This window comes from Paroedura picta, chromosome 10 (assembly GCF_049243985.1).
Source record: "Paroedura picta isolate Pp20150507F chromosome 10, Ppicta_v3.0, whole genome shotgun sequence".
Lineage (NCBI taxonomy): Eukaryota > Metazoa > Chordata > Lepidosauria > Squamata > Gekkonidae > Paroedura > Paroedura picta.
In genome coordinates, this window is record NC_135378.1 from 85,808,981 (window position 1) to 85,931,606 (window position 122,626).

Genomic DNA, 122,626 nt, shown 5'->3' on the forward strand with positions numbered 1-122,626 from the left:
CAGTGAACAGTGGGGTATAAAGACCAACTCTTTTTCTTCTTCATCACCAACGAAAGATATAAAAATGGAAAGCTGCCCCAAGGACAGAGGCGCATTTCTTAAAGGAGTTGCCCTGGCCACCGCTCTGACCCTTCAGGGAGGTCAGCATATAAATAAATAAACAAATAAGCAAACAAACAAATAAAATCTCTGTCCCCTAGCGTCTAGCCCTGTTCCTCCTGGGTTATTGCAAATTCATTCCCTTCTCCTTTCTCAGGAGTAGAAGATGCTGCACCGTCTACCTTTAGACACAAGACAAACACGGTCCCAAACAGTGAAATTTAAAAAGCAGAACAGAGAGCTCAAAGTTCCTGCCAATCCAAACAATCAGGCGGGTATCCGGAAACATGTCACCACTTAAGAAGTGTGCTCATGGCTCGGGAGCACCTGAACGGACCGGGCCCCTTCTCAGGATCCTCCCAAACCTCCCAACCTGTTTTGAGATGGCCGTAGACTTTCTTTCAATCTTCCAGGGGTAGTCAAACTGCGGCCCTCCAGATGTCCATGGACTACAGTTCCCATGAGCCCCTGCCAGCGAATGCTGGCAGGGGGCTCCTGGGAATTGTAGTCCATGGACATCTGGAGGGCCGCAGTTTGACTACCCCTGAGCACAACCATTTTAGATACACTTGGCGGGTTCATTCATTCGCTTCATTTATATATAGCTCTCCAGACCGGCTGAGCCCCCAAGGTGGATTACAGAATATTTTTATCCATCCTATAGCGTGACCCTTGCTCTGAACATCTGAGCATGGCGTGGAAGAGGGAGGGGGCTAAACAGCCTTTCAAATGAAGCTGAGGGGCTGTAGGTTCGGGACGGGCAAAAGGAAATACTACATTACGTTGAGAGCGATTCCGGTGTGAAATTCATTGCCGGGGGATGTTGAGATGGCCACAGGAATAAAAGCTTTTAATGAGGGATATGATAGCCTCTTGTGGCACAGAGTGGTAAGGCAGCCGTCTGAAAGCTTTGCCCATAAGGCTGGGAGTTCAATCCCAGCAGCCAGCTCAAGGTTGACTCAGCCTTCCATCCTTCCGAGGTCGGTAAAATGAGTACCCAGCTTGCTGGGGGGTAAACGGTCATGACTGGGGAAGGCACTGGCAAACCACCCCGTATTGAGTCTGCCATGAAAACGCTAGAGGGCGTCACCCCAAGGGTCAGACATGACTCGGTGCTTGCACAGGGGATACCTTTACCTTTACCTTTATGATAGATAAATGGAGGATAAATCTATCAAAAGCTACAAGTCGTGGTGACTCCTAAATGGAACCTCCATGTTCAGAGGCAATCAGCCTCTGAATTCCAGAGGCAGGAGGCAGCATCAGAAGGCCTTGGCTTCTCAGCCCTTTGGTTGGCTGTATAGAGGAACAGGTTGGCCACAGGAGGCTGGAGTAGATGGACCAGCAGGAATCAGGGGAAGGCCTCAGCCTTTCTGCCCTGTTCATGGCCCTCCAGAGAAACTGGTTGGCCCCTGGGTGAGACAGGAGGCTGGACTAGATGGACCACGGACCTGTCCCAAAAGAGGTCATGTTATGTTCTGATGAAGGTCTCAGCCTCTCTGCCCTGTTGTTGGCCTTCCAGAGGAGGAACTGGTTGGAGGATCCGTGTGAGACGGGATGCTGGGCTAGAGGGACTATTGTTCTGATCCAGTGGGGCTCCTCTGAGGTTCTGAAAACAAGCAAAGCCATCCAGGGGTCTGCAACGTGGCCCTTGCACCCTCAAAACTGAACAGAAGAACGGATCGCCATCTGGTGGGCATAGAAAACATTTTATCCGCCCATCAAGATTTGGAAACAGGACAGGAAAGGAGCAACATGGAATTCTTCTGGACAAGTTCCTCGCCCCTAAGATCTGGGGCACGAGCCCAACTCCCAAGCGAGGGTTTGCTGGTGCTAACTCCGTGGGAAGTTCTGAGAGATCTGGGGACGGTGCCTGGAAAGAGACACGGGTGGGTTCGGAAGCCAGAGAGTCCGGCCTCCCACGCAGCTGCTTTGCTTGCCTCCTGGAGGACAGGCCTGGCCTAAAAACCAAACGGGGACAGCCCTGCTTGGGAGACCCTCAAGGAAGCCCAGAGCTGCTAGGGAGAGGCAGACCGTGGCCCATCCCCTCTGACCGTCTCTTGCCTGGGGAGCCTTGGGGTTGTCCCGGGAGAGATGTGCCTCGAGGGCCCTTGTCCCGGGCTCTAGAAGCCCGTCGGAATTCCAGGAGCTTCCCAGGGCCCCAACCCCAGCGCAGACGCTTCGGCCTTTCCCGCGCTTCAGACAGCTCCCGGCAGCTGGCTGGGGCAGGGCGGGGTGGGGTGGAATCGTTTTCCAGGAAGCGTCTCAGCCAGTGCCCCCTTTCCCTTTCCAAGTGGGTCGGCCAAAAAACACATGGTGCTCTGGCTCTCGCTCTGCCGCAGGCCGCCTGACCTCTCGGGCGGGGTCAGAGCGATTCCTCTCCTGCGGTGCAGGCGATACGGTGGGGCTGGAGATGAAGGGAAGGGAAGGGGACCGTGGCAAGCCTTGCTTCCCCCTGCCCTCCACCCTTTTCCGGAGTGAGTCAGGACTGCCCGACGCTCGCCTTTCCAGCTCTCCGGTTGCACGCTGAAGGCCAGCAGGACCACCTCCCTGGCCCGGGCCACCCTCCTCCAGGTGGGGCTTTAAGGTGACCAGATTGCCCCACTTTTGGAGGGACATCTGGGGGTATCTGGCAAATTGTACTTGTGTTGAAATTAAAATATATATATTACAATACTATTTTTGCATTCTATGCATTCTATGAAACTTTTTGTTGCTCCATATAGACCAGATTTTTAATCAAGACCCCGTTAACCAATGGTGTCCCGCTTTACCAATGTTAAAATCTGATCACCTTAGCTTAGGTCACCCAGAATTCCAACGGATCCCCAGGTCAGGTTGGCCAGTCACCTCCTCAAAAGCCAGATCCAGGCTGGGAAACTCCCAAGCGGTGCAAAAGTGAAGCCTGGGCAGGATTGGGGCTTCAATGGGGTACAATGCCACAGAGTTCTCCCTCCAGGGAAACTTGAGCTCTGTAGTCTAGAGAGGGGCTGGAACCCCAGGACATCCCCAGGTCCCACCTGGAGGCTGGCAACCTTGTCTCTGGGCTACAGGACTCCTGCCCCAAGCTTCATCCCCAAATCCCCAGGAATTTCCCGACCCAGGGTGGAACCCCGGTGTGGCTCTTATTGCAGGGCACCCTTAGCCAGCAGGGAGCCTCTGTAAGCTCTCATTCTATGAGCCCCTGTAAGGATGTTTGGTAAGATCACAAAACACTGAGGCACCACAACCCTGCGGGGCTCCCTTCCCGCCACAAACTCTGCTCCCCCCAAGAAATCTCCAGGCATTTCCCAAACACAACTTGGTGACCCTTAAATCGGATCAAGGTATGCCTCGGAGCTCAGTCAGACCCCCTGCAAGAAAGATGCCCATGGGGGCACGGAAGCAAACCGTCCTCTCCCTTGGTTGTTCCCAGCATCCCCAGTCAAAAGCTAGACTGCTTCCAGACACGGAGGCTCCATTTTGGTACAGTGGCCATTAGTCGCCGATAGGCAAGGCTGGGTCGAGGACCAAGGGAGGATCACAGCAGGCAATGTCGTTGACCAATGCACAGCTAGATCCTGAATGCAGGATCAAATTGTGGCCCTCCAGATGTCCATGGACTACAATTCCCATGTATCCATGGACTACAATTCCCATGGATCAAATTGTGGTCCTCCAGATGTCCATGGACCACAATTCCCATGTATTCATGGACTACAATTCCCATGGATCAAATTGTGGCCCTCCAGATATCCATGGACTACAATTCCCATGTATCCATGGACTACAATTCCCATGGATCAAATTGTGGCCCTCCAGATATCCATGGACTACAATTCCCATGTATCCATGGACTACAATTCCCATGGATCAAATTTTGGCCCTCCAGATGTCCATGAACTACAATTCCCATGTATCCATGGACTACAATTCCCATGGATCAAATTGTGGCCCTCCAGATATCCATGGACTACAATTCCCATGTATTCATGGACTACAATTCCCATGGATCAAATTGTGGCCCTCCAGATATCCATGGACTACAATTCCCATGTATCCATGGACTACAATTCCCATGGATCAAATTGTGGCCCTCCAGATGTCCATGGACTACAATTCCCATGGATCAAATTGTGGCCCTCCAGATATCCATGGACTACAATTCCCATGTATCCATGGACTACAATTCCCATGGATCAAATTGTGGCCCTCCAGATGTCCATGGACTACAATTCCCATGGATCAAATTGTGGCCCTCCAGATGTCCATGGACTACAATTCCCATGAGCCCCTGCCAGCATTCGCTGGCAGGGGCTCATGGGAATTGTAGCCCATGGACATCTGGAGGGCCACAATTTGCCCAGCCCTGATCTAGTCATTTTAAACCAAAACTGACCAATATATGAGTTGGGGGGGGGGGTCGGGGGGGGCAGTTCTCAGTTCAGTTCTGTGAACCTCCTTGCAAAATCCCTTTTTAATGGTGTTCAGTGTTTATGGTCATATTTATTTGAATTTACAATCCGCCCTCTCCGGCAAAGGCCGACTTGGTTGTCAACGGATGCGGGCTACAATCCCCAGCGAGCGTCACACGGGAGGCCGAGACGGAATGTTCCCTCTGGCCACATTTGCACAAAGAGAAGCTTCAGCTCAGCAGCCGTGGATTCGGTTACAGCCCCACGTGGCAGCCCTACAGGGCGGACCGGCCCATTACACACAAAGAGAAAACCCAACCGCGAGGCTTTCGTTTCTTACGGACGGATCTGTGCCCCCAATAAGGACAGGCGCGTGGCTTTGTAAAAATTCCAAAAATAAGAGGACTGCAAGCCCATCTACGGCAGCCGAATCCTTTTCCACCTGCAGAGGTCAGCGTGAAGAAACAGGAGGTGACGGGACCAAATTCCGGTCAAGAGTTCGAGTCACGTTGTGCAGGATCGGGAAGGAGAGCACAACCACCGGCCTCGTGGCTCCAGACGGGAAGCGTCCCCCTGGGGGCTGCCAACGCCTGGCACTTACCGTAAGCGGAGACCCAGCTCCTGCACACGGACCCCCGGGGAGCGCATGAAGCCTCAGGGGCATCGAGCGATGATTGCGTTCCGGAATCCCATAAAGGGGAAGCGTCTTGTCTTTTAACGGGCTGGGGGGAAAATGCAGTTTGAAACACACAGAGGGCATGAAATTAACTGGACACACGCGGATATTCAGACCCTATTTGGCTTGGTGCCTGGCTGTGCCCTCTGTCTCCACCGTAGTGGCCTGGATGGAAACCAAGGCCCAAAGATGCTTCAAGTGGGCCAGGTCCCCCCCCCTCCCCCCCAGTTCTCGCTCTCCTCTGAAGGTACAACCTGACTCTGAAATGTGTCCCTGCCGTTTAGTCATGCTGGGACTGTGGCAATCTCTTTCCTTGGCTTTTACTTCAGCAGGTTCAAAAAGGTGAACCTGGCAAACCAGGAGAGCTCCCCAATCAGGGTTGCCAACCTCCAGGTGGGGTCTGGAAACCTCCTGGAGACACAACCGATGTCCACAAAATGGAGTTTGGTGCCCTTGGAGAAAACGTTCGCTTGGAAAGAGTATCGTATGACCCCAAAGCCACAGTGCATACTAGGAATGCAAGTTACAACATAAGGGAGGCCGTGTTGGATCAGGCCAAGGGCCCATCCAGCCCAACACTCTGTGTCCAAACCAGGGGCCCTCAGGAGGTCAGATCTCCAGAAGCTCTCCCACTGTTGTCGTCCCCCCAAGCACCAAGACAGCTTTTTCTGCAGAACTGCAAGGCTAGGGCGTTCAAAAATTTACATTATAGGATCACATCGACTGTTGGAATAGCCTTATTAATTTTCTGGTCGATACATATGATCTGTGTCTAATGTTATGGGGTATTTATTATAAAAGAAAGTAGCCATGAGTTACAGTGACTGTGTGCTTCGGGTTTCATATGTTCCTGCTGCGGATACATTTCGTTGTTCTACCCCAAGCTTTCTCAACTAGGGTTTCGTGAAGCTGTGGCCGCCACAACTGAAGAAAGATGTGAAGAAACTGGGGCAGGGCCAGAGGAGGGTTATTAAGATGGTGAGTGATGTGAGGAACGGTTGAGGGAGCCTGGTCTGTTTAGTCTGGCGAGAAGACAACAAAGAGGTGATATGATAACCATCTTCAAATATTTGGGCTGTCCTAGAGAAGATGGAGCAGAGTGGTTTTCTGTTGCCCCAAGAGGGTCAGGCCAGAACCAATGGATTGAAATGAATTCAAAAGAAGTTTTGGCTAAACATCCAGAAGAAGTTCCTGACAGTCAGAGCGGTTCCTCAGTGGAACAGGCTTCCTCGGGAGGTGGTGGGTTCTCCATCTTTGGAAAGTTTTAAACAGAGGCTGGAGAGCCATCTGACGGAGAAGCTGATGTTATGAACTTAGGCAGGTGGTGAGTGGGTGGGCAGGAAGGCATGTGCCAGGGTTGGTCTCTTGTGGCCTTTCCTTGCATACCAGGGGATTGCTGACCAGCACTGGAATGGTAGATGCATTTCCTCCAGGCCAGGCTGGATTCTAGAGATTTTTGGTGGAGGGATCACTTGGGCATGAAATTGGGGTCACTGTGGGTGGGGCAGGTAGCTGTGAGTTCCTGCACTGTGCAGGGGGTTGGACTAGATGACCCTTCCAACTCTATGATTCTATGAGCCCTGGGGTTTCCTGACAGTCCTGAAAATGTCTTCCAAACAGATGGGAATTGATTCATTTTTTATATTTTTTAAAAAATGTGTTAAACAAATGATACGGATCGGGAAGTCAAAAATGCTACAACAGGAGATTCAAAAGCTGTGAAACTCCTTTTCCAGTGGTTGTTAACTATGAATGTATGCCGATATATACATATTTTTTCCAGTTGGGAGTGTTGAGGGAAGGGCTTGGAGCTACCCAGAGGGAGCGTTTCATATCTGGCCAAAGCCAAGCCCTGTCCTGGAATGAGAGGTCAGCGAGGCCCTGTGATTCTGTCCTGCTGCAGAATGTGCAAACCACGCATGTTCCAGAGGGCTTTTTTAAATAAAGGGGCTGGAAAATTAAACAGAAGAGCTTAGGCTGCTTTCAGAATGATCGCCTGGACTCTGTCGAGCCTCTGTATCAGGGGTGGGCAAACTGTGGCCCTCCAGATGTCCACGGACTACAATTCCCATGAGCCCCTGCCAGCAGGGGCTCATGGGAATTGTAGTCCGTGGACATCTGGAGGGCCGCAGTTTGCCCACCCCTGTTCTATATCAAGATATTTATTATCCATCCATCCAATACATACAATCCTTGGATCATATTTTCTGCTACCCCTGTGAACAACTAGTAGGAGCTGCCAGCCTCCAGGTTGCGTCTGGAGATCTCCTGGGATTATAGCCGGGCAACACGGATCCTCTCAAATTGGGTGCTTTGGAAAGGCTCCACCCACCCCCACCCCCGAGACCTTGAGGGACTTCCCAGCCAGAGACGACAACCCAACCATCATGGCTCTATCATGCCCTTGACAGGTTTGTTTGCACCGTTTTCCGGTCATCCTAGCCGTATGGCGTTGCTTACTGGATCTCTTATGGTGTTTGAGCCAATCGTTTTCTGTATTTTGGAGAGAAAAAACAACAACCTTGAATCCTAACCAGAAAGGGGCACCATAAGAGAAGTTAGTAAGTAAACAGAGTTGACCTTCTCTTACCAACTCCAAGGGAATCTCTCCTGCTCGCTCGAGAATGCTGGTTCTCCACCAACATTCCAGCTGAATGACGAAAAGGCACCGAGCACCTCTGTGTCTTCTGCTCTCTATGCAAAAAGAACTGCACCAGACTGCACAGAACCACAGAATTGGAAGGGGCCACACAGGCCATCTAGTCCAACCCCCTGCTCAACGCAGGATTAGCCCTAAGCATCCTAAAGCATCCAAGAAAAGTGTGTATCCAACCTTTGCTTGAAGACTTCCAGTGAGGGGGAGCTCACCACCTCCTTAGGCAGCCTATTCCACTGCTGAACTACTCTGACTGTGACAATTTTTTTCCTGATATCTAGCCTATATCATTGTACTTGAAGTTTAAACCCATTACTGCGTGTCCTCTCCTCTGCAGCCAATGGAAACAGCATCCTGCCCTCCTCCAAGTGACAACCTTTCAAATACTTAAAGAGGGCTCTCATGTCCCCTCTCACCCTCCTTTTCTCCAGGCTGAACATTCACAAGTCCCTCAACCTATCTTCATAGGGCTTGGTCCCTTGCCCCAGATCATCCTCGTCGCTCTCCTCTGTACCCTTCTTGAAGTGAGGCCTCCAGAACTGCACACAGTACTCCAGGTGTGGTCTGACCAGTGCCGTATACAATGGGACTATGACATGATTTTGATGTGATGCCCTTGTTGATACAGCCCAAAATGGCATTTGCCTTTTTTACCGCTGCATCACACTGTGTGCTTTTTTAATTCACAATCCACAAGTACCCCAAAGTCTCGTTCACACACAGTGTTACCTAGAAGCATATCCACACCCTCCCCTGCTTGCTCAAAGCTCTGTTCCTCCAATGCTGATTGCCCAGGATCTAGGCCAAAATATGAGTCCAGGGGCACCCTTAAGACCAAAGTTTAATTCTGGGCATAAACTTTCGAGTGCATGCACACTTCTTCAAAAGAGCTGGGGCTTTATACTTCTCCTTTTCCCACCCAAAGGAGCCCTAAAGCGGCTTACAAACACTGCATCCCCACAGCAGACACCCTGTGAGGGAGGTAAGGCTGAGAGCTCAGAGAACTGTTCTGTAAGAACAGCCTTAAGAGAACTGTGACCAGTCCCAGGTGTGACTAGCTGCACGTGGAGGAGTGAAGAAAATCTGGTCCTCCAGATTAGAAAAGCTGTTTTTTAATACTTTTTGCTTACAAACACCTTTCCCTTCCTCTCCCCACAACAGATGCCCTATGAAGGAGGTGGGGCTGAGGGGAACTCTAAGAGAACTGATATGCAACAGCCCTAAAAGAGCTGTGACTAGCTCAAGGTCCCCCATAGAATCATAGAGTTGGAAGGGACCTCCTGGATCATCTAGTCCAACCCCCTGCACTATGCAGGACACTCACAACCGTCTCGCTCATCCAAGCTGGCTGCTTGTAGAGGAGTGGGGAATCAAACCTGTTTCTCCAGATTAGAGTCCACCACTCTTAACCGTGACCCCACGCTGGAATGCACGCAGAAGCTTACACCTTGAATAAAGCTTTGTTGGTGCCCGTGGTCTTTGTTCTGCCGCTTCAGACCAACACAGCAACCCACCTGAATCTATCCAGCTTCCAGTTTAGCACTGCGGTGTCTTAAGGACTAGAAACCTGACCCCAACACCCATTTTTACAAAAAAGAACCCAGGTAACCTGAAGCTGCCGATGTCTCCAGGGATTACACCTTGTAGTGGACCAGACGCACAAAATGTTGTTGTTTTACAACCGGGTGGGGGCTGCGGGGAGGAGACGCACAGTTCCCCGAATCATTAAGGCACTGATGAAATTAATAATTTCTTGCTTTCTCGATCTCCGTCACCAAAAGAGGATATCCTGTAACGATGATGAGAACTTCTGACTCACCCAGGTTCTGGAAATGCATCAGCAACATCTCTGGGTTTCACATCCATCCTCATCTCTCTCCTCCCGCTGCCCCGGCCGCACGCCTGCACCCCGGCCTGAAGCTTACCGGCAGGAAAAATGACTCGTGCAGTTTGCAGAGTCACCCCGAGGCATGAGAGGTGCTTCTGCAGGCCGAGTCACTGAGAGCGCTTGAGGCCTTAATGGCCGCCCAGGTCTTTGAGGCGGAGGGAAGACGCAGGGGCCTACGGATAGAGAAGAGCGCCATCGCTTGTGCAAGAAGGGCCCTGCGACGCAGGGGCCTGCAATGCCTGCATTTGCCACCTGTGCGGAACCTGAGACTGTCTTGAACCTCGGAAGCAAAATCCAGGGAGGTGCAGGGAGCAGGCTAAAAACACCAGCAGGGTTTAAATACGCAAAGAGGCAGAGCACTGGTAGTTTAAAACAGGGGTAGTCAACCTGTGGTCCTCCAGACGTTCATGGACTACAATTCCCATGAGCCCCTGCCAGCATTTGCTGGCAGGGGCTCAAGGGAATTGTAGTCCATGAACCTCTGGAGGACCACAGGTTGACTACCCCTGGTTTAAAGAATAGCTTCACTGAGAAGAAAAACAACCGTGCAAGGAGAGGAGAAAGAGAGTCCTCACAGTCTAACTCAACCCTTCCAAAAGCAGCTTACAAACACCTGTGAAGAATCGCAGCATCCAATGGCAAAATGCACCAAGAGGCCATCTAGTCCAACCCCCATTCCCGTCAAGGCCCCACACCCACAGTGAGGGTTGCAAAGGCGGGCACAGCTCAGGATGCTACTAGCTGAAGACTTGGTGACTAGCAGTTCCTACTCAGCGACAAACCTCAAGGGGCAGCATGAGGCAAGCACCCCAATTCATCCCCTCAAGGGCTAATGGGTATACTGAGTGGCTGGTTCCGTCTTGTGGGGCTCTGCAGCCTGCAGGCCTCTTGTCTGCTTCCAGGCCAAGGTGTGGAAGGGGCTAATCTTGTGACACCTCCTTGTGAGCTACACAATGGGAGTTCTAGCCAGGGCACACTCTGATTGGTTCATCACCGTCACCTGAACCAGATGGCCCAAAACTATCCCTGGCCTAGGAATTTGGAGTCAAGGTACTTTAGATTTGGATCTGCCTGTCTGCAAATGGACAATACCGTGCAGACGACAGGATGCTTCAGCGAAGGCCTAGAATTGCTTGGATGTGCCGTCTAATTCGTTCCGTCATTGCGTTAGACAGATAAGCTAGCATTTCTTGGCTTCTGAACCTGCTTGCCCTTAGAGACCTGTGTTGCCTGTCCTTAAATTGATGTTCTTTCAGTGGTTCTAATAAGCTTTACATATCATTTTGAAAGTCTGTTCCATCTGCACACTTGCCCTGGGAACCCACCGGCTTCAGGACAGAACTCCTTGACAGGAAGTGTCTACACAGCAGGGGTGCTACACAGCAGGCGTGAGCTCTGCTGCTACCCGAAATGGATCCCTCAAGGGGGATTATGGGGGATTTGAATAAATTAGCAACAGGGTGGGTATTTGCAGGATCTTCCCCCCCACACACACACACTGTTTATGGGTTCTTTTCCCAGGTAGAAACCATTTTAAATAAAGATGGCAACTTACCTGGAACTCAAGATTTATTTGGGGCAAATACTGAGGTACATTTAAGGAATTAGATCTGATAGACAGAGTGCCTGAAGAACTATGGACGGAGGTTCGCGACATTGTACAAGAGGTAGCAACTAAAACCATCCCAAAGAAAAAGAAATGCAAGAAATCAAAATGGCTGTCTGAGGAAGCTTTACAAATAGCTAAGGAGAGAAGGGAAGTGAAAGGCAAGGGAGAAAGAGAAAGATACACCCAATTGAATGCAGAATTCCAGAGAAAAGCTAGAAGAGATAAGAATGCCTTCTTAAATGAACAGTGCAAACAAATAGAAGAAAACAATAGAATGGGGAGGACCAGAGATCTTTTCAAGAAAATTGGAGATATGAAGAGAACGTTTCATGCAAAGATGGGTATGATAAGGGACCAAAATGGTAGGGACCTCACAGAAGCAGAAGAGATTAAGCAAAGGTGGCAAAATTATACAGAAGAACTATACAAGAGCGAGCTTAACATCCCTGATGACCACAGTGGGGTAGTTACTGACCTGGAGCCAGACATCCTGGAATGTAAAGTCAAATGGGCCTTAGGAAGTCTGAGCAACAATAAAGCTAGTGGTGGTGACAGCATTCCAGTTGCACTATTCAAAATCTTAAAGGACGATGCAGTAAAAGTGCTACACTCAATATGCCAGCAAATTTGGAAAACTCAGCAATGGCCACAGGATTGGAAAAGGTCAGTTTACATTCCAATCCCAAAGAAGGGCAATGCCAAAGAATGTTCAAACTACCGCACCATTGCACTCATTTCTCATGCTAGCAAAGTTATGCTCAAAATCCTACAAACTAGGCTCCAGCAATATGTGGACCGAGAACTTCCAGAAGTACAGGCAGGATTTCGAAGAGGTAGAGGAACTAGAGATCAAATTGCCAACATACGCTGGATCATGGAAAAAGCTAGGGAGTTCCAGAAGAACATCTACTTCTGCTTCATTGACTATGCTAAAGCCTTTGGTTGTGTGGAGCACAACAAATTGTGGCAAGTTCTTAAAGAGATGGGAATACCAGAGCATCTTATTTGTCTCTTGAGAAATTTATATGCAGGTCAAGAAGCAACAGTGAGAACTGAACATGGAATCATGGATTGGTTCAAAATTGAGAAAGGAGTTCGGCAAGGCTGTATACTGTCGCCTTGCCTATTTAACTTGTATGCGGAGCACATCATGAGAAAGGCGGGATTAGAGGAGTCACAAATTGGGATCAAGATTGCAGGGAGAAATATCAACAACCTCAGATATGAGATGATACCACTCTAATGGCAGAAAGTGAAGAGGAGCTAAAGAGCCTGTTGATGCGGGTGAAGGAGGAGAGTGCAAAAGTTGGCTTGAAACTCAACATCAAGAAAACAAAGATCATGGCAGCCGGCCCTCTCAATTCCTGGCAAATAGATGGGGAAGAAATGGAGATAGTGACAGATTTTATTTTCCTGGGCTCCAAGATCACTGCAGATGGGGACTGCAGCAAAGAAATTAAAAGACGCTTGCTCCTAGGGAGGAAAGCTATGGCAAATCTAGACAGCATCCTAAAAAGCAGAGACATCACCCTACCAACAAAAGTGCGTTTAGTCAAAGCTATGGTATTCCCAGTTGCAATGTATGGCTGCGAAAGTTGGACCATAAGGAAGGCCGAGCGTCAAAGAATTGAGGCTTTTGAACTCTGGTGCTGGAGAAGACTCTTGCGAGTCCCTTGGACTGCAAGGCGAACAAACCGGTCAGTCCTAGAGGAGATCAGCCCTGACTGCTCTTTAGAAGGCCAGATCCTAAAGATGAAACTCAAATACTTTGGCCACCTCATGAGAAGGAAGGACTCCCTGGAGAAGAGCCTAATGCTGGGAGCGATCGAGGGCAAAAGAAGAAGGGGACGACAGAGAATGAGGTGGATGGATGAAGTCACTGAAGCAGTAGGTGCAAACTTAAAAGGACTCCAGGGAATGGTAGAGGACAGGAGGGCCTGGAGGATCATTGTCCATGGGGTCGCGATGGGTCGGACACGACTTCGCACATAACAACAACAAAATTGAGGTACATTCAAAACACGCATACAAGCAAACCATGCAAATTCCTTAGATGTAAAAGGGAGGGGAATGGGGGAGTTCAGAGTAGGGTTGGGCAACATTTCCCTGTTCCAGAGAACCTGCAGAGGACGAGGCTCCTTAGGCAGCCCATTCCACTGCTGAGGAAATCTGTGGATTGTTTAGTCTGCATTAAAAACGTTTGCACTTATCGGTATGAACTATCGTTCATCGACTTGTCTTATGTGAAGATTGGGTTCAGAGAGGCCTACAGACAAGGCCTCTAGGACATTCTGCAGCCGTCTTTTGCCATCTGTTCAGAAGGTGCTCCTCCTCCAAACCTCAGTGGCCGGTGTTCCAGCTGGCTCAGAAGCACGTTGGACCAAGGGTGGGTCAGGTACAGCTCAACTTGCACAGGCATTGAGCCGATCTCAGGAGCCCCCAAACATGGGACAACCGACAGGCGTCAAATGAAACTTCCCGACTCAGAGGACGACCACACACAAAACTCCCCTCCTTCCGGCGCCTGCATCACGGACACTCCCACACCGTTCTCCTGTCTTGATTCCAGCAAGCGGCATTCTGGGGCAGCACAGGAAACTCCCCTCACCCGGACATTTAGGAGAACCTCCTGGAGAGCCAGCATGGTGCTGTGGTTAAGAGCGGTGGTCTCAAAACTGGAGAGTCGGGTGTGATTCCCCACTCCTGCTCTACATGCAGCCAATGGGGTGACCTTGAGGCACAGTTCTCTCAGAGCTCTCTCCATTTCACCTACATCACAGGGCAACTGTTGTGGAGAGAGATGGGGAAAGTGTTTGTATGTTGCTTTAAGACTGCTTCGGAGAGTGAACACTGACTCTTCTGCTCCTGGACAGCGCAGGCTAGCCTGATCCCTGATCCCTGGGGCTTTTCAATTTAGAGAAAATAAAGGGGAGTTCTGAAAGAGGATTATAAAATTATGCCCGGGATGGAGAGAGCTTTGATTCCCTCTTCCGTAATACAGGACCTCTGGGGGGATATAATGAAGATGGAAATAAGGCAGACAAAAGTAGAAAAAGAGAGGTTTTTTCATACCCTGCTTTATACTACTGGGGACAACCAAAAATAAGAGGAGGTGGTTTTCACATCCCACCTTGTTACTACCAGAAGGAGTCACAAAGTGGCTTACGATCGCCTACCCTTTTTCGTCCCACAACAGACAACCTCAACAGGTAGTTGGGGCTGAGAGAGCTCTGAGAGAACTGTGACTAGTCCAAGGTCAACCAGCTGGCTGTGTTTCGAGGACAAGTGGGGAATCAAACCTGGTTCTCCAGACTAGAAGCCACTGCTCTTATCCACTATTTAAATAACTGCTTCACGCGACATTGAAATGGCGAGATTCACCGCCAGTGGACGTGGCCATAGCAAACAGACAGGGCTAAGGAAGGCAGCTGCACTGAAGCCGCAAGCACGGCCTCTGTGCCCGGCTGGTTAGCCCTCTGGGGCAACTGATGGCCCATCATATGAAAGGCACTTCAGCTGACAGAACTGCACAACAGAAGAAGAGTTGGTTCTTAGATGCCGCTTTTCTCTACCTGAAGGAGTCTCAAAGTGGCTTCCAATCGCCTTCCTTTTCCTCTCCCCACAACAGAAACTCTGTGAGGGAGGGGAGGCTGAGAGAGCCCTGAGATTACTGAAGAAGAAGAGTTGGTTCTAGTATGCCGCTTTTCTCTACCTGAAGGAGTCTCAAAGTGGCTTAAAATCACCTTCCCTTTCCTCTCCCCACAACAGACACCCTGTGAGGGAGGGGAGGCTGAGAGAGCCCTGAGATTACTGAAGAAGAGTTGGTTCTTAGATGCCGCTTTTCTCTTTTTGAAGGAGTCCCAAATCGGTGGGGTTGAGGGAGCCCTGAGATTACTGCTCCATCAGAACAGCTCTATCAGTGCCGTGGCGAACCCAAGGTCACCCAGCTGGCTGCATGTGGGGGAGCGGGAATCAAACCCAGCTCCGCACTCCTAACCACGACACCAGGCTGCCTGATGTGGTGACCTCCACAAAGCCTTCTGTTGCGCCACATGCTCTAAAGGGCATGACACTACAGTGCTGACACTGCAAGCAAGCATCCGAATATCCGCCCATCATCGGCTGGCGCTCATCCTTTTTTAAACAAGACCCTACAATCTTATCGACATTACGAGGAATTAGGGGCTTCCATTCGGGGAATGACTGTACAAAGACAGGCAAACACACAACCACCACCTCGTGACTCTTAAGATTTCCGGCCAGAAACCTCTTGGCAGTTTGAAGGGCTGGTGGCTTGCCTTGCTTTGACCTGGCAAGTTCAACCCACATCCTCTGCGGGCCAGGCAGGCCCTCGCGATGGGAAGGGGGGTGAGACAGAGAGCAGAGATGGAGTTTATCACCCCATCTCCTCACAGAGGGCTGCGATAAGAAGCCGTCCTCTTAGAGGTGGAGTTGGCTTCCGCTCTCCCTGCTAAAGTGGCATGGTGGCAGTTCTTCAAATCCTTTGCTGTCGTTACCAGATCTAAACAAGCCAGCCTCTTTGTTTCGTTCGTTCCTTGCTTTTCTCCCCAAGGCTAATCGCAAAGTGGCTTGCGTTGTGCTGCCCTCCTCGGTTTCTCTCCTCACAATAAACCTGCAAGGGAGATCAAGATGGGGAGCCGGGTTAGTCTGTCTGCAGCAGCAGAAAAGAACAGTGGTCCAGGAGCACCTCACAGACTGACAGACTTTGGGGCAGGGGAAGAGCTTTCCCTGCTGGGAAAGAGCCATATGGAAGGACAATATAAAAAAATCAAATGAATTAACAAATCAATCAATCAATCAATCAATCAATGAATTGGGAACCATACAAACATGACAGCTGAACACCTCCGCAGTCAACACCAAAAGGAAAAAAAGCACAGCATCACAGACTTGCAAGATATTTAATTGTTCATCAGCAGCAGAAACCAAAAACAACTTTTGCTAGAAAGATTACAAAAACTCCCCACATTCAAGTATCAAAAAATAAATACGGTTCTTTAAAAAAAATGCTACACACAAGCCACTGATTTAGAATTCATTTATATTTGATTCTTTTTTTTTAAAAAAAAAAGCTACCTTCTTCTTAGCCAGAGAGGCACACTATTGAAAATAATTTAGCAGAAACTTATTTTGTTGTTGTTGTTAAAAAAAACATCTTCATGGGATCATGGGTTTTCAGATACGAGGAAAACGGCCGCATCACGTTAACCAGAAGGGCACGCCGGAATGCAGAGTGATATTCATGAACCGGGTTGTGCGTAGTGGAAACCTGCCTTTAGGGTTATGTTTCCCGAGATCTCTGCTTATGCAGGAAGAAGGCTGAAATATTCCGCTGTGTGCCACAGACTTTATGGACGCAGAAGGCCGGGAGAGGGGGCGGGTCCGACATCATTCCCAGGGTACTTTTCTTCCCAAAATACGGTTGGTGATTTTCTGCGGGGAAAAGAAAGTGACAAGCTTGTTAAAGTTGTTCTGTGAGCACAGTCTTGCCATGACAACAGCCTGGCGTGGGGTCGGGGTTAAGAGCGGCGGCTTCTAATCTGGAGAGCCAGATTTGATTCCCCCCTTCTCCACATGCAGCCAGCTGGGTGACACTGGGTGGTTCACAGTCCTGATAGTCGAATTCTCAGAGAAGTTCTCTCAGAGTTCTCTCAGCCCCACCTACCCTACAAGGTGTCTGTTGTGGTGAGAGGAAGGGAAGGCAACTGAAAGCTGATTTTATGAACTTAGGCAGAAGATTGTGAATGGGAGGGCAGGAGGGGATGTGCCAGGGTTTGTCTCTTGTGGCCTTTCCTTGCACACCCAGGGAACTGCTGATCACCACTATGGGACGGAAGGTGAATTACCTCCAGGCCAGGCTGCTTTCTGGAGATTCTTGGTGTAGGGGGATCATTTGGGCATGGAATTGGGGTCCCTGTGGGAGGGCAGATAGTTGTGAGTTCCTGCACTGTGCAGGGGGTTGGACTAGATGACCCTGGAGGTTCCTTCCAACTCTGATTCTATGATTCTAATCCGCTTTGAGACTCCTTTGGGCAGTGAAAAGCAGTCTCTAAAAACCAGCTCTTCTTCTCCTTCCAGCTCTTCTTCTCCATCTCAAGCTCTTCCTTGGTGCACAGCCCTTTTTGTAAACCCTCCAAGCTGGGACTCCTCATTTTCCACTCAAAGCCGAGAGATGAGTGACTGTTGCATCTCTTCCGCCTTGCAACCCAGGGCACCCCTCCCTGCCATTATTTGGCCTCAGGGTGTTCTGGGGAAGTCCACTAACCAAGGACATGATTCCAGGAGAGGGAGGCAGCTTGGAAGGCTGCAGGAGAAGATGGGCAAAGAGCTTTGAGTTTCTAGCTCCGCATAGCGTTTACTTTCTCACGAGCAGCGCTCTCCGTCTCTGATGCCAACCGGCTTTCAGCACTCCCCCAATTTTCTAAGCATTTTGCATGGCAGAGTGGGGAGGGGTTACAGCTGAAGAACGGGTCAGCCTCTTTGGAGTCATGAACAAATTTGGCAGCCTAGTAATGCGAGTGCAGTGCAACAGACCCCATGCCACTACCTTTGCAAAAAAGAAAATGCTTAGCTGTTAAAATACTCCCCGTGTGCTGAGCAGGGGAGGGGATGCCTTTTGCGGTCCTTCTCAAGCAAAACAAGGGAGGGGCCGCGCTGGCAGGGCAGCCACAGAGAACGTGGAGCCGCCCACCACCATGGGCAGCATTTCCTGGCCTACATTTCTGAGCTGCTGCAGGGAAACAGAGCAGAGAGGGCGAGGAACGTGCCCTGCCAGATGCTCAGAAGATTCTTAGAGGGAGCTGGAAAACAGAGACTCCTGTCTTGCCTGTGGTTAGAGCCGGCTCGAGGGGAGCCAAGATGCTCCTCTCGTGGAAAGCTGTCATCGGATTCCACCGCTAGGAACAGGAGAGCAAGACCGTCTGAGGTCACTCCCCCAAGGGCAAAGATCCCCCAAGTCCATCAGTTGGGTGGGTCGAGATTTCGCCATGCCCAATTCTCCTGCCAGACGCCAGAAGCCATTTTATGATCATTGAAATTGCGTTATTGGATTGTTGTTGTTGTGTTTGTTTATGCTATGTATTAATTCATTCCATGTATCCCCCATGTTGTCTGTAAACCGCCCTGAGCCATATGGAAGGGCGATATAGAAATCAAATCAATCAATCAATCAATAATTTTCCAGCCTGCTTCTCTACCCAGCCATCCTCAAATAGGGAAGGCTGAGCCGGCCTCAGGACAGGCCCCGCTGGGTACATGCTGGTGCCAAACGGGAAGTTCATGGGAGTTTGCCGGGATGCAAACTAGAAAACAGGAACAGAAGGAAACGTGGCCCTCTTTGACACAGGGGCCAAAACCCAGGGGCCATCAGGATAATGACGGACGTTCCTACCCCAGAATCTTGTGAGTCTCCAGACTGTTTACTGAACACGAAACCAGCCGAGTCTTTGGTTAGCGGCTTCGGGTTCTTTTTTAGTGCAGTGCCACCTTGTGACCAAAGCAGCACCCTACTTCAACTGGGCTGCTTTTGCTACGCCTGTGTGGGTGCAATGAAAGCGGTCCCTCCCACCACCACCCCGCATGCATGTATCCCGCCCCGCCCCACCCCGTCATCATTCAGGCCTTCTCTTAGCACAGAGCTAAATGCTGGAAGGGACTGAGGCCTTCCTCTGGGATTCGATCAATGTCTCTAAATGTGGAGGCCCCTTCAGCCAACATTGGCAATAGCCACTGAGAGGCTTCTCCCCCCATGAATCTCTCTCACCTGCCTTTCTCCGTCCTGGCCCCCACCTGGTGGAACGAGCTCCCAGAGGAGATCAGGGCCCTGGCAGAACCCAAACAGCTCCGCAGGGCCTGCAAAAGGGAGCTTCTCCACCAGGCATTTGGTTGAGGTTGACCAGAACCACCACTTCCCACCAGCCCCCCAAGCCTCCCTCCTATGACCATCTCTGCACCCACCCCCCACTGGGAGGCCATTGGTAAGCATTGACTTATTGTTCTCCCCAATGTTGTACTGTTCATAATATTATTGTATTATTATAAACTGGGTTATGGGTTATTTGTATTGTTCCTGTTTGATGTAAACTGCCCTGAGCCTTCAGGGAGGGCGGTATATAAATATAATAATAAATAAATCCATAAAATAAAGCCATCTGTGCCAGTGGCCCTCACAATATCCCCTGGCATTGTAACCAGGTATACCTCCTTTCCCTTGTTCACCTGTCCATCACACCGCTGCATAAGCTGACCCCTCAACGGTCCTAAAACATGGAAGCAGCAGAGAAAATGCTTCCAAATCCCCCTGGCCAGGGGAGGAGGGGAGCCCAGCCATGCAGTTCTTATTTCAGGGCCTTCAATCACAACGCAAAACCCGCATTTATGGAGGCCGGCAGCATCCGTCTCACAAAAGTGACAGGCCGGGAGACGCTGAGATGTTAATGAAAGGGATTTACGGCCTCCCTCTGCGTTGCCTTGTTGTTTTATGGGCGCGGCTGAGATGCGGTGGAGTCGCTGCCCCCTGGCTGCACGCCTAGTTAAATCCCGGCCGTGGGGAAAACGGGCAGCAAGAAACAGGGTCCTTGAGGATGATTATTACAGCAAGCCTAGTTGTTCCCGGTTCCCCTTTAGGAGAACGGGTCGGCTGAAAAATAGGATAAATGCATGAAATAAAGCAAAGGGGGCACCCTCCAGCAACCAAGACAAAGGCAGCCTCTGAATCCCAGAGCTGGGAAGCAACAGCAAGCGAAGGCCTCAGCCACTCCGCCCTGCTCGTTGGCCCTGCAGAGGAACTGGCTGGCCCCTGGGTGAGAAGGGAGGCTGGACTAGATGGACCACTGGCCTGGCCTGATCCAGCAGGAGTCCTCTTGCATTCTTAAGGGAACACTGACTTTTGAAAGCTAATACACCAAAAATCCCGGTCTCTCCAGTGCTCCTGGACTCAAACATCAGCGCACCTAGCCACTGGCCTTCGCAGTCTCTGCCCCTCGGGGTGCCTCTCTAGCTAGGGCATCCTTCTGCTGTACTCCGGCTAGGTCCATCCGCATGTGCAGGTGCTTAAGTGTTCTGTGCTGGCGAGAGAAATGACTCATCTCCTGCCTGCATTTCCGCTGCGTACCTGTTTCAGGCCACACAATGACAGCTGCCTCCCTGCGGCCACAGACCCGGTGGATATGAGCCCTGGTGCGAACCCGGCCATGAAAAGGCATCCTGCAAGACGCTGTTTGGAGGGTTCTAGAAACTGGACGGCCCTCTCCTTCTCTGCAGCTGTTTCTTGGTCGTTTATCATTCTTTTATTATCTGGCCTCCCGGGAAGCCGGCTCAGGGTAGTGAACGAGAGTGGGTAATTGCGCGAAGGTTAAAACATTAATGGCAGGACAGTATAAATTGCAGCCCATTAGAAGGTCTCCTTAAGGCTCCGCTGCAGCATAAGGATTGGGGCAGCTGCCTACAGAAATCTCTCGTCTCCAGGGGAGGCTTGTTGCAGGAGGGGGTCCAGTTCAGTGGTCTTTCTGGTTATTGGTCCCAGCCAAACGCCTGGCGGAAGAGCTCCCTCTTGCAGGCCCCTTGAAGCTGAGCTCACTCTTGAAGGGCCCGCAGCTCTTCCGGGAGCTCGTTCCACCAGGTGGGGTCCAGGCCCTGGCCCTGATTGCAGCCAGGGATCGCCAGCCTGTCTGTACTGGCCGGGCACAACGCCCTTCGGGTGGTTTCCACCCCCTCCGCACACTCAACCGAGGGTGGAAGATGGCCCGTGGCAGCTAGAGGACAGGCCGTTCCAACTGAAAATTCTACTGGAGCCAGCTTGGTGCAGCAGTTCAGAGTGGCAGCCTCTTATCTGGAGAGCTGGGTTGGATTCCCCACTCCAGCTGGGAGACCTTGGCCCAGTCTCAGTTCTCTCAGAGCTCTCTCAGCCCCAGCTGCCTCAGAAGGTGCCTGCTGTGGGGAGAGGAAGGGAAGGCGATGGTCAGCTGGCTTTGAGAATCCTTCTGTAGCAGTGAGAAAGAGCCAGAGTCCACTTCCAAGGCCAACAAACTCTGTGGACTCCACCAAGGACACAATAGCCCTCAGCCTGCAAAACCCAAGCAAGGCTGTAATTGCGAAATCCTTTGGAGGCCCATTGCCCATCCAGTCTCACACTCTGTGTCATACCACACCCTTTATCTCTCTCTCTCTCACACACACACACCTTCTTTAAATCCATGAAGAAACACAGGATGAATTGCCCATAAATTTCCAAACGTTCGGAAGGAAACTCCCGTCGGCCTCAGCTGCAGGGGTGCCCTGAAAAAGGGGCCTGGAGGAAATTTGCCACCGACCTTCTTCTTCTTCCCAGAAGACGTGTTCCGGTTAGCTTTGGCACCGAGGCATCGTTCCCCATTTAGGCCACGGTTTTACAAGGTGCTTGAGGCTAAACCGGGCCGCCGTTCGAGCTCACGAGACGGAACGGCCAGAGATATTTCCTTGCCACCTCCCACCTGACCGGCAGCTGACCCGCCAGAGGGGCACCTACCGTTTTATAGAGCTGGGCCTTCAGCCGGTACGCTGAGTAGTCCGATTTCCTCTTTTCTTCTTCTCGCCTTTTCCGCACTTCGGGCAGCTGCTCGTAGATCCTAGCGGGAGAACAGAACGGGCGTGATTCTTGTGCGGGACCCACCTCCAGCACCCTCAGTTCTCTCAGGGCTCTCTCAGCCCCATCTTCCTCTCTGTGGTGCAGAGAGGAAGAGAAGGTGATTGCAAGGCACCCTGAGACTCATGGGGCCTGCTGGGTGACTGTGAGTTATTCCCAGTTCTTTCAGAGCTCTCTCAGCTCCTCTTTCCTCACAGGGCGTCTGTTATGGGGAGAGGAAGAGAAGGGGCTTGTAAACCCCCTCCTTTGAGACTTCTTTGGGTAATGAGTGAAAAGCGGCATACAAAGCCCCACTCCTCTTGTTCGTATGGGGGCAGAAAGTGCTGTCAAGCTGCAGCAGATGTAACAAGGATCCTGTAGGGTCTTCAAGAGAAAAGACTTTTGGGGAGGGGGTTGCCTCTGCATAGAAACCCTGGACTTCCTACGTCATCTACACTGCTCTTCCTCCCTATCTGGGGGGGGGGGGTGCCTTGATCTGTTCTTCTCATTTGGAAGCTGGCCAGAAGGGAAGTCAGCCAAACGTGCTTCACTGGTTGACCCAAAATGGGCCTTCAGGCAAAGCTTTGCTGTTCTGCCATGCTGATACTTTGGGTAGAAACGAAGGCAGACCCAAAGCTAAAGGACCTCCCCTCTGGGATAGACAGCTGAAGCCAGCCTTACCGTTTGGAGCGCTGAACCATTTCGTGCTTGGGAACGGACTGGGCTTTCTGGAGAGCTCGAGGGCCTGGGGAAAGACAGGAAGGGCTGAGTGGAGCACAATTCAACGTCTCTTGGGTGTTTATTTATGGAGCCAGGGTGGCACCGTGGACAGAGCAGGGGGGCCTCGCTTTTTAGACCTGTGGGCACCACTGGAATTCTGATGCAACCCGGTGGGTATGGCCACAGTGGCGGCAGCAAGAGGGGAGCCAGCCACTAAACGGCTTCCGTGGCTCAGCTTCAGTGACCCCGTGACGTTCCCGGGGCTCTGGGGGCAGCTACTGCCACCCATGAAACGTTTTGAAAACAGCCCCTCAAATTTCCAGTGGAAGCCTTGCTGGGCAAAATGCTTGCCAGGCCTTGCCCACTTCCTAAAATAATTATTGTGTATTTTTATAGTCTGCCTTTCCCAGCTGGCAAGTAACAACAGGAAATTATTACAATTAACATTGCATTGATAAATGGTTGATGACGTTTTAAATTAAATTATCAGAGCTCTCTCAGCCAACACGGTGCAGCAGTTAAGAGCAGCAGCCTCTAATCTGGACCATCGGGTTTGAACCCCCACTCCTCCTCCACCTGCAGCCAGCTGGGAGACCTTGGGTCAGTCCCAGTTCTCTCAGGCCAGGCAACCACCCCGGGTGTCAGCTGTGAGGAGAGGAAGGGAAGGCGACTTCTGAGTAGTAAAAAGCATAGTACAAACAAACAGCTCCTCTTCCTCTGCACTCAAATTCATTCAGGATGTTTGGAACACAGAAGCACACGGGAGAGAACTGCACGTGAAGCCAGAGTTCTGCTTCATGTTTCTCCCGTTGCTGAAGAGACAAGCTTCTCTCACAGGCCAGAAGCAGCTTGACTCTCCAGCACTGCTCTGTTCCTCCCCCCCCGCGCACCTCCCTGCTTGGGATCACAGTCCCTTCCTGCCACCAGGTACCTCTGCCGGACACCAGGCCGTCCCGATAAGCCCTCCGCTCTTCCGGGGGGTTGAACAGTTGCTCTCTCTCACTTTGCAGGACGCTCTGCAACTTCCTCTCTTCCACAATCAGCTTCAAGCGTTTCACGCGCTCCCCGGAACGGGAAATGAAGTCCGGACGGCGCAGGGCAAGCGCCTCCTAAGTCAAGACATTCGGAAAAAAGACGCAGGAGCAGCTTAAGGCGAGGAGGAGCTTGAGAAACACAACTTTGCAAAGGGAAAAAATTGTTGCGGTGATGTACACAAGGTTGCTTCAGCAAAGACAGATTTCTCTGTGGGTCTTGTTAAGCAACGCTCTGATGTTCAACGGCCAACAGGGGAGCTGTCAACTCCAGGAAGAAACACCAGTATGAATTTGTAAGGAAGGAAGGAAACAACCCTTAGAAACTTGCGCTTAAATATACAGGACAAATCAGATACAACACACGGGGGATGGGATGAAGAGTTAGAAGATGCAAGATCCGCAGTGCACATCATTGAGCAGAATATAAAAGGTATTCTGGAGGGGGTACCGGAGGGGATGTAGATTTTGTGTTGGTAGGATAAGAACTTCCTGATTGGCTCCACAAGAGTCTTCCTGCTTTTTGAGCACACTCGCTTCCTGCTTGCCTCCAGAACAGCAGTTGAACAACAGAACGACTGCCGGCAACAACTGGCAAGATAGTTCGGACTCCATTGAGGGCCCGACCCTCCCCAAACCTCACCCTCCTCACAATCCACCCCCTTCAGCCCCAGGAATTTCCCAGCCTGGCACTGGCTCCCCTCAGACCCCAAGGTCAGCCGTGGTGCCCTGGGCTGCCAATCTGAAAGAGCAGCTGGGAGCATTTCCACATCCTTGTAACCTCTTGGCCCCATTTCATGCCAGGATATCGGGAGTTCAGGCGTGAGGAAGGGCTGGAATTCTAGGCATTAATACCCATTCTGCTGATGTCTAATCCCTCATTCTATTTTCTGACCCAAGAGGGACGAGAACATGTACTTTGAGTGACTGGCTCAGCACATCTTTCTAGTTCTTGCTTTATGTTCTGGGCCACATTCTGGAACCGCATTAGAATTAGAAACTTTGGGACAGGTTTCCCAACCAGCGTACCGGGATCCAGCAGCGTACCTCGAGAGCCCCTCGGATGTCCAGCAGCATAAAGTCATTCTCTAAGATTGCTGCCCCCACCATCAACGGTTAAGTTTCTTCTCTCTCTTTTCGTTTTTTAAGGGGCAACAATGCTGACACACACACACACACACACACAACACAACGCAACTCACCACACGCAAAGAGCACCAGATGTTTGGCTCTTGTTAAGCCAGCAAGTGATCAAATGCCGCTTCTGCAGCCAAACCACCCACACGGACACGAGAGCAGAAGCCAGACACGCAGCCCAAGAGCACAGCAGCCTGGGCTTTACCTGCAGGGACAGTTTCACGTAAGGAGGGGGCGGCTTGTTCTCAACGTCTCTCGCGGGAGCCGCCGGACGCACCTGGAGGCCGCCAGGGTCCTCTGGCCAGTTCTTCTCGCGGAGGGGCTCCCGCCACGGCTTGGTGCTCGCCAGCGGTTCAAACCAGGAGGGGCCGGGGTCAGGAACGGCACCGGAGTCGGTTTCTTTCTTGGCGTCAGATTTTAATTCGTCTGCGGGAACAAACCAGGAAACTCCTAGCAGGAGGGGAAACAACAACAGTAACGACAAAGTGCTTTTTAGAAGGACAGGGCTTGCACTTCCCAGAGTTCTGCTTCCAGGACGGAGAAAGGGGGACCTGTCCCGAGGGGGTCGTACGTTTCATTCACAGCCCTCATTGCAAAAGCTATTGAAAATTAAATTTGTATTAGATCCAAAATGTATGTATGTTATTACAATATGGTCCAAAATAATATTAGAATGCACTGTGAGCTTGTTAAGTACATGTAGCAGCCACAAGGATTTTCTATGTATCAAGACGGAAAAAAGAAATTCCACTAGATCTCACGGGCTGGTCAAACAAAATGGTCAATACAAAACCAAAAGGGGAGCAAAAACCCAACCTTAACAAAGTCAGGAACTCAAGTTAAAAAAGTTTATTAAAATAATATTGACCATTGAGGAAGACCCAGGAGGGTCAAAACGCATTTGGTCTGTTCATGTGCAGTTAGATCGGTAATAGTTTTTTAATATGGTTTTTACTTTGTTTTTAACCTAATATTGTGCACTTTAATAAATAATTGTTTACATTTTATATTAACCTGAGCCTTCGGGGAGGGCGGTATATAAATCTAAATAAATAAATAAAATAAAATAAATAAATATTGTTTTATAGCTCAACTTTCGAATTCCAAACAAAATGATCAAAAATGTGGCAATGGCCATCCTTAAATATTTAGCACACAACAGATTAACATCAGACTTCAGAAGAAAACAGAGTCCAATCTTTGACGATACTGGTTAGTAAAAAAGAGACGGAAATAATCATACCACATAAAAACTGTAAGGACCTTCCGACGACATGCTGGCCTTCTGATTGGCCCTCACTGGGGTACATGCCCCCAACAGGGTGATGGCACTAGCCCTCTGATGACCAATCAGAGGCACTTTCCTGCCCCCATCTTCCTCCTCTGTGCCACTTTCCCACACTTGCTGTGAGGAGGAAGAGCCACCATGAGGTAAGCTGAAGGCTTGGAAATGCCCATCCACGCATGCTCCGCCACACCCACCCCATGCTCCCTACCTCCTTGGCTGGGGAGTGTCATCCGGCCACTCCGCCCCGGCCGCCCCACAGTCCCCATCCTCCCAGCCGGGGGGAGACCTGGCCTGCCCTGCTGGAGCAAAGACGGCAAGGCAGAAGACAAGTGGACTCCTGCAGAACAGGACGGCCCAGCCACCAAGCTTGGTCACCATACTCTGCCGGAGCCCTCCCCTCCTACCTTTCTACAACCTGTTTCCAAAAGCGGCTTTGCTACTACAGCTGATTTATAAACTGCATAAATTTATACTTTAGAAAAGATGTAGACTGTAGTGTGTGGTATGCAATGTGATATTATGAAGTCATATTATGTCTCCCCCCCCTCCCTTCTTTCTTCTTGATAGTTGTCTTCCAGGAAATGACCTCTTTTTCTCTTTCTGTACTGTAAAATAGCCCTTTAACACCTTTAAGAAACAGCCGTTCTGTAATATGGAACGTATTACTTTTAAATAAAGTTACATGTCTTAAAAATAATAAAAACAATAACAGAAAAATGCTTTGAGAAGGGGCTTGCATTTTCCAGAGTTCCACTTCCAAAATCTCAGGGTAGAGGGATGGGAACCTGCCCCGAGGGGGTTGCAGGTTCTTGTTCTCGGCCCTAGTTGGCCTTAAAGGCCAAGCTTCATCCCTTTTTAAAATGTCTTCCTTAAAAAAAGGAAAGAAAAGAAGAAACACTCCAAATCTAGCAACTAATAAAAGGGGGGGAGGTGTGTTGTGAATATACACATACGCTCCCCTCTATTCAATATAAAATAAAATAGAAATAAAAATAGGACTTTGAACTATTATTGTAATCTGACTTGAACTGAGAACGAAGGAAGGAGGGATATAAATGAATGAATGAGTGTATGTATCTACATATAAATAAATAAAAACAATGAATGAATGAATGAATGAATGAATGAACGAATGAAATATTTCCTAAGATCTCCAAATAAGTCCCCATGCACAATTGTTGCCTCTATGCCAAGGATTATTCCCAAGATCTGTTTGAGGATATTTTATGGTCCCACAGCATCCTTCCTGCTTGGTGCAATACAGAAACAAGTTTTCATTCGGTCTGTTCTAGAAGGGCCTGATTGTTTTAAAGGGTCGAGATATTCCCCAAGGTGACCGAGATGGACAGAACTGTTTGCCTGCTGGATTGCTCAACCCATCTGTGACCCTGTCACTTGTGTGGACTGATCCCTCCCCTCACCTTTCATTTCGGCAAGGACTTGAGTGCAATAAGCTATACTGACAGAAACAAGTAACGAAGAAAAGAAGAAATTTGTCATGGTGTGGAAACCACCTGTTCCATCAGCCAGACATCAGATGGAGGAGGAGTTCTCCAAAATATGCCAGCTACTGGACCTGGCACCAAAAATGCACCTAAAGTTCAGAAGCAGAGGTGGCAGCATTTCTCCCATGCATGTCCCCCTCCCCTTAATTTAAGACGCACCCCCCCCTCACCCAGACAATGTTCACTTTCTGCTTATCTTTCTGTGCATAAGGCAAATTCTGTGCCAGCCTGCATGCTCTCCTGCTGGCGCTCCCCTCCCTCCCACAAAAAGGCATCATCTCGTTTCTCCCGCCTTAGTACACGGTTTTGTTTTTTTTAACTGTCACGTTGGACGTCATTTGGGTCAGTTTTGAAAATCATCTTCACCCCTTTCCCACCCAGGGCTCTGCCAGGTCAATCTGCCTCTCAGTAGCATCAAGCCTCTGAGCCCACTGGCCAGTGGGACTTCTGCAAGAGCGGAAAAGACAACCGAGAGCGTTCACCAAGAGTCCAAACTCTCAGCGATCCGCAGGGCCTACAAAACGGAGCTCTTTCACCAGGTCTACGGTTGAGGCCGGGGTCAGTGAGGAAGATCGAGCCCCCCTCCCCCCCCCCGGTGTTAAGCAACAGCTGAGTCATCTTAACCCCCCTTCCTCTCCCTCTAGAGGTAGGGATGGGTGGGGTGATATTCTGCCATGTTCTCTTTTCTATTGTGATTTTGTTTGGGATTTTCCTGTCTTTTTAATGGGGGTTTTAATGGGTTTTATCGGATATCCGTAACCCGCCACGAGCCGGCTCTGGGAGTGGCGGGGAATAAATTTAATACTTTAAGCCACCAACAAATGCCAAAACTCACGTGTGACTTGATGAGACATAATTATTGCCCTCACCTGGATGGCTAAGGCTAGCCCAAACTCTGCAAGTCCTTGGAAGCTAAGCAGGACTTTAGACGGGAGAACACCAAGGGATCACTACGCAGAGGCAAACAACCTCTCCCATTTCTTGCCTTGGCCGGGGTCTCACCAGGCCTTGGAAGCTAAGCAGGGCCAGCCACGGTTGGTACTTGGAGGGGAGACCAGCCAGGAACTCCGCAACGGCAGCGTAGAGGCAGGCGACAGAAAACCCCTTGGCTTGAAAACCTACCGGGTTGCCATAACTCAGTCGTGACTTCACAGCTGAAACAAAACCAACGCTAGCCATAGAGGGTAGGTAGATTGAATTCTCAGTAATGCAAAGCCCTTCCCGTTCACAAAAGACACAGGAGCCGTCAGAGACCTTGAAGCCACTTCAGCTTGTTCTGCGCGGTCCTTCTCTCTGTGAGCCAGCCACTCGGCGGTCTCTTCGGCTTGCCCTTCAGCCCGGAGAGCGGCCTGTCTGGCCGAGTCGGCTTGTCCTCCTTCTCGTTCCAGCGATCTCCCTGCAGCTTCGTCTGGCTGGAGGTCGGCGTGGGGAAAGTCAAGCCAACGTCTCGAGTGTGCTTCTTCGTCGCGCTGTTCACGATCTCAAAGTCTCCTGCGGCGAGAATGAAAACAAGGACAGATCTCAGCGTGGCGGAAAGCGAGGACACCGAGATCTCTGGCAACAGCTCGAGACAGCCACAGCGTCTCCTAAGCGTGACCCCATCTTGCAAAGGGGCTAGGCATTTAAGAAGAGGCGAGTTATAGTTCAGTGGTGGAGCCTCTGTCTGGCATGCACAAGGCCCCAGGTTCAATCCCCGGCATCTCCAGTTCAAAGGACCAGGCAGCACGTAAAGTGTTACGGGGGAATGAACAGCCACAAAATGGCTGCTGCAGTTTGCCTTCAGTGACACAATGTAAACTACCCCAAGCCCACTTGTAGGGAGGGGGGCAGTATAAAAGCCAAATTATAAATAACAGGAATAACACAGGAATTATGAATAAACAGGAATTATAAATAACAGGCTTCCTCGAGAGGTGGTGGGTTCTCCATCTTTGGAGAGCCATCTGACGGAGAGGCTGATTCTGGGAAGGTTCAAGGGGGTGGCAGGTGACAGTGGATGAGAGAGAGGGTTGTGAGTGTCCTGCATAGTGCAGGGGGTTGGACTAGATGACCCAAGAGGTCCCTTCCCACTCTAGGATTCCTTGTGCTGAGGAGGCAGCTGCTGCCAAAGCAAAGTTTTTAAGACTCCGCACTGTCTATCAAACGTCCAATGACCAATCAGAAGCCTCGCTTGAAAAAAGCCCCAGCTGCCACCGCCCACTTTCGGAAAATCCTTGGCAGGTGCCAGAAAGAGGGGGACAGGTGCCAGGGGCATTATGTTGGGGACCCCTGCAGGAGACACTACTGACCTTGATGAGCTGATGGCTGTATATTCAATATAAGTCAGCTTTCTTTGTGTTCAAGGAACACTGGCCTAGAGCCATGACATTACCGAGCTGAAGCAATAACGTGGAGACCCGACCATCCCAAATTAACTTTGAGCGGGCCGTTGCCCACGGAGAACATCTCTTAAAGCAGAAAGCAATTAACTGCTCCCATCACGCACATATGATAAAGCCAATGGACAAATAAGCTTCAAAGCCATTTTGTTTCCTTTTGTTCACACAGCACTTTATAAAACCCAAATTAAATCTGCGGGTGGGGGTGGGGGAGAGTCTGAACATCCATTAATTCCTGACACTTATAATGCTTCTTTCCTGTTCTTAGGGGGGGAGGGCAGGGGGGGAGTGCAGCTAATCCAAAATTAGCAGGGCCTGAACCGGAATATTAGTACAAACACAACAGAATGAGGTTTCGGGAGAAGAGTCCTGCCAAGGTAATTGGAAGTTTATTTGGACACAGCCGCTTCGATGGCAATTCATTACCTCCAGAAATTAAAAAAAGGCAAAACCTTGCATTTTCATGTGAAATGAATCCTGTACCCAAAAGACGGAGAATGCGTCTAGCGCAGAAAGCTGTGCGCTGGAATCAGATTATGAGCTAGGTGGCAAACATTATGATCCATGCACATAACAAACACGCACAGTTCTGTTATTATGATAATTAACATATGCCAAAACTCATTCGCACAAAGGGATGGCGCTGGGCCAAGGCACAGCTGTTGGGCATATTGTGGTTCATTCTGGAGTATTTTTATTCTGGAATTGCTGACGCCAAAAACGAAATCCCTGCTTCCCAGGCATTAAAACGAGCTTTGAAGGGAGATTTGGGAAGCTAGCGTGTTCAGCCTCTTTTCAACTGCCTTTTGGTTTGAAAGCCACCCTCACCCCCCAAAAATGGGTGCTCTCACCCGGCGTTCCTGGACTCAGAGCCGGAAGGCACTATCAGCAGGGACCTTCCAGTCCAGGGAATAGAATATTGGTTGCTGTCAGTTTCCCCAGCTGTGTGGTCATGATCTGGTCAATTTAAACCCTGACATTTCTCCAGTAATTGTGGCTGGCATCTTCAGAGGTAGGACTTGGCAAGACGGGAATCCCACCAGGCCAAAATGTGGAGTGTGTGACCAGTCGCTGGACATTTTATTTACTTCTTTGGGCAGGGGGTAACATTCCTCTCTTATCTGGGAACTAGGATGTCATTTTCATGTGTCTGGGTGGAGTTCATTAGAAAGTCCTTTAGTCAAGGCCTTGCCTGTCTTATCTGATGAACTTCTGCACAATGTTTTTAGTCCCGTGGCTTTTTAATTCCAGTGTTTTTTAGGGCTGCCAGCCAGAGTTACTGGCAAAATGCCGTGGATTAAAACTACCGGACCATGGCCACACAGCCTGGAAAACCCACAACAGCCCACTGACTTCAGCCTTGAAAGCCTTCGACAATTCACTGAACGGCATTATACTTTGGTTGTCCTGCTGACAGCATTTGGCCCTGAAGCAAATTGGAAATTACGCATGAACCAAGAGGTGAGGCTGCTCCACAGCTGTATTTCATAGGTCTTGCCCCAAGACAGATGCCACAGCATAAGCAGAGAGGAAAAGTTCACCACGTCTAATACAAAGCAGAAAATGGCCTCTGAGCAGGTGAACGAAGGCTTATTTGAAGTAGGTTTCGTTGAAGTAGCTCCAGAGTCTCGGCTACCCTTGGAAGTGGGGAAAATACACTGTGGGAGACCAAGAGGATCTACCTGCCTTGTGATTTTTCAGGAGACCCCAGTTAGAAAGCCCACCGTGTGAACAAAAGCGGCATCTGCAGATACTGAAGCAGCCAATAAGCAGAGGAGAGGCCTTGTTCTGTGGAGCTCCAGGCTCCAGTGAGAAGATCACAGCAGTAAAAGTGTTCAAGACAGAAAACGCTCTGCAAAACACTGGCCGGCACAAAGCCCCCCCCCCCCCCAGCCTCTGCAGATGAACTCCTTCAAGAGGAGCCTACAGGGAGGAGGAGTCTGGATTGGGGGAGCTACTCACCTGCCTGCACGGCCTTATTCAACATCCGCGTGGTGCGCTTGTTCGTGAGCGCACAGCTCGGCCCTCGGGAGCTGCCAGGGGTGGAAACGGAGTCTGAGGAACTGACCGGATACGTGGCCTAGAACGGAGGGAGAGGCACATTTAGGAGGCTCTCTGAGGATTTCAGGCCAATCTGTCACCATCTGGGGAGGGCTCTTTGCTCTCTCACGCCACATGTACTCCAGAAAGCCATTCAGTTACCCTGTTGAGCTACATGCCCATCAGCCATCCTACAGGCTACATCCTCTGCGGTCCCCACCGGACAGAGATTCTTCGATTTGAATCCAGATCAAATCCAACTGCAGGTACAAACTCAGCGTCTCCCCTTCTCTTCCCAGATCTGAAGATGTGACTTTACCGCCCCCTCCTCTTCAGGTGGAGGTCTTTCACAGAGGCCAGGATTGAACTGAGGAACTTCTGCATGCCAAGCAGAGGTTCTACCCCTGAGTCATGAGAACTACCCAGGGTGTTTTTCTCCAGGTTGTTGGGAACCCCATTTCAGATGAGCAATTCATCAAGGTCAGTATTGCCTGCTCAGATTGGCAGTGACTCTCCAGGGTTTCAGGCAAAGGTCTTCTGCACCCCCCACTGCCTGAATGAATTTGGGACCATCCACTTGCCCAAACAAATGCTCCTCAACTGAGCCACAGCCCTCCCCGGAAACCCTTACAAGCGATCTTGCAGTCCAGACGGCATCTCCCCATGTTGTAGCCAGACAATCAACTCTTTGACATCAAACTGTGGTGAAATTATTGTGAAGGGAATTCAGAGAGGGCACGGAGGCTGACAGGTCATTAATTCCAGAAGAGCTGCAGGAATCGGGTTGTTTTTGCTGAAGCCAGAGGAAAGGCCCGGCGGCGTCTTAAGAGGGTCACCCTCTTCTTAAGGAATGGGCTTTATGCCGCAAAAGCCTTTCTCCAGTGGGCTCCAGAGGCAATATATTTGGCTGGTCTTTCAAGGTGCCAGAGGACTCATGGCCTTGACAAACAAGAATTTATCAGCATGTTCAGCGTGTGGACCGAAACTGACTTTTTAAAAGCAATAGGGCGACTCATAAGATGGCTCTGTAAACACAGGCAGATTGTGAGGGGGTGGGCCGGAGGGACTGGGTGGGCCCTTTTCTTGCATGCCCAGGGAAATGCCAACTGCCATTTTGGTCCCGGGAAGTGAATTTCCTCCAGGTCACTGAGCAACAATTCCAGTTTTCTGGTGGTGGTGGTGGTGGAGGGGGCGGATTTGTGAGCTTCCGGCATTGTTCACTGGATTGGACTAGATGAACCTGGAGGTCCCTTCCAACTCCATGATTCAATAATTCTAAGAGGCCTGCTGGATCAGGCCAGTGGTCCATCTAGTCCAGCATCCCATCTCACACAGTGGCCAACTACTTCCTCTGGAGGGCCAACAAGAGAGAAGAGAGGCTGAGGCCTTCCCCTGATGCTGCTTCCTGGCACTGGGATACAAAGCTTGGCGGCCTCTGAGCATGGAGGTTCTCTTTGGTCACCATGACTAGTACCTTCTGAAAGACCTCTTCCTCCATGAAATCTGTCTCACTATCTAATCCCCTTTTAAAGCTGTTTAAGCCTGTGGCCACCGCTCCATTCTCAGGCACCCTTCGTGATTAAAATGTGCTTAGATGGAGGGCAGGTAAAAAAAGAATTAATCCAGGAATACCATGGACTGAGTTACAGAGACCTGAAGCACTGTGCAAGCAGGAAGAGCATGGTGGCTTTAAAAAGCCAAATTTAAAAAGATCAGGAAGGAGATGATGTGAAAGAGATGCTAGTCAGAGCAGACAATGCTAACCCGGATGGATCAATGCCAGCTCTGTGGAAGAGCCTCAGCCTGGCAGGCAGGAGGTCCAGGGTTCAGTCCCCAGCATTCCCAGTTAAAAGGATCCAGTAGTAGGTGATGGGAAACACCTTTGCCTAAGACAGGGGTAGTCAAACTGCGGCCCTCCAGATGTCCATGGACTACAATTCCCATTAGCCCCTGCCAGCGTTCGCTGGCAGGGGCTCATAGGAATTGTAGTCCATGGACATCTGGAGGGCCGCAGTTTGACTACCCCTGGCCTAAGAGAGCTGCTGCCGGTCAGAGCGGACAATACTGACTGTGATAGACTAGAGGCAGGATTCAGCACCAGGCAGCTTCATCGCTTTAACTGTGGCAAGGAATAACAGGTTCTTACCTTCTCCTAACACGGCAAGAAGTTATCACAACAAAGCTGGTTGTTATTTCTTTCTTTTTTTTAAGAATTAGGGAACACAGCACTCGTTTCTGCTTGGACTGCGGTAAGCGACGCTCCACTGATAACTTTTAATACCAGATCAAAGTCACACCACGAAGAAGAGGAAGCGCGCCCATGTACCCTCGTGGGTCTCTGCGGATCGAGCGAGTGAGGAAATGTCGCTTTCCCCATTTCAAGCGCCTTAATTCAATTAGGAAGCAGACAGGCGTGGAACGATCCCTCGTCTGGGAGGGGGGGGGAATCGATTACAGCTTCTAAAAGTTCAACGGGAAATTCACAGCAGCTACCAACACCTCCTTGGAGAGCAGGGGCAATTCCGGTAGGCAGCCCAGGAGGCAAGCAATCCTCACTTTGCGCACAAGAGCAAATTACAGGACTAAGTGAGCCAGCTGGCTTTACCCTTTCCCTTGCCCTGGAAGCCTGCAGCCTTCACCCTTTCTTAGAATCATAGAATAACAGAGTTGGAAGGGACCTTGTGGGTCATCTAGTCATGTGTCACTAAAAAAAACACCCCAAACAGGGGCAGAAGTAGGAGTTGAATTCATTCATTCGTTCGTTCGTTCGTTCGTTCGTTAATTCATTCATTCATTCTCATATACCGATCTTATTTTATTTATTTAGATTTTTATACCACCCCTTCCATACGGCTCTGGGCAGTTTACTTAGAACGTCATAGGGTAGTTACAGAACGCCATAACAAATATATCAACTGAAACCGTATTTCAACTGGAGCAGAGCCCTTAGGTAGGTCAGATTATTCAGTCACGGAAGGGGGTCTCTGAGGGAGGCGGGACCAGCAGATGTTGTTGGGTCGGTCGGTGTCAACCCAATGGCTGGCGGAGGAGCTCCCTTTTGCAGGCCCTGCAGAGCTGTGGAAGTTCCGGCAGGGCCCTGATCTCTTATGGGAGCTCCTTCCACCAGGTGGGGGCCACGACCGAGAAGGCTCTGGCCCTGGTTGAGGTCTGACATGCTTCTTTGGGTGTGCCTCTGATGAATGGTCCAGTCAGGAGGGCGTCTCTCCGTGACCTTAACTCCTGGGCAGGAACACATGGGAGAAGAGTGTATCCGTGCCGAGAGGAGCAGGAGGCAAGCAGATGTGCCACACTCCTGGTTGTGAAGAGCTCATGGAAGCAAAGCTTCTCTCTGGCGTCTGCTCTGGCGAGGCACTCTCAATTGAAGACCCACTTGTAGGACTAGAGGATTAGAGGCTCTTTCCCCAGGGGCTTGTCTCCATACCCACGCAAGCCTCTAATTACCTTTCTGTAAAGCAATACATTTATTTAATAAGCAGCAGCCTGGATAGTCCAGACTAGCTTGTCGGAGCTTTGGGGCCAATCGGGGCCAGCCCCGGTGCGTCCTTGGACGGGAGATCACACCTGGGGAGACAGAGGTTGCCCTGCAGAGGCAGCCAGGGGCAGCCCCCCTCTGCTCTGATCTCTTGACTTGAAACCCCTCCCTAAAGGGTCGCCATAAGTCAGCTGAGACCTGACAGCACCGACTGATTATGTTTATTGATATCCAGCCCCACCTTTGTGACCAGCGTCCTTGACATCAAGGCCAGGGAAAGTGATGGGAAATAGCCCTGCAGTTTTGGAGCTGCTATAAAGAACTCTCTATGCAACTACTCGAATGCAGGAGCCCTGGGCTCAAAGGGGCGAGGAGATGCTGGGAACAGACTCTGCGCCCCGAGATGAACACTGCCAGGGAGCTCCAGGATGCCTGGGTTTCGGGGGCCAGATGATGAGTCCCACTGGTTACCCCGTCAGGGGTAATTCATGTTTTAAGGTTTTATTGATATTTGTCAATGTTTGTGCTGCTGCTGTACACTGCCCTGAGCTGCTAGGAAGGGCAGTATGCAAATTAAATAAGACCATTAAGTAAAAATCCTCTCTTAAACCGTAAGCCCAGGCAGTGTCCCCAGCAAGCTTCTCTTCCCGGGTAGCTGGATAGCGCAAGCCGCCCCAGGGCCAACGCTGCCTAGTATTTGGATGGGAGGCCTGCAAGGAACACGGAGGTGGGCAGTGGCAAAACCACCTCAGAACATCTCTTGCCTGGCTACCTAACAAACCTAGGATCTTCTGGCTACACGACACAGAACACAGACTGACAGACACACACAACAGTCTCCTCTGTAACACCCATATTCTTGGGGAGAGGCTGCTAATAAGGAGGCCGGGCGATTCTACTATTTTATTTTACTGTTCTCTTTTATGGTCATTTCATTGTTTTATTTCCATTATTTCGACATGATATATACACTGCCCCAAGACGCCCGGGCTGAGAGGGATGGTCCTACAGGTCTAATTCTAAATTAATAATTTAACCTTTTTGGTTCCTTGATCTTTTGGTTATTTCCTCCTTTTTTTCCCCTTGGCCACAGAGAGAAAGCGTACCAGGCTGGCGATGGCTACTCTTGCTCCCCAAAGCAGCTCCCCCCCCCTTCTTCAAATCCAAACCTAGTCTCTCCTGCTCTCTCCCCTATTGTGTCGCTTAGCCTCAAGACTAGCAGCTGCCAGCCTCCCCCGGGGGGGTCTGCTGACGACCTACCTGCGTGCCTTTTCTCTTGTGCTCAGGCCGAGCTGTCGGCGGGGGGTCCCCTCCCGGGGCTCTCCTGCTCCCCTTGGCCCGCTTTTCGGAGCGGCTCCTCTGCAGGCTGATGGCGGAGTACAGCTGGGACAGCTTGGGAGACACACGCACCCTGTCGTGCCCGAAAGCCCGGATCAGCCGGGCCGTGTCGATGCTGGACACGGAGCCGCTCACCTCGGTGGGAGGGGCGGTCTCCTCCTGGGTCGCCGCCTCCGATTCGGAAGTGCTGACGTCCGTTAACACGCTGGAGCCTTTGCTGGGCCTGGCCTCGGAAGAGGTTCCGCTGAGGGTCTCCGAGTGCAGACTTTGCTCTGAGACTCTCTGGGGGCGGCCGGCAGCTTTGGTGTTGCCGCTCAGGTGCCTCCTGGATTTGGACAGCCTCGAATCGTCGGTGGCATCGTGACTCTCTTCCTCTCGGGCTGCCAGATTACTTCTGCTCCCCTGGGTTTTCCGGTGAGATCGGACCTTGTGGGGCTCTCTCCTCCTCCCTTTCTCTTGGACGCTGTTCGGCTCGTCCTCGGCGGGCGTCAGCGAGAGCCGGACCGGGTTCTGAAGGAGTCGGGCCAGCCGATCGAGTCGCTCAACTAGAGAGAGCTCGTTCGGGTCGCTGCCGGGGTCCCGTTGCTGCTGACGACGCTCTAAGTACTTAGACCAGAGTTCATCCAAGCTGTCGGTGGAACGAGCCGTCTGCCTGGGTGGGAGTGCGGCCACCTGGCGCTCTTGGAAGCGGCTGCCCAGAAGGGGAAGTTCTTTGGCCACCTGCTGCCCGGCATTCTTGGCATCAGGCTGGGCTTCATTTCTTGGGGAATCCCTTGCGTGAGTCTCCATAATGGGCAGCTCCTGAATCAAACTGGCATCCGGTTCGGGGACCAGTGGGGAAAACCTCTGCTGCCCAGTGGGTTGCTGCAGAGAGAAAGGGGGCTGGCCCCTCTCCAACATTCCCTTGTACTGGAGGACGTCTCGTGAAGGGGGCGCTGGGTGCTCGGGGGCCACAGACTGCTCCAAGGCCTCGCTCCCAGCATGGAAGTCAAGTTCGTGCTGCAGGGGCACTGGATGGTGGAGGTAGAACTGAGCAGACCTGAAGACAGAATGGGTGGCCTGAACGGACTCCAGGGGATCTCTGGCTTTGGAACTTTCTGAAAAAGAGAGGAGGAAACAAGTTGTAAAAGCAGATCGGAAGAGCCCTGCTGGGTCAGACCAGGGGTCCATCTAGTCCAGCATCCTGTCTCATTCCCTCTGGACAGCCAACCACAGGACACAGAGAGGTCTTCTGCCTCCTGGCTTTGGGATTTAGATGTTGACTGCATTTAGCCCCCATACCTTTCATTTCCTTTAGTGAGTAGCCACCAATGTGCCCCTCCTCCATTAATATGTCTCATTCCTTCTCAAAGCCATCTATGCTGGGGACTGTCACTATAACCGCAGGCAATGAATTCCACATTTTTATCATTGTCTCTGAACGTGGAAGTTCCATTTCATCCCCAGAGCTAGTCGCCTAATCCCTAATCTCAAGGAACTCCACTAAAACAGCCTCACACTCAGTTTGGGAAATGTGACTTCTGAATGCAGCTTTCCCATTGGCGGTTATTAATCTTGCATTTACCGAGTTAATGAACTAAGCAGGGGGAAAGCAGACCCCGGAGGAACGGCGTGTGCCTCCCACCACAGAAAGGGAGATGAAGCACAGTCTGCCGATTGGCTGCCCGAGGCACTTGCGGCCTGGGGCCTCCCCCGCTTATTAATTGCCGTAATTATATTGCTGTGCTGTGACCGGCATCTTCGGAACGCTGAACAGTGCGATTAATTCTCCTTAGCGGGATAAATAGCGGCTTGCAGGAGAGAAAGCCGACACTTGGGGATTCTCCCTTCAGGAAAGGTGCAGGAGCACTCACTTCTGGAGACACGCGGTACAAGACAGGCCCTGGAATTATTCTCAGATCCATTTCTCGGAGTTCGCAGGGCACCCTCTCAGATCACCCTCTCACTGGCAGTCTTCAAGCAAAGGTTGGATACACACTTTTCTTGGATGCTTTAGGATGCTTAGGGCTGATCCTGCGTTGAGCAGGGGGTTGGACTAGATGGCCTGTATGGCCCCTTCCAACTCTATGATTCTATGATTCTGCATTGAGCAGGGGGTTGGACTAGATGGCCTGTGTGGCCCCTTCCAACTCTATGATTCCATGATCACCCAGTCAATTGCAGTCCTCGGAAGGCCAAATTTCCTGCCCACTTTCCTAGAACATGGGTCTCCAGTCCATGGGCAGTCTACGGTGGGGCACTATGGAGCGCCTAGGCTGCTTCGGTGATTGTGGAAGCCAGAGGCGGCCAGCGCTGTGGTGTGGAGCAGGCGCAAAGCTCTGCACCTGCATGCGGGCGGCAGCTGGTGTGCCGGCACCGCCCCTCCCCTCTGTGGCGCTGGCCGCCTCGCTGGCCGATCAAAGCAGCCAAGGCACGCTGAAGCATCCAACCCGACAGGCACCTTTGAAATTGCAGCGCAGCGTGATGTGGGGGCTGCCAGAAAATGGCTGCTGCGGGAGGCGGAGCCAGCCACACGACGGATGCCGCAGCCGATTTTCAGCCACGTGGTCAAGGCCCTTGCAATGTGGCGGCAGAGGTTTTTAAAAACAGGCAGACAATCTAATCTCTAACGACCAACCGGAAGTCTTGACGCTTCCTTCTTGATGCGAGGAGAAGTCCGGCAGCCGGAGCAGCACAAAAAAAGGATTTGCTGGCATGTCCAGGGGGGGGAGGGAGGAAAAGGCTTAGTCACATGGACAGGGCCCAAAGGAAACTTCATTCTTAAATTTTATTTTCCATTACACCAGGGGTAGTCAACCTGCGGTCCTCCAGATGTCCATGGACTACAATTCCCATGAGCCCCTGCCAGCTTTTGCTGGCAGGGGCTCATGGGAATTGTAGTCCATGGACATCTGGACATCTGGAGGACCGCAGGTTGACTACCCCTTGCACTACACTATGTCTTTTTATCCAGAATTTTTCCATACTTTCGCAAGAGCACCACCACACGTGGGAAAAAAGAGGCCGTGCCGATTCCTGATAACGTTGCCGCCACGGCACAAGGAGCTCCGCGGCATGAATGAAGGCAGGCCGAGGCGGCCATTTTGCAGCCGCCATGTTGTGGCAGCGCCCCCCCACACAATGCCCGAATTCCAAAGGCCGGATGAAGAAGGTCGGGGACCCTGACGCTGGAGGAAGGGAGAGAACTACCGAATCCTCACCTTGGATGCGATCCTGGTCGGCTGTCTTCCCTTCTGTCCACGCAGCCTTGGGTGCCCCCCGCTTGCTGTAGATCCCCTCTTGGTGCTTCATGGCTACTGCCTCCTGCGGGCTCTCGTGCCTTGAGCCGAGCGCCTGGGTCGGGAATTCCGGGGGGACGGCGTCGTTTGACCCTGTCGGGAAAGAAAAGGGTCGGAGGGGGTCCAGCAGAGCTGCACAACGAAGCACAGCTATCGAATTAGAAAGGTCCATCTGACGCAGACCCCATACCGGTGCCGTAAGCGGGCAGCTGCCTCGGAGCAAAATGTTCTCTGAGGGAGTCTCGGTGACACAGACACGGGCCGAGGCACAAACAATTATAATGCAGCAACAACAGCAGCATCTTATCAATATTTCATCCCCTACAGCCTTCCGAAACCCTTTGACTGACAACCCGGCAGAAGTTAAAAACAGAAGAAGAAGGCCCTCCTCTGACTCTGAATTCAGCTGGACCTTGGCAACCGCAAACCGGGTTTAATTCCCCTCTCTTCCTCTGCGTGCAGCCAGCTGAGTGGCCTCGAGCTAGTCAGAGTCCTGATAGTGCTGTTCTCTCAAGGCAGTCCTGCCAGAGCTCTCTCAGCCCCAGCTACCTCGCAGGGTGTCTGTTGTGGGGAGAGGAAGGGAAAGGTGTTTGTAAGCCTGGGATTCTCTGTAAGCTCTGGGATTCATTTGGGCAGTGGAAAGCGGGATATAAAAAAACAGCTCTTCTTCTAACCTAAAAGAGAGCTAAGGTAGGCCGCTTAAAGGCTTTCTGCACAGCTTCATGCTGTGCTATGCTTCAGATCACATTACAGCCGGGTATAAGGCACTACTCTTCTACTTCTGGCTGACCGATTTAAAATATTTATAACCTGCCTAATCCGCAAAGCGTCCCTACAAACCCAGCATAACGAGCCCTGACGGAACTGTTGTCTTAACGGCAGATCTGGTAGTCCAACCGACTCCAGTGGGCCTAAACACAGAAGACCAGAAGTTTGGAAACCAAATAAGAGGCCTGTATGTAAAACGGGAACCCAAATACAAAGACACTGAAAGCAGCCGTTTAAGGGCCCTTTAGAAGCCAATCAATAAATCAACCACCGCTAAATTACAAGTGAGAGCTAACCAAAGTCTGCCAGTAGGAATGAGGAAAGTAGAAATGCAATCAGGAAATAAAAGAATCCATGTAAAAACGAAATATTTTAAAAACTGCCTTCTGACATCCGACAGGCAGCAGCAGCAGCAGAATTGGTTTTTATAACCCCCCTTTTCTCTACTCAAAGGAGTCTCAAAGCGGCTTACAATCACCTTCCTCTCCCCACAGCAGACAACCTGTGAGGTAGGTGGGGTGGAGAGATCGGAGAGAACAGCTCTAATAGGACTCTGACTAGCCTAAGGTCACCCAGCTGGCTGTATGTGGAGTAGTGGGGAGTCAAACCCAGCTCTCCAAATTAAAGGCTGAAAACTCTTGACCACTATACCACGCTGGCTCTCAAAGAAATAGAAAGAGGCTTCCGATTTTCTCTACGACATAAGTAAAATTAAACTTATTGCTCTAGAGCAGGGGTAGTCAAACTGTGGCCCTCCAGATATCCATGGACTACAATTCCCATGAGCCCCTGCCAGCGAATGCTATTTACAAAAGACAAAAGCTCTCTCTAAATTTCCTTTTTAATGTCATTAGAATGCCCCATTACCTGGAGGGCCCAAACTGGGCGTAGAGGTCAGATGCAAATGTGATAAACCAATAAATAAAGGCAACAGTTCATCTGAGGTTTCCAGCCAGCAAAGCAACAGGACACTTCAGCAAAGGGGCTGGCTGTCCCGAAGCTTTCAAAGGCAGCCGGTTGACGGTCAGTGTCAAGAACGCCTGGCTGTGCCTGGTGCCACCTTCCCACTGAAGTTTCTTCCCCATTCATGAGCATGAAGATTTCCTGGAAATCTGTGGGGTTCCAATGGACCCAAATTGAAGCCCCAAAAGGATATTTTTTCCATACCTGTTCCTGACCTTCCTTTCACGTCCTATCTGTGGTGAACAACTTCTGTGCTTCAACCTTCTAATTTTAAAACAACATTTCATGCCAAGAACCAATGATTCAGTGCTCCAAACCGGTTACCTCCTCCCCAGCCGTTATGAATCTCGGTTATCTCCATTCGGCTCTGTTCAGACCTTCTTCCGCTTTAGGCAAACTCACCTTCGGCCAGCCCCACCCCACCCCACCCATCGTGCACACAAGACCAGGGCATCCAGCCGCTTCAGTGCCCTTTCCAAAAAGACCGTAGGAAGTACCGGAGTGCGTGCTCTCCACGGTGGTCTCTGACCTGACTCGGGACAGTCGGAGCGTTTCCTTGGGACACGGGACGTAGTACATTTCGGAGCTCCCCAGTGGCTTGTAGGGCAGCAGGAGAGGCTTACCTGCAGGTTCGGAGAGCAAAGTGGGTCAGAAATCTAATGGATGGATTAATAAATAAATAGAAGATAGAAAGATAGAAAGAAAGAGGGAGGCAGGCAGGCAGGCAGGAAGGAGAGAATAATCAGTCCAGGATTGAAAGAAGGAAGGAAGGAAGGAAGGAAGGAAGGGAGGGAGGGAGGGAGGGAGGGAGGGAGGGAGGAAGGAAGGAAGGAAGGAAGGAAGGAAGGAAGGAAGGAAGGAAGGAAGGAAGGAAAGGAGGGAGGGAGGGAGGGAGGGAGGGAGGGAGGGAGGGAGGAAGGAAGGAAGGAAGGAAGGAAGGAAGGAAGGAAGGAAGGAAGGAAGGAAGGAAGGAAGGAAGGAAGGAAAGGAAGGGAGGAAGGAAGGGAGGGAGGGAGGGAGGGAGGAAGGAAGGCAGTTGTGCGGAGAACATTAAATCTGTATTTATAGTACCCTAGAGTTCAAATGGGCCATACAGGCCATCTAGTCCAAACCCCTAACGCCTCTATGATAAACCCACAGTTCTGAGGCCAGACGCCTACTCCCAATGGCCCAGTTTGGCCATGAAGGGGAAGTTCTATACAAGCTAAGAGGGAAGACAGATGGCCCTTCCCTGAGCAGTCTACTGCAGTGCTTCCAACCCAAAGAATCTGCGAAAACAGATAAAACCCTTTAAATCCAAGTCAAAGCAGGGCTCCTGGAGTTCTGGCCCCACGGGGGGACCACCTGATGGCCCCTGGGGTTTGGCCACTGGGTGCCACTGAGTATTGGACTGATCCAACATGGCTTCTCTTATGTTCTTATCCTTTTTAGGAAACGTATATAATGCTCATTGTGTCATCTGAATATTTATGCTATGCAAACTGTCCTTTCTGCTGCTTCCAGACTTCTGAAATTCCTAATGAATACCCCATATTTAGGACTGTACAGGCTCACTATGAGTCATGCCCCTTGAGTCCCCCTAGGAGAATGAAGCCTATAAATACATGGAAAAAATAAGAAGAATTCTGCTTATAGGTCCGAATAACCTTCCAGGAGAAGGGAAGCTTCTCTGACAAGAGATGTGATGGAAAATGAGCGAAGCCACGGGACCAGGGTTATTTGTGGGATTAAAAAAGGAACCAAATTTCAGCTAACAGGACGGATATTTTGATGCATGAAACAACAAAGAGGCTTCCAGAGCGACCAAGAAGACAAGATGGATTTTTTTGTACCTCTCTTTTCACTACCTGAAGGAGTCTCAAAGCACCTTTCCCACTGTGAGGCAGGTAGGGCTGAGAGAACCCTGAGAGAACTGCTCTGCAAGAACAGCTCTACTAGGACTGCGACTGGCTCAAGGTCCCCCAGCTGGCTGTGTGTGGAGGCGTGGGGAATCAAACCGTCTCTCCAGATGAAAGGCTGCTGTACTTAACCAGGGCACCCCGCTGTCTCACTCATAAAGCTGCTTTCACGGCAGAAGCTGTCCTTCCTTCCCGACTGTCTGCTCTGATCAGCACCAGCCTCCTCAGGCCCCAGTGCCAGAACCCTGGAAGGAAGCATCACTGTTTTCACTTCCCCCGACGTGACAGCCAGCGTGACCCAGCTGGTCTCTTGGGCCCAGGAAGGGCCAGCATCTGATTGCAGCTCGTTCAAGAGACTTTATCTCCGTTCCCCGCAGGGACAGGTGCCTCACACACAGGACAGCCAGCAGAAATGAACAGGCACAGATCTGAAAGACCTGCACAAGTCAGCAGGAAAGCAACAAACAAGATCAGGAGTGGGTGTTTGGAGGCTCAGGACACGTACCAGAGGCAAGCGACACCAAACAGCCTTGCACTGGTTTAAAACAGTGGGAAGCTGAGCCTGCTTACTCGTGAAAGGAAGCATTCTCCTACATAGCCCAGGCATAAATCCACCAGATTCATGAATCCAAGAACAGAGGCTTCTGGCTTTTCAGCTGGGGCTTGTTTGGTCAAGCAAGTCTATCACCAGAAAGGGCCTCCCCTGCTGCAATTTAGACAGCTCTCACCGCCTACTTCTGGAAGAAGGACACCAATGGAGGCACCACCAACGGCTGGGCTATTTTAACTCCTTTTAACTGATTTTAAACTTTATTGTATTGTTTGTTTATTTTTATTTCTTAGATTTATATACCACCCTTCCTTGTGGCTCAGGGCAGTTTATATGGAACACAGAGATCAGCACAGTGTAATCCAATCACCTCTCAAGTGGAGCACAACAGTAACAGCGGTCTCCATAACTAGCGATAATAATTCCGGCAACATTTCCATGTAACAGTTCCAATGTAGTTGTGAGTGTCCTGCATTGTGCAGGGGGTTGGACTAGATGACCCTGGAGGCCCCTTCCAACTCTAGGATTCTATGGTCCCATAGGCTGGTCAGTTCATGGGAGGGGGTTTTGGGGGTTGTATCTTTGACGTTGTGAACCGCCCCGAGAAGGCAGGGGTGGTCTATAAACACAACAAATAAATAAATTGCAAGCTGACAAAAGGAGAGGGGGATTTCAAGACAGAACAGACTGGGTAGCCAAAAAAGACTGGTGGGGGGGGGGGAGAAAATATCCTTATATTTGGAATCATCAAAGACAATCTTAAGAAACTAAAACCAAAACTTTAATCAAATAACAAGTATTAAAAACTGTGCCTCAATCAGGTTTACATGAGACCCAAGTTGCAGAGAGAGAGAGAGAGAGAGAAATCCCCCTAGCATAAGAAAACCTTTCCAGTAAAACTGCTCTTATCTATTACTTAAATGGGCTTGTTTGCCTGGTGTGCCGGAGCTCAATAAAGGACACCACAGGGCATTTTTAGAAGTCGACTGGACTTTATTGCTCTCCTGCTGAGAAACTGTTTATAAACTGAACACAAGCAAACTTCCCCCAAATAGTTCTCTTCTCTCCCTACTTCAACATACAAGCACCTTTTTTTATGGAGAGGGGAAACTCTAACTAGCTAGTGTCCCTCTGCTCAACAATATGCGTTTCAAGATCGAAAAGTAACCGAGAGAGATCACTCACCGGCTGGTCTTTCCCAAACCGAGCCCTGGGCGGGAGCAGGACGGGTGGTGGGCAGGGTCCCCCGACTCTTCCAGGGAGATGCCCCGGTAGCGTTGGATTCTCCGTTGTCGGTGCTAACGAATATCTCTGCGGAATAGGTCGCCTTTTCAGGGCTCTCGGTCGTGATCTGAGTGATGGCATCGGAGGACAGCTTTTCCGTCTGCGAAGAAACTGTTACCTTGAAGGTGTTTTCGCCATTCGGCCCACCTGGGCCCCAAACTCCGGGGCCTTCCTGATCCGGGACCGAGCCCCTCCGTCTGTTTTCCAACAGCTCCTGACTCCGGCGCAGAGCTACGTGCGCCGCCTCTGAACCGTGGGGACGGCCGAAGGAAGGAGCTGAAGACGCTGCTGCTCTCGGGAAGTACGCGGAATCTTGGGTCGGCGGGTAAAGCTCGGAGGGCTTTAACTTAGAGGTGGTTTCGAACAAGAGATTTGGCGCGTCCGAAGTTCCCGGGTGAGGCCTAGCCTTGGACACATCGCTCTGCCTCCCTTCTGCTTCGGGGGCGGCCAGGCTCGGAAAATCCAAACTGATGCGCTTTGGTGAGAGAGTGATGTGGACTCCGGACAGGGCTTTCCGGGCTGGTGACGAAGGTGCCGCTGGCACGGAGGTTGAGACACGATCCGGGGAGGAAGGGGGCAGCAGAACGCTCTGACCGGCGCCTCCCAATCCATTCGAGTCGGGCACCAAGCCTCCAAAGGAACCCGAAAGCCCCTCCCTTTCTGCCGTAAGGGGCCACTCAGCCACCTTTCCTCCTGGGTCAACCTTCTCATCAGGGCCAGCCATGAAAGAACGGTCATTTCCCCTCCGCCCAGCAAAGACCGGAGAAGGTGCCACGGCTTCTTCGTGGTTTTCCACAACCAAGTGGACTTTTTGCTCAATATGTTGGGCTTGGGGGGCTTCCTCTGACATGGCCTCTTTGCTTTGGCGAGACTCAGCTCCAGTGGCCACGAAGGACATGGGTTGACCGTCTCCTGTTGGGGAAAAGCCGGCATTCTCTCGCAGGCAAGCGGAGGGGGGATTAAGAGCATCCAGCAACTGCCTGCCGGGCCCCAGATGGTCTCTGCCCATGGGTTTGGCATCCAGGCGTACCAGAACTTGAGGGATGGCTTCAGGGAGGCCTGCAGAGGGCCCGGGGGAAACCGGTGGCGGCGGCGGGGACCGTTTTCGTGATGCAAAAGTGATCGAAGTAATTTGCTTGGCTGCTTCTGCAGGACAGCTGCCCACGGCTGACTCGGCCACAGCAGAGATGCTCCCTTCCTCCCCGGCGGGTGCTTTGGGGGCACTTCTGAGCACCGACGGACACGTGTCTCTGTCAGGAGCCAAGTGAGCATGAAGCTGGGTACTGGGATCCACAGGGTGGTCTGCGCACGGGTGAAGCTGGGTGCAGATGTAACTCTGGATGCTGCTCAAGGGTGGGAGCTCCAAGTCCCTGGGAAGGGGACAATCGGTTTCACGCACAGGTTGAACCTGACCGGGAAACTCAGCAACCTGCAAACTGTGCATCCGGATACCTGTGTGCAGTTCAGGGTCATTTGGATCCACCTCTGGCTTCTGAAAAGGACCAGAAATTCCTTCGTGGCCATTTTCCCAGAGCCAATCCTGTCAAGAATTCAAGAGAAGGAGAAATCTCAGAACTCTGTCTTCTAGGAGCCCAGATCAGAGACAGCAAAGCAAGAACGCTGCAAACTAAAGCAATTCTGCTTTGCCTACTTGGGAGGAAATGAATGGTAGAAGATGGCCAGAGCAACGGTGAAACCGTCCACAACACAAAATCTACACCGTCTCGAAAACCCTTGAGTGTTTATTTGGAGAGGAGAAATGAAAAAAAGAAAGCAGGTATTTCTCTCGTAGAAATCAGACCTCCAAGGCTCAGTTTGGTGGTAGCCTCCTCCACTAGGAAGGTGTATCTTGTCAAAGATGTCACTATGGACATAAGACAAGAGAGAGAGGCAGATGTCTTAGTCATAAGCCAGGTTTACTCAACAAGTGTTTCGTGAAACCCTGGGGTTTCCTGATGGCCCTGGAAGGGTTTTCCTGAAATGGGTGGGACTAATTTTAATACATTTTTGAGATTTGATAAACATTTATTGGGAGATATAATCATAAATGGTCATGTTGACCTGCCCTCCCTCCCAAAATGGCCAATGATGGACCTAGAGGAGGTAAGAAGGGGAGGGGGCCTGGATGGGCGTGTCCACAGCTCTGCTTCCCCACCATATTCTGCATGATTGTGCCACTTCTGGGATTTTTCTAAGACAGAAGAATGTTTCGGGGGGTTCTCAATGGTAAAGAAGCTGGGAAAAGCTGTCACCAGCATTTGGTCCAGGGCCTCCCGCGAGGACTGCAGGATGGACCACTATAGGGTACGAAGATCAAATGTGGCCAGAGGGCCTAAATTAGCATTCTTATATGACTAAATACACTCCTTCTCCTCAACCTCTACATAGCACCCTCTTTCACCCCTGCAAATTTATACTCTAACATCAGAATCAACACGAGAAAACATTATTTCCAAAATTTCTTAGCAGAAGCACCGGTGGATGCCTCCAGGTAAATCCTCTTCTGAGACAAGCAGAAGGATGTTTCAAAGAGTTCTCCATCTCAGTTTGCTGACTAAAATACCAGCCTAAACCATGCCTGGGCAAGGGAACCACCATCAGCTCTGAATGGCTGGACATCCACGGCAATGCCAAACGGAATACGCAGAATGTAAAGTTCACAATTAAACTGAAGCCACTGTCCTTCCTGGCACCGGGAGACCGCCAGTGGAAAAGACTGTTCATTCCGATGCAGTTAATCTTTAAGCGCTATGCACACATCACAGGCAAAGGTCTACCAGCATTACTTGGAAGGTGGAAAAAATACGAAGAGTTATTCTCTTGTGTACTGGAGCCAGTACAAGCAACTTATTTATTCAAGTATTTTTTTTTTTTTACAAAATCTGCTTCACAAAGAGAAGGTCGGAATAAAATACACCCTCGCGGAGCCGAGATCACACAGCAAACAGAAGCGAGAGTATGCTCCCATGGATGCATGCAGAATATTTAACGCCAGCCCCAGATCTGGTCCTAGCGGGAAGGGCTAAAGGGTTTGCTAATGATGCACACATGGAGAAGAAGCACACAGTGTCCAGTCGCATTCCGCAAAACATGCAGGAAATCCACACGCCAGTCCCCTCACCCAGTCACCTTCAGCCTTGTGCTAGCCCTAGAGGCAGGGTCATTGTTATCTTATGCTGGAAGCGGACAAGACAAAGGGGTTAATAGCAAAGACAAGACTTGATTGTTCTACATAAGAGAGTTCTATAAGGCAGGGGTAGTCAACCTGTGGTCCTCCAGATGTCCATGGATTACAATTCCCAAATGCTGGGCTCATGGAAATTGTAGTTCATGAACATCTGGAGGACCACAGGTTGACTACCCCTGCTCTAAGGCCTTCCACACAGGGAAATCGCTCACGGCATGAAGGACAATTCACCAAACACACAATATATCGGACCCTTTTACGGAGGGATGCTGTCGTCACAGGGCTCTGTGCAGGTTTACATGAGACCCAAGTTGGAAAGCAAACAACTGGGCAGCTAATATGCTTGTAATAACTTTGAGGGCTGAGAGAGAGGTCTGATCTGATCCTGCCAGCTCCCACAAGCCAGGCAGAAGCACGCCTGGAATCTTTCTGATTTATTTCCTATCGGAGAATTTTCACTGACAAGGACAAAAAGGAGGGGGGGGCACCTCTTTTCAGTCGTTTAGCAGCCTCAATTTGTAGGAAACATAATTGCCCAAATTGCTGTATGTATCGACCTCTGGAAACGTCTGCAAGTATAGATCAGTTTACACAATACACAAAACGGCTGAGAAGTGCGCTAGGCAATGACTAACTCAACGCCTAAGGTCTCTTGTTGCTGTTGTTTTTTAAACCCTTATAATTCTTTTCTTCTCCAAAGCAGGAACCACAATAAATCATACAACTTCATCAAGCAATCCCAGTGGGTTCCCCCTTAAAACTGGTTAAAAATCAATGTAACAGCTCCTCCGTTTAAATCAAAGATTTTATCCAGCCTGAGCCAGTTAACTCCAAAAAAAAAAAAAGGGAGCTTCGAACTGCATCCGTCACGTCCCTTTGTCCTCCTGGTGACAAAAGCAAATGCTCTCTACTTAAAATCTCTCTACTTAAACCTTCAGGAAAGCGAGAGGATGACAAACAAAAATTGCCATGGGGAGCTATTGGATGCCACCTTTTCAAAGTGCTGCCCAGGACCGAGAAGTGACTTTCCCACGTTTTATTAATCAAGTGGTAATTCCTGGCCTTGATGGGGACGCTGAGTGGGGGATCTGGCACTACGAGGTGACTCACAGCGGCTCACTGTCTCTGGCCACCTCAGGCAACGTTCCCAAAACGGAAGCCAGGCTGGGATGGAGAGAGGAAATGAGAAGGGACGACTCACCTGGTTATATAAATGATCTGCATGAATAAGAGAACTCGTCCCGCCCCTGCTGGGGCAGACTGCATCCAGTTTGGGGTTTTGGTATGTCCATGCTGATCTTGATCCAGGGTTAGGGTTTCTGTGGCTCCAGAAGCCAGTCCCAAATGTCAGGAGCCAGGCTGCCCAATTTTAGCCTACACGGTTATGCTATGGCCATATTTTCAGATTACGGCTACAAAATAATTGGCTCTCCAATGACATTTCTAGGCCCGATGGTGACTTGGCGCCTGGGAGTTACTGATTCACTTCATTCATACCCTTCCTTTCTACCCAGCAGGGATCCAAAAGAGCTTCTTCACTCCGCCATTTTATCCTGGCAACAACCCTGTGAGGTAGGGCCAGCCCCTGTTAGAGTGAGTACAGGAGACAATGATGAGGATGATGGATCTGGAGAGAAAGGCTGTGGGAATTGGGAGCGTTCAGGCTGGAGGAGGCAGGAGTGGGGATGAAGAAGAAAAGTTGCTTTTTACACCCCGCCTTTCACTAGCTGAAGGAGTCACAAAATGGCTTACAAACCCTTTTTCCTTCCTCTCCCCGCAACAGACACTCAGTGAGGTAGGTGAGGCTGAGAGAGCCCTGACAGTACTGCTCTGTGAGAACAGCTCTAACAGGGCTGTGACTAGCTTAAAGTCACCCAGCTGGCTGCGTGTGGAGGAGGAATGCGGGAATCAAACCAGGCTGGATGGGGTTACAACTTAAGCATTTGAAGGGCTGCTGCTTAGAGAAGGACAGAGAGCCGGGTTTGATTCCCCGTTCCTCCTCCTCCTCCACACGCAGCCAGTTGGGTGACCTTGAGTCAGTCCCAGTCCTGTCAGAGATTTCAGCCCCAATGACCTCTCGGGAGAGGAAGGGAAGGCGAATGTAAAGCACGAGGCACACAAGGCCTGCTAGGTGACCTTGGGCCAGTCCCAGTTCTCTCACAGCTCTCACAGAATCCTCCTTCACAGGGTGTCTGGTGTGGGGAGAGGAAGAGAAGGCGATTCTGACTCCTTCAAGTTAATGAAGAAGACAGCCCTTCTTCATCAACCAAATTCCCATGACATTTCCTCTCCAAGAACAGAGAGTTCGGTTTGATTAAAATACTGCTCTTATGTCTGTAGAAAATCAACTTGCGCAAAATGAAAAAAAAAAAAAAACTGATTTTTGTCTGAGGACTTCTGAGTCAGTATTTATGTTACTACCCAAGCAAAGGTGTGAGATTTTAAGCGCACTCTTTGAACTCTCTCTGTTGGTTCCCCCCAGTTCCTCCTTACCTGAAAATCTGCTTTCCTGCCACTCAGGAACAGCTCTGCCTTGATCTCCTCGATCTTCCGCCGGTCTTCTTCGCTGAGGGCCGAGGCAGAGCCTGAGGTGGATTCAGCGGCCGACTGCAGCTTCACCCACACTGTTACAGAGATCACACGAAAACAGAAGGATCCGTGTTGTTACCGATTACATTTACGTAGGCAGAGCAAGTGAAATGCCTCCATGGGTCAGGGGGTAGTCAAACTGCGGCCCTCCAGATGTCCATGGACTATAATTCCCATGAGCCCCTGCCAGCATTCGCTGGCATTCGCTGGCAGGGGCTCCTGGGAATTGTCGTCCATGGACATCTGGAGGGCCGCAGTTTGACTACCCCTGCTCCATGTGATGAGAACAGGGATGAGAGGTCTAAGAGAGCGCAAGCAATGCACAGCAATGCACAGGGAGAGCAGCATCTGTCAAGAGAGCCAACTTGGTGTAGTGGTTAAGAACAGCAGCTGCAAATTTTATGCGCGTTACGAACTGTTAATAACTGGTGTGTGATAAAACCAGACCGTTGAAGAAGGCCCTATAAGGGCTGAAACGCGCCAGTCTATTGGTTCATATAGCGCATAGCGCACTGTGTTGCAATAGCCTATGGGCTGGATGTATGCTTTTAATTCCTTTTTTAAAATTGTGCACAAACCGGACTGTCGACTTGGACGGACACTGTGTCAGCCTCTACAAATCTGTCTCTGAGGTGACAATACCCGCCACTCTGAAGTCAAACAGTACATAGGTAATCATAGAATCATAGAGTTGGAAGGGGCCACACAGGCCATCTAGTCCAACCCCCTGCTCAATGCAGGATCAGCCCAGAGCATCCTAAAGCATCCAAGAAAAGTGTGTATCCAGCCTTTGCTTGAAGACTGCCAGTGAGGGGGAGCTCACCACCTCCTTAGGCAGCCTATTCCACTGCTGAACTACTCTGACTGTGAACATTTTTTTCCTGATATCTAGCCTATATTGTTGTACTTGAAGTTTAAACCCATTACTGCGTGTCCTCTCCTCCGCAGCCAACAGAAATAGCATCCTGCCCTCCTCCAAGTGACAACCTTTCAAATATTTAAAGAGGGCTAATGTCAAATCAAACAGCCCAGCAGGAACGGCATGCGGCAAAATTACTCCAAATAAGACATCACAAAGATTTTAAAAATTTCCAAACAACATCATTGACAAATGGTTTCAGAATAGTAACCACAATGGCTGAAGAAGGCAACCATCAAAGTGATTGATAATTCCGATTAGAGCTTGTTTTTCGGCTAAATGCTTTCTTCAAAGAACCATTTAGGGGAACCAAGACAGGTCAGAGCTCACACCGGCCGCGAAGGCTCAAAGCTGGCTCCGAGATATAACAAGGCGACCAAATTTAGGCTGCTTTCTGGTATTTTCTGGTCAACTAAATGTCTTCTTCAAAGAAGGCACTTAGCCGAAAAACAAGCTCTAACCGGAGGCTCTCTCAGTCATCGTAATCATAAATCCTCGATAACTTTGGTTGTTGTACTCTTCAGCCATTGCTGGTTACTATTCTGAAACTAGTTGACAGCCACATTGTTCGAAAAAAGTTTTATTTTTGTGTCGTCTTACTGGGAGGAATTTTTGCCGTACGCCGCTCCTGCGGGGCTGCTGGATTCTACCCTGCCTGCCACTCTGGCATTACTTTCTCCCTCGCCGTGGGAGATAACTCTTGGCGGGGATGATTCCTGTCGGCCTGCACAATCATTCCAAGCTGGATGCCACTCTCTTTCCCTTCGCCTTCATGAACAAGTGACACCAGGCACTTACTGAGCGCTCTCCTCTCTTCCTCCTCCGCGCGCTGCAGGATCTGAGCCGCGTGCATCACGGGCCTCTCCGTTTCCAGAAGGGTCTTGACGCGGGTCGCCAGAGAGTCCACGCTGCTGCTCTTCTCGCTTCCTCGGACGCTGACGGCCTCCCTGCTGAAAGACAAGCTGGGCTCCACGTGTCCTTGCTGCTGGCTCCGTCCGGCCCGCTCTTCCCCTGCTGGCCGCTGTGCTGCGTGGGTTACGGGATATCCGCCGCGCAAGACGTTCTTCACTCTGAGGCCCAGCGAGTCCACGCTGCTGCTGTTTTCGCTGCCCTGAAGGCTGCCTGTCCCTTTACCGGCAGTTTCCACTGCTTTCTCCAAGATTTGCTGAAAGCCCTCCAAAATTTCGGAGAGACTGCCGGAGGACTCTGCAGCAGAAGCCGTCTGTGACTCCTTGGGAGAGCCTGCAGTGCTCCTCTTCAAGAGGACGCGCTGGAGAGGCAGGTTTCTTGCTCCTGTTGCGCTATTGCAACCTTCTGGCTCTGAGCGCTCTGTCGATTGCGCCAGCTGCTCTTCTTGGGGCGCTGCTCTTGGCCCTTCTTCAGGTACTTCTGGAGATTTCACCTGGCCCTCTTCTTGGGATGCTGCGCTTGGCTCTGCGGGGACTATTGGTTCGTTGCTGGGGATGTCGCCAGAAAGGCTGCCTTCCCATTTTAAGCTCCCTGTGAAGCCAAGACCTTTGGATAGAACTGTGTCTTCGTGAACATTCTGCCTGGCCAGGCTCTCATCCCACGACCAGACTCTCTGAAGACCGGGGATGTTCTCCTGGATGGACCGGGAATCTCCGCTGCCATCTGCCTTCTGCGTCCTTAACAAGTATGCACCCAGGTCCACGGAGGAGGAGGCGGCAGAGGGAACAGGAACAAACCGGCTTGGACTTCTAGCTTCCGCCTGAACCAGAAGTTCCTGGATCTCTTTCAGTGTTCTAGACCCTACGAAAGAATCTCTGTCTCCTTCTTCATATTCTTCATGCGCGCTCCTCCTCTGATCTGGTTCTTCTGTCCAAGAGGCAGAAGACAATTCCTCTGGACTGACTCCAAGCTCTTTTGGATTGAATCTGCCCACCAGCACCTGGACACATTTTGTGGGTCTCTCTTCAGCAGAAACAAGGCCTCTGGGAACTGCTGGGGTTCCTTGACTCGATTCTGCCCGCTGGGACACAGCTGGAAGCTCAGAAAGGCTCTCTGGAGGGTGGGGGGTGGGAGCAGGTGGCTCCCCCAGGTGGCACTCTACAGCACCCTGACCAAGCAGGTCTCCGGAGGGCTCTGGAAAGAGATTGGTGGGCAGGGAAGAATTGGGGCCGGTGTCTGCACCTGCTGGAATGGACACACTGAGGGTGGAAGAGTCCAAAGCGGACAGTGTGATGTCCACCACGGAGTGTGAGTCTCCTGAAAGGAATAAGAAAACGTTAGAATTCCCAAGCAAGTTGTGGGAAGGTGGGAACCTGTATTCACATGTGGACGGAATGTCCAGTAATTATGGAGTCTAGGGAGAAATTTTTTTCATAGAAATCCAAAAAATTATGAGAGGAGTTAGATCCCTCAACTCAATTGGCTTTCCTTAATTTATTCCTGAATGCTCAGTTATAATCAAAAAACACCGGTGAACTTTCTCATTGCAACGGACAGAATGAAAATGGGTGAAAACAGGGCAACTGCAGGAAATATCATATTAGATATATGGAGAAATAAAATAAGGCAATTTATGATTTTGGCAAAATTAACCAATTATATTAAAGTCATGGGGGGGAGGGGAAGAATGAGGATTTCAATAATGTTTGGGTCAACCTGGTAAATCATTTAAAGAAATCATTCAGATTGTAATACATGTAAAATGATCATGTAATTGGAACCTTGAGACAATGAGTAATGGATTTGAATTGAAATAGAGATTGTTTATTTTTTAATAGGGATCAGAATAATGAATAATGTATCAGACTATTTGTATTTTTTTGTTTTTCTCGTAGGGTCTTTATTTTGATATGTTAGCATGATTTTTTTAAAATCACAAAACTTATATTCTCACAGGGAAAAGGCTCCCCTTTCTGTCCTCCCACCTCCCAGAAACCTCTGGGGCAAGCTGAAAACAGGCTAGATTACGAGCACCATCTGATCCAGTTAAGGCTGCAACATCCCCTGGATTCCTTTTCAAGACCGAAAACTGCAGGCTGGAACTCTTTATTCCCTCTGCTTCCCTAATGAACACCCAGCCTGATGGAGAAACCTTGAGAACTAGATTGCGATGCACCCTGAGGTGGATGTGGCCTTATTTTACTGCATCAGAAGAGCTTTGATGGATCAGACCAGTGGTCCATCTAGTCCAGCATCCTGCCTCACTCTGTGGCCAACCAGTTCCTCTGGAGGGACAACTACAGGGCAGAGAGGCCGAGGCCTTCCCCTGAGAAGAACATCAGAAAAGCTCTCTTGGATCAGAACACGGAGGGCCCATCTAGTCTAGCCTCCTGTCTCACACAGAAGCCAACCAAGTTCTTATGGACAGCCAATAACAGGATAGATGTTGCCTCCTGGTTCTGGGATTCACAGGATTAGTGCCTCTGAATGTGGAGGTTCCCCTCAGTTGCCATGGCCAGGACCCTAACAGACCAATCCTCCATGAATCTAAGTTGTTTATTCCTAAGGCCATGACAACTTCCTCTGGCGGCGAATCCTGAATTTTAACCACACTTTGTGTAAAGCAGGGGTAGTCAACCTGTGGTCCTCCAGATGTCCATGGACTACAATTCCCATGAGCCCCTGCCAGCATTTGCTGGCAGGGGCTCATGGGAATTGTAGTCCACAGACATCTGGAGGACCACAGGTTGACTACCCCTGGTGTAAAGCACTGTTTTCATTTTGGTCCGTCCTGCTGCCCCTCGGCTTCATTGGATGCTTCTGAGTTTTTGCATTTGGGGAGAGGAAAAAGAAGTTATTTCTGCACACTCTCTGGACGCGGGGCACAACCGTTTGTGAGACCCGGCCATAGTCAACACTGCTTCTCTGAGGATAATGAAACGGCCGAGGTAAGAGGAAAACCTCGCTCTTATCGTCTGCAGGAAAACTGAAGGGTTTCTCTCATCCTAAGAGGCGGACAAGGAGGACGGTTCCACGGCATTTAGGGACTCAGAAACCACAAGCAACCAAGCGAAGCCCAGAACGCTGGAGAGCGACTTTGTCTCCAGCTGCACATCGATGTGCGGTGAAGGCTCAGTGAAGCATCCCCATTTCTGCCATACCTTCCGACGCCTGTAAGGGCTGCCTCAGCGCCTTCATTGTTCTGAGCTCCGACGGTGAGAATTCTATTTCCCGGATCGGCCCTCTGGGCAGGAAGGGAGTCAAGATGGAGGAAGGCGACTGATTGATGCCAAGATTACGGAGGTACACCTGCGGGAGAGAAAATTAACCTGGGCGTGCAATCGAGGCGGAGGCGCCCGGCTGCAATAGATAACCTAAAAACACCCCCAGCCACAGCCAACCCTCGAGAATTGGAGCGGAGGGGACTCGTTCTGCGGGAAAGAGTCTGCCCAAACAAACAGCTTCCAAACTTGGAAAGTTAAATCAGGCAATCCTAACCGTTTTACACTTTTGAGAAGGTAGATTAGACAGGGCATTATTAAAGATTTCAGCTCTTAAAAGCATGCTGTTTTCTTGGCTCCCCAATGTAAAGTATTCCTGCAAGGAGCCACATTACGTGGTAACTACAGGGTCTGTCCTGATTGGCTTTATTACCTCGGACAACTCCTGACACCTTAACACCCGTGCTTCATCTCAACTTTGGTTCAGCTCGGTTTATCGGATTTCTGCATCCCAAAGCTTAGTGCAGGACTTACGGGATGTCCTATCCTTTGGGCTGTACTGACGTACACTGCCTAACCCGCCTTTGAGTCTTGGTGAGAAAAGCAAATTATAAATCGCAGAAACCAATAAAAAACAGAGATGTTTTTTTGCTTGCTTCCATGAGAAGCCTTTGCGCCATTCCCTGGGGCCCGTGCTGGGCAAGCAGCTTCCAAGACGACTGGTCTGGACGTGGCCCTGCAGAACGGTCAGCAGAGAGGTTGGTGGGGCCAGACCACTTTTTTGGCCTCGATTCAGCCCTTATGCCTATTAGTGAAATAAGTGGGCCAAGAGGGGTAGAGCAGCCTGGGGGTGGATTTCTGACTGCCAGCCCCCCCCGCTCCCTGGACGGCCAAAGACTCAGGAGGCCAACACCTCCCAAGGAAGCGTGCATTTTTCAAAGCCTGGCCTTCCATCAGGGCTGCCTTTTAGAAAGCCAAGTGACCTGGCAAAATGCATGACCATTAACTATCGGCGGTTTGCAGGCTGCGGGGGAAGGCGAGCATGAAAAGAATATTTATAGAATCCAAAAACGCCACTCCGCTGGGCAATTTGGCTGCTGCCGCGGACGGCGAGTCTGGAGGACTCCTTCCCTGCACGGATCCGGTTTTTAATGGGGTCTGAGACAGAGTTCAAGTCCCTTGGAAGAAACATCACAGAACGGCTGCCTGGAAGGATGGGGCCGGAAGGTCACGCGCAGCTCTTCGGAGCTGGAGTTCCTTGTCTCTCAACCAGCCGCAGCTTCCCTGGTCAATTCTCTCACTGCCAGAAGCAGTCGGTTTCCCCTCTCTCGCACGCCGGCCACCTCAGCTCCTGCGCACCTGTTCAGCCTGGCTCTCGACACGGGGCCACACGGCCTCCGTTTCATGGGGAGAGGCCTTGACATTCCTCTCCTACGCGCCTGCTAAAAAGGGTGCCGTTTATCGTGCCGGGGAGGAGGGATCTTTTCCTTCTTCTGAAGGAGAACACAAGTAAGGTAAAGTAAAGTAAAGGGACCAAGCCCTATGAAGAGAGGTTGAGGGACTTGGGAATGTTCAGCCTGGAGAAGAGGAGGTTGAGAGGGGACACGATAGCCCTCTTTAAGTATTTGAAAGGTTGTCACTTGGAGGAGGGCAGGATGCTGTTCTCATTGGCTGCAGAGGAGAGGACACGCAGTAATGGGTTTAAACTTCAAGTACAACAATATAGGCTAGATATCAGGAAAAAGTTTTTCACAGTCAGAGTAGTTCAGCAGTGGAATAGGCTGCCTAAGGAGGTGGTGAGCTCCCCCTCACTGGCAGTCTTCAAGCAAAGGTTGGATACACACTTTTCTTGGATGCTTTAGGATGCTCTGGGCTGATCCTGCGTTGAACAGGCGGTTGGACTAGATGACCCGTATGGCCCCTTCCAACTCTATGATTCTGTGATTCTATGATTCTATGATCCTGCGTTGAGCAGGGGGTTGGACTAGATGGCCTGTATGGCCCCTTCCAACTCTATGATTCTATGATTCTAAACTCGAAAGCTTGTAGGTTCTGTGGCCTGCATTAATGGCATCAATCAATCAAGCAAACTTTATTACAGTCGTTTATTACAGCTTCTTTCTATTCAGGTGGGGGATTCCGAAGTCCCCAGGTTGGATCCCTGCAGTCTCCCTTTGGAGGGAAAGTCCTCTAGCTGTGCTTGGCCAGCGCCAGCCGGGAGGCAACGGCCCAGCGGCACCGCCAGCCTGGCAGCCTCGTGCATTTAGGAGGCCACCGCGGAGCCTGAAAGTTGGCAAAAACACCCAGACGCAAATGTCTCTGATGATTAATGTGCGCTGGAAGAAGCCCGGAGGACTCATGAGACAGAAGGGGAAATGGCCAGGAAGCAAACACAGCCGCCGTGACTGCCAACAGCAAAGGGGACGCAGGAGGACGTTCAGGGGAAAAATAAGCTGCGACGCAAACAGAGACACTTACCGGAATTCTCTCCTCTATATTTATCTCCCTGCTATCGGGTGATTTGAGCACAGGAGACCGGGGTGCCCAGCCGTCTTCCAGGCTGGCCTGCGACTCTCCAGAAAGGAGGGAAAGCTGCCTTGGGGAAAGCCTCACGTCCACACAGCTGCTCGCCACGGAGCTGCTGATTCGGTTCAGGCTGTCTGGGGAGACGTCGCTGAAACGGCCCATGCTGAGCTGGCTGGAGCTGAGCTGAGCGTCCGGCGGTGCTCCGGCGTCCCCCCAGCGGCCGTCGGTCTTTCCTCGGTCGCCGGCAGAGGCGGCTTCTTCCCGGAGGAGCTCAGCAACCCTCTCGCTGGTGATGAAGCGCTTCAGATCGCTGTCTCCGCTTAAGCTTCCGCCGGTTTCCTCGTCGCTTAAGACCGTGGCGACGAGGACGGCTGTGTAGTGCTGGGCTTGCAGGCCCTCTGCTTCGGCGCCGCTTGGCTTCGGCGCGGGAGCCTCTAAAGTGGCGCCCGCCGGCCGGAAGTCCCCCTCCTGCCCTCTTTCCTTCCCAGCGTCGGGCCGCGAAGCCTCCGGGCCGATGGCCACCACCGAGTTTTCAGACCGGGACCGGGTCAGCGGGAAACCGCCGGGTGACTGTTTATCGAGGGTGCGCAAACTGGCCACGGAACCGGCGCTGAAGGTGGCAGCCGGGCCTTCCCAACTCTTCATTTGGCTCTGCTGTTTTCGCAAAATGTGGTTCAGGGAATCTGCGATCGCGCTGTAGGCCTTCTGCCGGGGGGAGACCCCGCTCGAGCTCTGCAGGGCCAGCGCGTCGGACATCCTCTCGGCCGACTGGCTCGTGTTCCACACCCCGACTTTCTCCATGAAGTTGAGAGAGGGCAGAGACTGCATTCTGCCGGGGAGGGGCCGCAGGGCTTGCAGGTGCTCGCTGTTCCCAGTTTCTGCTCCTGGCTTGCTGGAGAGCGTGGCCGGCTCCTCTGAGTACGGCGGGGCAGTGTCGTCCACCGATGGCCCGCGGGGCTTCTCCACTGAAGACGGAACACAGGTGGCCGCGTGGGAATGTGTCAACGTCCCCGTGTGGAAGGGAGATGCAGAGGGCTGAACAGCGGACGGGCCTGGCAGGGCCAAAGCGGGAGCCTTCTGTGCCAGGGCTCTGGCCGGAGCAATCCCTGGCGTGGAATGGTTTATGGGGTGAGCCAAGTAGCCAAAGAACGACCCCTCGGGGAGAGAAGGGGAGATGCCTGCATAGTTGTGTGCTCTCTCGATGCTGCAGCCCGAAAGGGTTACGTTCTTCGGCTTCACCCCTGTCTGGATCCCCAGGGCAAGGGCGTTCGCCTGCTTTCTGCCAGGATCGCCAAGCTCTAGGCTCACGGTGCCAGGGAAGGGCGCAGGGGTGTGATGTCTAGAAAAGGCCGATGCTGAAGCTGGGTCGTCTTTGGGTTCCTCGGCTGCAGCGTCAGACGCCTGCTGCAGCGTGAGTTTGTCCAGCACCGGTCTTGGAAGCATCCCAGAGATAATGCAAGAATCGCCCATGCTGTGCCCCTCGTTGGCCAATGCCACCCCCAAAGGATTTGTGGGCAACTGTCCTGGTAAACTGGCCCACGTCAAGGGCTTTCCCTCAGAGTAAGAGAACGGCGGGGACGAGTCCAGTCCTTGTTGAGGTGGGGTCGCACAGGCTTCTGGCCCCCTCTGTCCCTGGACCAAGCTCTCGGTTAGCCAGTTGGCTTCGTTTCCCTCCGGATCCTTTCCTGGCATGCTTTTGCAGGAAGAGCTCTCGGAAGACAAGAAGCCACAGCGCTCAGATAACCCCACCTCCTTCTCCAGCATTTCCAGGAGGAGAGGAGCCGGGATGGTGCTGTCCAAAAGAAAGGGATCGCACCTTGAGGTGGGTCCCTGAGTCACTTCCGGGGGAAGAGGTGTTCCCAATGGCAGGTTGGGCAACTTTGGCGTCACGAGGGCCCGGCGGTTGCTGTCCTCGGAGACCAAGGCGTTGGTGCCCACCACAAAGTGAGGCGATTGCTCTCCGCGGTCAAGCGTCCATTCTAGAGGCACCGGCCTGGAAAAAGAAAGGGGGTACTGGGACAAGCCGCGGCCATTACTCGGGGTCACAGTGCTGAGGGTGAACGGGTGCTGAGAGAGGGAAGAGCAGTCAACTTCGGAGCTGAGATCATGGGCGGCCGCCTGCAGGGCCTCGTTCGTCTGCAAAGGTCTTGAAGCGTCGTGAGCCACACTGGAAACGTCAGGAGTGCCTCTGAAACAGAATCGGAAGGGGAGGCAGAGATTACAGCCCTGCTAAGCCAAACTCAGAGTAATAAAGCTGCCAACAGAGGTGCAGATTCACAATGATGTTTCGGGGAAATTTTCATTTCTAAGAACGCTCGTTTTCGTTTCTACGAACACTCAATTTCTTGTATGAATTCATTTGCTGCCTTTCTAATTTGCAGAACTCAAGGCAGACTGCAACATAAATAAAACAACAGCTGCTGGCAAAAGAACAATCACAATTTAAAAGCACAATCTGGACTGCCAAGAACTTTTAAAGAACGGCATTAATCCAATGGAGTCCTCAATAAAGCCATCTCCAGCTGCCTTCTGAAGGCTGAAAGCTCACGTTCCCAGGGAAGTTATTCCGTAATTGTGGGGCTGCCGCTGGAAAGGCCCTTCTGTGCACCCACCAGGCAAAAGGAAAAAAAAACACACTCTAACAGAAAAGCAGAGCACAGATAAGTAGTCGGTTTCTCTACCTTAAAGGAGCAAAATCCGATCCCAAGGCCTGGAAGAGGGTCTCGTTGAAGAAAGTTCGACCTTGCGTGGAGTATGTCGTCATCAGCGGGAGGTTGGGAGACAGGCGGCTGTCCTGCACTTCTGCAAAGATGACAAATACCCCAGTGAGGTGGCACAACTTGCACGGCTGACTAAGACTGTCGCCCTGCCAACTGGCACAGGCTGAAAGGAAACCAAGTATGGTCAAAAGCTGCTAACGGCAGCAGCAACGTGAAATGCACAGATTTCAAACATGGCAGGAAGCCATGCATTCTTTTAAGATCACTACATTATTTTTAAATTCCATAACCGTTTTAGAGGAATGCAGGAGTCTACCAATATTAGGGGAAAGCTTCCAGCCCAAAGTAAATGGCTTTTAAGAACCAAACATCCCAGACCCCCCTCTCCCTCTCTATGCTATGAGCCCCATTCTTTCTGGGAAGGGCACTGCCCATTTATCCCACAGGGGACCATTTGGCGAGTTTTATACCCAGCAATCAAGAGCTGGTGGACTGCAGAGGAAGAGAGAGGGACTAGGATCCTGGGCCAACCGGGTCTGAACCCCGGTGTGGGAGACCTTGGGTCTGCCACACTCAGTCATTCTAGCCCAGCAGTCCCCAACATTTCTGGTACAGTGAACCCCCCCCCCCAAGTCCAAATGTACTTGGCATGGTGACCCACACAGGGCTGGCCCAATTTTGGGGGGTGCCCTAGGCTAAGTAGGCCTGCGTTACCCATCAATCGACACTGCCCAACAGGATGTTTTTGAGACACCAACAAGCACCACAAAAAGGGCACACGAGGAACCCAAAGCAATTGGCAATCCGGGCCCTTTGCATGGGGGGGGCTGCATTCCAGCCTTTGACCACCCCCCTCTTTCTTCATTACTCCCCTCTAATTCCCCCCTCTACTAAACATCAGGATGTGTTTTCCACTTGATCAACACAGTTATGCGGTGAAGAAAAAAAATCAACTAATGTAGGACAATGAAGATACTGTTTGCGGGGCCATGTCCTGGTTTCCAAAATACAATAGAGAACGAAGGATACAGCAGGGAGGGGAGGGTATTAGGCAGGAGGACCCTGGCCTCCACGGGCTCTACTGCCACTGACCCAACCCACCGCATCTTCACAAGCGCTGCCCCGGCCCACGGAGGCCGTGTGGGTGGTGCCCCAGCCTGCGGAAGCTGCTCCACTGTTGCCCCGTCCCCCAGGTCTTTGTGGCCGCCAGCCATGCCCCCCCCCTCCAGAGGGGGGTGGGACTATGACATAATGTCTGTAGCCACATTCATTTCAGGGGGCGCGCCAGAAGATGTGTTCCACTTCAAAGCTTAAAACCTTTTATGCCAAGCAATCCATTCTTTCTTAAGAGACTCAGGGTGACGAACGCCAAGTCGAGCAAAACAAAAGATTAAAACAATCTAGAGGTTCTTTTTTATTTAACAGAAACGTCATGCGTTTTCTAATTAGATTTCTTTTTGGGAGGCAACGCAAGAAACCGTCTTGTTTTACATCAAGGAGGAAAAGAGATTGTCACAATGACAGCACAGAAGACACAGGCCTGCCTATTCATTGTTAATCCAGCTAACACAAGGTCATTTCGAAACTCAACACCTCATGGCTGCCCCGGTCCCAAATTAACATGAGCAGGGAGCCAATCCTGCCCGTTCAGCCTTACACGTGTATCTATTTCTAACTGGACCCATCTTGAAAAAGACAGGACACCTCCGATAAGTCCTAAGTCCAGCAAAAAAGAACATTTGTTAGCCCTGAAATGCAGCTTCCACAGCTCATTCATTCATGTTTTGATTTCATGCATATGCTGCCCCTCTCCAGAAAATCTCAGGGTGGCTCACATCAGTGAATTTTAAAAACAATGCACACGATTTCAAATTTAAGTACATTAAAAGCAATTCATAGAATGAACATATATTTTTAAAGGGAAGTCTAATTTAATATATTTTTTATTTCTTTTATATATTTGATTTTTCATAAACATGGTGGTAACCTACTGTTAAGAGTAGCTCCAACTAATGTTTCTGTAGTATCCGGTTTGGAGCCCACCTTCTAAAACAGGGGTAGTCAAACTGCGGCCTTCCAGATGTCCATGAACTACAATTCCCAGGAGCCCCTGCCAGCATTTGCTGGCAGGGGCTCATGGGAATTGTAGTCCATGGACATCCGGAGGGCCCCAGTTTGACTACCCCTATTCTAAAATATGTATTATCTGAGGTCACCACTCTAAAGAAAATGGAAATAGAATTGTACTATTCAAAAATTAAAAATGCATATTATGCATTTTTAATTTTAAAAAATATATATATGCTCATTCTAACATGCTCTTATACAAGAGAGAATTTCACACAATGTATTCACTCCTGGCAGGTCAAAACGTGTTTGATCCGTTCTGTCATATGTGTTGTTTTTACTTTGGTGCAGGGGGTTGGACTAGATGACCCGTGAGGTCCCTTTCCAACTCTAATACATTATTGGTGCACTTTGTTGAAGAAATATATGTAATGATTTTTTAAGTATTGTTTTGCAGCTCAACTTTTGGGTTCCTGACTGCGGTTCAGGCTGGGTTCCACTTCCCTTTTCAGTTTTGCAGTTACTGGCCAAGCGTAGAGTGAAGGGTGAGGAGGGTTTGGGCTGGGGGCCCTGTTGGGTGCTGATGATGATCCCGGGTGGGAAAATGCCATCCTACAAACTTTCCCATAGAATCGCCGAGGGTCGGACATGACTGAACGGATGACAATGTCATCGCAAATCCCCCTCAAAGCCTTGAAAGACCCATGAGGGTCTTCTTCAAATAGGAGTAGTCAACCTGTAGTCCACCAGATGTCCATGGACTACAATTCCCATGAGCCCCTGCCAGCGTTCGCTGGCAGGGGCTCATGGGAATTGTAGTCCATGGACATCTGGAGGACCACAAGTTGACTAACCCTGCCTTAAATGGTGAAGAACAAGCATGCTCCGGATGCAGTGTGGCATTGCACATAATAAAAAAACCCCGGCAAGGCTGAAGTACAGAATGTCACTCTTATGGGGAGGGAGGGAGAGAAGCGTAACTGCAGTCAATTCTTTTCCTGCCTCTTGATTCTAACTGAGTGTAGCCGTAGGGGTACAGATTGCTCTGGAGGCTGGATGTGCTGTTTACCTTTTACTGGCACAGTCCGCATGCTTTGATTCCCAGCTTTCATTTTAAAACTTTCTAGTCTTCGTTGCGGGATACAAACGGAAGGCATGCGTTAAGTGCTTGGTGGTAACCAGTGTTGTGATGGTGGTGGTGGTGGGGGGGCGGATGCTGAATTCACACCTGCTGCAGGGACAGAGGGGGGCGCTCCAGAGCCTTAGAAAGATTACTGCCTCCCCCTCCCCACTACCTCCGGGAATCTATTTCTGCAATCCCCCCAATCTTTTCTCTGCGACGCCCACTGCAACTCCCTCAAATAGTATGAGGGGAAAAAAACCCACAGAAACAGTTCTGAAAATTTCCACGGAAAGCAGAATTGTGCAAACTTGCTTCATTTTCAAAATATATCCTGGTTTCTCCCTTGGCACGGAACCCGATTTTTTTCAGTTCAGAATACACATGCCCCCGAGTGCACCCAAAAGCCGCACACACACACACACACACACACACACACACACACACACACAAATTCACGCAATGCTTGGAGCATGCCACGGTTTCCAAGGGCTGCGCGGTGCGTTTGTAGTTTCCCGGCAACAGGACTGCGAAGCAGAGCAAAGCAATGGAAACAAAGGATCCATTTTCTGGGTTTATTATTCTTTCTTCTTCCCCTTGTGTGCACTACGCTCTTGGAGGGGACAAGATGTGCCTTCTGCGATTCGGTATCCACCGACAACCATTCAAGAAACCCTCAGAAAACATCAACAGGCCCTTTCTCCATCAACCAAATTAGCGAATAAGAATAGCTTGAATAAAAGCTCCTTTGCTTATTCGAAGCTAACAGTGTGGGGCCGTCCCCCTTTTGTATTTAGTACAGGATCGTGGGCGTCTGCTGCAGTAAGTTGGCACCATAGAACCATTAGATTGGGAAGGGGCCACACAGGCCATCCCGTCCCACCCCCTGCTCAGTGCAGGATCAGCATCAAGGATCCAGGAGGACCTGTCCAGCCGCTGCTTCAAAACTGCCAGAGAGGGAGAGCTGTGAAATTTTTTTCCCTGATAGCTAGCTGATACCATTCTACATCTAATTTAAGCCCTTTACTGTAGGTCCTCTCCTCTGCTGCCAACAGGAACTTCCCCCTGCCCTCTTCCAAGAGACAGCCTTTCAGATACCTCAAAAGAGCCATCCTCTCCCCTCTCCACCTCCTCTTCTCCAGGCTGAACATTCCCAAGTCCCTCCAGCTTTCTGCATATGGCTCGGTTCCCGGGCCCCAGATCCTCCTCCTCCTCCTCTGCCCCCTCTCCATTTTGTCCATGTCCTTTTTGAAGTGAGGCCTCCAGAACTGCACACAGGACTCCAGGTGGGGTCTGGCCAACACTGTATCCAGCATAGGGACTAGGATATCGTGCAATTTTGATGTGATACAGCCCAAGGCTGCCTTTGCCTTCTTGACCGCCGGATCACGCTGTCTGCTCCTATCTAGCTTGCAGGCCACGAGGACCCCGAGATCTCGTTCACACACACTGCCACCAAGTAGTGTACATCGTAAGCGAAGCTGCAAACATTCGTGCCTCCACCCCAGCTCTGCCTCTGGCAGTCGGAAAGGAGCGAAGAGACGGCAGCAGAGCGGCGAGGAAGGGAGCCATGTTCTGACACCAGCCCAAGAAACCGGTCTTTTCCCAAGCAACGTGTGAATGCAAGACTGCGAGGATTTTCAGCAGCAGCCACTTGCCAGCGAGGCCAAGGAACTAATCCTGAGGCAGGCAGCTTCTCCGGCACCACAAACCGTGCATTTAACTTTGGGAGGGCTGCAGGCTCAACACGGAGGGCATTGGGATGCAGCTGGAGGGCAGCAGCTGTTTTGTCGGCGGCAAATCCACATGCTGAGCTTTGAAGGACGCCCCAGGGGGAGTTCTGCACCAGGCAACGATTTGCACACACAGTCGGGGTCCGAACTCATCACAAAGCCCATGGGTGGGCAGGCCGCCTAACCCCAATCTCGGCTGTGCCACACTTGCCCACATTGCTTTTCCCTGTTATAACTAACTACCCACAGCAGGGACAGCCCCGGACCCACGAGGCTGAAAGCAAGGCTGCCCCCCATCTCAGTTGCTGTGGCAGTGAGCAAGGCCTTCAGGGCACTGCCCGGCTGATGGGGCATGGCAAGGTGTGTGGGGAGTTGCCCCCCCCTGACTGAACAGCTAGGGCTGGCTGGGGTGGGTCTGAGGGTCTGGCAGTGCAACCAGCTCCCTAATCCCCCCGAACACATGTGTAATACTGCCAGCCCCAGGTGGCAGGGGCTCATGGGAATTGTAGTCCATGGATATCTGGAGAGCTTTCGTTTGGTCACCTACAACATACCCGTCTCCAACCTGTGCATCGATCGCTACATAAACGCCAGCTGCATTATTTCCCAGTAAAAAGACACAAAACGACCCAGCTAACACGAGGAGAGCTGCCCCCTGGCCCCTTGGAAGGAAGTGGGGGTTCCTAATGAAATCCGGTATTCATGTACACCCCTCCAGCCCCCTGGCTGCGCCTGCTCAGTCACCAGCAACACCAGCCACTGGAGCGGACGGGAAGGCGAGGTTTCTTCCTCGAGCAGAGAGCTGGCAATGACAGCTCCACGCCCCGTGTCCCTACTCGAATCTACTTGAAACGTTTAGCCGGCCATTATCAAATCCCGACTCCGTGAGCAATGCGCATCGAGCCGTCCCGTGACTCGGCACACGTGAGCGCAAAGCCGAGCCACCTGGCGACGTAACGGCCGCCAGAAGGCAAGTGCCACGAGGAGGGCTCGGGACAAGCTGCAGGTCGTTTTCCTTCGCTGTTTTCCCAGGATTTCTAAAATGTTTGCTGGCGAGCGTTTCGTAAGGCAAATGTACTAACATGCCCCAAATATAGCTGTGCTAGTCATAGAATAATTATTAGCATCATCCATTTCTTAGCAGGTGTGCAAGCTTCCAGTTCTTTAGAGCAGGGGTGGTCAACCTGTGGTCCTCCAGATGTCCATGGACTACAATTCCCATGAGCCCCTGCCAGCTAACGCTGGCAGGGGCTCATGGGAATTGTAGTCCATGGACATCTGGAGGACCACAGGTTGACCATCCCTGCTTTAGGGGACTGCTAACATCTATTTCAATTCTGCTGTGACCCAACCTGACCGCGGAAAGATTGCACACCATCGGAGGAAAAATTTGGGCCAAGATTTAAGGAATGACACTTGGCGTCACTGAAGCTGGGGGTCCCCAACGCGGCGCTCCAGGGGCACCATGCAGCTTGATGACAATTTTCCTGGCAGCCACTGAGTATTTTTAGAAAGGATCAAGCCAGGTGTGCTCCTTCCTAATAGGGCTTCTGATTGGCCACACAGACAGCTAGCCCTGCAGCCTGGGTTTTATCCTATCCCTGTCTCTTCTTCCACAAATTTTTAGCATTCATCTTTTTATTATTAAATTTATAAGGTGCCTCTCACTGCTAAGCAGTCTAGAGGCAGCTGCTAATGGTAGCTAAGATATTAACTGATCTTATCAGTTAAAAACATAACACTAACAAAACAATGCACATAAACAGATCCAGCGAATGAAAAGCTAAACGGAAGAGCTCTGCTTTGCAGGCCCCGACTGACTCTGATGAGTCCTGCAGGGCCCATGTACCATCGGACAGCCGGTTCCAGGATGGGGTCACCGCAAAGAAGGCCCTCATTGTGGTAGATGCCGGTTGAACATCCCAGGAGCCAGACACCCTAAGCAGTGACAGGTTGAAGAACACAGAAGTCAAGGGGGAATATGTCAGAAGAGCTGGTCTGCCAGGTATGAAGACTCCAGACTGTTTAGGGCTTTAAAATGAATTTGATCCGGAACTCCACCAGCGGCCAGCAAGAAAGGATCGCTATGGACTCTCCGAGAAGAACATTTATGTTCAAACTGTGCAGGTGGGTTTGTAATGCCAGCTGTCAATAAGCCTAGCTTCCTTCTGTGATTGAGTCTCCTCTTCCCTATCAGCTTTGGTCATGAACAGTAACGATTCCCTCCTGGGGAGATCCAACATTGAACATGGATGCAGCCAAATAGGTAGCAAGAGCTTGGCAAAGGATTTGAGGGAAGGGGAGGGGAGAGGAGAGGGGAGGAGAAGAGAGGGGAGGATTGGACCCCCACTGGTGAGAAAGGTGGAAAATAAGTATGAGCTTTTGGCACTACCAGGAAATGCAAGTGGGAAGAAACAAGCTACAAGGATTTGAGTGAGAGCCTAGTGCAGGGGGTTGGACTAGATGACCCATGAGGTCCCTTCCACCTCTATTATTCTATGATTTGGTGGGGGGGGGGAGAGAGCTTTGGTAGAGAAGGATTTTCCCCTGCTCAGTTTCGTTTCAGCTTTAAACCCGGGCAAAGCTAAGCCTGTTAACCACTAGAACGAGAGAGAGAGAGAGAGAACAGGGAGAGAGATATAATAATTCATAAGAGGTCGGCCAAGAGGAACACACACTCATATTTAAAGAAAATCATCATTCCCATTCGGAACCTGCTTTTTCACATTTAAAAAATGTTTAGAGAGCAAGGCACAGCTGTGATCACCAAAGTTAAAGTCTTCAAAAGCCAGCCCTGAACCACAAACAGTCAAGAGTTATAAAGCAGCTTGTGTGCATTTAAGGCGTTACCGAGCCTACCCAGTAGCGGAGTGTGTGTTAAGTTCAAGGCATGCTGCCTTCTGGACGCCTCGCCTGGAGTGACCGGACCCCCTTCCAAAGTTGGAAACTCCATCAGAGCGGAAGTCCCGCTGGTCTGCCCGAGCCGTCTCCCCAGGGCCGCTCTCAGAGCGCTGGCTTCAATCTCCGTGTAAGGCTGGCACCATGTTTCCATGTCCTGGAGCAGAACGGGAAAGGAAAAAGGCAGACTTCTTCAAGGCAAGCTTTATGCAGCCTTTGGGTTTCTTGCACTACAGAGCAGCATTCAGACCGAGAGCAAAGGCAGGGAAACACAAGGCTCAGAGCTGGGAACCAGGCCCAGATACCTGTTAAAATACTAACCGCCAAACTTCCCCTCCCACGCTGCAGGCTTGATTCCCTGGCTATGGGAATCAAATCCAATTTCTTTCCTCCCAGATGCCCTGGCACAAACTCATTTTGCCCTACACTCCAAGCAGCAGCAAAAGCAGTCCTAATCCTAACGGGCCACCCCGGAAAATAAATTCCAGTCACTTTAAATGCAAATTGCTCCTAGCACACCTGGAAACACTTGCAGGTACTAGGCGCTATTTGGCGTACCTAGGACACCACGCACCTGCATTTCTTCCATCCTTACATAATCTGTTTCGGTTCGGGTTCGATTTTCACATCTTGTGTTGGGTGCAGCTACAAAAGGACGGCTGCAGCAGGAGGAGCCGGCAACAAAATGCATGCTGCAGCTTGCCTTCACTTGCACAGGGAAGGCTTTTGTGTTGTGGTGACAGCTGTTGTCGGAGCAACTTTTCCAAAAATCTGCACAGCCACTCAGAGCTCCAATGGGCAGTCAAAAGCCCTGATGAACAAAGGCCTGAGCTGTTTTAGGATGCTTAGGACTGATCCTGCGTACAGCAGGGGGTTGGACTAGATGGCCTGTGTGGCCCCTTCCAACTCTATGATTCTATGATTTTGTTGTGGGAGGGTGGCATGGAAAATAATAATAACAATAATATTTATTTATTTTATAAACTGTCCCCCAAAAGGCTCAGGGCGGTTTACATAAAATGGGAACAGTACAAGTATAGTGATGTTGTCCTTGTTATTGTTACAAGATAGTGATAGTAATACACATTGTAGAACGGTAGAATACAAGGAACACTGATTAATTTGTACTGAGGCCCAGTGGTTTGGGCGGATGGTTGGAGGGAGGCTTGGGGGGCTGGTGGGAAGAGGTAACTCGGATTGACCTCAACCCAATGTCTGGTGTAAGAACTTCCTTTTGCAGGCCCTGCGGGGGGGGGGGTGATGGCTCCACCCACTTTCTAAAAACACTCATCAAGCGCTAGGAAACTGCAAGCTGCTTTGGCACCCATGGGCAACACGTTGGGCACCAGAGAGCCTGATCAGCAAACCAGACACGTTTATGACTTTCTCTTACCCTTTGTGTTCTTGCCCAACGCAACCAACTCATTGGTTGCTTTCTACATTTATCTGTTTTAAAAAACGTTGCTTTTTTGCCTAAAATCAATTATTGCTACATTCCTTGGAGCGTTCAGTCTGCGACGCGTCCCTCAAACTCCCAAGCACCGCTACTGTAGGGGAGGAAGGAAAGGGGGAACTTTCCCTGCAGAGGTCCAGTAACCATTCAAGCCAAAGGATGAGTAGGTTGTTGCCGAACTCCTCACTTACAGCCAAAAAGGTGGAGCTCTGTGCCTTTCCCAAATCACTGGCTGCTGGTAGCAGTGAAAGACTGCTCCCCTCCACTTTTTTGGGGAGAGTCCCTTTTCTTGCAACGCCAACTGCGGGTGCTCCCCCAAAGTCAGGCGCCTCCAAGATTTGAGCCTGCGGGCATCTTTGGCATTCGGACACCGCCACAAAACAGCTGCTGCCGCTGACTGGCCCTTGTGCTGGCAGCTGCAGCCAAAGTAATATTATTTTTAACGACTGGCACGGCTCGTCAATCTCCGGTGCCCGATCAGAAGCCTTGCTTGACAAAATCCCCACAGGACCCTGCCCACTTTCTGGAAATACTTGCTGGGCACTAGAAAAAGGCATGGGTGGAGACCCTTGCCTTAAGTCAGGGGTGGCCAAAAGATGACCATGGACTAGTCCAGGGACAATTGGTGCTGCTGGCAGGGGCTCATGGGAATTGCAGTCCAGGGACTTCTGCAGAGCCACCGTTTGGGCAGCCCTGACTCAAGTCATCACAGACCCCCCCGCCTCCCTCCAGCAACAGGCCGACAGCAGCACGGAAGAGTTACCCGATTAACGGCTGACTGATGTCGGATGGCTTCTCCCAAAGAGATCCCGCTGGCGTTGGAAAGGTGGGTCACGCTGCTGCTTTGGCTGACCAGCTCTTCCGTCCATCCACGCCGCGGGGGAGTCGTTGCAATCGGCTGAAAGGAAAGTTATTTTTTTAAGAAAGGAGGAAGGGGGGGGGGCGGAAGACTGCATTTGGGGAAATTTCAGTCTGCAGAGCCATTACGGTGGCCACATTCGGTTGACGCTTCAGAATATTTTCACTTATTATTCAAGAGCCCTGCAGGAAGTTAAGCTGCCCAACGCAATCAACGGAACAGTTGTGGGCACACAGAACCCCCAGAACTCAGATAAAGAGGAGTACCGCATGGGCAAAGGGCTATAATGACATGGAAATTGCAGGAGGAACAGCAAAGTTTCAAAAAGCCCATCAGGTAATGGCTTCGCTGTCGGGGACTTCAGCAATACAATAAAGGAGGTACAGCGCTTGTGAGAACTCTTTTCCTTGCAGGACATGGAGGGTTCAAAAAGGAGAGAAGGAAGAGGTCAGAAATCGTTGGCTGAAATGCAAGGAGTTGCTCTTTCATTTATACCACTGGAGCAAAGTAGATTGACTTTTTAAAGAAAATTATTTCACTGGGACCTAGCTGCAGCTATTCTGGTTAAGATTATTTATTTTGGACAAATCTCGACCAAAAAACGTTAAACACAACGTTTAACACAGGAAGCAGACAGCCAGTCATCTTATTTATTTAATTTATTTATTTATCTGTTTATTTATTTGGATTTTTATACCGCCCATTCTTTACAGCTCTGGGCGGCTCTCATACAGGCCGCTCGATGCTACACCACAGCTGCTGGTTGGGCCAGCTCTGTTTTAAGAAGTCAGCCTGGAATGGCAGATTTTATTCCCACCCCCCATTTAAAATTCACAGCATTGCAGGCTAGAATTAAATAAAGAAGAGAAAGATTATGCAGGAAATGCTACCCTTCCCATCCTGCCAATATTTACAGTTTCACTGTAAACCACCCGGAGCTGGAAGGGAAGGTGGTATAGAACTGTTACAAATAAATAAATAACAAATCAAATGAATTCATATTGCAGTTCTGGCTTGCAAGTTCTGGGGAATTCTAAATAATTTCCAGTAAGACAACCTGCACCCATTAAACCCATCCCTGTGATATGGAGAGATATTTCAACAAGTCTCTGACTGCCTGTGCCAATGGAGAAAGAGGGATGCCCAGCCATTTCGTGGTTGGCACCGCCCCCTGCCACACCCATTCTGGGTTTGCCCCATCCACCCCCCGTCAGAATCCCCAAAGAAGGCATTAATGGTAAAGGTTGGGAACCTGACCTAGTTGTTGGAGAACTAAGCCCCCCCTCCCCCCCGCAATCCTGTTTTCCTACGCTGGAAGATGATCTTAATATGACAAGGCCCTGCATTTCCAGAAACTGGGTCCACCACCCACTGCAGGTGCTAACGGGTAGCCTTGTTGATCTGAAGACCCAAAAGAAATTCTGTCTAAACCTCCGGAAGAAGTTCCTGACAGTTAGAGCAGCTCCTCAGTGGAACAGGCTTCCTCGGGAGGTGGTGGGTTCTCCTTCTTTGGAGATTTTTAAGCAGAGGCTAGAGAGTCACCTCACGGAGAGGCTGATTCTGTGAAGGTTCAAGGGGGTGGCAGGTGACAGTGGGTGAGCGAGAGGGTTGTGAATGTCCTGGATGGTGCAGGGGGTTGGACTAGATGGCCCATGAGGTCCCTTCCCACTCTATGATTCTATGAAAAGAAACCCCCTGTCAAGCCTTGAATGAGGATCTCCCTGTGCCACCTCTTCAGAGCCGTGCTCCAGACACCTTGCGACAAAAACCACAGGAGAATATTAAAGACAAGACGCTGGTCAAAAACAGCAAAAAATCTGCCTATAAAACAGAAACAGATCATTTAAAAGCGGGTTAAGATAAACTCCCTAATTGAAAGGATGTTATTTTGGCAAGACGCCTAAAAGAACGTCAAGTAGGTGCCAGGCGAGACTCAAGGGGGAAGCGCTCCACAGGAAACACCCAGTTCACGCACCCTGGAACGTGGAACTCTGGATTTTGCAATCAGGTAGAGATCGGGCATTAATGTCCTCATGTGAGGGGGGCTTCTTCCAGGGTTCTAATTTACGGGACCCCAATGCGGTGTCCATGAGCATCATGGCACCCACCGACAACTTTCCTGGTACCTGCCGATTTTTTTTTTAGAAAGTAAAGGTAAAGGTATCCCCTGTGCAAGCACCAAGTCATGTCTGACCCTTGGGGTGACGTTTTCATGGCAGACTCAATACGGGGTGGTTTGCCAGTGCCTTCCCCAGTCATTACCGTTTACCCCCCAGCAGCAAGCTGGGTACTCATTTTACCAACCCCGGAAGGCTGGAAGGCTGAGTCAACCTTGAGCCAGCTGCTGGGATCGAACTCCCAACCTTATGGACATAGCTTCACACAGGAAGTCTGCTGCCTTACCACTCTGCGCCACAAGAGGCTCTTTTAGATAGTAGGCAGGGCTATTTGTTCAGGGAGACTCGATTGACCATGTCAGTTTTTAAATATGCTGCTTGGGCCACAGGTATCGCCACAACGCGAGGATCCTTGCTGCGTAACGGAGGATAATCCAGCGCATGGCTGGCCATGCCTCTCTTGGCAGCCGTTTTGTCGACGCCCCTGCTCACACTGTGTCACAATGCCAAAGGTGCCCACGAGCACCCCTGCTCTAATTTATCTTAAATGTAAGAGGGGGTGGGTCCCCGTCTACATCTGCAACTTTGTCAGTTATAAAAAACTGAACACCCCCTCCCGGGCAGCATGGCACAGACGCGCTGCCACATCGGTACTTATGCCAGCACTTGCCTTGGAAACCACAGTCCTGGGAAAAGGAAGCCAGAGCTAGCGCTTGAGAGAAAATGTCCCCTTCATTGAGTCTTCCAGGAAATAAGGCTACTGAAATAAATTCAGGAAGTGGATGGCCTTCGCTACCGAAGGAATGTGGGTGTAAAAAGGGTTGTGGGGGTGTCTCTAAATATAGCTGTCCCTAGCTGAATGACAGATGTCTGGTTCTACTCGAGGGAGGAAAATAACTTTCATTGTTAGGGTTGCCAAGATTTGGTTCCGTTTAGCTGAAAGCCCTGTTAGCTCTCCTTATGAGTCAAAATATTTTAAGCAGATGGCATTCCCAGGTATCAGTTGGCCAGGTCACCTCGAAATGGCACCAAGGCACCCAATATTTTCAGCCATTGTATAATTTCAGTGTCTGCCGGCAATGTGAGGAGGGGCCGTGGCTGAGAGGCATGGCCTCTGCTCGGCATGCAGAAGGTCCCAGGTTGAATCCCGGTCAAAAGGACTAGGCCATCGGTTCTGCAAAAGACCTCAGCCCGGCACCCTGGAGAGCCGCCCCCCACCTGGGAAGACTGTGATGGCTTGGATGGAGCAAAGGTCTGATGCCGTAAGAGGAAGCTCCATGGGTTGGTCCTTAAAGGAAATGGCTAGGTATTGGATCCAACCTGTGTTTCCACTGGTGAAAAAAGGACCACCAAAAAGGTTCCATGTGGAATCCTGGGATCTGCTTGGACAAAAGCCATGTGGAACGGGGGGGAGGGGGGGGACGACAATAAGATGGGGAAACGGATGTCATAGAGTCCAAAACCAGACCAAGTCAACGCTCATTTATTATTTCACATCAAGATGTTCTCCTATAGGAGACAAAAATAAACAGACACGTCCTTCTCATCTTTGCTTGCTTATATGCAAATTTAAATTTTACCCCATTCAGTGGACAAACTTATTTCCTAATCAGCTGCTCTCTATACCTGCTCCGATATTCAATTCAATTGAGGGTTTTTTAAGACACAGAATCACAGGATTGGGAGGGCCCAATGCCACATCATGCCAGCGTTGCTTAGCAGAGATCATGCGTTCCTCCTGCAGGAAAACTGACAGGAGATAAAAAAAAGCTACATGACTTAAAAGGAACAAAGGGCATCACAACACAACTGACAGCCAGGGCAATTCTGTTGACACCCGCCCACCGCAGCCGCATGTCAACCACACCCCCACCTTGGCCAAGGACAGAGGGAGGTGATCCACCAAAGACTCCATCCGTGGCCTCACGGTGCCCTTCCACGAGCACAAAACCAGAATCCGGCAGACCCAAGGACTTGGCTGTGCTTCCTGCTGTCTGAACCACAATCACAGCGGTTCACAAAAGAGCGCCCTGCAAGGATTGGTTGGAAGAGACTGCAGGCAGCCGCCTCTTTTAACAAGAAGACCAACAAGCTGTGGAGGTGAGTAACCCAAGCGAGCTTGCCACCCTCCAGCTAACCGGGGAGAGAAACGTCAACCAAAAGCTCATCACCGCTCTAGCCTGGGAAACAAACCTGGTTCTCCGGTTTAGATGCTGCCACTCTTAACCACTACACCATGCTGCATAAATGCCATCAAGCTGCAGTCTATATACAGGGACCCCAGCAAGGGCTTTCAAGGCAAGCAAGAAGGAACGGTGGCTTGATGATCCCCCATCCAGGCACCCACCCTGCAGGGCTTCCCAGATCAGGCACCACACTGCCTTCCCTCCCACCTGGGATTACCTTGAGCAAAATACCTGTTAACACAGTCTCCGCCCAAAAACTCTGAGTTAAGCATTTATCTCCGAACTTAATGAGATGCATGGGGAAGAAATCTATACAGCACTTTCCTGTCAGATTTCCAGCTCCCTTTATTTAGATGAATCCATCAGGTGCTTTATTTAAGATTGCCATTAAAGAGAACCAGCTGACAATGTGAGCATCAACTGGAGTCGTTGTCTGGTAATTAAATACAAAGGCCTTTATTTTAAAAGGCAGGTTGTTCATAGGCTACAGGGAAGCGTTCTAATTGGGTAAAAAGGAAAGAGAACTGAACGAGACGCAGATGCTGCCCGCTGGCAAATCAGAAAGTGGAGCGAGATGAACCAGGAACGATACAAACCATTGTTAGCACAGTGGCAAAATGCATTAAGTATTGATTTTAGGTTATGTTAAAACCCGGATCATTGGGTGGGTGTTCTGAACGCTGCGCAAGCAGATGACTAAAGATGACAGGGCTTTGGAAGCCCCCATAACGAAGAGTGGGAGATGAAGCAACCAGAAACCACACTCCTAGAATCAGAGTTGGGAGGGACATCTGGGGTCATCTAGTCCACCCCCCTGCACAATGCAGGAACAACTACCTGCCTACCCACAGTGACCCCAATTTCATGCCCAAATTATCCTTCTCCACCACCACCACCGCCGCCGCCAGAATCCAGCCTGGCCTGGAGGAAATTTACCTAAGCAACCCACAGTGGCAATCAGCAAAATGAAATATAAAACCCAACTTCTCCTCTTCTTCTAAGAGGCCAGGACTAACAACGTAACAGATCCTTCAATTTTGGCCTGTTTGCAAGGTGGAATACCATTTGATGCTACTAACTTGTTGCTAGCAACTGGAAAAGACAATAACGCTAGGAAAAGAGGAAGACCCAGCATGGGACAGATTGAGCCAAGAAAGGAGGTTATGGCCTTCCATCTGCAAGTCTTGAGCCAGGACACTTTGAAGGTCATTCATTCATGGAATTGCTATGAGTCAGAAGTAATGGGCACAGAACCCACCATGACTGGCAGCCGCTGCCTCCCTTCAGAGCAGACCATGCTACCAAGCTCTTGGACTTCACACTCTTACCCTCCCCATGACTTTAACGCATCGAAAGTTTCCTGATTTCCACAAATAAAACAGAAAGCAAGCCAAGTCAAACGTTATGGATTTCCCGTATAAAGATGTACAGCGAGGCCCACACGAACAGAGCACCCATGTCTGTTTTGTGTTGCAGTAGCAATGAGACAGACACCTGTACAGTCGTAGGCTGCAACATTTCCATATTTCTCCCCTTCTTATCTTTTACTACCTGAATACTGACCAGAAAGGTAGGACATTTCTAACAACTGAACATTAGAAGAACCCTGTTGGATCAGAATGAAAGTCCATCTAGTCCAGCATCTTGTCTCACATAGTGGCCAACCAGCTCCTCTATATAGTTGAGCATTGATGAAACAAGAATACCTGAAGATGGGGACAGGCAGGTCAAAAGGGTTGGTGGGTTGGCAGATAGCAGGGAGTGAAGGAAGCAGAGGAAAAAGTGAGGTGCCAGGAGGAAGGAAAATTAAATAATGTGGGGAGGAGGAAATGGATGTCGTCCCCCCACAAGTCCTTGCAGGTGTCCCACTTGCTCAATCACATGAACGCTGTTCTTAGAGGGATTATTTGGCAAACAGCCACACACTGACAACAGCATTAGCGGCTGAGATCAAGGAAGGACCCAGACGTCATGAGCACCCAGGGTCATGGTTTGGCTAAAAACAAGCTATTTGCTCACTCCGCCAGTCTACTATTTCTCCTCTTGTACAGCCCGTGCTTTGCTTCCCATCATTCAATTTTCCCCAGACGGATTTCTGCAAGGGAGCCTTCTCAGGCAGATGAGAAATGACTCCTCCAGCCGCAAGATTCATGCACCCAGCTAGAGAAGAGTGAAACCCGACAATTTAACTGGAGAAAGACATCAAGACTTACCCGCCGGGGTAACTTTCACTTTTCAAAGGGATGAATAAGGCGCATGAATGTACGGAGCTGAGATTCGTGCCCCCAAAAAGCCCCACACAAAGAAAGCCCCACTCCAACACTGTATGTCTGTCTGCCCCCCTCTGACTGGCAAGCTGCTAAACCTCAGCGATTCCGCTGTCATAAAGAGTCAGACCTTTGTGAGATTTAGGTGACTACCTCGCCCTGACAACTTTCCCAAACTATCATCTCGTATTATCTCCTTGGATAGCTGCAGACAGATAGGGAACCTCTATGCTCAGCCAGAGACACGCACACCCACATCAAGGGATTCCTACGTCTTTCTGACAGATTCAGGGGGGTCGCTGTGTGGATCGGGGGCAGCAGGGCAATCTTTGAGTCCAGAGGCACCTTGAAGACCAATCAAGTTTTATTCAAGGGATGAGCTTGCATGGGCATGCGCACTTTTCCAGATACACCTGGAAGCTGATACCTGGAATGACACTTGGTTGGTCTTCAACATGCGGCTGGACGGTTTGGAGACCAAGACGTAGGAGGAAAGGTTGGGGGAGCTTGGTCTGTTTAGCCAGGAGAGGAGGCGACTGAGAGGGGATCTGACAACCATCCTCAAGTATTTAAATGGGTGCCATGTAGAGGATGGAGCAGAATTGTTCTCTCTTGCCCCAGAAGAACAGATCTGGCTACAGCAGGATACAATGTTTGCCCGTGACGATTTTTCCCCAGGAATATGCAGGTTAAGTTTCAAAATAATTCTTTGGGGAAGATTGAAGGAATGGTGCCAGCCGAGAGCCCCCAAACGGAATGCCTCATATATCAAAAGAGAGCTAATTAACCAGCACTTCAGAGACTGCCCCATTAGCAGCCGGAGAAAACAGAGCCAGACAGCACATGCCTGGCTGACAAAAAAGAAATGGGGCAAGGAAATAAAATCAACACCACAGAAGGAATACAAATGGCCAAGAAGCTAGAAGCTAGGCCACTTTGATGCACCTAAATCAGCAATGAATATTTATCTTCACGCAAGCTGCAAACACCAAGAGAATAAGTCCTTAGATTAATAAAGTGGGAATCATCACTTCTGGGGGTGCCGTGTAAAACTAAGGGGAAGGGACACAATAAAATCCAGTAGCACCTTTAAGATGAACAAAGATTTATTCAATTTTTGTTGCGTCCCAAAAAGCTGTAGGGAGGGGTGAAAAAAAAGACCCCCAAATATATCAGCCTGAAGCCTCAAGTGTTTCAGCCAAGAAAACACAGCAGTAATTCTAGGCTGGACAAGACGGAACTGAATTGGACTAGGTTATTGAGAGGAAACAGGAGAGAAGGTCTAACCCCAGTCCTTGGAGAAAGTCTCTTTCAAGATGGAAACACACAACACACAGGAAATTATCCAGAGGCAGACAACAATCACAAAAAAGGACCAATGAATACATTTTAAAGCCGCTTTAGAATGGCATACATGCAGAAATGCCAGATTAGAACTTAATGCATTGTAAACTGTGAGCACCCTCCTCCTTAGGGCTGTCAGGCCCCCTCCCCTTGGACCCGGGGTGGGCGGGGGAGTTGGGCGGCCAGATCCAGGTTGAGAAACTCCTGGAGAACTGGGGTTGGAGCACAGGGAGGCCCTCAGTGAGACCCAATGACAGGGCCCACCCCCCGAAGCAGCCATTTTCTCCAGAACTGATCTCTGTAGTCTAAAGATCAGCTGTAATTCTGGTGCTTCTACAGGTTCCGTGGACAGCAAAAGTGGCAAACAAGGAAATACCAGACCGCATGAAGCCTGATATACCACCAGTGGGCAAAATCTCAAAAACTCCACAGTAAAACTCATACAGTAAAAAGATATCAAGCCTAGGAACGTCTATATTTTTTAAAAAATTGAGGAATCATCTTGCTCCGAACTGTTCACCAAGCAGAACAACTAGCGTTTTGCTGTACAGAAAGCAAAATCCCTTATTTTATTGAATTCATTCATCCCCTACCTTTCTCCTCTGTGGAGACCCGAGGCAGTTTATATCCTTTTCCTCGCCTCCATTTAATTATCATTGTTATATGACGGCAGTACGCTATTATGCTAATGCAAAGGGCGACGGTTTCTTTTGCAAACCTGCTGCAAATTGTCGGTGGAAAGCATTGGTGCTTGAAGCCGGAGTCGGGTCTATTTGCCCATTTCAAGCAGGCAAACAGGACAACCGCAGCTACCTGTGACACTGCTCCCTTCGCACACCCAGCCAGCCAACGGACTCATTCTGACTCGAGGGCAGTGTCCACTTCAATCAGCCTGTTAGGGGAGAACGGACTGTCTTCTGAAAATCCACCATGGTAACACGCCCCTTGGGACGCAACATAAAACATTTTATTACAGCATCGCCCAACGGGCCGACAAAACAGTTGTGCTTATTCTCTGGAATCCACACAGCAATAACCGCTGTCCAGCCCGTTCTACTGATGTGGACCTGCCTCCGATAAATACTCGCAAAGGACATATAACTCCGGCAGCCGATCTCAAACCAGAATATAATAGGAAAGACGGAGGGGAAAAGAGACAATTTGTATTGCCTTTTTATAGTCTTTGTAGACCGGGAATCTTTGAGGGTAGACACAGATGTGATTAATGGCCACTTCAGACTTCATATTTTAAAATGCATATCCTGCTTTCACCAGCTCAATTCTAGTTGACTTACACTGAATGGAAAAAAAAAAACCGTCAGCAAAAACAGCGGCTATGGGGAAAAAAATCAAAATCACGTCTCTTATTGATTGATTAGATCTGATTAGGAAGACAGCTCTTCTGACGGAGTCGATGTCTTTTGGCAGGAGCCAAAGAAACTCCTTGGTACAGTTTTCTGAGATATATATTAGACTTGGGAATGATCGACTAAGAGACGGGAGGCATATCATGTAGTTTTCAGATACTGGGAGCAAAATATTTTACTCTTTCTGGTCCTTTCAATATTATCTGCTAAGACAAATATGTAAACACTACCATCGAGAATCACTCTGAACCACTTATGCCCCCGAGCAGTCTTCAGAAACACGTTAAGGGAACGGAGTTATTTATTTATAGGCTTCATCAGGAAGTGAATTCTGGATACTGAATGAAAAGCCCTTCTCTGCCCCTTAAGAGCACTTATTGCTTTCACCCGTGGGAGCATGAGCTGCTCAAGGAATCTTACTCGCCTGCTTGTAATAACAAAAGCGGCCTAATGCTAGGTACGATGCCTGAACTGGCTAAGACCAATTTGAAAGCGATCCTGGGGTTGAAGCGGACACTGCGGGGCAGCGGGGAAGGTGGCAAATGCCATGCGGTGGGTCCATAGGAAAGGCCATGTGGTGGGTCCATAGGAAAGCCCACTTGCCATGCTGAGTCTCAGAACAGATTAGAACAGGGGTAGTCAAACTGCGGCCCTCCAGATGTCCATGGACTACAATTCCCAGGAGCCCCTGCCAGCGAATGCTGGCAGGGGCTCCTGGGAATTGTAGTCCATGGACATCTGGAGGGCCATAGTTTAACTACCCCTGGATTAGAGGCTAGGAAAGCAATGCGACCCGACAGCGTAAGACAAGCAATTAACAACGCAAGGCAGCGAGTACTGTAATGCCCTTGTGTAGAGCTAAGGTGTAGCCCGATTTTGGACTACCGCGTAACATTCTGATCACCGTATCTCAAAAACCGCTCTAGCGAGGTCAAAGAGGGCAGCTGCGATGGTTGAGTAGGTGAGAGCTCCTAGAATCATAGAATTATAGAGTTGGAAGCGACTTCCTGGGTCATCTAGTCCAACCCCCCTGCACTATGCAGGACCTTCCCTGTGAATTTCCACTGAGGAGTTAAGGACTTAGTCATTTAGGGCAGGGGTAGTGAACCTGTGGTCCTCCAGATGTTCATGGACTACAATTTCCATGAGCCCCTGCCAGCGTTTGCTGGCAGGGGTTCATGGGAATTGTAGTCCATGGACATCTGGAGGACTACAGGTTCACTACCCCTGATTTAGGGGAAAGGGGAATCAAGCTGAGCCCAATAAAGATTTATAATCAGGGAATGGCCGTGTCCAAAATGTGACAGAATCCGTAACACTAGAACCCCCCAGGCCCCCAATGATGCTCACGGGAACCAGCCTTGACTCAATTCAGTCATGGAATTCACTCTGAGTGACTGTAGCAAGGGCCACAAGGTTAGATGGCTTTTAAAAGGAAATCAGACAGCTTCTTGGAGATAGGTCCATAAATAGTTACTAGCCATGGCGAGCAAAGGGAGCCTCCAGCTTCAGGCGCAGCAAAACTCTGGATACCAGTATTATTAAGCAGCATCAGGAGAAGGCATTGACCCCCATGGCCTTTTTGGGTAGTCAAACTGTGGTCCTCCAGACGTCCATGGACTACAATTCCCATGAGCCCCTGCCAGCGTTTGCCAGTCTTGAGTTGTTGTCCAACTCAAGACTGGTCAGGGATATCCCCCACCTCTTTATCCTCCTGCAAAATAAGACCCACCTCGTTTTGCACTAACTGAAACTTCAGAATCATGGCCAAGGGCAGATCTACACAGAATGCGGTATAATTCCCCATCTTTCAAATGACACCAAAATAACTAAAGGCAAGATCCCAGTTTTCTGGGAAGGGACAACGGTGATATTATCGCCCACCTCGGTGGCGACATTTATATCCATCTCTGCAACAGAATGGAACTTCCCTGCCACGAACCTGACTTCAACAACCAACAGCGACCAATTTTATTTACAGTCATACAGACCAAAATTTAAATATTCAAGTGGAATCGATCTTCATGAGGACAAAAAGATAATCTGAACTTTTGGGAAATAAAGGTCATCTCCTCTGGCCTCCCAGTTCAAAGCAATCTACCACATACACAAAGACACGCAACGGACACACATCAGACCTCAATGCGCCACAAGAAAAGAAAGGGAAAGCTTACTGCACAAATGTATTTGCAGGACAAATGTTGAGTCGCTATATGCAAACAACCAGGCAACCCTACAAATCGGAAGTATTTATTGACCACCGGATTTCCTTCTCTAGTCCAACTTCCTAGTTCACTTGAAATGTGCTGTTGGATGAGAGGTTTACAGATACGGTGGACTGCCAAAAGAGGGAAAGAAACGGGTTATGGATCAAGCCTGAACTCTCCCGAGAGGCTGAAATGACTAAATCGAGGCTGTCACATTTTGGTCACGTGGTAAGACGACGCGAAAAACTGGAAAAGACTCTCATGCTAAGAGACGTTGAAGCTAACGGGAAAAGAGGAGGACCCAACAGGAGATGGATTGACTCAGCCAAAGAAGCTACGGCCCTCAGGTTGCAAAATGTGAACAACATTGTTAACGACAGGGTGCTTTGGAGGTCGTTCATTCAGAGGGCTGTTATAAGTAGGAGTAACCTGACAACATTTCTCGCACAGAGGCTACGGAGTGCTGAAATCAATGGCATATACATCTGAACATCATGAAGCAAGGAAATCTTTCTTTCTCTGGCAGTGGGCCAGACTACCAAAAAACAAGTTTGTCAGTGTGCTCTACAGCAGGGGTGGTCAACCTGTGGTCCTCCAGATGTCCATGGACCACAATTCACATGAGCCCCTGCCAGCGTTTGCTGGCAGGGGCTCATGGGAATTGTAGTCCATGGACATCTGGAGGACCACAGGTTGACTACCCCTGCTCTACAGTCAATAAACAATCTAGTGCAGGGGTTCTCAAGGTGGGGATTGTGACCTCGCGAGGGGTCGTTCGGCCCTTTCCCAGGGGTGGCAGCAGTGGTGGCAGCATGGCGCTAGCTTCCTCAGCATCGCCTTGAAGCTCACCAGCGCCACAGCGAGCAGAAGCAGCTGCAGCGTGCGCATGCACATATGTGCGCACACACCACCACTGCTGCCCCTGCTGTAGGGGTCGCGGCATTAGGGTGGTTGAGAACCGCTGATTAGTGCACCCATGCAGTACTGCACATATATCCCCAACTCTACACAGCGCATGCATAGACACACTTTCTCTCACACACATGTTCATGCAGGGTCTTACACGGAGTTATCCTAGGAGCAAAGTAGCATCACGCATACGGCTTTGTGGCGCAGTTCCACAGGCAAGGAGCTTCCTTCAGTCAGCCTCAGGAAGTGTAAAGCTAGTGAAAACCTTTGGATGGGGAAAGGGACACATCAGAACAAGATTAGAACACTAAAAATGAGGAAGCGGTTCAAGAAATTTAGTCAGACTCCTGATTTGGCCCCTGGATCTGCCCGAGACGGAATCTCATTTCATCAAGGTCATTTTCTTCTTCATCATCATCAAGGACAAGAGTCTTTTGTTTAATTGGAGATGCCGGGGACTAAACCTTCCACATTCCCAGCAGAAGCTCTGCCACTGCCCCACAGCCCCTTCCCCCTTTCCCAAACCCACACTTTGGATACACAATCTACACATCCCCCCCAATGTGCATTCAAGGGGATGCAGTCAAAGCGTTTTGATTCATTAGTCTGAATTAATTTTCTGTGCTTCAAAATTGGCAGGCAGAAACAGCACCCAGCCTTTCTTAGTCTTTGATAATGACATGTTATGCGTAATATAACACACACACACACACACACACAAAATCAAGAACTGCTGTCGATGCCAACTGAAGCTTCCTGAATACAAAGACCCATCATTGGAAGGCCACGACTGGCTTCGGAACAAGAACAGGCGGATCAGGACGCCAACAGGAACAACTCTTGTCCTTGATGCCAGTTCATTCTGACCAGTGGAGGACGCATGGACTTGCACAGGGTTATTATCCGAACGCACATCTCCAGCCCAATGCAAGCTTCATATCTGGCATGAACGGCACATGGAGGGGGGGCAGCCCTCCAACCGATCAGTCTAGAGCAGGGGTGGTCAAACTGTGGCCCTCCAGATGTCCACGGACTACAATTCCCATGAGCCCCTGCATTCGCTGGCAGGGGCTCATGGGAATTGTAGTCCGTGGACATCTGGAGGGCCACAGTTTGACCACGCCTGCTCTAGAAGGCAAGTGACCGGACTGTTTTATCCCAGTAGCTTTAAGCCCTTTGCTACGTGGGTTACCTGGGCAGTCAAATACAATTAAGCTAAATTATCTACTCTCTAATAGGGACCGTCAGACAACGTGCCGGGTTGCTAGATTCTGTGCTCAGGTTTGTAAGATCAGAAACTATACAAGGCAACCGAAGTTAGGACGGATGAAAAGTTAAAATCCAGATTTTGTGGGATTCTCTTAAATAAACTTTTGCTGATTCTGAAACAGTTTATATGCACTTGTTTTAATATTTGGACTGTATATTTTACACTTTAAACTACGATAGTAGCATGGCTGCCCATGCCCACCCATTAAACTATATTCCCTTCTTGCACCCTACTCTACAACGAGAGCGTCACCTATGGACAATGTGCTACAGGGATCAGGACTGCATGGAAGTAGTAAGGCAAGTTTACCTCTAGCTCAGACCTCGGAGCAGATGCACAAAGCCCGTGGTGGGTTTTAGCAGGGATTTGCTATGCAGAGCGGCTGCAGCCTTAATCCGATTATCAAATTTTAAGAGGCTCAGACTCACGTTGACTCTGCATAAGATTGTGCTTTAGAGCCCCAAGTGAGTAACGGGTGCCACTCCTAGGGCACAGGCATGAGGAGAACTGTGGTGAGTACATAAATGAGAAAAAGTTAACACAAAAGCTATGACAAAGTGCAACTAAGCCACATTAAGATTGTCAAGGTATAAGGCAAAGCTCCCGTTATCAGCTAATGCTTGAAAGCTTACTCCAGCCTTTCTCAGCTTTCGGACTGTTGAGAAACCCTCGAAACATTCTTCAGGCTTTGAGAAACCCCAGAAGTGGCACGATCATGCAGAATAGGGTTGGGAAGCAGTGGACACGCCCACCCAGGGGACACGCCCACCCCTTCCAGGCCTGGCAAGTTGGGGGGGGGGGGGTCAACATTAAACATATATGGTCACATCACCCGAAAAATGTCTAACAAATTTAAATATATATATACATTTAACTCCCACTCATACAGGAAACCCTTTCAGGACTGTACAAAAATAAAATAAAATAAAATAAACCAGGGTTTCACAAAACCCTGTTTGAGAGCCTGGCCTAAACCCCAACAATCTGGCTGTCTCTAAGGTGTTACGAGACTTTCAGAGAATGATTTTTCAAGAACCAAAGCTCCCTTTGTCTCCCCAAATCTTGTTAGTCTCTTAAAAGTGATCCCAGGCTCAAAAATCTACCTGTTCTACTGCAGATAAGCACAGCTGGCCCCTCAAACTATTACAATGAATTAACACCTACCCCATACGCTGCCCTCGCCTCTTCCTCGCTCTGCCCTGGGACCCCTGGCATACTCCGCCCCGCTGCCGATACGGCACATCTGCCACCCTTTCTACCCACTCGGGGGGGGGGGGGCGCTGCACCCGCAAGGGTAGAGGGACACTTCCAGGAAGACCTGCCAGCGCCCGTTGTATTTTCACTACAATGGGCTTTATTCCTAGTCTATCTATATTTATATTTGATTCTTCACTGGGACCCACCCCTCCCAGTTCATTAAAGGAGCAGCAGGGCACCTCTGACAATCAGCTGCATAAATAAGCAGGCCCCTTTAGGAAGTGGGCAAACTCGGAACAAGTCCATCTTTAGCACAGCCAAGGTTTCAGCAGCACACCAGTGAATTAACTCAGGTTAGTTTTTCTCCTCAACATAAAAGGATATTTTAAAATGTTACAAGAACAATGAAAGTATCAGCAAAGAAAATGCAAAGAGCTGGAGGGAAACAGACCCTAACTGAGACACGATTCACCCTAACTGAGGCACGATATTATCTTGAATATCCACATTTGGCTGTTCACAGCACTACATCCACCCCTCCCGGCCCCAAAATCCCCCAATCAACGGAGACCTTTTACAGAATCAAGGGACAGAAAAGCAATTATAGAGAGGCAATTAGAGGTTATACTCTCCCTTCCATGGGGCTGTTTAACAAAGAGAGCCTGTTCTTTGAAGGGCGGGAGGACAATTCTCATGTAATGGGAGACTGGGAAAGGAATTTGTTCTAAGGTGGCCAAGAGTGAGAGTTGCCAAATTTAGGCTAGGAAACTCCTGGAGATTTGGGAAAGAGGGATCTCAGTAGGGTCCAAGGCCACAGAGCCCGCCCCACGCTCACCCCAAGCATCGATTTTCTCCAAAGTTACTCTGTAGCGCAGAGATGAGCTGGAATTCCAGGGGATCCCCAGGCCGCACCTGGAGGCTGGCACCCCTGAACTTTAGCAAGTACAGTGCCAGATTCTACCTGACAAAGCAGCCATTTTCTCCAGAGGAATTGACCCAGGGATAAGGTGCAATTCCAGGGGATCCCTAAGTCCCACCTGGAAGTTGGCATCCCTGAATTTTGTTCCCAACAAATATCTGGGAAGGGGGGGAGAGAGGTGGCACAACTCTTTAGGGGGGTCTGAATTATCTCGAGCACCTTTACTGGGAGGGAGAGTTTTCTTTCCAAGTGCAAACCTCTGGAGTCAGGAGGGAGCCAAAGTGCAAAGAGGCGGGTGCACAAAGGCAGGCAATGGGGGGAGAAGCTCTCCCTATATGGGGGGGGGGCTCTCTTCTAAGAAACGGTGGGGAAGAAGCCTCCCCTTGTGCTGAGCCTGAACCGGAGCTCGTGGGCTGCTGTTGTTGTTGTTTTTAAGGTCCTGGCAAAGCAGCTTTCATCAAAGTTTGCTCAGCCCAGAGACGAGAGAGAAAAGAAGAAAAGAGGCATCAAGCACAGACGGCCTCTCCTGCTACCCCTCTGCGGAGCGACTGTGCAAGAGGCCTGCGGGCTCGCCGCGTCTGAGTGCAACAAGCGCACAAAGGGGGGGGCACCTTTTGCAATGGGGGGGGGGGCGCTGTGCAAGCTGAGCCTCCTTCGGCCCTCATTGCACCCGCACAGGGACAGGGAGAGAGAAAGGCGCTTGCAAACATGAAGGGGGGAGGGGGAGGCAGCCCCCCAGGGGGTCGCCCTCAGGGCCCCTTAAATAGCCCCCTCCCCCCCCCCGCAGATACTTACAGGGGCTGGGCTGCTTCCAGGCCTCTCCGTGCCCGGCTCTCCTTCAGGGTCTTCCATAGCGCTGAGGAATTAAAGAGGAGGGGATTTTTTTGGGGGGGGGAGTTAAAGGGACCCTCTTCGCCTCCCCCCACTTTGACAAGCAGCAGGTCCCCCCTCCCACGGCTGGAGGCGCCGCGCATGCGCTTCGCTGACCCTTCTCCCTCGTTGTCAGGGACTCTCTCTAAGGGGAAGTGGGCGTGGCTTCCGCCCGGGCTCCTCCTCCCGGCCTCGGCGCGCGAACGTCGGCGCGAGTCGAAGCCGTTGGGAAGCGAGGCGAGAGCCAATGAGCGACGTCGCTTCTTCCTGGCCCCGTTCCCATTGGGCGAGGAGAAGGCGCGAGGCGCGTGAGTTAGCCAGTAGAAAGGCGGCTTCTGGCGGCGGACGTTCCTGCCGAGATGGTGGGGGCGGGGTTTCGGGAAAACCCGGATGGAAGCGGTTGGACCGGGGGCCGCCATCTTTTAAATTAAATAACGTTTTTGGGCTTTGAGGGGGAAGTGAAAGTGGCTTGGCCCCGCAACGAAAGCAGCAAATGTTATTGCTTGTTGCTTTTCCATGCAAGCAGTCGGGGGGTCCATATCCGACGTTATAAAATCACAATTAAAACCAGAATAAAGCTTCATAACCTTCCGTTTCGTGTCTTCTTATTCATTAATCCGCCCCTTTCCGTATTGCCTCTTGAATATTCCGTTTAGTGGCGAAAATAATCCTGTGGTGAAAAGCACAAACTCATGGCATTTAATAAGACTAGGATCTGGGTTCGAATTGGGTACCTTGGGTTAGCCACACCCCCTCCGCCTAACCTACCCTGCAAGGTGGGTGTAAGGATAAAGTAGGATAATGATGCCAAGACCCTGAAATCCCCTCTGAGGAGAAAGGAGCATTGGATCCAAGGGGGTTCAGAGACCAGGATGCTGGTAGTTCATTCCAGCTCTTGTGACCCCAGCGTGATCCTACAAGAACCAAAGCAACCCATAAACCCATAACCACCCCCAACAAGATTAATCTCCCCGCCAGTGCATGCTATTGGTCAGTTTCACTTCATGCTGATTGGACTCCACAGATGGGATCTGGACACACGTTGGTCAATTGCAGTGGAGGCTTAGAGATCCTGTCTCAGACATCAGGCTTGGCCCTAGGCAGGTCTAAAAACACAACAAGGAATATATATTTAAAATAAATACATAATGTATTTAAAACTAGTAGTTTGCATGGAATTGGTTATTTTTGGTTGGGGGGAGTTCAAGCCCCACCATGCATTGGTCAATTCCACTGCAGGAAATTCTGCTTCAGACCTCAGTCTTGGTTCTCAGCAGGTCTTCAGACCCAGTAATATCGCTGTGTGTTAAGGGCCAACATGGCGATCCTATGAATCAATGCCCCCCCCCCCCAAACATCCTGTCTCTAGCAGCCTTGCTACAGGTTTGCAAACTGAGGACTTTGGCTTTTTAACCGAGTCGCTCCATCTCCTGTTGGGCCTTCCGCTTTTTCCGCTGCCTTCAACTTTTCCTAGCATGGTTGTCGTTTCCCGTGATTCTTGTCTTCTCATAATCTTAACCTCAGTGTAGTCATTTTAGCTCCTAGAGCAGTGGTTCTCACCCTGGGGGTTGGGATCCTTTGTGTGGGTCGAACAACCGTTCCACAGGGGTCACAGCAGGGTGAGCAGCTTGCCCGGGGGGCGCCATCTACACAACAGCCTTGCGGGGTTGGTCAAGATAGAGAGTTCGTCTGTCTAGAGCAGCGGAAAAGAGCAAGATCGGTACGGTGGGACAAAAGGCAGCACTGAACTGAGAAACCCCGGGGGAAAAAAACAATATATATGCAACCATAAACAATGGATCTTCACACCATGGGTCAGTTTCGGTTTAATTTCTGTGAAAGAACCCTTGCCTAATTTTATGATTAGGGGTCACCACAGCATGAAGAACTGTATTAAAGGTTCGCGGCATTAGGAAAGTTGAGAACCACTGTCCTAGGGAGAATTCTGGCTTGATTCGATCAAGAACCCGTTTCTTTCTCTCTTTTGGCAGTCCACAATATCCATAAACCACTCTTCCAACACCATTTCCCAAATGAATCAATTTTCTTCCTGTCAGCTTTCTTTGATGTCCAGCTTTCATGCCCATATATAGCGATGGAGGTACAAATTAACTAGATCTTGGCTGCCGATGACACATCCATACACTCGAGATTTTTTCTAGCCTAGGCTGCTTGCTGTCTCTGGCAGCTGCCAAACATTACTCATTAATCTCCCTGCATGTCTTTTGGCTCTTTGCAACCAGGACTTCCACAGGCGTAGGATCCAACCCATTCACGGTGTGCAGCGGCCACCTGCTGATCCTGCAACAAAACTTAGCTGCGATGGTCAGGGTGTGCCTATCTGCTCCACTATGGAGCTGCCAACTGTCTTGTTCTAGCTGGCTCCTGCTTCCTACCAGGCCTCTCCTCTGATACTGTTAGACCAGCAAAACTATCACAGAATCACAGAATCATAGAGTGGGAAGGGGCCACGCAGGCCATCTAGTCCAACCCCCTGCTCAACGCAGGATCAGCCCTAACCATCCTAAAGCATCCAAGAAAAGTGTGTATCCAACTTTTGCTTGAAGACTGCCATTCCACTGCTGATCTACTCTGTTAAAATCTTTTTTCCTGATATCTAGCCAGTACTGTTCTCATAGTTTAAACTATTATTGTTGTTGTTATTGTTATTATTATATCAGTAGTATTAGTATATATTAGATTTATATCCCACCTTTCTAGCAAGCTGTCTCAGGGCAGTGTACAGTATTTAAATATAAAACAATGATATTATAAAACAGTCCAATTACACTAATTGCTGCAGGTCCTCTCCTCTGCTGCCAACAGGAACCTTTCCCTGACCTCCTTCGTGACAGCCTTTCAGATACTTCAAGAGAGCCATCCTGTCCCCTTTCAGGTTCCTCTTCTCCAGGCTGAACACTCCCAAGTCCCTCCACCTTCCCTTGTAGGGCTTGGTCCCCAGGTTCCAGATCACTCTCCTCTGCACCATCTTCATTTTGGCCATGTCCTTTTTGAAGTCATATACCCCCCCTCCCCTCCCCTGCCCCATTCACATTCCCTGCCCCATTTCCATGTGCCTCTCCCATGTGCCACTGGCTCACACCCACTTCGCCCACGCCCCGTTCCCAGCTTCCAGGGAGGCAGCTCTCCCTAGTGGCCCCAGCAGCTGCATGCCTGTGCTACGGAGGAAAGGATGTGAGTGCAATGCAGGCAGATGTGCGTGCCGGTGGTGGGAGAGAGAAAGGTGGGTGTGGAGGTGGCCAGAGCTGGCTGCCCAGGGCCTTCCAAAACCCCGGAGCTGGCCCCGCCTGAAAGCTCGGATCCCACCGTCCCCTGGCACACCATCCCTTGCAGGCATGCGCTATCCTGAGCCGTGCAATCCTCCTAGTTTATCCTCACCGCATGTTATGCAAATCCTCAGCAGGATGTTGGCAACAGCCTCTTTTAAACCTTCCCACGCGACACGTGTCTTTTGCTCCAGAAACAGCCAGTAATGACTCCCTCTTGGGATTCAGCAGAGAGGACAGGTGCAGATGAAAGCCCACCCAAAGAGCTTCTTAGAGGGAGATTCTCGGAGAAGAAAGTGGATTTTCCTGCAGAGGCAACGTCGAAAGGTGTCCATGCTTTCTTTCCCTCTGGGTAAAAAGCAACTGTCCCATTTCTCTCTAGCCACGGACCACATTATTTTTTATATTGGCTGCTTGTCAGGCTGGAACTGGTTGTTCTGTAGGGTGGGGAGTGAGGTTTAAAAATAAAGAGAAACATCTGTGATCTACCGCAAAAGGGAGAAGAGGAAAAGAGGACTTCTCAGTGGGCGCTGGAGCTGGTTAAGGGACAAGCATGATGAATTGAGAGGGGTAGGGCCCAGTGAAGCATTCTGCCCTACCTGAGTCAGATCCTGGCCATTAGATGGCTGGGGGGGGTGTGGGGGGGGATCCTGTCCCTTCTCAGTTAATTCTGCTTTTCACCAAGGCCCTGAGCATTGTTGGGGGAGGGATGCTGCATTTCCCCCCTCCAAGCCGCTGCAATTCCAAGGGAGATGCGAACTGCAAAACCACAGCAGGTCCTTGACAATTCTGGCAAGTTGGGTTGGCAACAATCCTGGAGACCTGAGAGTAGAGCCTGTGACAAGGGGAACCCGGGGAAGGATGTCACTTAGAAGCTACAGTTTGCAAATTCCAAGATAGGGAATTCCTGGAGATTTGGGGGGTGGAGCCTGGGAGGGTTTGGAGAGGGGGGACCTCAGGGGAGCGTAATGTTGTACAGTACACCATCCTAAACACTAGGGGCTTTGTGGGAGATTGGGATGCCAGCCTCCTGGTGGGACCTGGAGATCCCCTGGAATTACTGCCCATCTGCAGACTACAGAGCTCAGCTCCCCTGGCGGAAAGGGCTGCTTGGGAGGGTGGCATGATGACCCCAGTGAGGTCCCTCACCTCTCCAAACCTCCCCTTCCCCGGGCTCCATCCTCAAATTTCCAGGAATTTCTCAACTTGGAGTTGGCAAGGCAAGAAGCTTTGGCTTCTCAACACTCTACCTGTGTGGGGTTCTGCCATTGGACCATGGCCACGCGTTATGACTAGAATAGAGGACTGGAGGCCCAGGTCAGGCCTCTCTTGCAGGGACCTCTGTACAAAGAGCAAATCGAGCACACAAGATGGCCGTGAACAAGGAATAAAGATTGCGCTGCAGGTGTGAGATACCGACAGAGAAGATGCAAACTGCCGCTAGAGCAGCGCACTACCCAAACACTGTGCATTCCATTTTTAAAAAAAACAATATGATCACCTTCCAATCATAATTTGATTTATTTGTTTTTTTTACCCCATTAGTCATCCAATTAATTCCTGCATCTTTCATGTCCCATTTCGTTTCTTCTCCAGAATAGGATACTTGTTCTTCTCTTTCGCTTTCTCCCCCTCTCTGTCCTTTACCCGCAAACTTGTCTATTTTTGACTGGTGCTGTTTAGATTTAAAAAATCGTTTCTTATGAGTACTGGAAGAGACGGTGTGCATCTCCTCCTCCTCCTCCTCCTCCTTCTCCCCGTGCCAGGAATGCTAACTGTGTTTGCTTTTCAGCTCTCCTGTTAAAAGGGCAGGCGGAACGAGGCAAGCCGCATACTCTGTTAAGTCCGTTGCCTGCCTCGAAACGCAAGGTAAATAATCAGGCAGAGGAGCCAGGGAATAAATGCGAAGGAATCGTCAGGCGGGCTAAGAGCTGCTACTCCATGTTAAACAGCAGACCTGACATCATTCTGTTTTTCTCGTGTCTAATTTCCCTTTGTCGGCCGGCTGAACTGCTTCAGTCTTAGCAGACTGAACGCAAAAGCTCTTGTGTTTTCTGCCTCTCTGGCTCTCCTGCTGAACCTCTCTGCTAGTCTGGGTGGACAATTTTTCAAAAGAAAGGCAAGAAAGAAGGGGGAATAAAAGCGACAGTGCCTAGGGAACCTACAGCCTTTTGCCTGGAAGATTAAGTAGATTTGTGGAGGAGAGGTCATAGGGCTGCCAGCTCTGGGCTGGAAAATACCTGGGTAAAGCCAGGTGTGGGCTGGATTTGGGGCAGGGAGGGATGCCACCTGGGTGTTAGTCACTGCGCTGCTAGAGCTGTTCTTGCTTAGAAGATCTGTCAGAGCTCTCTCAGCCCCGCCTACTTTGCAGGGTATCTGTTGTGGGGAGAGGAAGGGAAGGTTGATTGTAAGCCGCTTGGGGACTCCTCCAGGTAGTGAAAAGCGGGGTATAAAACCCAACCTTCTTTGCCATTGCCTGCCTCTCCTGCATTCCTCAGGGGTCTCCCATCCAAATCCAAGGCCAACCCTGCTTAGCTTCTGAGATCAGATGAGATTGAGATGGCCTGGCCTACACAGGTGAGGAGGAAACTAACTTTGTAGCCCCCAAATCTTGTTTGTCTCTAGGGTGCGACTGGACTCGAACCTAGCTGTTTGACGGCCGGCCAATATGGCTACCACCTGATCATTTCCCCCATTGCTCTCTTCCCTGTTCCAGGGAAGCACAGGGAATGAGGCTGTTGCTTAGCAACTGTAGCAGCTGCAGGGGGGTCTCACCTGGGACCAATGAATCAGGCAAGGATAGGTGCCCACGAGATCCATAGCGGCAATCCTGGGAAGGGTGTGTGTGTCACGGGCCTCGTTTTCTTACCCGCAGCTGAGCTGTGACTGCCTGGGCTGCACCATGATAGCATCTCACTTGATGGAATACATCTCCGAACCGAATGACGGTAATAATAATAAGATTTGCATGGAGAAAACTCAATGTCGGGGAAATGGAGTCTAGCCTAGCTTTCTCCCTGGGCACAATCATTTGCTCGGTATGGGGCATACGTTGGCAGAGTTTAAATATGCAAATCAAAAGCACAGCACTGGCAGCTGGAAGGATAAAACAGTTTTGTTGAGAAGAGAATCAACTATGTGAAGAAGAGAGGAGAGTGTTAGTCCTCCCTGTTTAACTGACTGACGGTTCTGAAGGGAATCTGGGAGGAAGTGTGGTCAAAGGGGCAGGAAGTCTCCCGCTGAGCCAATGAGGAGGGACTTGGGAATGTTCAGCCTGGAGAAGAGGAGGCTGAGAGGGGACATGATAGCCCTCTTGAAGTATCTGAACAGCTGTCATAAGAGGGCAGGGAAAGGTTCCTGTTGGTAGCAGAGGAGAGGACCCACAATAATGGATTTAAATGACATGTAGAATGGGATTGGCTAGACATGGGTGGGGGCACGGAATTTTCCAGTCAGAGTAGTTCAGCAGTGGAAGGGGCTGCCTGAGGAGGTGGGGAGCTCCCCCTCACTGGCAGTCTTCAAGCAAAGGCTGGATACACACTTTTCTTGGACGCTTGAGGCTGATCCTGCACTGAGCAGTGTGTGGGACTAGATGGCCTGCATGGCCCCTTCCCACTCTAGGATTCTAGGAGTCTAATCCACTTAGGTGACAGGGCTGTTTAAACACCCTCTGAGAAGTGACAATCTTAGCACATTAAAAAAACCCAAATGCTTTGAGCCATTCTGCACACCTTCCGTTTCTTTGATGGTCCCCCCACCCTCTTCACACCGCACCAATAAGCATCTCGTCACATTAATAATTGCAGGCAATGAGTGATGTTTGTTGAGGCCGTCTGGGCTGGCCAACTCGGCCCCCACGATGCTTGCCAAGCGCACACTCCACGCTCCTTCTCTGTAAGCCGCTTTCTTCCGCCGGTACTTTGGGTGCGTACCTTGTGCTTGCCACACTCCTGTTTCCAGGGAAATTTTTGTGTGTGTGTGAGCTTCAAGTGATGCGGTTTTATCCCCTCTATTGAAAGAGAAACAAAAATAATCCCCATGCAACGTCAGCCGTTAAGAGTCCTCCTTATTGAGGAGCGCTGCAAAATGCTGGAACATTCTCCTCCAGCTTGTGGTTTCCGGGGTGGTTTTCAAAACCTGCTTCCCAAAAACAGCTTCCCCAATGAGCAAGGTATGGTTGTCCCCAATAAAGATGAGAAATCACTACCTAAAGTTCCTGTCGCAAATTCAGGCCCTCATCAGATCCTAGAGTTGCAGGAATTACAGAATCAGAATCACAGAATCAAAGAGTTGGAAGGGGGCATGCAGGCCATCTAGTCCAACCCTCTGCTCAATTGTAGCTCTCCAGATATCCATATGTGACTCCCATCAGCCCCTGCTAGTATTGCATCTGGAGAGACAAAGGTTGGCAACCCCTCGTGAAATCAATGCATTATATCCATAGGATCATAGAATCATAGAATAGAATCCTAGAAACACAGAGTTGGAAGGGACCTCATGGGTCATCTCATCCAACCCCCTGCACAATGCAGGAACTCACAACTTCCTGCCTACACACAGCAACCCCAATTTCATGCCCAAATGATTCCCATCACCACCAAAAATCTCCACAATCCAGCCTGGCCTGGAGGACATTCACCTATCATCTCACAATGGCAATTAGCAATTCCCTGGGTATGCCAGGAAGGGCCACAAGAGACAAACCCTGGCACATCCCTTCCTGCCCACCCACCCCCACGCACCATCTGCCTAAGTTCATAAAGTCAGCATTTCTGCCAGATGACTGTCTAGCCTCTGCTTAAAAAGTCCCAATGAAGGAGAACCCACCACCTCCCGAGGAAACCTGTTCCACTGAGGAACCGCTCTGACTGTCAGGAACTTCTTCCGGATGTTTAGCCGAAAATTCTTTTGAATCAACTTGAACCCCTTGGTCCTGGTCTTTCCCTCTGAGGCAAGAGGGAACAATGCTCCATCCTCTATACAGCAGCCCCTCAAATCTTAGAAGATGTCCCTGTGAGGACGAGAAATCTTTCTTTCATCTTTCAAGATACAAAAAAACATTTGCAGAAACCATGTGAGCTAAACAAATAAGATATCACAAGAATATTTTTCAAAACAACATTGTCCTTTCTTATTTGTTTAGCCTACACGGTTTCTGCAAATGCTTTTTGCCCCTTGATTCTTCATGAGCTGAGGCTCTGTGTTCACCTCTGTTTTACATCTTTAAGGAGAGCCTCTTTCTTGGAACTCTCAAAGCATTCATACCTGTATGGTCTGGCAGAGCTTAATTTTTGGTCATCTTAATTGCTCTCTATGACACCTTAAAGCAATCGCTGACTATAATTGCCCCAGATTTTTGCCCTTCGTGGCCTCAGCTTCCAGCTCTGAGGATGCTGTGTCCGATGGACGGCTGAGCCATGAGCCTTTGGGTGAGATTTCTTCCTAGAATTAGAGATTTCTTCTCATGCCAGCTTGAGGGGCAGACTTGGCACAATAGTTCCTTTTTCCGCTGACACACTGTTTTATTGTCGCCACTTATGCTGTGTACTGTGGCCTTAAAACATCTTTTATCTTTAAAAAAAAAACATATTTCACATACGTTCGATCTCTGGGCAATTCATCCTGGGAAACCGGAGAGGGGATTTCGGGCCTTTTCTCCCTCCCCTGGCTTGGAGCAGTCCGAACCATCCCTCTGAAGTCCCTCTGAGGAAATCTGTATTCTTTTGCATGACCTTCGCCTTGGGACTGAAGCAGGTACGGGGGAAGTCACAAAACGACTCTCAGAAAACCCGGGGAAACAGCAACCGGGAAGCAAACTGGGCACTGAAGGGTGGAAAAACAATGCAGACCAAAAACGAAAACCCGACAGACAGCCACAGCGAAAGTGAAGGGAAAACACCGGTGCAAAACAGGCCAATGAGGGGGCAGAGAGCAACAGTCAAGACTGGATGAATGTCACGCCTAGAGTCACAAGATGCCATGTCCTGGCTCTTCTCGGTCTCACCGTCTGCTGCACTCTGCCGTCCAAAGAGGCAGGCCTGATCCGAATTCCCCTCACCGCAAGCACCCAGGAAGCCCTTAACCCCATTGGGATCGGCGTCATCTACAATTCTCAGGGGTTACTATGGCAACAAAGCCCACTCCACAAAGGGTGTTTTGAGACAGATATCTATATTAACTAGAAGCCTGAAGTTAAGGACTTGGCTGTTTGGTTGAAGTCAATGGGCAAAACTCGCAGGGTTTGGATTGGTCAGTTTTCCTTCACTCCCTGACCCACAATCCCCCGTTCCAAAGATTCCTCGATTCTCTTGGACAGCCGCCCCCAGTTCCCCTTGTCTGTAAGCCTTGTGCCGCGTTTTCCTCCCCCTCGGACTGACGGCTTGCTTCCCTCAGAGAAGCCGGGCCACTGGTCGACATTCTGTGACTCTTGCCTTTACCCTGAGAAACTGGAATGTTTGAGAGCATTCCCTGATGTCACCGTTGTTCAGCCAATACTGGGCAGTTGGAATCACCACCCAAAAGACCTTGCTCCTTGTAGACACCTTCTCTTCTAAACTGCTTTCTCTTCTAAACTGAGCAAGAGGCCCATCCGCTACACCAGGTGCTGCTCAGCTCTCTCGCCGGTCCAAGGAAGGCTGCCAATTTCCAGGTGGGGTCTGTAGTCTTCCAGGAGAAACAAAGGACCACTCGCCTGCAAAGTTCAGTCTCCCCCAGGGCAAATGGCTGCTTTTGGAGGATAAATTCTGAGGTGTGCCAAAGGTTCAAGGTGAATTCACGCCATAGATTCTCTCCTCCGCAGACTCAGCCCCAAATCTCCAGGGGTGCCTTAGGCTGGAGTTGTCAGAAAGGACCCCGTGCTATTTCACACGTGCTTGGTGTCTTGTTTATTTTCACAATTGCGTGGCAGTTGTTGAGAAACTGCAAAAGCTGTTGTGCCAGGATGTGCTTGGCTGGGCACATGCCGGTTGCTATAGGAACTTCCAAGGTGCACATTCTAGAAGTTTTCCTGAAAGGAAGGCAAAAGTCAGTTGGACAGTTGCGGGAAGGGAGACGCACTGCCTCGGATCTGGCCTGCAGCCTGGGTCTCCTGGTGAGTTTCCAGGGGCGGGAAGGTCCCGATCCGTGGCTTGTGGAAGCTTCATCGGACGTTGCCTGCCAGAGATCTAGTCCTTGGCGTTAGGTCTGATGAAGCAGAAAAGCGAGACGGGTATCTCCAGGGGAGGGCTGGAGGCTAGAATGTTGAGGGAGGTCAAACGGACACGAGATCTCCTTGATCAGCCGTGGGTGTGGTCGGCGGCATCCTACATACACTTGTGAATAATTGTGATCAAATTTGCACCTATCTTTGCATGACTGCAGCAAGGGGCTTTCAGGCCGAATGGGAAGCAGAGGGGCTCTCCTGCTGTTTTCTTCTGCAGAGTCAATTTTGACTGTGGAATTTTTCCTCTGGCTCCTCCAGTCACTGCCTCAAATCCCAGTACCCTGACCCTACAGCTTGGAAGGGAGGAAACAGAGATACTTTAGATCTGGTCCCCTTCTGGTTTAGCAGAGAGCGAAAGCAAGCAGATAAACACACGGGCCGTCTTCAACTACAGAGCTTGAATTTGCAAAGAGGGACAAAGCATCAGGCTGCTTAAAGAATAAAATAGTGTTTTAATTGTGAGGAGAAGCAACTAGGTATATAAAGAGGAGAGGAGGGAGTCCTAACTGTCTGGCTGTCTTAAGTTTTGTCTGCAGTTATGCTATCTGTTCAACTGCTGTTCTGGAGGCAAGCAGGGAGGAAGGGTGCTCAAAGAAGCAGGAAGTCTCCCATGGAGCCAGTCAGGACACTGGAGAAGATACAGTAATATGAAAAACATCAGGAAGTTCCTGATATAACTCTGCTAAATACACATCTCCTCAGACACTCACTTGATATTCTGCTCAGTCATGCAAACTGCAGATCTTGCATAGACCAATGCAAAATAAGAGCTCTGAGAATATTTCTGCCTCCCCTTTGAATGACTTCCAGCCCCTCATAAATTTCTACTGCAAAAAACTGAACTTCCCAAACTAGGTCTATTCCCCATTCATGCACATTTCTCTAATTCCCTTCAGCCTGTCTCCCTGGAGGTTTCTTAGGACTGCTGGCTCTGGGTTCAGGGTTTCCCATCCAAGTACTAATCAGAGTTCAAGCTGCATCACTTCTGAGATCTGATGAGATCAGTCCAGCTTCAGTGGTGGAAGGTTCAGTCAAGCCACAGCCGACCTATGGTGACCCTGTAGGGCAGGGGGAGTCAAACTGCGGCCCTCCAGATGTCCATGGACTACAATTCCCAGGAGCTCCTTCCAGCATTCGCCCTGCTGTAGGGTTTGCAAGGAAAGAGAGACACGGAGGAGTTTCATTCTTGCCCGCCTCTGAGGAGCGACCCCAGGATTTCAAAGACATTCCTCATCAGGGTCAGCCCTGCTTCACTGTCTGAGATCTGATGAGACGGTTTAACCAGGGCTGGCCAAGTCCAGCCTAGTCTGCAGTAGTGGAACCAATTCTGAGTCCAGCAACTCTGTGATGAGTGGGCCCAGGGAGAGGATGGGGGAAACGGAGTTGATCAGACCCCCTGGCTCCGTCCCCCTCTCTGCCGTGCTTGGCAGGGTTTCAATATGCCAAAGAGGAGCTGAGCACCAAGCGGCCTCCAAGAATAAAATAGTTTGATGACGCAAAAGAGTTGATTTTTATGCCCTGCTTGTCACTGCCCAAAGGAGACGCAAAGCAGCTTACAATCGTATTCCTTCCTTCCTCTCTCCACAACAGGTACCCTGTGGGGCAGGTGGGGCTGAGAGAGCTCTGATAGGGCTGCTGGGTCAGAGCAGCACTGTCAGGGCCGTGATGAGCCCAGGGTCCCTTGGCTGACTGCATGTGGAGGAGCGGGGGATCAAGCCCAGCTCTCCAAATCAGAGGCTGCCCCTCTTAACCAGTGCACCATGCTAGCTTTGTATAAAAAGAGGAGAGAGAGAGAGAATACTGTCTAACTGTTCTTTTGCCTTCATTCCATCTCTCTGTTCTGTTCCGGAGGCAAGCAGGGAGGAAGTGCGCTCAAAGGAGCAAGAAGTCTCCAACAGGATGGTGGAGATCTTTTGAAACACACCCGGAAGTTTCGAATTAACTATACACATCTCCTCCCCTGCCCCCTCCCCACAGGATGTTCTTCAAATGCTGCAGAATCATGCACACTGCACATTTTGCACATTCCGACAGTAATTCTGGGAGATCTCCAATAGTAACCTGCTCTCCCCTCTGTAAAAAATGGATGCACGTGGGAGCAAGCTGTGTATAAGCATATATCCACATTATATATCCACCGCTGGCGCCCACACAACTGTGCTTTATTTGTGTGTTGTCGGCTTGCAGACATTCAGATCTATGTTTACTTGTAGCAGCAGAACACACAGACGCATTAATGATCAGGCCTCTACAAGGCTCCCGCCTGCCTGTAGCTCAGCGTGTCATGGGGACAATTCCACACTAGCCTTTTCTTCAGGGCACTGGAATGAACGGAGTTGCCGGACACTGAATCTGACAATCTGTCCATCGAAGTCAGCCATCTCTTCCCAACCTGGAAAGGTCTCTCCAGGGTCTCAGACAGGGGTCTTTCCCATCACCTACTGCCTGGTCCTTTCTACTGGAGATGCTGGGGAATGAAGCTGGGACCTTCTGAATGCCAAGCAGAGGCTCTGCCACTGAGCCATGACCCTTCTCCATGGCTCTCCAGGGACTCAGGCTGAGGGCTGAGGTCTTTCCCATCACCTCCTGCCTGGTCCTTTTAGCTGGAGATGTTGGGGATCGAACCTGGGACCTTCTGCAGGCCAAGCAGAGGCTCTGCCACTGAGCCGTAGCATCATCTCTTGAGGGTTTCACCAAGAGATCTCTGGCAGCCTTATGTCAGACAATGTTTTCTTGACATCGAAGACCTTTTTTAAAAGGGGTGCTTACGAGAGAGTTGCGTGTAATGAATTTCTATTATGGGCAGGAATGGTTACTGCTAAGAGCAGTGCTTAATGTAACTTTTGATGGCTTGTCTGTTGCAATAATAAATTAAATTAATTGTTCATATTTTAAAATTATTTTGAGCCTCCCTTTTCCCCAAAAGGGCCTCAGGCATCTTAAATAAATAAACGCATGCATACATATTTCATATGCATTATGTGTAGTGTACATGCATCGGCATTAGTATTAGAGAGACAGGAATTTCCAGGGCTCAGCTTCCATTTCTTATGCGCCTTCCCACATGCAAACATAATCGCTGTTTGTGTGCATGTCATGCATGCTCATGTATGTCCACTTTTATTCTGCAGAGTATCCACCCATGTTGGTCATGTGTCTGCACCTCAAAGAAATGTCGATTTATCAAACATGACAAGATATTTTCCATTTATTTATCACATTTCTATGCTGCCCTCCCAGCAAGCCCACTCAGTGTGGGGTACATCATATTCAAACATCCTGATCACAACATGTAATATTTAACATGAATTAAAATGTCTACAAAAATTGACATTTCAAGTTAAATTAAGGCAATAATCTAAGCTACGGTCAGCAACGGCACCTGGCCTCAGCAATCCCGGGTTGGGTCATGATCAGATATCCTGGGGCTAGACGATGGGCAGGGGGCATCTTTAGTGGGGGAGGGGGAGTAGATGTCATTCTCCAACCATAAGCCTGGCGGAAGAGCTCCGTCTTGCAGGCCCTAATTAAGGCTTGGTGACTAGGGGAGAAAAGGCCGGGTATTTATCTCTGTGTTTCCTCTGTAGGGATATCAGACATTTTGCCTTGATTGTCCAGAGGACTTCGATCTCATCAGATCTCGGAAGCTAAGCAGAGTTGGCCCTGGTTAGTACTTAAATGGGGCACCCCAAGGGAGCCCAGGGTCGGTATGCAGTGGCAACACCACCGTACGAGGCTGGGAGACCACCAAAGAAGGCAGAGGCAGGCAAAAACACCACATATTTGGACCCTTCCCTAAATACACACTAGCCGACATTTGACAACACCTCTGTGTCACACACCCAGACTGCGTTTCCCAGAATTTGCATTCCCCCCAAAGCTTACATATACAGACTAAGAAACCGCCTCGAGCCCTTGGGGAGAGGAGGGCAATACATTTAAGTATCATAATAATAATAATAATAACAACAACAAAGAAGAAAAAGAAGAAGAATCAATTACTTCTTTTCATCTCAGTTTTGACCAGTCAATATACTCTAATCGTGGGCTCTATTTTCTCCTGAATTCGGATGGTGAATTTGGGGGGTGAGGGGAACAGGTTGTAAAGCACAGGGGCGTTACCTGTGCAGAATGTACTTGGCATGGATGCATGAAGCACGCAGACCTTTCCATGCTCCATGTTGTCCATGCCTGGGCCAAGTACATCATGTGCGGAAAATGCATTGCTCTTGCCTCTGAACGGATTAAGAGGGAGATATGGTTATGGTCGCTAGGTTGTGGGCACTTGGTCCACCTGCCCCTTCTCGCTCCTCGTGGTCGGCTGAGATGTGGGTTAGGCTGAGAGCCAGCGAAGGGAAGGGGGAAGGAACGGGCGAAGGCTTTTTCTCTCACAGGGATTGGTTTTATTCCGCTCCCCGAGGCCAAAAAAGTAGCACGTGCATGTTCAATTTATTATTTTAAAGGAGACATCATCAGAGTTCAGTTGGAGTGATCTCATTTGGAAAGGCACCAAGGCTGATTCATTCCCTAGCATGAAACCCAGCACTGTGGCTCAATGGAAGAGCCTTGGCTTGGCACCTGGAAGGTCCCCGGCTCAATCCCGGGCATCTCTCTAAGGGGTCAGGCAGGAGGCGATAGGAAAGACCTCGGCCTGAGACCCTGGAGAGCCACGGGGAAGGGCTATGGCTCTATGAAAGAGCCTCTGCTTGGTGCACAGAAGGTTTCCAGTTCAATCCCAGCAATCAGGCCAGTTAAAAGGATCAGACTGTAGGTGATGGGAAGGTCCTCTGCCTGAGACAATGGAGAGCTGCTTCCAGTCAGAGTAGGAAATATTGACTGCGATGGGCCACGGGCCAGATTCAAGAGAAGGCAGCTTCAGGCATGCCTTTGTTCTTAGCAGGAGACCCTCTGCCAAGCTGGTACACAAATGGGAGGGGAAGAGGGGCCAGTTTTCCTTCTCCGAGCTCCATGTGTCCAGCTGCCTGCTTGCCCCTGGCTCCTCCTGCCCCCCCCCCCCCGCCTTGTCCCAATGACCTGGAACTCTCTCTGCCCGGGGCACCCTCAGCCGGGGAGGCCGAAACGCCCCCTTGCGGCCGTGCCGAAACGGTTGCCCCCCTCCCTCCCTCCCTCCCTCCGCCATGCAAGCCCTGCAGGTGGGTGGGTGGGTGGGTGGGTTTGCTCCTTGGCCTCCCCTCGCGACTTCCTGGCGCTCTGCCCCTCTTTGGGGATCGGCACCCAGGTCTCCCGGTCCCCGGGTTGCAGGAGGCTGGGGGGAGGGGAGGCGCCAAACAACCCAAAACAGGGTTGGGATGAGAGAAGGATGCGAAAACGTCACCAGGCGAGATTTCCTTATTGGGTCTCCCTCGCCTGCATCCTGAATCCATATATGGGCATTTACGTCACCCGCAGCCTCACTGGGGAACTCCAGAAATGGAAGAGCCGGGCTGCAGCGGAAGATGCGGGGCCGCTATAAAGAGCGGGCCGGCCCCGGCTGGGCTCTTCGCTTCCACACACAAGGAGCAGCAGCAGCAGCGGCGGCCGCCAGCGCGGCCCAGGTGAGGGAGGCCCCCGAGCAGCCCCTGCCTCGCCTTGCCTTGGAGGGCAGCCGCCTCCCGGAGGGACCCTCCCCAGCCGGCCTCCGCAGCCCCCCAGCTTCCGCGGGAGACCCCTGCCTGTCGCCCCCCGCCCCCTCCCCCGATCTCCTCTCCGGCGGGACATGTTGAACCTCATGGATTTCTCTCAGCAGGACGCCCGGCTCCAGCCCAAGGCCAGGGAGGGCCAGCTCGCCGGGTCGGCACAACATCTGCGCCAAGTTTCCAGCGAGCAGCCCAGGGAGGCGGTCCCGGATTTTCTGCCAGGTAAGCAGGACCCTGCCGCTCCCCCTCCCGAAATCTATCTCCCCCTTATGTAATCTGCTCAGCACCGGCCTGCCTTCTAAAGGGCGGGTCAACTCTGCCCTTTTCCAAGCGGGGCAAGCCCCAGGGCCCACGGCCATAGACTGCCGTGGATGGAGGAGGGAAAACGGAACCCAGCAGGTTGGCACACCACGAGGTCCTGTAGTCCAGCCCTGGCTCAGAGCCCCAGCTTTGCACCCTGTCCCCCCCATCACTCATCTGACATTCTGGAGTCGTGTTTAAGTCCAGGACGCATTGATCCACACCTTTGCTCCACCCTGGACTGCCCTGTATTTCATTCCTGGTGGGAAGGGTCGTCCAGGGGGACTAGCGATGCTTCCAGTGGGGTGTTCAGGGGAGGTTTTGCTGTTGCCTGCCTCTGCGTGGCCACCCTGGACTTCTGAGGTGTTGTCCCCTCCATGGACTAACTTGGGCCGACCCTGTTCGGCTTCTGGGATCCGATGGGACCAGGCCAGGCTGGGCTATCCAGGCCAGGGCAATAATTGAGTGCCGCTCACTCACCCCTGACATGGCTTTCAAGGCAAGAGACAGACAGAGGGGGGTTGCTGTTGCCTGCCTCTGCATAGCAACCCTGGCCTTCCTTGCTGGCCTTCCCGTCCAAGAGCAACCAGGGCCAACCTTGTTTAGCTTTTTATAGTGATGCTGTAGGGTAGGGTTTTGAAGAGGCAAACAGAGGTGGGTAGCCCTTGCCTGCCTCTGCATAGCAACCCTGGACTCCCTTGGGGGTCTCCCACCCCACTAGCAATTAGGGCTGATTCTGTTTAGCTTCCGAGGTCTGACAAGATCAGGTGGCCTGGGCAATCTTGGGCAAGTCAGCAGACCAAAAGTGGTAGTTTTTCCATCGCCTGCCTCTGCGTAGCAACCCTGGTCTTCCTCTCATCCAAGCCCTAGCCCGGACAAGCCCTGCTTAGCCTCCAAATCTGATAAGACTGGACTAGTCTGGGTGATCCAGGTCAAGGCAAGAGATCAACAAAAGGGTTTTTGCCATGGCCTGCCTCTTCATAGCAACCCTGGACAACTGTGGGGGTCTCCCATCTAAATCCTAGCCAGGACAAACCCTGTTTAGCCTCCAAATCTGACTAGTCCAGGTGATTCAGGTCAAAGCATGAAATCGACAGAGGTGGTCGGCCCTGGCCTGCCTCAGCATAGCAACCTCAGACTTCCTAGGGGGTCTCCCATCCAAGGACTAAGCAGGGCCGGCCCTGCTTAGCTTCTGAGACTTGACGAGGTCAGGCTGCCTGGAACCCAAGACTTCTGATACGGAAGCTTTTTCTCCTCCTGTCAGACCTAGGAGGCCTTTAGGGATGAGAGCAAGGCCCTCTCTGCACATGCTCTGAAACACTCTTTTCCTTTTGTTGCCCATCTCCTTGGGGTGTGCCCTGGCCCATACGAAGCTGGAAGCCCAACTGCAGTCCTGGTGTATGGATAAAACGTGGGAACAGTTGACATGCACGTTTATAGCAGAACCCACTTTGATCTCTCCACTTGGGTGGGGGAGGAAGTGGCCCTAGACATTTCTTTCTTTTTAATGCTGTTGAATGTTGCGTGATCTTCTGGTGGTGTTCTGAGCCGGAAGGCCCAGGCTAGCCCGACACCCTCAGAACCTAAACAGGATCAGCTGGTTGGGCCTTGGAGGGCAGAACCCTGAGGAAATCCAGGGCTGCTCTGCAGAGGCAGGTAATGGCAAAGCCACCTCTGGCGTCTCTCGCCTTGAAATCCCAAGGAGGGCATTGTAGGTCAGCTGTGATTTATTACCTTCTGCCTGGATGGCCCAAGCGAATGGGTCGGCCTGGGTTAGGGCTTGGAGGGGAGACCACCCAAGAAATCCAGGGCTGCTGTGCAGAGGCTCTTGCTTTGACCCAGATGGCCCAGGGTTGCTGTGCAGAGGCCGGCCATGGTGAACCATGCATCTGCCCTGAGCTGGATGGCCCAGGCTCCCCTGATCTCATCGGATCTCCAGGGTCAGTCCTGGATCATACTGGGGTGGGAGACCCCCAAGGAAGTCCAGGCAATAGCAAAGCCACCTCTGAGTGTCTCTTGCTTGAAATCCCCTATCAGGTGGCCACCAGTCAGCTGCATCCCAACAGCCCTTTCCACCAGCGCCTCTTGTTACACTTGGCTGGTGCCCCTTCCAGCGGGCATGGCCACGTCCGCTCGATGCCCAGCGTCTGGCATGGCTTTTTCGCAATGCCAATTCTCACTGCTTGCGCCTTCTCTTTCCCTCCGCTAGGCGACTTCATGGGCGCGACGATGAACCCTGACGTCGCTGACTACTACTTCTTTGCAGGGCAGCCCTCCCCACCTCTCAGCTACACCGGCAGCTTCTTCATCAAGACAGAACAGTGCCAGGATCAGGAGTCCCTCTTCAGCCTGATGTCTGGGATCCTGGGCCTTTCTCCCTTCTCCGAAGGCCACCAGCGACAACAGCTGGAGGGGGTCTACAGCGTCCCGGAGGCCCTCCAAAACCACCTGGACCTCTACTCCCCCTGCCAGCCTGAGTTGAACATCTCCATCCAGCCGTCCTTAGTGGACCAGGGCTTCCCTAACTTCTCCAGCCCCGAGGCTCTCCAGCCGGTCCAAACCTCTCCTCCTGTGGGCGACTCGTCCCAGTGTCTGTTTGACAACAAACGGCTGGACAGCAAGCAGGATCTCAAGTTGTCTTCCCTCTCCCCTTCTCTGGGGAGCTTCAAGGCTCCCTGCGCCCACTGGGATCCTGTCCAGCCGCCTCAGAATTATTTGCCTGCCGAGTACCCTTCTCCGGAGACTTTTCGTCCGCTAGTAACAAGACAAGCGGTCCAGCTGGGTTCAAAAAAGGAAAACGTCTTGTCTGTTAGCTGCCAGGCAGAACTGGGCAGCCTCTCCAAACAGGCCGGATCTTTTGGGCGAGGTCTAGATTTCGGCTGTCAACCGGAGACCTTCCCTAGTCACAGCCAGCTCCCCGGAGACTTGGTGGATGCCAAAATCCCCAGCCTGCCGCCCCAGCTCCTCCAAGAATTCGAACCTTCCTTTTTGCAGTCCGAGGTCATGCCCGGCTTGATGAGCCCCAACGAACAGATGTTGCAAGCGGCTCACTCCCCGTCTCTGGTCTCCATGGCGGACTTCAACCTGGCCCTTCTGGCCGCCCCCTCGGCCAGCGCCTTAGGGCCCAGCAACCCCGGAGCCCAGGCCGAGCCAAAGAAGAAGCCCCGCCGGGGGAAGTGCGCCTCCAAATGCTACTGCTCCCGGCCGCACGAGAAAGCCTTCGCCTGCCCCGTGGAGAGCTGCATCCGCAGCTTCGCCCGCTCGGACGAGCTGAACCGGCACCTCCGGATCCACACGGGCCACAAGCCCTTCCAGTGCCGCATCTGCCTGCGGAACTTCAGCCGCAGCGACCACCTGACCACCCACATCCGGACGCACACGGGGGAGAAGCCCTTCTCCTGCGACGACTGCGGCCGGCGCTTTGCTCGCAGCGACGAAAAGAAGAGGCACAGCAAGGTCCACCTCAAGCAGAAAGCCCGGGCGGAGGAGAAGCTGAAAGGGCTGGGCTTCTACGCCATGGGGCTGTCGTTCGGGGCCCTCTAGAGCTCTCGTTCGGATCTTTCGACGGATCTACGTCCCGGAGGAAAGGGCTACTGGGCACTTTATGGGGCTTGCTCAGGGCAGAGGCGACATCCCCAAAGGGTCCTTTGGTGTGAAAGAGCGGTTGAGTTGGGCCGCTCCATTGGCCTTGCGGAGGAGAACCGAGGAGGATTGTCGCGGCCGGAGGGATGGAAGGACAGAGAGGATCTGGAGGGGTATTTCGGTGATCGGAAGTCCTTGCAGGTTCACAGGCAGGGTCCCACTGAGGATGAGGCCTAGGCCGACGCCTGACGTCTCGCCGTTTCCCGGGATATTCAGCACCTTGTTTGGCGGTCAGCTCCTCAGAGTTCCCGGGTACATTTCAGCACCACAAAGAGCTGGACAGTTCCCAGCAGCGGAGCTCTGCGTGTGCAGGAGACCCTCCTCTTTCCTTTCCCGAAACAGCCGTCTCCGTTGACTTTCTTTACGGAGCCTACATTGGCTACTTTTGGGAGACGCAACCTTCATGGCACCCGAGCGCACCTTCTTGGGAGGGAACTCTCACGTCGGAACAGCAGGAAAATGGAGATTTATTTTGGGGAAGTGCACAGTGAATTGCTTTGCTACACAATATTGTTGCTCTGGACTTTGAGTCATGGACAATTTGTTTCTAATGGTGATTGGGGTTTTTCAATAAGTTTTTTAAAATGTATACATATATATATCTTTGTAAAAACAGAACAGATCGAGATTATGGCAAAGGGGTGTTTATTTTTGCAATAAACCAAAGTTGTTTGAATCTAGAAACGCTGTGCTCCCTTTCCTCCCTCTCTCTCTCACTGCTTTCCAAACTCAGATGCCCACCCAGAGAAACGGTAACCCTGCAGGGACGGACTGCTCACCTGACACAGGCTGGCCAGATCCTAGAGGGGCAAACCTGGCATAGAATCACAGAATCCTAGAGTGGGAAGGGGCCACGCAGGCCACCTAGTCCAACCCCCTGCTCAACGCAGGATCAGCCCTAAGCATCCTAAAGTAATAGGGTAAAACTGGAGAAGGATGCTCCTAATCACAGTTCCTATCCTTTAATTCCATTTGCAGGACAGTACATGAAGCTACCGTACACTGAATAATGCCCCAGGCCCATAAATATCTACCTAGCTACCTATCTTCCCTCTACCTGTCTACCTACCTACCTACCTATCATCCATCTATCTGTATACATACCTCCCATACATCTACCTACCTCCCATCCATCCATCCGGCTAACTAGCTATTTATTTTGGGATTTATATCCTTCCCTGTCTTCAGAAGCTCATAGGGTTGGTCTTCAACAGAACAGCTAAATTCCAGTCCAGTAGCACCATAGAGACCCGACCAGATTTTGAGGGTCTAAGCTTCCAAGAGTCAAAGCTCTTTTTGTGAGGCGCCAGAATCCTCGTGAGCCTCTAAAATGGGTCCCCAGCCCAAGACAGGACCTTTTCGGTGCTGTGCCCCATCTGGTGGAATCTGCTGCCAGAAAAGACGCTGGGCCTGTCACAATTTAATCAATTCTGCAGGTCTTGCAAAGCGAAGCTCATCTGCCAGGCATTTGGTTGGGGCCAGGCTGGCAGATCACCAAGAACCCCCCTTCCCCCTCAAAACACTCCTCCTCGTGACATCTGGATGCAGAAGAAAAACGGGGCGAGGAATGAGATGGGGTCGGAAGCAAGGGGTGCCAGCCGGATGGGTAAGTGATCACTGTGTCTTCAATTTATTGAGTTTAAACTGCCCTACATTGTCCTGAGACAGCTCGGCCGAGAGGGGCGGACCTATACATCGAATAATAAATAAATCAATATGAGCAGACAGGATGATACACCTGTAAAGAAGGTGGATGCAGTCTTGGGCTGTATCAACATATGGAAATCACAAGATGTCACAGTCCCTGTGCTGTATACTGCACTGGTCAGGCCACACCTGGAGTCCTGTGCACAGTTTAGGAGGCCTCGCTTTCAAAAGCACATGGGCAAAATGGAGAGGGCCAGAGGAGATTGAGAAGAATGATCCAGGGCCTGGGGGCCAAGCCCTAGGAGGGGAGGCAGAGGGACTTGGGAATGGTCAGCCTGGAGAAGACGCGGTGGAGAGGAGGAAGGAGGGATCTCTTGAAGTTTGTGAAAGGTTGTCCCTTGGAAGAGGGCAGGGAAAGGTTCCTGTTGGCAACAGAGGATAGACCCCCAGTAATGGCTTTAAACTACATGTAGTATAGTACTAGTTAGATAGCAGGGGGGAAAATCATCATCAGAGTTGTTCAGGAGTGGAATTTATGGCTGGAAGGTGGGGAGCTCCCCCTCACTGATGGTCTTCAAGCAGCGGTTGGACAGATCCTTCTCCTGGATGCTTGAGGCTGATCCTGCACTGAGCAGGGGGTGGGACTAGATGGCCTGTGTGGCCCCTTCCCATTCTAGGATTCTAGGAGTCTAGTTCAGCAGTGGAAGGGGCTGCCTAAGGAGGTGGGAAGCTCCCCCTCACTGACGGTCTTCAAGCAGTGGTTGGACAGATCCTTCTCCTGGATGTTTGAGGCTGATCCTGCACTGAGCAGGGGGTGGGACTAGATGGCCTGTGTGGCCCCTTCCCATTCTAGGATTCTAGGAGTCTAGTTCAGCAGTGGAAGGGGCTGCCTAAGGAGGTGGGAAGCTCCCCCTCACTGACGGTCTTCAAGCAGCAGCTGGACAGTTCCTTCTCCTGGATGTTTGAGGCTGATCTTGCACTGAGCAGGGGGTGGGACTAGATGGCCTGTGTGGCCCCTTCCCACTCTAGGATTCTAGGAGTCTAGTTCAGCCGTGGAATGGGCTGCCTAAGGAGGTGGGGAGCTCCCCCTCACTGGCCGTCTTTAAGCAGTGGCTGGACAGTTCCTTCTCCTGGATGTTTGAGGCTGATCCTGCACTGAGCAGGGGGTGGGACTAGATGGGCTGCATGGCCCCTTCCCACTCTAGGATTCTAGGAGTCCAGTTCAGCAGTGGAATGGGCTGCCTAAGGAGGTGGGGAGCTCCCCCTCACTGGCCGTTTTTAAGCAGTGGCTGGACAGTTCCTTCTCCTGGATGTTTGAGGCTGATCTTGCACTGAGCAGGGGGTGGGACTAGATGGCCTGCATGGCCCCTTCCCACTCTAGGATTCTAGGAGTCCAGTTCAGCAGTGGAATGGGCTGCCTAAGGAGGTGGGGAGCTCCCCCTCACTGGCCGTCTTTAAGCAGTGGCTGGACAGATCCTTCTCCTGGATGCTTGAGGCTGGTCCTGCACTGAGCAGGGGGTGGGACTAGATGGCCTGCATGGCCCCTTCCCACTCTAGGATTCTAGGAGTCTAGTTCAGCAGTGGAATGGGCTGCCTAAGGAGGTGGGGAGCTCCCCCTAACTGGTGGTCTTCAAGCATTGGCTGGACAGATCCTTCTCCTGGATGCTTGAGGCTGATCCCACATTGAGCAGGGGGTGGGACTAGATGGCCTCTATGATCCCTTCCCACTCCAGGATTCTGTGTTTCCATGGCATGTGCAATGCCCCTCTCTGCCACCTTCAGTGGTGGTGCTGGAGTGCCACAGAGAGCTCCTTCCTCCTGCAAGGAGCTGTGGTGCTAAGGAAAGCCATACCTGTGTCTGCTGCTACTCCGTTGATGAGTTCCAGATCCTTGGAGATTTGCCCCATCCATCGTAGTGCCTGTGCCACGCAGGCTGCCTCTGGAGGCCCAGATGTCGGAGCTGATTCTTCCTTTCAAACCTGAAGACATTTGTTAAATGACAACGGAAGCCCTTCTGTGGGCCAGCTGGCTCATTCGATGCCTGCTGTTGGTAGTAACCCGAAGCTCAGTCCCAGGAACAAGCAAATCTATTCCCAGAACCACATCAGAGATTTCCAAAACACGAAATTATGTATTGGGCCTGGGTTGGGTCTTGGTTAAGAGCCAAGAACCTCCACATATGGCCAGTTGTGTGACCTTGGGCAGTCACAGTTCTCTTAGAGCTCTCTCAGCTAACATGCAGGAAGTCTGTTGTGGGGAGAGGAAAGGGAAGGTTTTTTTTGGAAGTCACTTCAGGACTTCCTGGCAGTGAAAACCAGGGAACAAAATACAGCTTTGAGCGCCAGCATTATTATTGTTATTGTTATTGTTATTGTTATTAGATTTATATCCCGCCACTCCCTTGCGGCTCGTGGCGGGTAACAATATCACAAATCCCCATTAAAACCCCATAAAAACAATAATAACATTGCCAATATTACCGGCATGGCAAGAACGGCAGCTCCACTCCCCCCCCCTCCCTCCCACTACTAGCGGGTGGAGAGGAGGTCCTGATGATGTTTTGCTTTGGGTCCGGAACCCAAGTCCCCAGGAGGGGCATAGATCTATTATCAGCCCCGGCCTCAACCATAAACCTGGCGGAAGAGCTCCGTCTTGCAGGCCCTGCGGAACGTTGAAAGATCCCGCAGGGCCCGCAGCTCTCCCGGGAGCTCATTCCACCAGGTCGGGGCCAGGACCGAAAAGGCCCTGGCCCTGGTCGAGGCCAGGCGTGCTTCCCTAGGGCCGGGAACGACCAACAAGTTTTCACCCGCAGAGCGCAAGGCCCTGCGAGGGGCATAGGGCGATAGGCGGTCCCTCAGGTATGTGGGTCCCAACTCGCGTAAAGCCTTGAAGGTTGGAACCAGAACCTTGAACCGGATCCGGGCAGCAATTGGCAACCAGTGCAGCTGCCTCAGCACTGGCTGGATGTGGGCCCTCCAAGATGTGCCAGTGAGGACCCTAGCAGCTGCGTTTTGCACTAGCTGAAGTTTCCGGATCAAGGACAAGGGAAGGCCCGCGTAGAGCGAGTTACAGAAATCTATTCTGGAGTCTATTCTGGTGTCATGGTTAAAAGCAGCAGCCTCTAACATGCAGAATCAGGTTTGATTCCCCACTCCTCTCCCACATGCAGCCAGCTGGGTGACCTCGGGCAGGTCACTGTTCTCTCAGAGCTCTCTCAACCTCACCTGCCTCACAAGGGGACTGCTGTGGGAAAAAGAAGGGAATGGTGATTGTAAAAGTGGAATACAAAAACCAACACTTCTTCTTTGAAAGACTCTGTTCTGTAGAACCAGGTTCAATTCCGCACTACCCCACATGCAGCCAGCTGGGCGATCACGGGCCTGATGCAGTTCTCTCAGAGCTCTCTCAGCCCCACCCACCTCACAAGGGCACCTGTTGTGGGGAGAGGAAGGAAGAGGGTTTTGTAAGCTGCTTTGGGACTCCTTTGGGTAGTGAGAAGCCAGCTCTTCTTCTCCCTTCCTTCTTCCCGGTGAGGTTGTGCAGGGTGTTATTTAAAGCTGCAGCTCCATGCACATATGTGGAGAGGGGTGAAGAATGAACGTTGCTGTCTCCAGATTCGGCTGTATTGGTTTGTACTCCCCCCCCCCTCCTTATGGCTTTCAAGGGTGGTTCCCATAACAACTGTTTGCACAGCTAGTGCTTTCTTGGCCCCACGTGGGGTTTGCTGGTTACATCACCAGCCCTCACTGTGGAGGTTTCATTCTCAAGAGGGTAGCAGCGAGCACCTGGGACTACGAAATCGCAGGCCTGGGTTCGAATCCCTGTTGTGCCCTGGAAGACTGCTGGGTGATGTGGGCCAATCACCCTGCTCAGCCTCACCTGCCCGGCAGGGCTGTTGTGAAGATAAAATCGAGGAGAGGGAAACAATGCCTGCTCTTGGGGGCTCCCGTGGAGGATAAAAGTTTGATATCAATGAGGTGATGGTTCAAAAAAACCTTTCTTTGCTCTGTCTTGGAACCAGTTTCAGGCCAGCTGGGGGAGATTATTCTGAGCATGTCAAAAATGCCATTCCCTCTCTGCTGAGCGATCCCAAAAAGCCCCCAAAGTAGGAGGAGAGTAAAATTACTCCAGTTGTTTGAGGCTATTATGACAACTACGATGGAACTTCCATACTCAGAGGCAGTGTACCTCAAATGGCCCCAACCTGGCTAGCCCAGGCTAGTCTGATCTCCTCGGATCTCAGAAAATAAGCAGGATGAGAAAACACCAGGAGAGTCCAGGGCTGGTCCGCAGAGGCAAGTTGTCGGAAACCACCTCTGGGCCTCTCTTACCTTGAAAATGTAATCGGGTTGTTTTAAGTCAGGGGTAGTCAACCTGTGGTCCTCCAGATGTTCATGGACTGCAATTCCCATGAGCCCCTGCCAGCGGTTGCTGGCAGGGGCTCATGGGAATTGTAGTCCATGAACATCTGGAGGACCACAGGTTGACTACCCCTGTTTTAAGTTATCTATGACTTGACAGCCCCCAAAACAGCAAGAACCTGCATGTCCTACTTTCTGGGGGACAGACCCAGTCCCTGATGCTACCAAAAGCATTTTCCATTTCCAAAGGAAGAGCTGCCCAGCATGCAGAAGAGTTGGCCTTTATACCCCTCTTTTCACTGCCCAAAGGCGTCTCAAAGCGGCTTCCAATTGCCTTCTCTTCCCAACAGAGTACAGCGAAGGTGTCTCCAACAGCATGCAACATTTCAGGACCAGGGAGAGCCACGGCTCCCCCCCACACACACCCCAAGGTCTTCCCACGTGGCTCTCAAAAATAGAATTTTTCACTGCTGCAAACTCCTATCAGAGCCCTGGCCAATTATGACATGTTGCCGTCTAGAAATTTGTATGCAACGGTGAGCTATTTCACTCTCTTTGGATTGCAGCCTGTCCTTCCTCTGAGTATTTTGTTTATGTATTGGTTTCCCCCACCTTTCTTGCCAATGGGTATCCAAATTGGCTGACGCTGTTGTTCCCCTCTCCTCCATTTTATCCTCACAATAACTGAGGTAGGCCAGGTGGAAAATGCATCACTGGTCTAAGGTGACCCAGCACAAGCAAGGAATCTAACCTGGGTTTCCCAGAGATTAGTCCCACATTGTGAACCCCTACAGCATGCTGGCTGGCTGGCTATCATGCAGATCATCACAACAGCTCAGTGAGGTAGTTTAGTCTGAAAAAAACTGCCCTCAAGGTCTCCCAGTGAACTTCATGGATGACGCATCAACACGTGAAGCTGCTTCCTACTGGTCCCTCGAAGTCAGAAGGGTAGTGGCTCTCAGGCAGAGGTCTTTCCCATCCCCTCCTGCCTGGTCCTCTCAACTGGAGATGCTGGGGATTGAACTGGGGACCTTCTGCCTGCCAAGCAGATGCCCTACTAGAAGATGCCCTACCCATGGTCCAGTCCCAGTCCTCTAAGCACTACACCACACTGGCTCTCATTGAAGCTTATCTAGGGGAATGCAGTTGCGTAAATAATTTCCACTTCCTTATTTGTTCCTTTCGTCCCTGCCTTTCTCCACATTGGGGACCCCAAAGCAGTTGATGTTGTGCATCGTCTCCTCCGTTTCATCCTCACAACAGCCCTGTGAGGTAAGCTATGCCAAGGTCTCCCAAGCAAGCTTCCACGGCCAAAGCACCATTCGAACCCAGCTCTCCCAGACCTTCATCGGACAGGCTAACCCCGAGGCCCCAGCTGGTGCTCTTTGAGCTTCAAAGCACTTCAAGCCCCCCCCCCCCGTTCTTTCTCCCTCCTCCCCTTCCAGCGCAACGAAATGACAAACCGATTTGGAAGAAATCTTAGCAACCTTCCATCCTAATTACTCTCTGCTGAATGCCGCCAACTGCGGGTTGATTTGCACGGGGCGTCTTTCAGCTGATGGCAGGGCTTCGTCCTTCACCCACAGCTGACTCATACCTGTCTCTTGTCTGGGGAATCGGATCTGGTTGCATAATCATGTTTCGTTGCCGGCTCTTCTACCGCCTCATCTCATCTCTCCCACCCACCCCTTCTGCTCAGCCCAGCTAACTTTCTCACGCAATCCAAGCCGGCCGGCCTTGCACGGATCCGGACTCTATCGCAGGCCCGGTTGGCTGACCACTGGAAGTGGCATCAGTTCTGTATTTGGGAGGACCAGGATGCAGGCGTGCAGCAGAAGACAGGAGCTTACAAGAGCCAGTTTGGTGTAGTGGTCAGGAGTGCGGACTTCTAATCTGGCATGCCGGGTTCGATTCTGCGCTCCCCCACATGCAACCAGCTGGGTGACCTTGGGCTCGCCACGGCATTGATAAAACTGTTCTGACTGGGCAGGAATATGAGGGCTCTCTCAGCCTCACCCACCCCACTACTACTACTACTACTACTACTACTACTACTACTACTACTACTACTTCTTCTTCTTCTTCTTCTTCTTCTTCTTCTTCTTCTTCTTCTTCTTCTTCTTCTTCTTCTTCTACAAGCAGCGGCATCCGGGAGTTGATGATTTTCCTGCAATAGCGTGCAGAATTGGATGGGCCATCCCCCTAAACTGGGGATTCCTGCCTTGTATGATGGGCCACACGCTGGAGAGCCATGAGAGAACAGCTTGTGTAAAGATGGAATTAAAATCCACGTAAGGGATCTGATTGGGCCACTGAGCCATCCGCCTGTGGTGGAGACACCGGATCCTGTCCCACTTCCACATCAGGAGTGACTGGACTGACCTTTTCAGGGCCTTTTCAGCCAGGTGGAATGCTCTCTCTAGTGAGATCAGGACCCCACAGCAGGGGCAGCCAACCTGTGGTCCTCCAGATGTCCATGGACTACAATTCCCATGAAGGGAAAGGGGTTTGAAAGCTGCTTTGGGACTCTTTCATGTAGTGAAAAGCAGCATGAGGGGGATCACTTGGGCATGAAATTGGGGTCACCTTGGGTAGGCAGGTAGTTGTGAGTGTCCTGCATTGTGCAGGGGGTGGACTAGATGACTCTGGAGGTCCCTTCCAACTCTAGGATTCTATACAGAAAACCAGTTCCTCTTCTTCTAATTCCAGTAGATGAAGGGGACCAGCCACAGAGCAGCCAAGACGAAGATCAGGTTCCCAGATCCTTTGCTGGGCTCTTGAATACAAGCTCTGTATTCCCATTGGGCCACCGCTGATAGTTCTATTTGAGCTCTCTGCTGCGTAATTTTACCTCCACTGGATTTAAGAGCCTTTCAGAACATCTCTTGGAATGACGGAACTCTCTCTAGGGCAGCAGCTGGTACAATGAGACTGGGAGGGAGGGAGGCTACCAACCTCCAGGTGGGGACTGGAGATCTCCTGAAATTTCCCTGTATCTTTAGACTGCAGAAAACTGGGGGAAATAGAAGCTTGGGAGGGGAGCTAGATGGCCTGATGCCCCTACCAAGTTCCCTCCCCTCCTCACACTCCCTCGGCTCCTTCCCCCAGATTGGCCATTAAAAAGGTTGAGTAATCTAAACATTATTATTACAAAAATTAGATTAAACACATTTTATTACACAGGGCTAAACAAGGTCAATTAGAAACAAAAACAATACATCAAAATTGCAGGAGAAAAATATGAGTCACACATTCAGGGCCAAAAAACATGCTACGGAGACCCTCGCCTTCGGGGAGGGCGATAAATATAAATATGAATAAAATAAATAAATAAAACGGCCTGACTCACCTTGATCCAAATAACCTCTGAAGAAGAGTCAATTGGACCCAAAGAGTTTTGCATAACTTCTGCTGAGGTCTTAACGCCTTGTTTCTCATGGGCCTTGTTTAGTCCTGTGCAATGAAACATGTATTTAACGTGCTTTTATCATAATAATCTTTAGATTTTAGATCAACACCTCCTGCTTTGGGCCCTGCCCAGCAGTCGCCTCTGCCCCTCCTCCTCTCCCTCCCTCCCTCCCATGTATGATGCATGAGGTTTTATTAATACCCCACAGAAAGCGCATCTATTATGGATGGGATTGCTAAAAGAGACAACCTTTCCGGAGTCCCACAGGGTACAGTTCTGCCGCATCCCCAGCAAAGGGCTTCCCCCCCACTGCGTCGGACAAAGCCTTGAGGATTATAGCAGCCGGGACAGATGACAATTCTACCCTCATACCGTCCAGGGATCATTTGGAAGAGGACTCTGGCATCCGAAGAAAAAGAGGAGGTTTTTATACCCTGCGATTCTCTGCTTGAAGGCGTCTCAAAGTGACTGACAATCATCTTCCCTTCCTTTCCCCATAATAGGCGCCTTGCGAGTCAGGTAGGGCTGGGAGAGCTCTGAGAGAACTGGGACTGGCCCAAGCAGTCTTCCTGGGGAGGATTTGGAAGTCGAACCCAGTTCTCCAGGTTAGAGTCCACCACTCTTAACAAATGTCCTAAATCTACAGACCCATAACGTTTCAACGTGGTCGCAAAGAAGGGGCCAGATGGGGCCAAGATGAATGCTGTAACTCAGTTGAAGGCTGCTTTGCAGATACATCAGTGGACCTGCTGTGTCCAGAGGAGGGCAACCAAGATGGTGAGGGGTTTGGAGACCAAGACGTAAGAGGAAAGGTTGGGGGAGCTTGGTCTGTTTAGCCTGGAGAGGAGACGACTGAGAGGGGATCTGAGAATCATCTTCAAGTATTTAAAAGGCTGCCATATAGAGGATGGAGCAGAGTTATTCTCTCTTGCCCCAGAGGGACAGATCAGAACCAATGGGATTAAATTAATGCAAAAGAAATTCCAGAAGAAGTTCCTGACAGAGCGGTTTCTCAGTGGAGCAGGCTTCCTCGGGAGGTGGTGGGTTCTCCCTCTTTGGAGATTTTTAAACAGAGGCTGGAGAGCCATCTGACGGAGAGGCTGATTCTGTGGACTTGTGGCAGGTGACAGTGGATGAGCGAGAGGGTTGTGTCCTGCATAGCGCAGGGGGTTGGACTAGATGACCCATGAAGTCCCTTCCAACTCTAGGATTCTCGGATTCTTGATGTGGTGGCCATCTTGCAATTCCACCTTTAGCCTTCGCTGAAATCTAGCATTTCTCAGGACATCTTTCCCCAAACTTTCCTCCCTGGAACCTGACCAATGTTGTGCAAAGAACGCTTTTAAAAGCCCAACCTTGGCCCCTGAGCTCACACCTGACCTCCCGCACAGGATCATAAAGCTGCGGTGGGAAGGCCCAAATGGGAGCGGTTCCTTGGATGTACTCCCTGGCTTCAATGGCATTCCATGGCAAGGACCCCAGGTGGTTCCACCCATCACTCAAACCGAGATCGGCTGCATTTACATGCAAAGACGCATAAAATCGGATTAGCGGAGGTTTAGCATGATGTGGAGCAATTTAGGGTTTGAAGAGGAAATGAAACAATTAGCCAGAACAGATGTGACATGTGCTGCCCCCTGGTGGTGCACAGAAGAAAATGCAGCCATTCTCTTCAACTCAGCCCAGCCGCCATGTTGGTCTGAGGGCCAGATTCCAATAACTCGCCTTTCTCTTTTCCAAGGGGGTGTAGCAACCACCCCTTCTTTCTCCCAGCATGCCTGGCTGAAACCTGAGTTCTTTTCCTGCCAAATACTATTCAACTGACATCAGTCAGGGGTAGTTACCAACTTCCAGATGCCACCTGGAGATCCCTTGCTGTTTCAGTTGACCTCCAGCCCATTGCCCCCAAGAAAATGACTGCTGGGGAGACTGTGCTCTACGGCCTTTGACCCTGCTGAGGTCACTTCCCTCCCCAAACTCTACCCCCAAAATCTTCAGGAATTTCCCAACCCATAGCCAGCAATCATACACATGAAGCCTTATATGGAGTAAAGGTCCCTCAAGGTCGGCATTCCCTACACGGGCTGGCAGCAGCTCTCCAACATCTCAGAGCCCGTTTATGCACTGGAGGTTTCATGCCAGGCTGCAGGCTGGAGTTTTAGTCGTGGCAGGTTATCCCACCTCTTCCTGCACTCACATGGGGGAGCACTTGGCCTGGTGCATGTCATCCTCCCCTGATTTGTGCTCCTGCACAGGAGCTGGGGCAGTGAAGTTCCCAGGGCATAAACTGGGGGTAATCAAACTGCGGCCCTCCAGATGTCCGTGGACTACAATTCCCAGGAGCCCCTGCCAGCGAATGCTGGCAGGGGCTTCTGGGAATTGTAGTCCAAGGACATCTGGAGGGCCGCAGTTTGACTACCCCTGGCATAAACGGTCAGACAGAGGTCTTCCACACCACCTACTTTTTAACTGGAGGTGTCGTCAGCACAGATGAAGAAACTGTTTTGGGGCTATTAGATGATGAATTTGCTTTCTGGATTATGGCCCTAACGGCGTTAACGATCACAGCTAACGAGTTAATATGCTGCGGTCGCTCTGCAGAGGTGACAAAAAGTTTGTTTAATGCGGAGTAAGTTGTAGCAATGAAATTTAATAATAATATAGTGGTGAAATAGATTAGTTATAAAATATTTGAAGTAAGAACTATTCATTATTAACTGTTGTTAAATATTAACTATTAAGACTGGGAGGAGGAGGAGGAGGTGATGGGGGAATAATTTTGCTTTTTGCTTCACTTTTTAAATACATGTGTTGCGATCTTTAAATGTGACGACTTGGTGTACATAGAACCCTTTTCACGGCAATTCAGCACAGCAATTCAGAAGCACAACAAAAGGGTAGAAAACAGGAGAAAACCGTTTTCCTCCAAAAAGCAGCTTGGCCATGCTTTGCTCACCTGATGCCGTGGGCCCAGGACGAACAAGACTCCTCAGTGCGAACACCCACGGCAAAGGGAGCTGGAACTGGGGCTCAGCTACCACGGATGCCTGTAGGGCTGTCTTTCTCAACCACGTTTACTAGTAACCCCAGGGGTTACTGCAGAGCCTCAGTGGGGGGGGGCATAAAAGTTGAGACCTTCATAAGAACATCAGAAGAGTCCTGCTCGATGAAGCCAGATGTCCATCAACTCCATGATCCTGTCTCACACAGCGGCCAACCAGTTCCTCTGGAGGACCCACCAAAGGACAGACAGGCTGAGACCTTCTCCGGATGTCGCCTTCTGCTCTGGGATTCAGAGGCTTAGTGTCCCTGCATGTGGAGGTTCTCCTTAGCCACCGTGACCGGTAGCCACCGAGAAACTCATCCTCCACGAATCTCTCCGATTCCCTTTGCAAGCTGTTTATTCCTGTGCCCACCTCCATATCCTCTGGCAGGGAATTCCACATTTTAACAGAGTAAGGTAATAGTTCCTTTTACCCATCAGCTTCATTAGATGCCCTCGAGTTTGAGTATTTTGGCAGAAGGAGGAACCCTCTACAGTGTGTAATTCTATAAACCTCTATCCTGCCTCTTGCTCGTTTCTAAACTCTACCTCTTTCCTCCTGTTCCCTTGGGATAGACTGGATCGCTCAGGCCCTGACCTTCCTATGTATTCTCCCCGTTGTGTCTCTGGTTCAAATCCTGCGGGGACCAGCTCATCGGCTCTGCGCATGCCTGGCTGCGTCAGCCCCGGCTTTGACAGACAGCGATGCAATTTGGGTCTCCCATCTGGTCCCGTCCCTCTAGAGCGAGGACTAGAACAAATAGTGTGTGTGTGTTTTTAATTCAGATCGCACAGATTGTTCAAACTCAGTCTTGCACTTGTGTGCGCGCGCACACACACACAAAGAGCAGCTGCCGAAAACAGACATGCAAAGTTTGGTAACACAATGGGTGGGGGAGACTCGAGCCATTCTTGAATGACCAGCGAAACCACACACAGAAACACGAAGGCTCCTGAATGAAGACGGAGCCACACCCACATCAGTTGTCGGAAGGGAGGGGATAAAAATGGCATTCGCCCGCAGCGTAGTATAAGATTGTGCGGCCTTTTTCTGATTCCGACTCTTGTAATTTGTTCCTAAGTGACCTTTTTGGGTGGGGAGCCACAAACCTCGTGCCAAGAATCCTGTAAGTTGGACCATGAATGCTCCAAGCTGCCTTACACTGAACGAGACCTTTGACTCATCAGGGTCAGCTTTGCCTACTCCAGGTTTCCTAACCAGTGTACCAGCGTACAGCAGCGTACCACAAGTCCCATGGAGCAGCACCATCATGGCTGGGAAAGTTGGCCCAGGGGTCCTTCTGTTGGGCACCGGGGCTGTATTGAGTGTGGGGGGAAAACAAATTTTAATTTTAATGTTATTTGCATAGGGGGCCTTGCAGGAAAGGTGGAGTGGGGAGAGGAGACAGGGGGGCTGATTTATATGTTTATTTGCAGCTTTTTGTTTTTATTTGCCTATGGGGTGTAGTAGGGGGCAGTGGACATTGCTTCTGCAGGACCTCAAAGCCGGAAAACGATTTCCAGAGTACCTCCATGGGGGAAAGGGCTGGCCGCTGCTTTTCATGGTCCCAGGCCGAGCTCTTTCCCAGGGCCAGCCAACTGGTCCTTTCTGGAGCTGGAGCTGCCAAAGGG

The 122,626-nt window shown here is 50.8% G+C and overlaps 2 protein-coding genes across 6 annotated transcripts; one reads left to right on the forward strand and one right to left on the reverse strand.

The window, feature by feature from the left end:
* Nucleotides 1-16,230: 16,230 nt before the first annotated feature.
* Nucleotides 16,231-88,602, reverse strand: ALMS1 (ALMS1 centrosome and basal body associated protein). 4 transcript variants are annotated; one of them, XM_077301229.1, is made up of 19 exons: nt 88,394-88,602; nt 71,720-71,854; nt 69,465-69,660; nt 61,647-61,767; nt 58,918-61,153; nt 56,380-56,527; nt 53,108-54,535; nt 51,295-51,425; nt 45,516-47,154; nt 42,380-42,505; nt 40,074-40,244; nt 36,796-37,970; nt 31,965-32,082; nt 28,879-29,115; nt 25,037-25,257; nt 23,595-23,772; nt 22,625-22,688; nt 21,848-21,947; nt 16,231-16,776 (listed from the first exon to the last, which is right to left on the reverse strand). In XM_077301229.1, the coding sequence occupies exons 1-19, from the start codon at nt 88,448-88,450 to the stop codon at nt 16,732-16,734; spliced, it is 8,526 nt and encodes a 2,841-aa protein (XP_077157344.1). In that variant the 5' UTR covers nt 88,451-88,602; the 3' UTR covers nt 16,231-16,731. The 4 variants fall into 4 exon arrangements, with proteins under 4 accessions (XP_077157344.1, XP_077157345.1, XP_077157343.1 ...); XM_077301230.1 differs by having other exon boundaries at nt 25,109-25,281; XM_077301228.1 differs by having other exon boundaries at nt 25,037-25,281.
* Nucleotides 88,603-98,792: 10,190 nt separating this feature from the next.
* Nucleotides 98,793-109,169, forward strand: EGR4 (early growth response 4). 2 transcript variants are annotated; one of them, XM_077302409.1, is made up of 4 exons: nt 98,793-98,845; nt 102,544-102,622; nt 104,703-104,814; nt 107,102-109,169. In XM_077302409.1, the coding sequence occupies exon 4, from the start codon at nt 107,110-107,112 to the stop codon at nt 108,433-108,435; it is 1,326 nt and encodes a 441-aa protein (XP_077158524.1). In that variant the 5' UTR covers nt 98,793-98,845; nt 102,544-102,622; nt 104,703-104,814; nt 107,102-107,109; the 3' UTR covers nt 108,436-109,169. The 2 variants fall into 2 exon arrangements, with proteins under 2 accessions (XP_077158524.1, XP_077158523.1); XM_077302408.1 differs by lacking the exons at nt 98,793-98,845; nt 102,544-102,622 and having other exon boundaries at nt 104,473-104,814.
* Nucleotides 109,170-122,626: the final 13,457 nt, after the last annotated feature.

Excerpts from the sequence above, each read along its gene's own strand:
- ALMS1 (XM_077301228.1), bottom strand. The coding sequence starts at position 88,450 with ATGGAAGACCCTGAAGGAGAGCCGGGCACGGAGAGGCCTGGAAGCAGC. Across the intron at positions 56,528-58,917 it reads ATATAGAGGAGAGAATTCCG|GTGTACCTCCGTAATCTTGG; the intron begins GTAAGTGTCTCT and ends TCTCTCCCGCAG. Across the intron at positions 29,116-31,964 it reads GAATAAGGCCGTGCAGGCAG|GAGACTTTGAGATCGTGAAC; the intron begins GTGAGTAGCTCC and ends TTCTCGCCGCAG.
- EGR4 (XM_077302408.1), top strand. The coding sequence starts at position 104,673 with ATGTTGAACCTCATGGATTTCTCTCAGCAGGACGCCCGGCTCCAGCCC. Across the intron at positions 104,815-107,101 it reads GGTCCCGGATTTTCTGCCAG|GCGACTTCATGGGCGCGACG; the intron begins GTAAGCAGGACC and ends TCCCTCCGCTAG.